Source organism: Thamnophis sirtalis, unplaced genomic scaffold (assembly GCF_051295495.1).
Source record: "Thamnophis sirtalis isolate CommonGarterSnake01/CBP01778 unplaced genomic scaffold, rThaSir2_p1.2 scaffold_6, whole genome shotgun sequence".
Taxonomy (NCBI): domain Eukaryota; kingdom Metazoa; phylum Chordata; class Lepidosauria; order Squamata; family Natricidae; genus Thamnophis; species Thamnophis sirtalis.
Window position 1 is genome coordinate 50379279 of NW_028261386.1, and position 102427 is coordinate 50481705.

The following is a 102427-nucleotide window of genomic DNA, read 5'->3' on the forward strand; positions in this document are numbered from 1 at the left end:
TTCCGGCCTTCCGCAAAGCAACTAAGACCTGGCTGTTCTGGCAGGCCTGGGGCTGTTGAGCTATCCAGCCCCCTTCAAGGTTATGACTGTTGTATTTTAAATTTCTGTTTTCTATTTTTATTTTTGTACTCCCTCCCCTTCTGATTGTTAGCCACCCTGAGTCTTCCAGGAATAGGGCAGCATACAAGTCAAATAAAACCTAAACTAAACCTCACAAGGGGAGGCTATAATGCCTGACTACTTTTGTATTGTCTTTTACTTGAAATATAGATAGTGGGAATTTGCATAATTTATAGCAAATCAGTGATTCACTTACTAAGTGTATTGTGCTATTTGGCAACAGATTCCTAGGCATTCAAATAGTCTTTCAGGACTTGGATCTGCTGACATCAGGCAGAGAGCTCTATCACAGAGATGGCTTTTGAAAGAGCCCTGCTGCTAACGGAAGAGCTAGCTTATATGCTAACATATAAATCCTTTAGAAGAAGTTGAACAATTCTGAAATTATAGGCATACAAAACTGAGATCATGTCTTATAACAGAAAAGGTCTTCAGGGAAATAGGATCAGGAGAATGCATGGCAAGCATTAGGAGTCTTCTGTGTCACCAGTTCAATGATTGGCGCAGCTCTTCATACATTATTTGGTCCTAATAATGACAATAAATAGAGGAAAAATTGAAAATATTTTAATAATACAATACTTTAAAGCACTAGTAATTTAATTTGTTTTTCCTTTTTCTTTTATAAATTGGTGTCACACTGTTACATCAGTAGATTAAAATATGCAGATTACTGCCTCAGCAGTTCCTATCAGCATGTTCCTACTTAAAAGCTGCTTAAAAGAAACTAGGCAAAGTAGAACTGTAATCACAATGTAAAAGATTGCTATGGTTTAATTCAGAAGTCAATATTAAGAGAGCTAAGTGTTGAGAGCCAAGTGTTGAGATCAGCAATCTCGTGCAAACTCATGTCATATGAGGAACTGAAGTTTTTTTTAAAAAATAAATCTCTATTCACATCAGGCGTTCCTAACATTGTGTATTCTCCAAACGCATAACTCTTGTTTGAAGAGGAGGTTGTAGCTGTGGCCAAGGAAGCCTTTGCAAAGCGGTATCTTGTGCACAAGTTGCATCCATTCCTCGATCAGGAGACCCTTATATTTAATCATGCTTTGGTCACCTCCTATAAGATACTCCACACCAGGAAACCAAGTTATGAACATTAAAAGTACATTTTTATTAGGTTATAGAATGTGTCCTTCCCCTTCCTGCCTTTATGTTCAAGAGAAAGAGGCTCAAGTCAGAAACCTCCTCAAATTGCAGTCCTGCTTTGGATTAAGATTTTTTCATATCCCACCATTGTCTTCATTGTGGATCTTCTTTTACCACCTCAAGGTTATTTTCACATCTTATTACACTTCCTGACTAGATTACTGTAACAGGCTCTACATAGGGATACCCTTGAAAACTCTCTGTAAGCTTCAACTAATCCAGAATGCAGCAGTACAGATAGTTATGGGTTTATCTCATGATGTCATACAAAACCTCTCCTCCAATAGCTGCACTGACTTCCAATAGGCTTTTGGTGCAATTAAAAGAGCTATAAAGCCCTGTAAGGAAACATGTGAAAGAGACCTTCATCCTGCAATAGATAGACAATGGCTAAATTGATGATGATGATGATGATGATGATGATGATGATGATGATGATGAAGAAGAAAGCCTAGGAATAGGTTACTTCAAGGACTCCCTTCTCCTAAGAACATCTGGGTATAAAATGGAATCTCCCATATCTGACCATTGTGTCAAGCTGTTTGAATCTTGCTCACGTAAATATCTCCCTAAGATGTTTTGGCAGTTGTAACTTCAAATAGCTGTTTACTTGAAAAGTATGTTTGTTTTTTACTCAGCTATTTCAAGTTACCCAACTTACTAGGGATAGCTATATCATTTTGTGCTTAGATATCCTTAATTCTTTGAGCAGCTCTTTTTTTGAGTTGTTCTGTTATGCCAGAGACAGGAAGGCCATAGCTTCTTACAAAATTTGTTAGATTGGTGATCCAGGAGATTTGTGATTGTAATTTTATTTGCTCTAGTAGAAATAACTTGGTGAGTCTATCAGTCTCCATTTCATTGACTTTGCACCTGTAGTTATATGCTCTAATTTTGGATAGTGCATGAATTGTATGAATTCCCAATTCAGCTACAACTGCTGCAGCAGATGTTCTTGGATCTACACCCACAATACATCTCAAGTGCTGGGACTGTGTTTGTTCTAGGACTGTGGTTGAGTATAGACCCCAAACTTCTGTTCCATGCAAGAGCATAGCAGTAACCTTAGTTTTATAAACCTTAATTAATGGGGCTAGGGAGCCTGGGTGAAATTTTAAAGAAGTATGAAGCTCCAGGCCATGCATATTTCTTTATAATGTTCTATGAACAATCTGGATCACCAACTGAAAATTTAAAAGTATTACTTACCTTTTTAGTTATAGAGGATTTCACTTTCTTAAAAGCTTCTTCAAAATGTTTTTTGCCAACTCTGATTTCTCCTGTGAAAACTGTAGTACAAGAAACACTCACTATAATTGAAGAAAATGATAACTTTGATAAAATAAAATGCTTATTGATCAACAAAATATTAAGAATGGAAGGAGAAACAAGAAGTTCTTTATTAATAAGACAATTTGCCACCGAACTATTTTTTTCTCTGTACTTCTTTTTCATGCATTTCTATGCTTATTTGCTAAAGTTATGAAATTGTTGAAAAAAAAACCCTCAATGAAGGCAGCTGTCTGCTCAAAAGTGCCTAAGACTTTGCCCTGTATTATATATTAAGACAGCACTGAAACATAGTGAAGTAACATGTGCCCTTTCTCCTTCCTCCATTAAAAAATAAGGATGTACTTAATAAATAATTCATCACAGGATTTTAATATCACCATCAGCTAAAAGGTGATAAAACCAGGACTTGGTTTTTAAAATTAATACTAATGTATTTTTCTCTTTTTTAATCATAGGGTCTATGGCTACCTTGTTTGGAACTCTCCTTAGCTTTTGCCTATTAACTGGTACTTTATAAAGGCTTATTTACACATAAAACTACATGAGTGAAAATAGTATATTATATAGGTAGCCCTCAACATACAACCAGTTGTTTAGTGATTGTTCGAAATTTCAAGAGCACCAAAAAAAGTTACTCACAACTGGTCTTGCACTTATGACTAACCCAGCATCTTATGATCATCTGTCCAAAATTCAGGTGCATGGCAAGCAGCATATTTGCAAAGTATTTACAATGGTTGCAGCATCCCCAGGTCATGTGATCGCCATTTGTAACCTACTCAGTCAGCTTTTGACAAACAAAGTCAATGAACAAAGTCGGAGTTGCTTAATGACCATGTGATTCACTTACCAATAGCAGTGATTTGCTTAAAGACTGTGGCAAAAAAGGGCTTAAAATTGAACACAACTCACTTAACCTTGTCTTAGTTAGCAATGGATATTTTGGTTGCAACTGTGGTTGTAAGTCAAGGACTACTTTCAACAATATAATTATTTCTAATCTAATCTAATTCTGCATTCCCAGCTAAAGCAATTAACCTTATTCTATTCTTCCAGGGTTTGCCTGCAAAAAATGAAACGTAGCAAGAAAACCAGAGGCACAAGTGCTATTTGGAAAACACTATTTTTAGGGGGGGAAACACACCCACAAAAGCATTTGAAGATGTTCATTACATCTAACCCAGCTAAAACCCTCATAACATAACAGTACAGTAAACTTTTCCTTTTAATTAATTTTAATTAATTTAAAACCTAACCTTTACAAGCATTGCATTAATGTAGAATGTAAATTGTGGAAATAAATCTTTGATCTATTGGCATTAATGAAAAGTAAAGAACTAGCTAATCCTCTTCACTTTGTGATTTGTCTTTAATCTTGAATCTGAAAACAGATGTCATATTGTTTGGAACTGAATCCAAATTATTTATTAGATCATACTGAGAGGAAACTGCTTGAAAATATTTAGGCGAGAGTAATTTAGTTTCTATAACCTCCTGGTTCTTCCTTGCTCTAAAGTGTCTACAAACAAAAGAGGCAATTATACTAGTGGCCATGCATTACCAGGATTATTTCACAAAGCTTCTAGTAATCATTACCATAGATTTGTTTATTAATGATTGGCAGAAAAGAGACAGAAATGGAAAAGTTTGCTTGAATTATACTGCTTGCTCAAGTTTCTATTTAGCAAGAGCAACTCTTTGCATGCCAGACTGAAATTCCAGCTGCATTTCTGCATTTTTTCTTGTACCAAAGAGAGTTCTACATATCAGTGTATTTTATTCTGAATCACATCCCTAGTTCAGTTAAGTTCCAAATTGTTTAAAGGTAGTCCTCGATTTACAATAGTTCATTTAGTGACCGTTTGAAGTTACAACAGCACTGGAAAAAGTGACATGAACATTTTTCACACTTATGACTGTTGCAGCATCCCCATGGTCACGTGATTTACAGTACATTCAGATGCTTGACAACTGACTCACATTTATGACGGTTGCAACATCCTGGGGTCAGGCAATCCCCTTTTGCGACCTTCTGACAAGCAAAGTCAATGGGGAAGCCAGACCCATTGAACAACTGTGTTATTAATTTCAAAACTGCAGTGATTCGCGTAACAAATGTGTCAAGAAAAGTCGTAAAATGGGACAAAACTCACTTAACAAATTTCTCACCTAACAACATACATTTTGGGCACTATTGTGGCCATAATTGCGGACTACCTGTACTGTTTTGACTGCTGAAGACTGTGATGCTCAATTCTTTTCTAGACTGCCTCTAACCGTATCTTCTTAGTCTTGCAACAGCATCCTACATTTTATCCTACTTTTTACAGAGGGTCAATGCTGTCAGGGTCAACCGATGCACATTTCGGTGTTTTGGATATTTTGTCCTCTTTTTTCCTTTATACTTACGGATTTTTTTAAAAAAAACATTATAGTGCTAGGCATCTTAGTGTAGATAAAGAAATACTAACATTTTCATGCCTACCAAGCCTTTAATTAATAACTTCTTTTCACTGTTTTTAATGTCCCTTTGATTTAGAACAATCATATCACAATTCTGCACTCCTGTGAGAACTCTCAAATAAAATAATGAAAACATCCAAAGGTTCTTTAACATCTGGTTATTAAGAAAATCTGCCTTAAACTGGGGTGGGGGTGATTTTATTATATTAATTTATCTACTTCTTTTATCTGTTTCATTGTTTATTTAAAAGTGTTTTTAAATTATGTAAGCTGCCTTGAGTCACCATGGATGAACAGGTGGCAATATAAATTTAATAAGAAATAATAATAAAGAAATAAAGTTGTAAGGTGCCATTTCCCCCTCCTTACTGTTCTTGTTTGCAGGGCTGAACAGTGTCATTTGCTGTTTCAGGGCACAAACAGAAGCTTCTCGCACTAGAGCTGAAAGATCTGCTCCCCTATAAAGAAAAGAAAAAAGAAAAGCAATTATACTAAGATAAAAATCATGAAATACAGAAAAACATAACCAAATAATTGCTAATATTCAATGGCAGCAGCTTGTCCCTTTAAGAAGTTGTTCGACAGACATATTTAAAAATCTGTTCATGTGTTCCAAGACAGGCAGATCAACTTAAAAATGAATTATTAATTTGGAAATTCATACGGAATTTCAGTCCTAAGTTGTTGCGGTCATAAGTTGAGGTACCATGCGACATGACTCAATTTTACAATGGTCATAGAGCCATGACCAGTCACCATGGCCACTAAGCAAATGACATGGCTAAGAGAACCACATGGTTGTTACATGAATCCAATGCACCCAATGGGGTTGAATTCTTGGAATTGAAATAACCTGGCAGACACTATAAATGGTTGTAGCACAGATAAAATGCTGTTTTTCCACAGACCAATCTGCCTGCTACCTTCTGTAGCAACCGAAATCTCTGGGTCACTGTTGATCCAAAGTCAAAATCAATCCCAGATAAACATATTAGATTATCAAGGTGTGTTGTGTGTGTGCCACAGGGCCATATCGTAAGTCATGCGCTGTTTAACATTTTTATCAGCAGCTTGAAAGACAGTTCAGACTTTGCAAGTGGCAGAAAACCTGAAGGGGTGGGTAATACTTTAAACAAGGGATAGTAGATTCAAAAAGACCTAGAATATGGACTGGAATGGGCTGAAATAAATAAAATGGAATTTAATACAACATGAAGAGTTCAGCATCTGGGTGGGAAAAATATAAAGCAGAACTAAAGAATAGGGAAGGACTGACCTGGCAGTAGCACATGTGAAAAAGAACTGAAGTTCTTTGCAACCACATGCATGTGGTTGCAGAATAAGCTAGCAGAATGATGCTGATGTAATAAAGGAAAAGCTAATGGGAAGTGCATTAATCAGAGCACAGAGTCCACAAGAGTGGAAAAATGTTATACTTTATTCTATCCAGATCAGATCCCATTTGGGACACTGGCCAGTTCTAGATACTACCATTGAAAAAGGACAGTGACAAATTGAAGTCAGTTCCTAGGAGTGCTAGCAAGATGGTAAAGAGCCACAGTGGCGCAGTGGCTACAGTGCAGTACTGCAGGCTACCTCTGCTGATCACCGGCTGCCAGCAGTTTGGCAGATCGAAACTCACTAGGCTCAAGATTGACTCAGCCTTCCATCCTTTTGAGGTTGGTAAAATGAGGACCCAGATTGTTGGGGCAATATGCTAACTTTGTAAACTGCTTAGAAAGGACTGTAAAGCACTGTGAAGGGGTATATACTGTATTTTTCGGAGTATAAGACGGACCTTTTCCCCCCAAAAAAGATGATAAAAATCTGGGTGCGTCTTTTATTCCAAATGTAGCTCCACCCACCTGCTCCACACATTGCATTTTCGGAGGTTTCCATGCAGCAGGGATCCTCACTTTCACATGGAGCCTGATTCCCAAAGCTGCCTGGGGAACCATGATGAAAGCCTTTTCAATGAAAGCGTTATGGGCTGTAGAGTCTCCTCCTTCCAAAAAGGGCGCGTGCAGAGGCCAAACAAGTGCATTGTTTCAGGTGGCAGGTGGTTCCAGTACGCGCTGCCACCTGAAAATGCTTTCCTTCCCACCCGGTGCACATCACAGAGCCATGTGCCCTCCTCCTCCTCTACAGACTCGCCACCAGCACCGTCGGTTGGGGGAGGCAGGGAGAAAAGCGAGAGGGCAGCACAGTCGGGTGAGGGCGCAGGAGCTGGGCGCAGACACAGGGCAGGCAAATTAGAGGCAGCTGGCTAATTACTGGCTTGGTGGCTTGGCTGCTGGCCACCTGGAGTGCACAGGCAGCAAAGGAAACCCGCGTCATGGCCGACGCTACCTCCTGCCTACATGTCTCGAGGAGGTTGAGCAGCAGCAGCGAGATGTTTCCATGCACAGAACAGCCAAGAGAGAGAAATGGTGGAGCTGCCAGACTCAAGAAAGATGTTCGGGCACAATTTTGGGGTGGCAGGTGGGACAGGGGATGGGGTGGGGCACGCATCTTATTCGAGTCTGGCAGCTCCACCACTTCTCTCTCTTGGCCGGTCTGTGCAGCGAAACATCTTGCACAGTAAAGAAAATCTTCTCATGAAGTTTTTCTTCACTGTGCAAGGTTTTCCCTGCAAAGACCAGCCAAGAGATGCAAAGGAGCTGCTAGACTCTATTATGATGCGCATTTCGTGGTGGGGCACAATTTGGGGATGGCAGGTGGGACAGGGGATGAGGTACCCGGCATCCCTGCCAGTGGTGAAGAAGTGCCCCCGGCATTGCTGGACTCTCCCCTCCCCTCGCTCGTTGGGACAGGGGAGGTGAAACTTTGCCTGGCAAGCTGCTTCTCCTCTCCTGTTGGCTGTTATCCCGAAGAGGGGGCACAAACCATGGTTGCTAGCAGCGACACTTAAGGGCGTCGGCAGTGGGCTCCAAGAAGCGGCTGCCAGGGCACCCGATCCCCTGCCCCATCGGTCACCCCCAAATTGTGCCCCACCACAAAATGCACATCTTAATAGAGCCACGATGTGGGCTTCCTTTGCTGCCTGTGCACTCTGGGTGGCCAGCAGCCAAGCTGGCTATCAGCCGGCTGCCTCCAATCTGCCTGCCCTGTGTCCGTGCCTGGCTCCTGCGCCTTCGCCCGGCTGCGCTGCCCTCTCGCTTTTCTCTCTGCCTCCCCCAGCCGAAGATTCTGGCCAGGAGAAAACAGGCAGCAAGTCTGTAGAGGAGGAGGAGGGCACGTGGCTCTGCGATGTGCACCGGGGAACTGGGAAGGAAAGCATTTTCAGGTGGTAGTGCGTGCTGGAACTGCCTGCCACCTGAAACACAATGCACTTGTTTGACCTCTGCACGAACCCTTTTTGGAATCGGGGAGGGGACCCTACAGCCCAAAAACGCTTTCACTGAAAAGGCTTTCAGCGCAGTTCCCCAGGCAGCTTCGGGAATCAGGCTCTAACCGAGGTAGTAAAGACGTTAGCCAGATGAATACTGATGGATGCTGCTGGGAAAGAGTTTTTGCCCTGATTTCCTCCCCCAAAATTAAGGTGCGTCTTATACTCTGGTGTGTCTTATACGCTGGAAAATACGGTAAGTCTAAGTGCTAGTAGTGCAGGTTCTGGAAATCAAGCTCCATAAGGAACGTTAAAGAATTTGGTATATTTAGCTTACAGAAAAGGCATTGGAGAAAGATGCCACAGCAATGTTCAAATGAGTAAAATCATACTTCCCCGACAATATTTAAATAAAGATCAGGCTCACCAATATCAAACAGAGCCATTTTATAGTAGTGTAGTTATGATGCTGGCCTAGAAATTAAGAATTTTAATCTTGTTTTAGCCACAGAAGCCAACTGGATAACTTTGGGCTAATTACTGTGACTCGACTTAATCCATTTCATGGAATGGTTCTTGAGAAAATAGAGGAAGGGAATTTTAGGGTTGCAGAAAATAAAGGGATATCACTCTATCATAGTAAAGAAATGCTTTAAAGCTCTGAAGCCATTTTGAAATGAGTCAAAATAATCTCTATTCTTCAGAACTGTCCCCAATGGAGAAGTGACGACCATCTTATCATATGATCCTTATAGTTGCTAATCTGAGAGATCCAGTGCTGGAGTTTTAATTAGAAATCTAATAATCTAATAATTGCCTCTTTTAAACAAGGAGGCCTTCTCTCCCTCTTAAAATCATTAATAACCAACTTTCTTTTGTCTAAAGCTGACATGCTAATGGATTAATCTGTAAAATAAAAATTAATGCAATTTAAAAATGAATGGTTTTTACTGAATTTTTTAAAATCTCGAAACAGTATGGAGAGCTATTTAATAAGTGCTTTTGACATAGTTTGATATTGACATAATGGAATAAATATACATAGAATTCTACGATGGAAGTAAGGAAATATGTCCTCCTGAAGGCCGGGCTACCTTCAAGGATTTTATTTTATTTTTAAAAAAGATCTAGGATTCAAGAGTTTAAAAACTAAGAAATCACTGCATTTGTATTTGCAGTTATATTTGTTTCTAATTTTGAGCACTAAATGTTTATAATGTAAGCAAACATCTACAATCATGCTGAAAGTTTCAATATAAGTGTAAGGAGAATCCAGCTTCTACTAATGCAGCCATATATATTAATAATACATATACCACCCTGTGACTCACATGTTTTATCTTGGAAATGATCCTTCTTCCCTGCAATTAACTAAACTATTAATTCTGAAGAAGTCTGCTCCAGAGCATACACGTTCCTTTATCTCCTCTCAAAACTGTTTCCAAAGAGGATATTACTCACGTAAAGCAATCACAGCAGGGATTGTCAGCAATTTCTTCTAGGTGCACATCAGTATCAAGTGGGGGTACAGTTCCATCCTGTAAGCATAAAAAAGACATTCAATTACTTCGATACATATGAGAAATGACATTATTTAATTTATATATAAGATTTCTGAGTTGCATTTTGAATGTGAAAGCTTCCCAAAGAGACCAATAATTCAAGATAATAAGTTAACTTTACAGATATTAAAGAATCACAGAAAGCAAGTTTTAAAGCAAGAGAAAAACAACATTTTATTTTGAAAATAAGCATTGGAAAAAATGTCATCATACAACAGTGAAGTTGAACAAAACAACTAGTCTCAATATCAATGGAAGAGAGAACTATATTCCTTCGAGGGACAGTATTACAGCTGGAGTATTTCACTCAAAAGCCCTGTTCCAGATGGCCAGCAGCAACAGCAGTGGAGGTGGGCAGTGGACAAACTGATGAAAGCAGCATTGTGTTATTGTGATGAAGTCTTACCCCTTGTGTACATATTGTACTGCATGTGTGTCTCCCATTTATACTTTTTAAAATAAAATAAATGTAATGATTTCCCAAGAAATTACCCATTGGGAAAACCTAGTTGGACCATTAATGTTAAAAGAAATTATTTATGAAAGCAGGAAAGGCCCCTGATGGGAGATGGGTTTTTATTAAAATGGAATTATGACTTCTATGGAAAGGGAACACATATACATTCGTATTCAAGTCAGTGTTGACTCCTGGCAACTGTCTGGACTTGTTCTTGTGGTTTACTTGACAGAATGTTTGAGAAACTGTTTGCCACAGTTTCCAGCTTAAACCTGAGAGAACTCAGGGTCACCAAATTAGTTTCATGCCCAAGGACTCAAATTATCACAATTTCTAGCCTAATGCCTTAGCCACTATATTAAACTGGCTCTTTCACGTTGCTGGTAACATATATTTAGTGAGATGAATATCTGAAACATAAATTTCCCTTCTTGCTTTAGGAAGTGTATGTAGCCACATTAGTGAAACTGAGCAAAGTTGCAAGTAGTTGTACTAGTTATTGTTCAATATCTTTCTTAGCTGCTGACAATAAACATTTGATTATAACCCTAGTACAGAGGTTATTTCCTTGTTTAGTTTACCTTGCACAATCCAGTTTTATTAAAAATTCTAACATCTTGTAATACCAGGTGGATGGTAGATATTTTTACAATTCAATCTGAGAAATTTGATTTAGTTTTCTGGCAATTGTAAAAAATCCCCAATTAACATTATAAAGTTAAAATTTGGAGGAGAGATCAATTCTCAGAACCAGTCCTGGTTGGACTGAGTCTGAACTGGGGAGGAGCCACAAGGGCCTGATGACATCATAAGTGTAGATTGGTTCAGTCCAATTGGTTACTGGATGGAGCAAACCCAGTCTGGCTGCTGTCTCCACTATCACAGGAAAATAATTTAAGAAGGAATAAAGATTAAGAGGGCCACAAATAGAATGCTATCTTTTGATCTCTGAAAATCTGTCAAATACTTGGTTCAAATTTTATTCTATTTAATTCATTTTATTTATTAAGGAGATTTTAATGGCCACCCAACTCATTCATTTTAATCAGCATGTCATTTTAATCATCAGCAAAATAATTTGGAAGAGTATAGCAAGAGTGTTAAGCTTAATCTTGTTTCTTATAAAAAACTACCTCTTTGTGATAATCATAATTTTAATATGGAAGTTCTTTAACTACATAGGCGGAAAGAATATTTAGATGAATTGATCTTTAAAGTTTTTTTTAAAAAAAGGATTGACTCACTACAAAAAGAATTTGGATTGTTTGAAATAGCTTAGCTGTAATAGATCCAAATTAAAATGTTTGTTGATTACTGAATTTGGGTTTGGTACATTGGCAGCCTTCTAAATTATAAGGTGTACAGAAAATATCTCAGAGAAACTTAAAATTAAGTGCATTTATTCAAATTGTTGAAGAGGATTTTGAAGATAAACATTGACAATTTACAAGAAATCTGGAACTAAAAACTGGAATATCCTATTTTATTTTATTTTTTAAAACCCTGACATTTTAAGAAATAGCATTCTAAGATCTTATAAATTTAGAGTAGGATTCTAATTGAAATTTAGAATAGAATTCTAGGGACTTATAACATTAAAATAGAACTAATTCATTAAAAAACCCTTTTTCATGTTTATTGGGCATCTCTGTGGTTGTTGAAGAAACAACAACATTGGCTATCAGATTTTCTTATGCTGGAATTAGTTAAAAGATTTAATACATATGATTTGGGCTTGGTCTTTATTTTGGTTTCAAGATGAGGATATAAAGTTAAATTATACTAAAAGCATTTTGTAGGAGCAATGCTACAATTATGTGCACTCCTGAGTTATGAGTCTGATCTTGTGGAAGAAATACAGGGAATCGTCATTTAATGACTACTGGGTCAATGACTGTTCAATGTTATGATGGCTCTGTATTAGTGATAATTCAGAATTCTGGCTGTTGCAGCATCTCTACAGTCATGTGACCCCAATTTCCAATGTTCCCTGCAGAGGTGGCATTCAGTAGGTTCTGACCAGTTGTGGAAAACCGGTAGTCGAAATTTTGAGTAGTTCAGAGAACTGGTAAATACCACCTCTGACTGGTCCCGCCCCCATCTATTCTCTGCCTCCCGAGTCCCAGATGATTGGGAGGGAATGGGGATTTTGCAGTAGCCTTTCCCTGCCATGCTCACCAAGCCATGCCCACAGAACCGGTAGTAAAATGTTTTGAATCCCACCACTGGTTCCCTGCCAGTTTTCCATAAACACAGACAATAGGAAGTCAGCAGAAAGTCAGAATTCTAGATCATCTGACATAAAGTACATAGAGTAGGACTCTTGAATGGTTATGTCTTCATATCTTTGTAGTTCTGAATAGTTATTCTATTCTGTAGTTATGTAGTTATGCATAGAGGACTTCTCCAACTGAAAGATTATATCTGACGTTCTAATTAAATGGTTATTTCATGTAGCTGATGGGACTTGTTTTAGAGAGAGATTGGGTAATAAATGCCATGGGCAAAACTCTGCTTCTGCAAGTTTTTCTAGAAATATAATAAATGATGCAGAACCTGTGATCCATAGGCTGAATTAGGTTGGCCAACCCTTCCCATCTCATTTTGTAAAACAAGGTCAGCAGTTGCTTTAAGATATTGTACTGTCTTCATGCAAAGAATTGCAGTTATTTCATTCCTTGGGGTCTTATTACTCCTCTTTTTACATACAGAAAGAGACTCCCTGCTATACTGTGAGAGGAATAGTGTTGAGTAGAAGTCTTCAAATTTGGCAACTTTAAGACTTGTGGACTTCAACTCCCAGAATCCTCCAGCCAGCAGAACTGGGGATGCCTGGTGTTGAGGGACAGCGTTTCCAGGGATTTTGGAGAAGAAAAGCTCCTCCTCCTTATGTCATAGAGAACTGAAAATGATATTTTAATTTAAAGAATAATTTTAATCAACATAAACAATAAACTTATTCCTTGCATGATTAGACACAACAATATCTACATGCATTTAAAGAAAGAGGCAATAACTAATTATCCTGATAGAAAGAGAAAAGTGATTCTAATACACTTACTGGGTTTAGATTTGCAATGCAGGAAAACAATCCTTATAAAAATGCTTACCACTTAGGCACAGGTCATAAGGAGGCCTGAGAAATTATAATAGTGTGAAAAATTAAAAATACTTTCACAGATTCAAATATGAACTTGCTTGTCCCAAACTAAACCTGCCAGTCTAAATAAGGAGCAGTCTCCAGCAAAGCTGGGGAAATGCAAACTCTAAGCAAGCAGAATAGGTTTCCCCCACCCCCTCGCCTTATCTACTATGGAAGAAGGAGGAAGCAGCCACTATTGTGCCTTTCTTCTTTATTCTATATAGGAGAAGGAAATCTCTCCCAAAGGTTAAGAATCAGTTGGCCAATCCAGGTTGAATGAGGAGATATTAGTCACCTAAGGAAAACCCGGAACTTTGGAACTTGGAACTTTGGAATTGAGCTAGATGACTAATATCTTCTCATTCAACCAGGATTGGGCAACTGGTTCTTAACTTCTGGGAAATGTGATTTAGGTTCTTTTGTTAGTTTATATTATGGTTAGATCTGTTCTTTATATCTTTGCTCCTGATTTTCTTTTTTCCTTTTCCAACTATCCTTCTAATGCTTATCCAATTGATTTTAGCTGCAATACACATAACAGAAATTCTACCTAGATGTTTTTTTCTCTATAGCAGGGGGTCTAGTATGCCACATATTTCAGATGCCATGGGAGAGTTTTCAACTCTCTTCTTCTGAAGCAAAAAGTAACTGGGCTGTGGTTAGAAGAATCTGTTCCTCAGTAAAAGTGACAGCAAATAAAGTCCCAGCCATATACAGCAGAAAGCTGCCATGAATAGGGATTGTGGGGCAGAGCTTTGTATCTCCAACTAATAAAGAATATAAATATAAATTTAAATTATAATGGTAATTTTAAATATAAATTATCTGACCTTTCACAAACAGACTAAATAGCATACCAATATCCATCATACAAACATTTTTTTGGTGGTGCTGATCAGGCATGGGACAATACATCTGCAGAATTATGCTCTATTTAAAATTTATCAATCCAAACTACACCCAATTATTCCAGAAATCTATAGGAAACATTTGTTTGATAGAAAAGGTATTTCTTACAATTTAATTAAGAAACACTAAACTTACATTAACTGACGGCTTTGTCAACACATTAATAGTGTTATTTGTGTATCATAAGAACCAGTAAACCAATGTCAAGTCATGATTACAAACTGTAGTTTATTGCTGTAGATCAGGGCTGTCAAACTCGCAGCCTGTGGGCCGGATATATCATACACTGGCCATGCCCATGCCCCCTTTAGTGAAAAGAAGTCCCGATACATCACATGACGCCACTGTGACAACGCGAGTTTGACACCCCTGTTCTAGATAGTCCTTGTTTAACAATCACAATTAGGATCAGTAACTCAGTTTTACATGACACCACATGTGTGTTTACAATCTTCATCTTATGGGAATTAGTCATAAAATTATTTGTCACCACAGTTGTATGCAAATGATTGCTAAACAAGATTGCTAAATAAGGATTATCTCTATAAGCCATGCTATAAGCACTAACTTCCATTTACACACAAAACAAGTTAACCACATTGGCTGGATTCTTTCCTCCTGCTAAGCCTTATAGACATTCTTTTAGTTGCTAAGGGTTGCTAAGGATCACAATTAACATGCCCCTTCCAGGATCTGCTAAGTACAGGTAGCGCTCGACTTACAACAGTTCATTTAGTGACTGTTCAAAATTACAACAGCACTGAAAAAAGTGATTTATGCCTGTTTTTCATAGTTACCACCTTTCTAGCATCCCCATGATCATGTGATCAAAATTCAGTTGCTTGGCAACTGGTTCATATTTATGACCATTGCTGTGCCCCAAGATCACGTGATTGCCTTTTGCTACTTTCTGATCAGCAAAGTCAATGGGAAAGCCAAATTCAGTAAATAACCAGGTTACCAACTTATCAACTTCCATATTTATTTTCTACCTCAAAAAGGCCAAGCAATTGTATTATTAATTTTCATCAGTCATGATCAGAGAAGGTTCCAGAAAAAGGGCTGGGAGGCTGCATTCAGTCCTGAGGCCACAGGCTGCCGCCACACTTGACCTGCTTAGCACAACGGAAAAATCAAGTTTGTTTTTGCTTCAGCTCTGTTCCATCTGGCACAAAGAAGCATTTGTGAGGGCCAACATGAGATTTATATTGTTCTTGTAATATGATATACATAATTCTTGTTCCCATCAGAAGAGAGAATCCACATTCAATAGGCAATGCCATAATTTATGAAGACTCCATTGGCCTTTCTCCATATGTGTCATATGTTACAGAGTAACAAATCTATTGAATTAAAAAACAAGTAGTACACGAAGTACTGCAATGCTGACATATGCCACCAAAAGTTAACTTATTATGTAATTTGGCTTCACCCTCTCATCAGCGCCAGCAATCATTAATGCAACCCGAAGAACCCTCCTGTCCTTTTTCAATATGAGAGGATGGTGTGATTGCCTAAATTGGATGATTTCTAGACAGCTGGCTACAAACATAAATTTATGCTCACACTGAGATATACGAAATTATATTTGGAATAGGTTTTCAGAAAGTCAGATTCATTCAGCCAAGAAAAATCACCATGCAATCTTGAACCTCTTCATGGCAGGATTAATACATGACAATACAATGGGGAATGCAATCTCTGGACTGCAGTCTCTAAGCTCCCTGTTTGCGTTGCACTTGGGATAAACTGTAACGCAGTCCTGAAATCACTGAACAAGCCAGATGTAAAAGCAATAAACATTTCAATCTAGAGATTAAAACACACCTATTTAAATGTTCAATCAAAACTTAAGCAAATGTTGCACTTTTAATGACATCTAGGTAGATACTATACCAGGAGTTTGCAGAGGCTGCTTGAAAACCAGGTCAAGGCAACCCTAAAATTACAAACGCTTTACTCTGTTAAAACAGTACTGTATCAAAAGATTCAGAGTTACTGAGTAGAAAATATTGAAGCTGAAAGCCTATATACCACGGGTATCGAACTCGCCGTGTCACGCTGCCGTCACATGATGTATTGTGACTTTTTTTCCCCTTTGAGGAGCTGGGATGGGCTTGGCCTGCGCATGACACATCTGGCCTGCAGGCCGCCAATTTGACATCCCCTCTACAATGAATTCAGTGGGATTTAGCAATTTAAAGTCAAAAAAGTATAGTACTCTTATTTCACACTAGTCTAAAAAGTCACAATATAGCTAATTATAAACCACAAATTCTGGTTTAGACATTAGTATTAATGTAAGAATTAGATTCAGGAGGAGAGGAGGATGGGCAAGAAATAGCTTTATTATTACTGCACTCTGGAAATTGTTCAGTTCAGCAAAGCAAATTGCTAAGAGCAAAACTATCGCCAGAGCTTTTGCTTTGTACTATTACACAAAGTTTTGTTTAGAGTGAGTATCTCACCACCATACATTGATGTAGTTTTAATCACATCACCAACTGCATATGCCAACCTTTTACCGAAAAAACCCTCTTCTCTATAAGGAAAATTAGCAATAGCAGTTAGACTTATATACCGTTTCATAGGGCTTTCAGCCCTCTCTAAGCGGTTTACAGAGTCAGCATATTGCCCCCAACAACAATCCGGGTCCTCATTTTACCCACCACGGAAGGATGGAAGGCTGAGTCACCCCTGAGCCGGTGAGATTTGAACAGCCAAACTGCTGAACTGCAGTCAGCTGAAGTAGCCTGCAGTGCTGCATTTAACCACTGCGCCACCTCGGCTCTTAGAAACTTGCTTCCCCAGTAGTTTCCCAGATGCCCCTTTCTCTTGTTGAAAAAGCTGCAGTTACATTCTTTACACATCACTTAAGAAAAAAGTTGCATTGATCACAAGCTGGGCTCTTATGGGCTCTCACCATTATTCTTAATGTCCCTAGGTTTTGAGCAAGCAAAGCAAGTAATTAATAGAATGAGGGACACTGCACTTACACTGCAAGCTATACAGAGCTTGTAGGTCTGCACATATTCTCCCCTTATTAGAGAGATTACCAGGGAGGGCAGACAATTTTTATCTAGGCTTTCTCTTCCAGGACACTAACCTGGTTACCACGCATGCAGTGGCAAAGTTCTGTGCTGCTGCAATGTCCATAAGAAAAAAATTGGCTACAGAAGTATAGTACCATCTTGTACCAATTATCTGGACATTCCTCTAACAATCTCTGGGCCATTGTGTTATTATCCACTTTTAATGTCAATACTTTTTAATTATATCTTAATGTTAGTATTTTTTTTTAATATAGTGTAAAAACTAATGTGTATTGCTGATCTTTGACCGTAATAAAGATTTTACTTAAAAAGTTGCAGAGTGAAGGGAAAGACTTATTCTTAGGCAAATATACAAATAAGTGCAATCTTAACATTGTGTTTTTTAATGAATAAAGTTTTTTTCTCCCCATTTTATCTTCCTTTCTTCTTTAACTTAACCCTCTTTGGCTATTTACAAATTCTTTCTTTCACTCTTTTCTTGTTTGGCTTAATTCCCAGTCTCTTATCCCTCTTGTTTTATTTCCCCCTTTTACCTCTACACATTTTTACTCAAGAAATATGTCTGAATTTGCTAGAGTTTTAACCTGACTTTTAAAGATATTTTGTTTAGGGTTTTTTAGGTTTAAGTAAAAGATCTTTATACCTTTTGTCTAAAATATGGTGTAGTGGTTAATGTGTTGATTAGGGAAGCCAGACTCTGGCCTATCTTCAGTTTAATTGGTGACTTTTGGCCAATTACTCTTTCTCAGAGCAATCTACCTCACAGAGTTTTTGTTGTGAGAAAAATTAGTGAAAGGAATGCTATCTACATGATTAACATATTTGGTACAAAATACATGATATAAATCCAATAAATACATATAAAGGCTGTTATGACAGCATCTCAGTTTTCCATCTCTCTCTTTTTTCTTGCAGTCTACTATTGTTGTTAGGTAGTTAAAGATGCAAAGTCCCTCACAATTGAGACAAAAAAGACTCGTACTGTAGTTTGGTACACTCATTACAATGTTTGTTGATTAATCTCTGCATATTTGCACAGTGTTATGAACAAGTTATATTAAAATTCCAGTCTGTAGTAAGTCAATTGTGTCCTTTTCTAGAACTACATAGCTAGAGGAAAAGTAATTATAACCTTTCCCATCTTTTTTATTAAATATATGTCACTCACCGCTCTAACAAGATGTTTGGAACCATTCCAATTGGACAGAGTAGGAAATATATTTGAAAAATGTAGGTCTTATTTCATTTCACAAATGAGCTTATCTATGGAGATGGTGAAGTTCACTTCTACTTTGATTTGGTGTAAATTACCAAAATTGCATTAACATTAAAAGAACACTACAGAACTCTGACACAAAGAGCAACAAGAAAATGCTGTGAAATTTAGTTCTTAAGAGAAAAAAATAAAAAAGGATTCTTTTCCCTTGTATATAATTCTTGCAAAATTGTTTTGGCAGCAATGCTACTTGCATCATACTGCATTTGCATGAGATGATGGACTATTTTTTTTCATTGCTTCTCAGGTCATTGAAACTGAAACTAAATTTGCAAGAAAAATATTTAGTCACCCATTTCTCCTCAATCTTGCTAGTTTCACAATCCTCAAGGAAGATAAAACTATATAAAATATTACTATATATATTAGACTCATGGTTAAGAACAATACAATGTTGCTTTTTAAAATAAAAACTTACTTTAGTAATAGTCTTTAAAATTGCAAGGCGATCCAAAGGTGGTGGTAAACCAACATAAAGTGTTTTATCCAGCCTTCCTGGACGCAAAATAGCTGGGTCTATAATATCTGATGGGAAAATGGGAAGATAATATTAGATGGGTGCAAAAGCTTAAAGAAATAACCACAACACAACCTTGAGAAGAATTGTGGACCAAATAGATATTTTTCCCTAACTTACGACTAAAAGAAAATTGGTAAAAAATGTCTTACAGATGGTTCATGATTACACAAATAATCTCGAAGATTAAAAAAAAATCCTATAGTAACAAATGTTGAAAATACCAAAAAACAGAAAGAACATTTATAACATACGATGGAGGTATGAGAAAAAATTTAAAGTACTGGAAAAATATACATACTATAATGGAGAAAAAATTTGAAAATTAAATTCAGAAGAAAATTACAACTTGTTCCTTTGCTATGCATTAGAATGTATCAATGAGAAATATAATAACTTTTTCTGTATCCTTCTGCAACGACTGGGGGAGGTGGGAGTGGGAGGCACCGTTTTACGGTGGTTTTCCTCTTACCCCTCAGACAGGTCGCAGTAGGTGTTGGTTGGAGGACAGAGGTCAACCCCTAGGCCCCTTAAATACGGGGTGCTGCAGGGCTCGGTCCTGTCCCCCCTCCTATTTAACATCTACATGAAGCCGCTGGGGGAGATCATTCGCCGGCACAGGATTAAATACCACCAATATGAGGACGATACCCAGCTGTATCTGTCCACCCCGTGCCAACTCAGCGAAGCAGTTGAAGTGATGTGCCAGTGCCTGGAGGCTGTTAGGATCTGGATGGGAGTAAACAACTGGCACTCAATCCAGACAAGACCGAGTGGCTATTGATGTTGCCCCCCAAGGATAGTCCTGATATTCCATCTCTCAGCCTGGGGGGTGAAATCTTACACCCCTTAGAGAGGGTCTGCAACTTGGGTGTCCTCCTGGATTCGCAGCTGACATTAGAACACCATTTGTCGGCTGTAACCAGGGGGGCTTTTGCCCAGGTTCGCCTGGTGCACCAGTTGCGGTCCTATCTGCACAGGGAGGCACTTCAAATTGTCACTCATGCCCTCGTCACCTCATGGCTTGACTACTGCAATGTGCTCTACATGGGGCTGCCCCTGAAGAGTGTTCGGAGACTACAGTTGGCCCAGAATGCAGCCGCACGAGCAATATCAGGTGTACCTAGATACACCCACGTTACACCTATCCTCTACGAGCTGCACTGGCTTCCCATCGGTCTCCGGATGTGCTTCAAGGTGCTGGTTATTACCTTTAAAGCCCTACATGGCCTAGGACCTGGTTATCTGCGAGACCGCCTCCTGCCACATACCTCCCAACAGCCGATACGATCTTATAGGCTGGGCCTCCTCTGGGTGCCGTTGGCCGGACAATGCCGGCTGGCGGCCCCTCAGGGGAGGGCCTTCTCTGTAGCTGCTCTGTCCCTGTGGAATGATCTGCCTGCAGAGATCCAGACCCTTCCCACCCTCTCGGCCTTCCGAAAAGCCACTAAAACCTGGCTGTTCTGGCAGGCCTGGGGCTGTTGACCCTTGAATGAGGTCCAGCTCGCATCTAGGTTGAGTGCATTGTGTGTTGTTTTAAATCTGTTTTTATTTTCCCCTATATGTTATTTTATTTTATTTTTCTTGTATTTATAAGCTGCCAGGAGTCCTATGGGATTGGGCGGCATATAAATTTATTAAATTATGAATTAATTACGAATTTTTGGACATATGCTCATAACAGTTAGAATAAATTTTGCCCAACATTGCCGAAAGATATAATTGCAACAATGCCTGGTTAGGAACTTAAATTTAGAAAATATACAACAATGGCAAAACTAACAACATATATTCAAAATAGAAGTTTAAATTCAAGCAAGACTGGTTCCCATATAAATAATATATTACATGACAAATAAAAACACTGTCAGGTAACTGAGGATTTAATAGCTGTCAACTGATGCAAGGTTGTAATCTGTAAACTGATGCAATGAGGATGATTCAGCAATATATGGTATCACCTCTTTAAGACTCTGGTGGGGTCTTCACAAGGCATTTCTCCTTTAAGATGTATCTATATATAGGTGGCCATTAGAGAGTGTTTCTCTCATCATGTATCTCATTTCTCTCCTTGTGTCCGTAGCTGAGCGGTAATAAATTTATCTCTTGCATGTGTATGTCTGTATATGTGTATATATAAACCACTATTAATTATCTAAAGGCTCTGTGTGCTGTGTTTTGCTCCTGGGTTTAATCTGAGTTTATCTCATAATAGTCACATTGCCAAAACTGTGACAAACACTGATGGTATTGGGGGACTACATTCTCTCAAAAACAATGCAAATTGGTAGAAGCACAAAAAAGGGAAAAATTAGAAACTCAAGGTTTTTTTAAAAAAATAATGCTTCCCTTTGTTGCTGTTATTTTATTTTGTCTAGTTTTTCTTTTTTTAAGAAAAAGAATACAATATATAAATAATAAAATTAAGAACAGTACAACAACACCCCAATGGAAACTTTTAATATTAAGCATTCACTTCAATTCATTCATTCATTTATTCATTCATTCAATTTCTGAAGCCACTCCTCCCTCCATCTCAAACAATGACTCTGGGTGGCTTACAATTCAAAAAGTATAAAAACAATTAAAACAATAAAAAAACATTTTAAAACAATAAGAACTTCCAAAATAAATATATCTTATAGCCATGACACTTAAAACAAAGAAATGGAGCATTTCACACATATAACAAATATGTTGATGTAATTTGTAATTGTTTACTAATGCCATATTTAGTTCTGGATATAAAAATCAAACAAAACTTGTGCTTATTAACACTGACTAGCATTGGTATTTTTTTCCCTTTATGTTGGTCCTTTGGTGCACTCTGAGCTTGGTTGTTTTCTTGCAAACGTTTCCTTACCAAACCAAGCAACATCATCAGTGCTTATTTTTATTTTTAAAGGTTTAAGTTATTCAACCATTAAGAGTGTTAATTATCTCTATTTATCTCTGTTTATAAACAACACTGTACTCAAATAATATATTGTCCTGCCTATGTCTTAAAATAACATAATAAAACAAACAAAAGTATTATCCATCCTTTATAAATACAAAATAGGGGGCATATGAGGAACATTACCCAGCAGCCCCAAATATAATAATGCTAAGGACAAAACTAACATTTCTAGAAACAAATATTTCACCTCAGTAACAGAGATGCCACAGCTTTTAAGAAGAGGTCTACATATCTCGTTTCATAATTAGTGCACCTCGTACTTTAAACTCATAATACTAAAAGGATGAGTTATGACAAATCTTTGCTAAGGACATGTTGTTTCAGGCCCAAAGCTAAAGCAGTACTTTGGAACAAGGATGGGAACACTGTGGCACCTCCTTAAAATAGCTCTGCAGCCCTCCTTGTTCCTGGACTTGTGGGTAGCTTTGAAATCCCACTAAAATATGCATTTGATTTAGGGAGTGCTGACAAATGCATGCTGAGCTCCTTGTTGCATAATTTTGGCACCATTCCAATTTAATTGCAGGAAATCACAGATAAGTATTTGGCATATGCAAGGCTTGTTTGAAAAGTTATTGCCAATGAAAATTGCTTAAGGAGACAATTTCTTCCCCCTATGGTGTTTTATCCAGTAGCCATGAACTCTGTGATTAGCTGTAAACACAATCTACCGAAGGGGCAGCTAAAACCCAATTGCACTAGACACAATAACTTACCCACTAAAGTATGTTACAAAAAGCATGGATAGCTTTAGACTGATTATCGTGCAGCAATATGTCAAATGATCACAGAGGTTTAGCTAGGATCACTGTTTTAATTTTGTTTGCATTACACTGGAAAGCTTTTTTTCAAAACACTTCTGAGAAATTCCAGGTTTCAATGAAGGATTTCATTTTTTTGTTCATCTGTAACTCTTTGTATTAAGAAGACATGGAAGATTTAGGCCCACTGCCAAATAAGGTTTATATCTGGTCCACAATCCTCTTCCCAACCCCCATCAATGACTGACAAAAGGACCTTCACCAAACAGCAGCTGATCAGCAATGGGATCTACAGTCATTTAAAACAGCACTGACTGATGCTACCCAAAGTCATACTGAAACCTAACTGAGGGTGAATATACCTTGAGGAGACAAGCATCCTTCCCAATTTTACATGGTGACTGAAAAAAACCCACTGTCCCAACAGGTTATGAGTTTAAAATAATCTTTATTAATAGAAAAAGAAATCGTCTGGAGTATAATTGGCCTGCAAGAAATAGTAGGGTCAGAAGGGAGGAAAGTTTTTTGGAAATGTGTAAGTATACATGTAGCTCCAGATAAGCACCTCAATAACTACCCCTTCATGAGGAGTTTCTCTTCTCTTCAAGCTCTGATTCTGCTAACTTCTGGTCTTTAAAAGAGGTAAAACAAAGATGATGTAGTAAAAAGGTCTACTTGAAGTATAAAATGTACCTGTGTGAAGCTACTTAATTATCTGATTCTTCAATTGGTTGTCCACCCCAAACATACCCCAAAAGTCCATTTCTTTCCAATTAAATTTAAATCATGTGATGAAAAGCATAAACTAGGTTGAATAATTCCAGGTGGATAATTTCAAGATACCACAGCTCCTACAATTTTCTAATTGGTTGTTATTAGCAGCTCTAAAATGGAAATGAAATGATATACTTCTATTACTGAATCCTGCAGTTCTGATTATTTAAACATTTGGCTGGACCACATAGAAGCTAATCACAAAGAGAATCTGCAGAGATATAAAGATATGTATTGCAAATGCTTTATTTGATCTGAAAAATTAAAAAGACAGCATAAAGGAAATTAAAAAGAAGGCATAAGTTAAAGATTGAAATTAATATAATCTCCAAGTAGTTTCACTTAATTACTAGAAGAGCCGAAGTGGCGCAGTGGTTAGGGTGCAGTACTGCAGGCCACTTCAGCTGACTGTTATCTGCAGTTCAGCGGTTCTAATCTCACCGGCTCAAGGTTGACTCAGCCTTCCATCCTTCCGAGGTGGGTGAAATGAGGACCCAGACTGTGGGGGCGATATGCTGACTCTGTAAACCGCTTAGAGAGGGCTGAAAGCCCTATGAAGCGGTATATAAGTCTAACTGCTATTGCCATTGCTATTGCTACTCTGCTTGGTCACCAAGTTCAACAAACGTTTTGTTTGTGTTCACTTACAAATCTAGCAGCTTCATAATTCAGTCTATCCAAAGGCCAGTTATTTTCATATATTAGATTTACATCCCACCTTTCCTTCAGGAGCAGGGTACTGGATAAACCATTTCATCTTTTAATTTTTCCTTGCTCCAAATATCTTGTGAGATAGGTATGGCTGAGAGATAACTTTGACCAAAAGGCTCCAATAAGCATATATAGCTGTGAGTGGGCCTTGAAGCAAGATCTCCCTGTCCTAACACACCAAATTCTTTATCTATCACCGTAAGTGGAAATATCATTAGCTCATCAATACAAGCCAATTAACTGTCAATTGTCATAACTGTCAACAGGTATGTTGCACAAGAGCTTGAGATTATACTTGAGATTATATCTGATTGTTTGATAATCTATACCTGGTCTGTTTGTAGCTGCCATAATGAACACTTGACGACGTGATTCCAGGCCATCCATCTCAGTAAGCAATTGGTTCACTACACGGACACTGGCACCTGACTGTAAGAATAAGAATGTAGGGTAAGGTAAAAATGATAACCATAGATTTAAAAGAAAACCCCTAGAACATTCATCATTCTCTATCCTTGGTTCTCTTTCCTCTTGAGCTTTGATCACTCAAAGCAAACAAAGGAAAAACCCAAAATACAAGCATTTCTAATTTACTATACCATGAAATTCTAAAAAAGAAAAGGGTTGTATATCAGAATTACATTAATGGAATTGGATATACAGGGTTACATTCCAATTCCAAGTGGAAAAGCAATTTATGAAATTTTTTATAGCTACCCATCTCACAAAACAAGTGTTCTAACTGTTGACGTGGTAATTATAAGGCTTGTTTACAAAGTTGGGTTGAAATTCTATTGTAGCATACAAGATTTAGTAATCCCTTTCTTTCCATCTATATGTAGCAAATGTACAATGCCAATTTTAGTTTACATCACAGGGCTGCTCTGAAAACATGCAGAATAACAAATTTAAATGTACACTGCAACCTGTAGTTAAATATCTCTGGGGGAATGTTTTTAGAGACTCACTTCACGGTCTGATCTCCGAGGGCATAGAGCATCAACTTCATCAAAGAATATGACACAAGGTGCTGAATTTCTTGCACGTTGGAAAACCTGACGAACAGCACGTTCACTTTCTCCCACATACTACAAGCAGGAAGGAAAAGGAAATGTCTGTGAAATTCTGTGGAATCTTATTTTTGCAATCTTATGTAATAAGAAGTTGGATTGTTTAGAAGAAATCATCTGGGTCACAGATTAATTCATGCTTAGGATTCTGCCATAACCAGATACAAAACAAAATTTGAAATTGTACAGTTCTCCAGCAACAATTACCATCTGCCAATGAGCGTACATTTATCGAACCGAGACAAGATGGAACAACCAAATTCAATTTGTCAATTCCTTCTCTAAAAAATATACTAAGCAAGCCATATTTAATTTATTTCCTTTCATTCTCTCTTATTGCCTATTTTTGACTTCTCTGGCTTGCTAGGTCTACTTTTTTCCTGTACTTTCTGTAATTCTTTTTACAAGCAGTCCTTAGTGACAAGTCACTTAGCAACCATTTGAATTATGACAGACCTCCCAAGAGCTACTGACACCTTGATTTTAAAGTTCCAACAGCTGCAACACTGACACCACCCCCGTGGTGATGTGATCGCATTTTGAGTGCTTAGTAACTGGCTTTATGACATTGGCAGTGTCCTGAAGTCATATGATTGTGATTTTCAGCATTTTTTGCCAGTTTCCAGTATTTACTTTTGGTTTCTGAGAAGAAACCAAGCATCCAAGGGGAAAAAAATGGGTTCGCTTAGCAACCACCATCTTTGCTTAATGACCGCTACAACAAACATTGTAAAATTGAGCATGGCTATATGGTGACCAATTTAACCTATTTAACAACTGCCAAGACTTATGAACCTGTATTTGTTCAGTGACCGTTTAAAGTTATGTTCGTGCTGAATGAAGGGACTGAGCATTGGTTCCTGAAGTTATGGCCATTGCTGTCATGTGAACAAAACTTGAATGGTTGATAACCAGCTTGTATTTACGACCAGTTGCAGTGTCCTGCGATCACATGATTCCTATTGATGGGCTTCCCTGCCTGCTTCCTACAAGCAAAATCTATAGGGAAGCTAGCAGGAAAGTTCACAAGTCTTTTGGATAAGTTTTACCCCAATCTGGCCTCTCTTTGCTCACATGCACCATGCCCTCCTTCCCTTCCTTCATTCACCTGCACCCTACATCCTCTTTCCTCAGCCTTTCTGTGCTCACATACACATATGCACACACCCTGAGTGCTCTTTTCCACTCTTCCCGAGTTTGAGCCCACCATAGCACAGGCACCCTCCAGTCATGCATGGCCTATATTTCTATGTGGCAACCTGCACTCTTTCCTGGGATCCTCCTACTTCCTGCTTAATGACCTGCAAATCTGGAGTTACGAAAACTGTTTGGATTGCCCTCGTTAAGTGGTGCAGTCATGTGACCACTTAGTCACAGCAATTCCAATCCCAATGGCTGTTGTAATTTGAGGACTATCTGTACTGTAAAAAGAAATGTGTGGTCAATATATATGTATGCAAGAATTATTTTCTCTACATGTATATAGCTAAATTATGTAGTTCAGTCAAACAATCCTTTGTATCAGAAAAACGTAAAAGATAGCGGTGACCAAGCAAACTAGAAAATAACTCACCATATTCAATAGTTCAGGGCCTTTCACTGAAATGAAGTTCAGTCCAGATTCATTTGCTACAGCCTAGTAAAAAATAATTTAGTTACTATATATTATGGTTGGTTGCACAGGCATCCAGATGTTTAGACCAGATGTAACATTTTTATCTACCTATTGAATTCCTTCCAAGGACCTAAGATAGGCAGATGTTCTTATCTGATGGTTTTGCAGGATATAAGCTGTTCTGAGTTTGTTGCTATTGTTGCTATTTTCTCAAGTTGCTACTTGTTGTTTGTAATCACTTGCAGCAGCTAGCTAGGTGGATTACTATTTCTTCATTTCATGTCATCATCTTAACATATGCCTTTTATCTATGAAAATCCATACGTCAAAACTTTATATTACTACCATGATGCAATACTGACTTTCTAAAGTAGTTCTTTTTAAAAATTTATAGTACAGAAATGCAAAACCAGGAAATTAGAAACATACTCAAAATAACTGAATATCACAGTGAATGTGACTGATTTGTATAAAGACAGAAAATACTAAATTGCATTAGTCAAACGCAATTTTTTGATGCAGAAAAATCTATTGATAATTCTATAAGCAATATATATAAGCCACCTTAGTTAAATATGGATTTGATGTGGCTTCCAAACAAAAAATGGTCAATTTTTTAAATCTCAGTTTTTAATCCTATAAAAAACTACAAAGAACATCCTTTTGGTTCTTTGATGCATCTTTAGAATGTTCAACCTGTGCTGTTAGATAGAATCATAATATCTGTAATTTTTCCTCCCAATTCATTAGAATATAATTATATCTTGATGACATCTTATTGCCTATTTCTGAACTTCAGAAATACTTTGATTCTGGACTTGATGTATTTGCTTAATGCATTTGGGTGAGTTGTGAAATATTCCATTTCTCAGTCTAAGTTAGAAATGATACTGACAAGCAAAGAATTCTATATTAACGTATTAAGTAACTATAATGTTCATATATGCCCTGAATTTAATTATTTAGATATTTTTATTCCACATGCTACCTTTCCAGTAATTAAATTAAATTTGAATAAAGACATAGAGGGAGGTTTCTTTAGATGTTGATAGGATAAAATAAACACAGTCAATATGAATGTAAATTGAAGGACTGGTTAATCAGGTTAACACTGGGAAGAAGCTTCTTAATGAATTGGGGTCCAAGATCCTAAGCCTCAGCACCAGATGCAATCAAATTGGTGGGAAAAGTGATCCTTAAGTGTTGGAATTCTCTGAGCAAAGAAGCAGCCAAAATTACCTTCGCAAGTAGTGTTTTGCCACATCCAGGAGGACCAGCAAGCAGCACACCAGCTGGAGCTAGAAGTCCAAGGGCCCGGAATTGTTCAGGATTCCTTACAGGTGCCTGTTTAAAAAAGAACTTACGCTGTTAGTTTTCTTCTGCTATTATCATATAGGCAGTTCTCGAATTACAATAGCAATTGGGACCAGGATTGCTGTTGTTAAGTGATGCAGTTGAAAAGTGCAATGTCACATGATCACACCAGTTCAATGATGACAATCCCAGTGGTCCTGGTTGATGTCGTAACCACAGGACATACAGGTTGTTAAGGGGAAAGGGACAGAAAGCTCAGGCAAAAAGCAGAAGGAGGTTTGAGGAAGCTGCATACGGGTCTGAGGAGGCATTGGGAGGGCCAAGGGAAGCCAAGCACAGATCTGAGGACCCTTTGGCAGGACTGGTAAAGGCCAAACCACGGCGGAAGGGGTGCTGTGGGCAGGAAAAGAAGCATCAGGAGCGACATTTGAAATAACTTGCAACCTTCCCTGCCAGCTTCCCCATTGACTTTACTTGTTGGAAGCTGGGAGGGAAGGTGATCGTGTGACCACAAGGATGTTGTAATGGCCAGAACTTTGAAAATAGCAATAGCAATAGCAATAGCAGTAGACTTATATACCGCTTCATAGGCCTTTCAGGCCTCTCTAAGCGGTTTACAGAGAGTCAGCATATTGCCCCCAACAATCTGGGTCCTCATTTTACCCACCTCGGAAGGATGGAAGGCTGAGTCAACCCTGAGCCGGTGAGATTTGAACCGCTGACCTGCTGATCTAGCAGTAGCCTGCAGTGCTGCTTTTAACCACTGCGCCACCTTGGCTCTTAGTATCAGTTATAAAACTGAAAATTTTATAATTTAAAGTTATAAAAAATCAGTTATATGTCCATTTCTCCAGCACCATTATAACTCCAAACACTCACTGAACAAATGGACGTTAGACAAAGACTACTTATAATTGGAATGAAGTCAATTTTACAAACCATCATAAAATTTCCTAAATTGTAAAAAACGGCAGTCCTGCTTAAATTATCGAGTTCAGAAGATAACTTGGTTGCAACATTTTCTTTAATTAAGACATAATGTCAAATAGGAAGGCGGGAGAAGGGAAATCAGTCTAATTAAAGACTAGTATGTTGTTCCCAACTCCTATGGGAAAAACATCCAGCTTTGTGGCAGCTGGAATTCTGATGATACAAAGATAGCATAGTTTCTGTGATTCATGCCCTAATTGGATTACTGCAAAAAAAGATTTTATGTGGGTTAACTCGTGAAAATGGTTTAGAAGCTGCACCCGATTAAGAATGTAGCTCTCCAACTTTTAAAAAGGGGAGATAAATGGGACCACATATCACCACTTCTGTATGCCCTACACTGGCCTAATTCAATGTATTGACATTAGTAAGTACCGTATTTTTCAGATTATAAGATGCTCTGAACTATAAGACACACCTAGCTTTTGAGGAGAAAAGCAAAACAAAAAAAAATCTGCCTCTGCCTCCCAGCATGCACCACTATTCATCTGGTCCGTTTGCCATGTCCCATTCGGTGCCACCTGTTCGGCACTACCACTTGTTCAGCACTGCCACCTGTTCGCGACAGTCCGTTTTCTGCCACCGCTGCCGCCTGCCCACAATATTCACTATATAAGACACACAGACATTTCCACCCAGATTGTTGTAGAGAAAGTGGGTCTTATGTTCTGAAAAATACGGTATTTAAATGATCTTTAAAAAAATTGCTCCCCTGTTACCATCCAATAGCAATAGCAGTAGACTTATATACCGCTTCATAGGGCTTTCAGCCCTCTCTAAGCGGTTTACAGAGAGTCAGCATATTGCCCCCAACAATCTGGGTCCTCATTTTACCCACCTCGGAAGGATGGAAGGCTGAGTCAACCCTGAGATTTGAACCGCTGAACTGCTGATCTAGCAGTAGCCTGCAGTGCTGCATTTAACCACTGCGCCACCTCGGCTCTTCAACATCCAACACGAGTTCAGCTTGTAGTGCCACAGCCAGAAATAGGATCTTTTTGGTCACAACACTCCTATTATTACACACTATTTGAAGTGAAATGACAGATGTCCCACAGATGCTCTGTGTTTTTTTTATCTAGGAATTTGAAGGGTAACATTATTTCAGGACCAAACTGTCTTTTAGACCCTTTACATCACTATTTTAACCATGAACTTTTAGTATTTTTCATCAGTCAACTTGAGCTCCTTTGGTACCTTCACCATCACCTATGCCATCATTTTTAGACATCATTTACTTTCCTTGGATTAATATCTTCATTATACCAACCTTTGACCAAAAGTCCTCTGATACTAAATATTAAAACTAACAGGAATAATCTTCCCTTTTAAAATGGAGCAACAATAAACAATTTGGTTTGCTGTTCACTTTGCAAATCAAAGCAGAGCTGATTTCCTTGCACATGTTGTTAGGCAAAAAAAGCACTATGTGCCTTTAATTCAGAATGGCTAGCAGACTCATGTAAGTTAATTTCAGAAAGTGAAATTATATTGTCTCATATAGAGTACATCAACATTTGGTGAAAGTGCTTCTGACAAAAGCTTTTGTCAGAAGCATTATTGATAACCAAAGATAAGCTGATTAAAGAAGCAGATGGAGGGTTTCGAGATTATAAAAGATATGCAACAAGCAACAAGTTGCGAAGAGAAGTCCATACAAATCTTATTAAGGAAACAACCAGAAGACTAACCCACAAATGGCAAAAGACATAAGACTGCACTATTACTGGAAAGACATAGGTTGATATATGAAAGCTTATAATAAAAAAATAGTCAAATTTAGTTAAATTTACAGCATTATGTAAAATATGAAGTGATAATGGATATAGTTAGATAAATAATTGATAATGATAACAATGCATACATATGTATTGGTTTGATAAGAGGAAATTTGATATAAATTGCAAATGATGACTACGAAAGGAAGTTTAGAAATTCTGCTATGTATGAAACCTTATAATAAAAAATTAAGTCAAATTTAGTTAAAAATAATGTATATATATGTACTGGTTTGCTAAAAAGAAATTGGATATAAATTGTAAACAGTGATTAAGAAAGGAGGTCTAGAAACTTTGTTATTAAATATAATCCATTTTTTATTTAGAACATGTCATAAAGATGTAATGTTACCGGATGACAATGGAAACAGTTAACGGAATGCCATTATGTGGTTTTTCTTTAAATTTTGGAATATTTTATATAAAAGGACGTAAAAACAATTATACTCAAATGAAGGTTGAGGTAAGATGATAGTAATATATATATATATATATATATATATATATATATATATATATATATATATGTATGTATGTATGTATGTATGTATGTATGTATGTATGTATGTATGTATGTATGTATGTAATATTTATGCTGATAAATAAATAAAGGGAGAATATATAACTTGATATTAATTGTAGGTGATGACTGTGGAAGGGATGCATGAAAGTTTTTTGTAACCAATTGACACACTTTCTACAATTTGTAATGGAAGATAGTTTTGTGGTATTTTTTGTGATTTGTCTGTGTTTATTCAAAATAAAAAATTATTATATGCATATATGTATGTATATGTTGTGTGTGTGTGTGTGTATATACACACACATAAATATTTGGTGAAATCATCCGCACATACCAGTATAGCCATAGTCAGCTCTTCCCGAACCTCTTCTAGGGCTCCAATATCTGCCCATGTCACATCAGGAACAGTGACAAAGCCTTCTCTCTTCGCAGAGGGTTGCACTGAAGAGAGAGCGACCGTGAAATCTTTCAGCTCAATGCACAGCTTCTGCAGCTGAGCCTCCCCCAGGGGATCTGGCTCCTTGAGCAACTGGAGCAATCTTTGCAATTCATTCTAAAGAAGGAAGATTAGAGGAGGAGGAAAATGAAATACAAACAGATTAGACAGGGGATAAAAGAAGCACACCTTTAAGTTTACGGATAAAAATCTTGAATCCAACAGCAAGGTATTTTAAAACGCTTACAAAAATGACAGCTAGTATGGCTTTTTCAAGATGATCTTTGTTTGTTATGGATTTCTTTATCTGCTTAAGAGATTGTAGGAATATTGTGAAGATTTTAGAAAACATAAGATACTGATAAGTAATTCCCTTTAGTAGAATAGGAACATTTTTCTCCTGTTGAATAATACCTATTAATACTTTTTAAAAATTTTCTGGGGATTTTTCTCATATATAATGTGACAGGGACATTTAATAACCCAAACTCCCTTCATTCCAGTAGTGGTCAAAACTAATGCACTAGATGAAGATATATCAAGGTCTTCTGCCCATTGCTATTAACTATACCTTGAGCAGTAGATGTGAGTCCAAGAGGACCCTCAAATTTCAAGACCACTCAGCAGAGGGACTGTGACCCCATCCTAAGCTAAAGATGGAATCTTTCTGGAATCATATGGTTTATCAGTCTAGAACAGGGTTGTCAAACTTAAGGGCCGTGGGGTGCTAAAATCTAGTCCATGGGGTCGGCCTGGAAATATCAAAGAGCTGGCTTGCTGTGCCTCTGGCGGCTGAAATGGGCTGCGTACAGCCCCCCCAGGCCTTGTTTTCACCCTCCATGGCCTTCTGCAGCTCTCTGCTAGCCAAAAATGGCCCAAAAACGGCCCTGAAAACAACTGGCAGAGTGCTGCAGGAGGCCACGGAGTGTGAAAACGAAGTGCAGGGGGCGCATGCGGACCCCCCGCACCTTGTTTTGGCCAGTAGGGTACTGCAGGAGGCATCCGTTCCACCACTACCACCACCACCCCACGGAGGAGAACTACAATGCTGATCAGGCCCTCGAAGAAATCCAGTTTGTCACCCCTGGTCTAGAATGATTCTGTTTTACTAGGATTATGCTTTACCCAGTTTTTTGCCATTTACACCAAATTGAATCCAGGCCCTTGATGACATTACTTGCTGGTCTGAGATTGAGATAGAACTTTGTCTATCACCAGTATGCTGATGATGATTCTCATCTTTTGTTGACATAATTTTCATACAACTTATTTTATAACTACATAATAGATAAGCTGGATAATTTTATCCACCAGTTTCATGTAGATATTCACCATAAGTGGGCATAACATCAAGCCTTGTGGTATTCTATAATTGGAGCCTAGATCACACCCTCTCTCCATCATTATTGTCAATGACTGAAAGTAACTTTTCAGAGGGGAGGAGAACCGTTACATTTATTGCTACCCATCCTTAAGTCAAGAGGAGGCAGCCATAAATCAAGGGTCAGTAACTGTGCCGACTTTAGGATCTGTGGACTCCCATGCTGGCTCAGGAATTCTGGGAGTTGAAGTCCATTAGTCATAACGTTGCCATAGCTGGCCATCTCTGCATAATATGATCAATGGTATTGAAAGCTATAGAAAGTAAATATTATTAAAAGGGTCATATTCCTATTTCATGGGTCCTCTCACTATATTCTTCAGACTAAAACTATAGACAGACAGATGCTTTCAAGTCAGTGTTAAGTCCTGGAAACTGCCTGGATTAGTCTCTGCAGTTTTCTTGGCAAGATTTTGGAAATAGTTTGCCATTGTCTCCTTCCTAGGGCTGAGAGTGAGCGACTGGCTCAAGGTCATCCAGGTGGGTTTGCACCTAACTTTCCCATTTTCTGGCCTGATACCTTATCTACTACACACAACTGGTTCAAATGCTATATTTAATTATACATGTTTACTTTACTTTTTAAAATATACCTAATGCTAATATATATGATTTTCTTCTAGGAAAATCCCCTTTTATATACCCAAACATGGAACAAATGAATACAATAAGCTACAGGTGAAATATATACTTCACTAGGAAGATCTGGTTCTTCAGCATCTTTTTTCACATTTTCTTCTGTTCTCCTTTGCATGTCTGGTCCAGGTGTTGCTTCTTCATTTTTCGTAACGTCCAATTTCTTCCCATTTAGCTTAACAAGAACTCTGTTAACTGTGCACATTGCTGCCTCACGGCAAAGAGCCAGAAGGTCAGCACCAACGTAGCCTGGTGTCACATGAGCCAAATGTCCAAAATCAAAAGGTTCTTGAAGTCGAAGCTTTCGACACAATGTCTTCAGAATTCTGGTGAAAAGAAAATGAAGATGATTTTGCAGCTTTAATTTAATTAATTTAATATTGTTTTAATAATTTATTCTTATCGCCTTCCAAAAGGTAGAACTTGATGAAACCATTTCTGTTTAGCCCCACCCACCCCCAACTCCCAAACAGCAAAATCAGTGGAAAGAGTAAGACATGGAGTGTTCAAAATATTAGAAATATTTCCACTTTTCTGCTGAGACAATATTTACAAAATATGAGAAGCATTTAAATATCTATGCTGAAACAATTCTGACTACTCGTAGTCCTCAACCTATGACCAGAATTGAGCCCAACATTTCTGTTGCTAAGCAAGGCAGTGGTGAAGTGAGCTTTGCCCCACCCATTTTACGACCTTTTTTGCAATAGTTGATAAGCGTATCTGACTTCCTCCATTGACTTTGGTTGTTGGAAGCCATTTGGGAAGGTTACAAATGGTAATCACATGACCCTGAGACACTGTAACTGACATAAATACACGGCAGTTGCCAAGTGCCCAAATTTTGATCCCATGACCATGGGGATGCTGCAACCAAACTGCTCCTAAGTCCCTTTTTTCAATGCTGTGGTAACTTCAGTCATTAAACAAAAGTGGTGGTAAGTCAATAACTACCTGTATATGACAGCCAATAAAGAAAACTTCATTCCCTTCTAATTTATTTTTATTACTTGCTGAGATAACCAGGCTTATCATGCAGTCACTTTTATTTATACTTTAATCAATTCTGACTAACTGATCATCAGAATTAAGTGCTTTCCTCTTGTGAAAAAACCTGTTAGTAATCAAATGTTCATGTGAACCTTGTCCAAGATGAAATGTACTACCTGTTCTTTAAGATGACAGAAATGGTAACGTCATCTCCCAATCAATAGAAAGCTTCCCCCCCCCCCCAACATTATTTCAACTACTAGAGGGCAAAAGAACACACTCTGGGAAGAAGAGGGTCAACCAAGTTCAAATCTTTTCACTTTTTGGAATATAAAAGAAATACATTCTTGAGAGAGATACAGGGACCCACATAAGCCTACCCAATGTAAATAAAATATTTCATTTTCTATTGCTGTTCTGTCTGTCAATTTACTGTTGCTGCTGGCTATACAAATGCCAATTATGACTTTCAAATCTACTGCATATAACAGGCAGCTACATCGTTTCCATGAGTATTAAACTGCAATAGTATTTACTACTCAAGCAATAGTTAAGTCCTCTAGTCTTCCCTAGTTAAAAATCTATCCAAGAGAATCCTAGGACTTCAAATGACTTTATTAAATAAAAAGAAAGCTGACAGACTTTTCTCTTGCTGCTTCATCTGGAATCCCCAAACAAATTTCTCGGTCAAATCTTCCTGCACGTCTCAGGGCTGGGTCCAGTGAATCTGGCCTGTTGGTTGCTCCAATGACAAGGACCTGAGGTGCAGTGGTCAATGTATTCAAGTCTGAAAGAGGAAGCAAAGAAGCAAATGGCTAGTAATGAAACAGCTGATGTTGGGTTACCAAAGGTATACCGTGTTTCCCTGAAAATAAGATAGGATCTTATTTTCTTTTGACACCCGAAATAAGCACTTGGCCTTATTTTCGGGAAGGTCTTATTATTTTTGAGGTGCAGGAGGCGGCAAGCATGGTCACCTCATGGCTGCTGCTGTGTTGCAATATTTTTGAGGAGGGCTTATTTTCAGGGGAGGGTTTATTTTAGCACATGCGCTCAAAAGCCCAATTGGGCTTATTATCCGGGGAGGTCTTATTTTCGGGGAAACAGGGCAGTAATAGTAAAATTATTCACATGGCACACAAGAGGGTAGACATTTCAATATAAATGCTAATTCTGAGTAATGTGTGTACTATTTCTCTCCGATGTATAAAAATAAATAAACATAGTGTTGGACAAAATTTAAAATACAGAGACATTTGCATCAATCAATCACAGCATGCCTGCATATGGGACCTTGGCCTTAGGGATCTTGAGCTGAATGAACAGTTGAGGTTTTTTTTTCTATTTGATTCAAGTTTTTGGTAACTCCCGGAAACAGTTTTATTATTAACTAAGCTTTTCAAATATGTTTTACAATAAGTTAATTGTATAAACAACACCTCCCTCCTCCTCTAAACAACGTCTCCCTCCTTCTCTACCAACAAACTGGTGTTTTAACAACTTTTAGCCTCTAAGCATATATTTGCAGATTATAATGCAAACTTAATATCTGCATGCACCATTCTATGTATACTCCTCTCTAGGTTCCAATTCTAGAGGTAAGAAGGCCTTGATGGCAATTGTCTCTTGGTTTTGCCTGGCCAATTATTTTCTGCCAGCTTTCCCTTGATAGTCAAATCTTTGATCTTTGATTTTTCCCTCATCACCTGCCATCTATTTGGTTTATGATCGCTTCCTTTCCACCCTTCTTCTGGCTGGGGTTTAAATCTCTAAGACCTAAGCTAAAAATACTAAAAAAAAAAAAAAATCGCCTTGTGCAAGTTGGACAGAAAATCAATTTAATAAATAAATAAAACTACCAAAAATCACACTATAGAAAATTGCCAGTTCTGCTATCATTTTAATGGCACATTTTTGGGGTGCTTTGTGAATTACAACAATACGTCGGGGGCCTGATATGGTTGTGACTTGATGAATCCTGTGCTAATATAGGACTGCAAATAAATACAGTGAAATATTTTGTTTATTAACATGCAAAATCTTCCTAAATATCATTTGTTTAAATACATTTTTTAAAAAGATTCCCTGCATTTTCCTGCAATTGCAAGGTGTGCTTCTTTTGACTGATCTAAGTGTTGATCCATTGACTATAACAGGAATAGACTTTCAAACTTCTTAACTGACCCTGATGTTTTAGACTGAGCAAGAGTTAACTAGCCCAAAGTCACCCAGCCAACATCCATGGCTAAAGTGGAATTAGAACTCATAAAGCCTGCTGACTTAACCACTAGACCAAAATGACTCTCTTATTTGTTTAAATGTATGTATGATGTTGCAAAAAAGCTTGAAAAGTACAAGCAGTGAAAAAAACCAGGAGGAACATATTGAGAATAGAAACTGAGTGATGCTTCCCTTTTTAGCAAAGATGACTGTTGATGATGATTATTAAACATGATTATTATTATGTTTTAAAGAAGTTCATGACCACACCAAAAGACAATAGAAAAAATGTGTTTTCACAAGATTTATTAATCGTAGGTAGCTGGCAATAGGAATGTGGCTCATAACTATTCTAGGTATTATAAGATGCAAAAGAAATGAGAAAGCGAGATCTACTGATTTGAAATTGCATTTTGCAGCTTGTTTGGCTTAAATGAAAGAGTGGATGCTCCTGAGAAGTAAAAGGCTCTTGGCGTTAGAAGAGTACAACTTGAAAATTGTGTGGCATGAATATTTGTGGCACAACACAAGTTAAGGTTAATGTGGATTTTAAAATAATTATGTTAGATGCGCCATGTTGAGAATATGGAACAGATGGAAACCCAGGTTCTGCCTGAAAATACTGTTATGGCTATCAGCAGAAGAAACATTTCATAGATGAGAAAATAATAGGTAAACATAAATGGCTAACTTATTGTGAAAGAATTATGTCAAGGGGAATATAAAATATAACTCAGAGAATAACAGGTGGCAGAGGGATATCATTGTCAATGGTTTTCTTATTTAGTTATTAGAGAGATTTAGAGTCGACAAAAGATTTTATGGTTTTGAACATTGTAAGACTGAGTTTAAAATTAGGTAAAGGTAAAAGTTCCTCTCGCACATATGTGCTAGTCGTTCCCAACTCTAGGGGGCAGTACTCATCTCTGTTTCAAAGCCAAAGAGCCAGCACTGTCCAAAGATGTCTCCATGATCATGTGGCTGGTATGACTAAATGCCGAAGGCGCACAGAATGCTGTTACCTTCCTACCAAATTATGAAATTCTGAACGTGTAATTGCTAAATTCCAAATTATGTACATGTAGTTGCTAAAGTACAAATTATGAACATGTAATTGCTAAATTCCAAATTATGTGCATGTAATTGCTAAAGTGCGCCATTGGCGTTTAGTCATGCTGGCCACATGACCATGGAGATGTCTTCGGACAGCACTGGCTCTTCGGCTTTGAAACGGAGATGAGCATCGTCCCCTAGATTTGTGAACGATTAGCACATAAGTGCGAGTGGAACCTTTACCTTTAACTAATTGATGAAGTACAAATTATGAATATGTAGCTGCTACATTGCAAATTATGTAAAGGGAATTGCTAAAAAACTTTTATTGAAATTTGAAACAGAAGAAAAAAAAGAGAATGTATTATAAAACGGTCTAAAATTTTGGTCATAATACAGATGGAACAATGAGAAAATATGATTCAGAGGATTTTAAATATTAATGTACAGTTGAGACCAGAATTTTTTTTCTTTTGGGATTGATGGATAAACAATTGGAAAAAAGACATGAAACTTTATTTTTGTGTACAATAACTGCAATGAGATTATTATATGTACAAAGACGGAAGGATTCATCCATTGCTGAGATAGCTAAACTGATTTTTTTGTTCAGAAAAGTCAGTATCTATGTTTATTGCTGACTGGAAATGGCTTATGTTTGAATAAAAAAGAAAAAAAATGAGCTTTTGATTTATGGTTTTGATGATTAGACAGGGTAGATTATAGGAATAAAAGAGTTTTGTTGTAACCATAGAGCAAGAGGTAAACTTGTACTTAGAATTTCCGCGTTTGAGATGGTGCTATAGGCATGTCTCTTGATTCTCTTCTGATTAAAGGAAATAAAAATTCCTATTGGATCCTTAAATAGACTTTGATCATTGGGTAATTAATTTTTTATGATATATTATCTTGTTTTTAACAAGCTACTGGCATGGCAGCTAGACTCAAACAGTCAACAGCTAACTTAATTCGAACTGTGTCACTAACTGCTGAGGCGGCTCAGCTTAAGAATTATTTTAAGAAAATATAAGGTTTAAGGTTAAGGTTTATTGTATTTATATGCCGCCCTATTCCCAGAGGTACTCAGGGCAGCTAACAAACCCAAGGGGTGCAAAGAGAATTTAAAAAGACAATCAACAGTCACACGATTTGAGAGGGGAAGGGAACTCGTCAACCCCAGGCCTGCCGGCACAGCCAGGTTTAACGGCTTTGCGGAAAGCCTGGAGAGAGGTGAGGGTCCAAATCTCTGCGGGGAGTTCGTTCCAAAGGGCCGGAGCAGCCACAGAGAAGGCCCTCCCCCGGGTAGTAGCCAGATGACATTGGCCAGTAGATGGAACCCGGGGGAGGCCTAATCTGTGGGATCTAATGGGCCTCTGGGAGGTAATTGGCAGAAGGCGGTCTCTCAAGTACCCAGGTCCAATACCATGAAGGGCTTTATAAGTGATGACTAGCACCTTGAAGCGTATCCGGAGACTGATAGGTAACCAGTGCTGCTCGCGGAGGATAGGTGTAACGTGGGTGTACCGAGGTGCACCCACAATCGCTCGGGCGGCTGCATTCTGGACGAGCTGAAGTCTCCGAATGCTCTTCAAGGGCTGCCCCATGTAGAGCGCATTGCAGTAGTCCAGTCTTGAGGTCACAAGGGCATGAGGGACTGTTGCGAGTGCCTCCCGGTTCAGGTAGGGACGCAATTGGTGCACCAGGCGAACCTGGGCAAATGCCCCCCTGGTCACAGCTGACAAATGATGTTCTAAGGTCAGCTGTGGATCCAGGAGGACTCCCAAATTGCGAACCCTGTCTGAGGGGCGTAGAATTTCACCCCCCAGCCTGAGCAATGGAATACTTAGCCATTTTTTGGGAGGGAAACACACCAGCCACTCAGTCTTGTCAGGATTGAGCGCAAGCTTGTTTACCCCCATCCAGACCCTAACAGCCTCCAGGCACTGACACATCACGTCAACCGCTTCACTGAGTTGGCACGGGGCGGACAGATACAACTGGGTATCATCCGCATACTGGTGGTATTTTATCCCGTGCCGCCAAATGATCTCTGGCGGGCCCAGCTCTACCTCGTAAGGGATTGTCCGCAACCCTCCCATTCAGGAGGGAGCGGGTTACCCTAAACAAGGCGGCTGGGCGCGACTCAGCAGACGCAATCAGAGCAGCAATATAGGTGTTCTTAGCTGTCCGGATTACCAGAAGGTAAGCTCCGATGCAAGCTTTTAATAGTGCTCGGTCTGACTTGGATTTACTGGACCTCCAGCGGCGCTCTAGGCGTCTCTTTTGGCGCTTCATCTCCCGGAGGTCCTCGGTGAACCAAGGAGCCCTCCTGGATCCACTGTCTCGGATCGGCCGTAAAGGCGCAATCCTTACTACTTACCAAATAGTAAGACCAATTACAAGCTCACAAGAACATAACTCAAACCAGTCATAATATTTTTGATAAACAAATTACTTACTTAATATCGGACTGAGGAGAACTGTATTTTTTGGAATATATGACATCTTTTTCCCTCAAAAAAGAGGCTGAAAATCTGGGTGTGTTTTATACACTGAATACAGCAATTTTTGCTGAAACCCCACCCCCTTAACCAAAATGGCCGTGCATAGTTTTTAGGAGGCTTTCAGAGAATGCCTGAAGGCTGGGGAGGGCACAAATGAGCAAAAAATGGGCCGTTTTTTGCTCAATTTTGCCCCTCCACAGCCCCCAGGAACACTCTATAAGCCTCCTAAAGGCTATCCATGCCCTTTTTTTTGACAAAAAAACAGGCCCGTTTTTGCAAAAAACAGGCTGTTTTGGGGAGATTTGCAGAGTGCAAAAACTTTTTTTAAAATTTGCCTCTTCAAAACCTTGGTGCATCTTATACTCCAGTGTATCTTATACTCCTAAAAATACGGTACATATTATTAGTATTGAAAATTCTCCTAATCAATCAAATCTGGTTACATTTATGGATGATTAGTTTCATAAAGCTCCTCTCTTTGGGAATAGACGTTCCAGGCAAGATTGAACGTGTGCTTAAAATTCCTCTAAAGAGAAAAACTGGAATTAATTCCAACACCATTACCATGCAATTCCTTCATGTTAGTAGAAGATATGAGATTTTACATATATTTTACCAGGAATCAATAAAATCTCCACTGAATTGGTATTCTAGACAAATTAAGATCTCAATCTATCCCAATTCCATTAAGGAAGTATCAGATAAAAGTATTGTTCATAAAAGCCAGGAGTATCACCAGATCAGCATAACTACAATATTTTATGAGCTTCACAGCAATGTTTTATATCAATCAGTTGATAATCTTGTGAATGCAAGATTTATCTTATTGTTGAAATCAGTTGATGGATAAGTTTAATTGTATTCCAATCAAAAATCAAAGCAAAAGTTAAGGGAAAAGTTTGAGTTAATCCAGTCTTGAGGTGACGAGGGCGTGAGTGACTATTCGAAGTGCCTCCCGGTCCAGATAGGGCCACAACTGGTGCACCAGGCGAACCTGGGCAAAGGCCCCCCCTGGTCACAGCCAACAAGTGGTGTTCTAATGTCAGCTGTGGATCCAGGAGGACCCCCAAATTGCGGGCCCTCTCCGAGGGGTGTATAACTTCACCCCCCAGGCTAAGAGGTGGAATGTCTGGACCATCTTTGGGAGGCAACATCAATAGCCACTCGGTCATGTCTGGATTGAGTGCAAGCTTGTTCGCTCCCATCCAGACCCTGACAGCCTCCAGGCACTGGCACATCACTTCAACAGCTTCGCTGAGTTGGCACGGGGTGGACAGATACAATTGAGTATCGTCCGCATATTGATGATATTTAATCCCGTGCCGACGTATTATCTCACCCAGCGGCTTCATGTAGATGTTAAATAGGAGGAGGGACAGGACCGAGCCCTGCGGCACCCCATATTTGAGGGGCCTAGGGGTCCATCTCTGTCCCCCAACCAACACCGACTGCGACCTGTCGGAGAGGTAGGAGGAGAACCACTTTAAGACGATGCCTCCCACTCCCACCTCGCGTAACCGTCGCAGAAGGATACCATGGTCGATGGTATCGAAGGCCACTGAGTGGTCAAGAAGCACTAGGATAGAGAAATGTCTTCTATCCCTGGCCCGCCAGAGATCACCGATCAGCGCGACCAAAGCAGTTTTGGTGCCGTAACCAGGCCTGAAACCCGACTGAAAGGGATCCAGATAATCTGTTTCATCCAAGGTCCGTCAGAGTTGAGAGGCCACCACCTTCTCGACAACCTTCCCCACAAAGGGGAGGTTGGAGACTGGGCGATAGTTGTTCAAAATGGCTGGATCCAGGGAAGGTCTCTTAAGGAGGGGTCTCACCACCGCATCCTTTAGAGGATGCGGGAAGGATCCTTCCAGAAGAGAGGTGTTAACAATCCTCTGGAGCCAGCCACGTGTCACCTCCCTGCTGGTCGAGCCAGGAGGGACACGGGTCCAGTAAACAGGTGGAGGGACTCACCGCCCCCATGGCCTTGTCCACTTCCTCAGGAGCGATAAGTTGAAACTCACTCCATAAAATCTGATCAGGATCTTCCCCCGGCACCTCGGTTGGTACTGTCCAAGTGGAGTCCAGGTCCGTCCGGATCCGAGCGATTTTATCCAACAGAAACTGAACAAATTCCTCAGCTCTACCCTGTAAGGGTTCGTCCGCATCCCTCCCTTTCAAGAGGGAGCGGGCTATCCTAAACAGGGCGGCTGGGCGAGATTCTGCGGATGCAATAAGAGTGGAAAAATGCGCACATTTTGTATCGCCAAAATTCAACAAGAAATCATTAAGTTCCTTCTATTTCTTTGGGAATTTATGGCACTTTTCAGTTTTTACAAGAATATTATTAGTTTGATATTTTAATTTCTTACACATGATCAGATTTTGCATATATTCTTTTAAGTATAGAGGCTGCGTATATATAATACAGTTCTATTAATCATTAATTTGAGTTCCTATGGAGTTTCTACATCTGTATGCAGTATTATAAAATATAAATATTTAAATATTAGTTTATATTTGTTAAATGATATAAATTATAAAATTATAGGAAAACATTCATAAATAGGCCAAAGTAAAATTAATGCTGTGAAGAAGATTGAAAGCTACTTTGTATCTTTTTTCTTTCTATTCTATTTCTTTTTCCTTCACCCCCTTTTTTGCACTGTTAATTTTCTGTGATTTCTTTTTCCGTACATCCTTTACATTAGTTTGTATTTGTTTTTAGCCTTTAAAAAAATATTTTGAGTACAGATGAATATTATAAATGCACAAATGTTTGCTTCTGTGTTGGATAAACAAACTACACTATGTCATGCGAAAGTTTCCAGTGCAATACATTAATTATTTTTTAAGGTGCTACCAAACCTTTGTACCATTTGGACCCGCTGATGCAAAATAATAGGTTGTAAAACAAATCAATAAACAAGTGACCTTCTGAATGCGTTGCTACTCAAAGACATCTATGACTGATATTCTGACAAAATGTTCCAAAGGTGCTTTTTCAAGAGGCAACTAGACTTTCTGGTTTTTCTTTGAAGACATTTCACTTCTCATCCAAGAAGCTTCTTCATCTCCGACTGGATGGTGGAAAATGGAAGGATTTATACGCCTTACAGACAGCTGGTTATTTGCATTCTTTTAGTGAGTTGTTAAGGCCACCTAGAAGTTTACCTGTGACATCAGGGTCACCTGAGTGGTGCAAATGGGTATGGAACTTTCTTGGAACTGTTACATTGGGGAAATAAAACTACCACTTCATAAATGTATGGAACAACATAGGAGAACAAATCCAACAAGACTGGATTCAGCAGGCCATTTAAAAGACAAAGGGCATTCTTTAAGGCAGCGAAGTCCACATTTTGGACAGAGAGGACCACTGGTTTGAAAGAAGGGCCAAAGAGGCCATCTATGTCAAAACTGAACAGCCCTCTCTCAATAGAGGAGGGATATGACATCATCTCTCTCCAGTCTACAACACAATCCTTTCAGCAGTTCCAAGAAGTTCCACACCCATTTGCACCACTGAGACCCTGATAACACAGATAAGCCTCCAGATGGCCTTAACGACTCGCTAAAAGAATGGAAATCACCAGCTGTCTGCAAGGAATATAAATTCTTCCATTATCCACCATCCAGTCAGAGCTGAAGAAGCTTCTTGGATGAGAAGCGAAAAGTCTTCAAAGAAAAACCAGAAAATCTAGTTGCCTCTTGGAAAAAAAGCATTTTTAGGCCAACCATAACCTGGATGACTGCGAATCTCCATAAACGTTCTGGGAAAATGTTGAAATGGAAATGTCAATTAAAAGCAGGTTAATCTAAGGGCAGTATACATATTTTTGAAATAAAATAAAACCTGACTGAAGTTTTTTAAAAATAACAATTTACGTTAAAGAATTAAAATACAGACCATCCATGCAAGTCAGAAGCTGGGCTACAATTCTTCGCTCCATGTCCTTTGAAGCTATTTCTCTTTTTGGTGTGATAGCATCAATTTCATCTATGAAAAGGATGCATGGTGCATTGGTCTAGAAATATAAGACAAATACTCCATCAGTACAAGAAATTATATAAATTGAAGCATGCTACGGTTTTCATTTTATAATTTTAAAATATACATTCACTATGTTGACACTGACTTTTAGAATCTGAAGTAAGATTTTCACTTCATCATGTAGGCATTGGATATTAAATCTCAATTGTTTCCCCTGCTAGAGAAAAAGATCTGCATAATGCTTCTATGTTATACCTATTTGAGGTGTGTGGAAAATGGGATTCTGCACATGAAAGAGAATATTTTTCTGTGCTCCTTTCTTCCTTCTGCCATTCTTACCCTATCCTAGCTCATGCCAGGTTACCCAAAATCCTTCTTTATACTTAATTTTTATCAAATCATTCAGTAAGTAGTTTTGCCATGAGCAGTGAACCTTTAAATTTGAAAACAAGATGAAATATTTGAAATAATGGAATTAGCAATCACTTTTTTTGACAAAAGTGCTTGACATCTATCAATGATTTAGCAGTAGCACAGTTAAAATATGAATCTCTGCACTTTGGAAAACACTTTTCTGTATTTTTGTCCTATTACTTTACAATATGCTATACTGTAACATACTGTAACTATACTATACAGTATGTCATGTATACTTTACTTTATATACATGACATATTATAAAACATATTCTCAACTGTGCAACAACTGTGCCACCTAGCTAGCTGATCAAGAGTAAATCTTCCGTAAGAAAGGACCTATAGGTTACGTATAGGTTAACTAACTACAATATAAATTATTTTTTTCACTAATAAACAAAATTACTTATAAAGAAAGACAAGAACTTTTTATATATTTGTTAAGGGACATAGAGATGATTATCAAAAATAGCTTTCTTAAATGAACACAACACTAGATGGTTAACTGCCTAATGGTTTGACTATCCTTCTCCCCCACTGGATAAAATAGGTTCAATCTTGGATCTCCTTTGTTGACATCCCCCCCACCCCCCAAAAAAAATATAAAAGGGGAAAAAAGAAAGAAATCCACAAAAAAAAAAATTCCAATATTTTGGTTTGAAGGAAAAGAAAAAAGTGACAAGAAGAAATGCCATATTTCAGCCTCTCCCAAGTAGCTGGACTAAAATTCTTACTCCAGCCAACATAAAGATATGACATAATGACATACAAGAACTGGCATGATGCAGTGATTAGAATGCAATACTGCAAGCTACTTCTGCTGATCACCAGCTGCCAGCAGTTTGGCAGTTTGGGTCTCACCAGCTCAAGGTTGACTCTGACTCAGCCTTCCATCCTTCTGAGGTGGGTAAAATGAGGACCCAGAATGTTGTGGGCAATATGCTGACTCTGTAAACCGCTTAGAGAGGGCTGTAAATAACTGTGAAGCAGTATATAAGTCTGAGTGCTATTGCTAAGTGCTATATGAGTTGTTGCTTAGCACATATCTGAAGCACCAGATGCAGAAGAGTCTATGTGTAGACAGATCCAATTCACTAGGCATTTATTATATTTTTGCATTCATCCAATAAAAATGTTTGCTGGGAAGATTACACAATGTGTAAAAAAATGACTCACGTCTGCAGAACAGCAAGCTGGATGAAATGAAATAGTGACCTCTATCCAAGAGTATTTTTTTAAAAATTAAAAAAAAATTAAAAAACTGAAATGCAAAACTGTGTGACCAACTGTCAAGTTACAGCTATTGGATGATGACAGGCATTCTGAGCCTAGTTTTATGCTGAAGTTAAAAATAATAACTCACTTCTGCAGTTATATCCTTATTCGAGAAGGATTCATTTACTCAAGGAACAAAAAAGTGAAACAGGGAAGGAATAAAAATGAGTTGGAATCTTATGTCAGTGATGAAGTCATGTTAAATTTTGCTTAGTAATTTCTTCTCTCATATTCATATTTGGCCAATACTCATAATGAAGATGCCAGAAGAGGGATGAAGTAATAAAATACTTTTTTAAAGGGTCTTACCACAGCTTGATCAAAGAGCTCCCTTAATTTCTGTTCAGAATCACCAGACACTCCAGATACAACCTCAGTTGCAGCCACTTTGAGTATTGGTAATTCAAGTTCCTGGAATAAAAAGAAAAGAAGAAAACAAAGAGCTTTAATCTAAGTAACAACATTTAGCAAGATTTGGACTAAACAGAGGAAAAGTGAATAGTGGAGGAAAAGTGATCAGAGGTCACATTCTGTTCCAGCAAGTAATGATCAGACAGAATTTGTCCCTGGAAGCAACAGCATTTTAAAAAGACAAACATGTCTGAAGTTTAACATTTTAAATAATGAACAGTTGAACAGGAAAAGTAATTGTTGTAACAATCTCACCCCGGCAATTGCTTGTGCTAGTAATGTCTTCCCACACCCTGGTGGTCCGTGCAAAAGAAATCCTCGAGGAGGAACAGCTCCTAAATGAGTGTAGACTTCAGGATGACGGATATGTATCAGCATCTTACATATCTCCTGTAATAAAAATGGCAATGTTGAAGTAAAATTCATTTGACTGCTATCCTTTGCTGCTCTACTTTTAGATTCTAAATCAGGATATATAGGGAAATAGTTACATATTTGTGGCTTGCTTACGCTGGATATCCCCCGTCATTGCCAATGGCCTTTTAATCTCAACTTTTGTCCCTGTTTTGCATAAGGGCAAGTTGTAAGACAGTTTTAGCTCTAATGATCCCGGAGAGAATGTGGAATTCAGCCCTAGCAATTTCAAAGATAAACACTGCCGCATGAACAGGAATCGGGTTAATGAAGGAATGCTTGTAGTTTTACTGAAGAGATGCTAACTGCTACAAGTGTTGCCGTTTAACCTAACCCTTGCATCAGGGTGGAGTCAGGGTGACTGAATGGAGCCCTTCCTGACCCCTATGCGGAGCTCACAGCAGATACTTTCTCTTTGCTGCTACCTTGGATTGAATTCACAGCCTCCTGATTGTGAAGCGAGAGCTCCACCTTTAGGCCACCATGCCGCTCTTAGCTCCTTATCTTTATTGATGCAGGCATATCCAGAGTGTGAAACACTGAATATCTTCTCTTATTCATGAACTCAGTAACACATATTCTGCTTTGTAACTTGGACTTGAGAATTTTGCTCAACAAAGTTAACCTATTTTACTTTTTTCAAATAATCATACTGTTTATAAATCAATGAAGCGTGACAAAGTAATGAGCAGACACGGGTGCTTTCACCGGAATTGTTGTGAAAGCAAAACTGTAATCCTAAAACCTGCCTACAATTTCTTAAAAACCGTAACTTTCTTTTTGAAACTTAGCAGGTTTCTAGTTCTTAAGGCTACAAAAGATGTGTTTGAAATATATCATTAATGAATGATATATAATGCAGTATCAAGAAATATGTCCAATTAAAGAGTAAATGTTTCGATGCCCCTTCCAATCGGTAAAAACAGAAATATGCAGCTAAGCAGGCTTGTTAAGACAATTGGATTTCATTTAACAAAGAATCATAATTGCTTTCCAACATAACACATTCAGCACTCATCATTTTATGGTTAAAGTCTTCTATATTGCACCATATTTCAGCTGACAATTTTAAGAAAAGCCATTAGTTAAATCTAACCTTCAAAATTTCATCATTGCCTCCTATATCCTCAAATGTCATTGAGGAAGTTTGCAGCTCTATTTCTCTTGATTTAACTGCAGAAAAACAAGAAAATATTAAAAGACCAACCGCAGCTGATTGGTTGTTTTAAACAGAAGTAAAACAGCCACAAATTTCATATAGATTAAGCTGAACAAATTTTATATTGACAAACAGTGAAATACCCCTTTGCATTTTCCCATATAAGTACAAACAGGCCACTTCTTACCTTTCTGCTGCTTCAAAACTGACTCTATTTCTTCATCTACATTAGGAAATTCAACTTTTCTCCTTTTATATTTTTTGTTCTTGGACTTCTTTCTTGCGGTCTCCAAAACAGAAATGTTTCCAGCATTCTACATCACAAAGAAAAGTTTCCTGATATACTTTATCCAGCAAGATACAATGCAAAGGCTAGTCAATATAATGGCCTTTTAAACTAAGATACAAGGTGCTTCTGCTACTGCCCTAGCACTTTTTATGGCACACTTTCCCCTCTTATTATTCATTCTACTTTTTAAAATATAGATCTTTAAAACTCTGCTTAATAGCTCACATTAAGTGATAACCATAGTTTAAAAATATCTGATAATCCATTTTTAGATAAAATGGCCTCTCAAACTATATTTTTTTTTTTGGACTGAGTCAGTTTCTTCAAATGAAGCCAATCTTAAAAGTCTTGTAAAACTTAAAAACCGAATTTCATTTCTTTTAGAAAGCTTCCCGGCCATTTTCTTTAACTTCAGCTTTTGTTTGTTTGTTTGTATTTGTTTATTATATTTATATGCCGCCCTTTTCCCCCGAAGGGGACTCAGGGCGGCTCACAACTCAAACCAGGGAAGGGGGATACAGACAAAAAATTAAAAAATGACACATAACAATGCATGATTTAAAACACACGACAGTCATACCATTTGAGACGGGGGCAACAGCTCTTTAGCCCCAGGCCTGTTGGAACAGCCAGGTTTTAAGGGCTTTGCGGAAGGCCTGGAGGGTGGTGAGGGTTCGAATCTCCACGGGGAGTTTGTTCCAGAGGGTCGGAGCAGCCACAGAGAAAGCTCTCCTCCGGGTAGTCGCCAGTCGACACTGGCCGGCAGATGGAATTCGGAGGAGGCCTAATCTGTGGGATCTAATGGGTCTATGGGAGGTAATTGGCAGCAGGCGGTCTCTCAAGTACCCAGGTCCAATACCATGAAGGGCTTTATAAGTGACGACTAGCGCCTTGAAGCGTATCCGGAGACCAATAGGCAGCCAGTGCAGCTCGCGGAGGATAGGTGTTACATGGGTGAACCGAGGTGCACCCATAATCGCTCGGGCGGCTGCATTCTGGACAAGCTGGAGTCTCCGAATGCTCTTCAAGGGCTGCCCCATGTAGAGCACGTTGCAGTAGTCCAGTCTAGAGGTCACAAGGGCGCGAGTGACTGTTGTGAGGGCCTCCCGGTTCAGGTAGGGATGCAACTGGTGCACCAGGCGAACCTGGGCAAATGCCCCCCTGGTCACAGCCGACAAGTGGTGTTCAAAAGTCAGCTGTGGGTCCAGGAGGACTCCCAAATTGCGAACCCTGTCTGAGGGGTGTACTGTTTGACCCCCCCAGCCTGAGAGATGGAACACTTGGCCAATTAGTAGGAGGGAAACACACCAGCCACTCGGTCTTATATGGATTGAGTACAAGCTTGTTAACCCCCCATCCAGTCCCTAACAGCCTCGAGGCACTGGCACATCACGTCAACCGCTTCACTGAGTTGGCACGGGGCGGACAGATACAGCTGCGTATCGTCCGCATACTGATGGTATTTTATCCCGTGCCGTTGAATGATCTCACCCAGCGGCTTCATGTAGATATTAAACAGGAGGGGGGACAGGACCGAACCCTGTGGCACCCCATAATTCAGGGGCCTATTGCTCAATCTCTGCCCTCCGACCAACACCGACTGCGACCTGTCCGAGAGGTAAGAGGAGAACCACCGTTCTGTAATCTGTTATGTGGATTATTAGATCCTAGTGCTACTGAAGCTTCAGTAGTTTTACATCTATTGGAGGAATTAATTGTGTGTCTAAAGCCAACATTTCATTTTTATGAGAAACTGAAATAATTTAGTAACATTAGTATATTTAGAGCAACAGATCTGAACACTCTGTTTTTGTAAATCAGTGGAACATAACTTCAAAGAAACAGTCTCCTTTGATCTTATGAAATTAACATATAGAAAAATTTATGAATCTTGCTAAGAGCTCAGAACATATTTAATAAGGATTACTTATTAAATGGCATCATTTAGCTGATGGATACAATCCATGAGCTAGAAATTAAACGAATTGGATTTATCCTAATTTATCCTCACATTTTGAGTTAAAATGCAACATATTACTAATATAATTGTAGGGCATGTGTTTCATGTTAAACATATTTTTCTGGCTACTATCACCAATATCCCAAATTTATTAAGATATCAAGAATTATGATACTTTTCTTCAGATAATGCTGGTGAAAAAAAGAATTGTTACAGAACATTGGAAAGATACATTTTCATTTTATTTCAAACACTAGATTCTTGATGTGTGTGTTTTAACATACATATTGACTCTTTTTGGACACAGGGGAAACAAAGGATTTTCAAGCAATTTCATCAAAAAAAATTAAGCTTTATAACTCTCACTATATTTTAATTTTAATGTTACAATGCCACATTTTAAACGTATTAGTCTATATGTAAATCAATATTTGTTCATATTCTCCTGTTTATTTCTAAGGTACCAAAATATTTTTTTAAAGTTATTGTTGGTCTTGAGGTTTTTTGGGGATGGCATAATGAGAAAAGGGCACAGAGAAATTAAGAAAAATACCTCAGCTTTCTGCTTAATGTTATCACAGTCTTCTTCTGCACAAAGATCAATAAAAAAGTTTTCCTCCTTTGGGCCTGGGGTCTTATCAATAAACCATCCACCTTCTGAAATTTTGGTCACTGATGGAGCTTGAGAAGAAACAGTACCTGATCTAGGTACTGTTTGTGAAGTACTGGTAGACATAATTAAATCATTTTTAGGAGATGAAGGTAAAGAATCTGGATTTCCTTTCCGATATAAGGTTATCAAAGAGGTATTCATGTGATTTGAATTCTGAAAGAGAAATTATGGACAGATGTCAACAGTAGACTGACTTTTTCAAATATAAATATCCTCAAAATCATGTTGAACATAAACAGAATATGAATTATAGACACAACAAATACTGTTGTAAATAATCACAATGATTCCTAAAATGCATTATTTAAAATTCAAAGACAGTCAAAGGTATTTAAAAACAAAAATAGGAACAAAGTAGAAGCAGACACTGCATTTAAAACATCCTAGAAATATGTGAATTATGAAAAGCCCAATTAGAAAAGAAATCTGAGCTTTCTTGGGATGCTCATTCCCAATACTGAAAGTCACCACTAAGAGGGCATGTGTAATTCTCCTAGCTCCACTATTCAGTAGATTTTGCTTAAAAGTAGTCTCAGAATCATTTGACTGCAATATAATGCTACAATGGCTGCAAACTCTGGAGTGTTAACTCTTCGCCAATTCTTACAAAATGTGGCATACTCCTTAGTTTCCAGAGGCTGCAAAAGCTGCATAAAATCAGGCTCCAAAACTGCTTTAATAACAAAAGCCTTGTGCGACTCAAAACAGCGCTTAAAGGTTAGTAGTATTCCCCAAGGAGGCTTTGTGAATGTCAAAGTACTGATACCACTAGGGATGATGTCAAGCACTGGACCTCTGCTTCAGGCCTTAGTGCTGCCACTGAGTACCGTTATATAGAGGGTGCCTGAGGGTGGATTCCTTGGGAGCCCTGGTGTAGGTCACGTGCAAGTTGGGGAGAGGCACCACAGTGTGGGCTGAGCCTGAAGCATTTATTTTATTTTATTTTAATTTATTTATTTATTTTTTATTTATTTATTTTTATTTTTATTTATAGGATTTATGTGTGGGCACACTTATTCTCAGTAACTCTGGGTGGCTTACAAACAATTAAAAAATATGGCCCTCCCAGGGACTGCACCACTCTGAGGCATCCCAAGCTCCACTTAATGACTCATGTAGACTTAATGACTACAGCTGGGAGACCCAGGATCATGACTCTTGAGTGAAATGATCACATGGGTTAACCCTAACCCTTCCTTAACAAACACAATGCCCCAAACCTGGACTCAATTATTGTTTTGAGGTCTATCTGTAGTTATGCAAGTCCCACAATTGGCTTGACTAAGATTTTTGAAAATACAAAGAACCTCCCAGTGCGTACATTTATCTTCAGAATTTTAAATACATGCTTTAAACAAATTATTTTGTCTTCAGAATTATAAATACATATTTTAAACAAATTATTGGTACTACTAATGGCTCATTTAAACAATCATACTTACAGGATGTTCACTATCGGTATCAGAAGTATCCAAGCTGGTCTCTGAATCACTTTTGGAGAAAGAATTAAAAATAAAACTTCGCATTTATAGTCTTTTAAAAAAAGCAGTACCATTTGCATGCATTTCCGTTAAATCAACTCATTTTGTGAATGAAGAATGCACTGTTTTTTAAAATGGTCTATTCAAAAAGTTGCAATTTATTTGCCCCAACATATTATTGACAGTATATTAGTGTAATCCTTCTCTTTCAGGGATCAGCTGCAATATTTCCTAGTTTTGCATGCCGAAGGAATACTACTACTACATAACAGAAAATTAAAACTTTTACTAAGATGTAGTGCTGTGTAAATTTTCTATAATTAAGCTTGATTCATCCTTTTCCCTTTTTTCCAAATATTTCTATTCTATATTAACTTTTTGCTATGAATTTTTGTTAATTCATATACTTTACTATAGCTAGAAGCAAATCAGGATTTCCTTTATTTGAATGTAGGATTAGAAAGAACATGTGCATATATAATGATAGCCACAATTATTCCAAAGCTAAAAATTTATTATAGCAATACTTACATAAAAATAAAGAAGAGAGGGAATGTATTTTTAACTACATAATATTTGTTTGCTAAGTGTATAGGACTATATTTGTACTAGATTAATTACCAAAAACTGTTTGGAAGGTCACTATGGATTTGACGAAGTAGATTGTGTCTAACGAGATGTACACGATAACAAATTTGTTAATCTTTGAAGTGACATAAAGCTATTTGGAATTTTTTAAATTGTGGTGATTGCAACTTACTTTTCATCCCTTTTTGCTTTCTTTGTGAAATATTCATCTTCTAGAGTGGCTAAATCTGTAGATTTTATCTCATCTTTGATTATCCCAATAACTACAAAGAAAATACAAATAAATAAGTAATAACAATAACTTGCTCATGTGTGAAACAAGAATCAAATTATATTTTATACAGAATGCAACCAACAGCCAGAAATGCTGGACAGATTGCAGTGTTCAAAGATATTGCTCTTAAATTAAGACCACAATCTAAAATGTTAAACTTCTAGCTGGTTCTCACATGACCAAATACAAATACACCTTCTTTCGTTCTCTAAGACTTTAGATTACTTACATAAACTAGTTTTCATGACATAAATTCACTTCAAATACAGTATTAATAAACATACCTTTTTCAACCTGTATTCTAAAGGCATTTCTTTTTCTTCGTCCATAATCAGCACTGAAAATCAATTTTAAAAACCTTGATGAATATATATTTTGTAGGTATACATTTTCAATGTAGAAGCCTAGTGCAAGCATCATAAGGAAAAATAGCCTAATGCATAATTATCAATGTCAAAGTAAAAAAAAAAAGACTGATAAACACATTCAAATACATATGTTCTATATTAGAATAAGTATATTATACTGTGTAAATTATCCAGATTTGGTAATCTGTAGCTTCTGCATGAAGAAGTTAGACTAATCCTAATAATAATCCTATGTTGAAAGAATGTGAAGAACAAAATACAATGCATGAATCAGTATATAAACATGGTGTATCGAACAATTAGTTAGAATTTTTGTTGTTATTTCCTTTTCTTTTATTTCATGTCTCTAATTTGTTTTGCTTGCTATTTATTCTTTTATGTGCTTTGTATACTTATGTTTACCTCTATGTTTGTATCTCTGCATTGATTTTATTCTTGCAGACACATAACGTAATAGAGGATAATGTTACGCCCCGAGGTTCAAACACATACTATTACAAGTTTAATTATTATGTCATTTATTATTATACATTCACTACTCCACTGCCCCTTTCAAAGAAAATATAAAGTACTAAATCTCTTATTACTCACCTATATATTTTTTGTAGTTCTGCTGCTAGAATTTCAGTGTTAACATACTGGCCACATTTATTACTGCTTAGATACTGTAATAAATATAGCTAAGTTAGTATATTTAAAGATACATACAATTCCTTTAGAATATGCAAAAATAGTATTAGCGTAAAATTGTATGTGAACAATTTAAAATAGAGGCATCTATTTCTTCATCACTGCAGTTATCTATATTAGTTTTTAAAAGCAAAGAGATTAAAGTAGAATCTTAATTTACCAGATTCCTCTTTAGCAAATTTTGATCTTAACAGATCAAGTTTTTGTTCAGATGTCATTCCATAATAATGGACAATTAAGTGTATATTAATTTTGCAACATCATGAAAAGTGACTTATGATCATTTTTCACACTTACAACCATTGCATCATTTCCATAGTCACATGATCAAAATTCAGATGCTTGGCAACTGACTCATTTATGACAGTTGCAGTTTCCAGGGGTCATGTGATCCCTTTTGCGACCTTCTGACAAGCAAAGTCAATGTGGAAACTGGTTTCACTTAACAACCATTACTAATTTATCAAGTAATTCACTTAACAACTGTGGCAGTGATTCACTTAACAACTGTGGCAAGAAAAGTTGTAAAATAGGTCAAAACTCACTTAACAAATGTTTCACTTAGCAACCAAAATTCTGGGCTCAATTCTGATCGTAAATTGAGGATTACCTGTAAATCTAGTGAAGGATGGCCATATTGATGTTTATCTTTCTTTTCACATCACTGAACTCTCTGAGTGGGCAAACTAGTAGAATTTGGCAGGACAGACAAGTGAACAAAGGAAGAGTAGGAAGAACAGAGTGCAAGAATCAAGGAAGAGGAGACCCTGCTGATTGAATGGTTTTGCTGGTTGTTTCCGAGGAGCTTGGCAATCTAGATTTGGTTGCTTTATAACCAGTGAGCAATTATGACTGTCACAGGTGCCTTGGTCATGGCTCACTTTTGACAAAGAGTCAATAGAAAATCTGGCAGTAAAATTGCAAGCCACAGTTATATGATATCTTGCTTAACAACTGTGGCAGAAGTGAGGTTGTAACTCTATCAGGGTCATGTAATAGCTCATTTAATAACCATGTCACTTAGCAATGGAGTTGCCAGTCCCAACTGTAGGAAGACCATCTGTATTTACATATTACACTTTGTCTTCTCTCCTCAAAAATGCCTCTACTTACAACCATCCATTTAATGACCATTTGATGTTACAACAGCACTGAAAAAAGTGACTTGGCAGTTTTTCACTTACAACCTTTGCAGCATCCCCATGGTAATGTGATCAGAATTTAGCCACTTGGCAACTAGGTTATATTTATGATGGTTGTAGTGTCCTGGGGTCATGTGACAAGCTACTGAAAAACAGTCACTTGGGGTGCCAGATTCACTTAACAACGGTTGAAAGGTTGTAAAATGGGATAAAACTCACTTAACAAATGTTTCACTTACCAACATAAATTTTGGGCTCCATTATGGTCGAAGTATTGGGAACCCAAAATAACATCTCTGTCGCAGTGTTTGCCCACTGGGATGACTCGGTGTGTGTGTGATTTTGTGTGTGTGTGTGTGTGTGTGTGTGTGTGTGTGTGTTATAGGTATTTCGGAGGGCCTTTAAGGCCTGGCACTTTGCCCAAATCTTTGACTAGGATGGACATAATCTCCCTTTTGAGGAGTGTGTCTGTGTGTACATGGATGGGTGCGTGGGTTGTCATCCTTCCTTTTTTTATAACTATATTGTTTTATAGTTTTTCGTGTTCTTTTGTGAACCGCCAACAGTCATTGGGTGTCGGAGGGTGTATAAATTAAACTAACATTACACTCACGATTCCTCGTTTCGTGTCCTAAGCCCGCTATGAAAAAGAAGATGGAATTCCACCGCAACCGGCTTCTTATATAAGGGCGGCTGCTCATCATGACAGAGCCAACTAGGAACGGAACAAGAACGGCGAAATCACCTGTTTAACTCTCTGTTTCAGTCTGGGGTCCCCTCCAGAAGGGTGGTTTCCTCCTCGATTCCGCATAACAGCTTCCCACGTGTAAATTCCTCCTTTCTTTCAGGCAAAATTTTTCCGGACTAGAATAGGACCCCAGTTAAGGCTGTCTTTAAAAATGCCTAAATGTACTGGCAACAGCGAAGTTTTCCAGGCTGTCCCATCAAACGGTGGACTATGATTATCAAGGCGATAAACTGCTGTTTCAGTACAGAAGGGGGGGGGGGGAGGATGAACAATAGGTAGTTCATTCGTATTTCTACACAGGCACTTTTTTAGACGCCTAAAACAGAGTCTAAGTCACAGAAGTCCATGTTTTGTAGTTCTCTCGGGTGTTCTTGCCAATTTTACCAGTAATTTCTTTGGGTTTTCGAGAGAACGGGCGCTTCCTTTTAGACTCCTAAAGTGGGACTTCAAGTCCCAGCGTGCCGTGCGAAGAAATATTTTCCACATAAATGTATAATAGGGGCAAATCTGAGGAACTCGATAAGAAGAGGCGGAAGCGCTGCTCCGACAACCGCGAACAGGCTTAGAGAGGCGGGGCCCTGTACGGTGGCCGAGAGGGCGGCTGTTTCCGTAGCACGATGGAGTCGATGGTGTTCATATTTTCGCTCATTGATTGCTGCGCCCTGATTTTCCTTTCCGTTTACTTTGTATCCTCTTCGTTTGTTTGGGCGAGGGGAGGGTCTGGGAGCCGGAGAGCGCTAGCGATCGGCTCTTTCTTCCGGCCTGCAGTTGAGCGGACCGGCCGAGGCGGGGGCGTTAATGGCGGTCTGGCTGGGGCAGGGGCGGCGGCGGCGGCGTAAAGGGTGATGGGACCCAGCAGCAACAAACGCTGGCTGGGGAAAGCGAGGGAGGAGCGGTTTTTCAAGCAGCGTGAGCCTTAAGGAGGCGCGCTTGGAAGAAAGGTTGGGCGTCTCGGGTGGGGGTGAGAGGAATTGAAGGCATGACGGCCAAGTGAAGGTGAGGCAGAATCCATCGCCAAGCCAGGTCGGACTCTAAAAGCAGGTTTTCGTTGTGTCCGGTACTTGCACAGGCCGGGCGTGGCTGTTTCTTATTTAGCTAGATAGTCAAAAACACAACTGCACCGGTCTTTTATAAATCCCCATCCCCTAGCTGTGTTTTTGCATGGGGTTGATTACATGCTGTCGGGATCTTGTAGGAGCAGCTTGGGAAGCCTTGTATTCTGCATTGGTTGCAATGGCCAAGAAGAACAGTTTTTAGATTGGCTGCAGAACCAAGATACAATTGCTTTCATTCTCTTTTGAGAAGAAGTTCACTAGATTGTTTGATCTACCATTCAACTTTTGGGTTATGGTATCCTGCAAGACTTATTTTCGGTATGTATAATAAATATCCTCCCGTCTTTAAAGTTTGCATAAAACTCCTGATTGAGATATTGCATAATGCATTATTTGTAGTATAAAACTTCTTGTTGTCGATCCTGTTCAGTGATGATACTTTTAGTTTTCCACTTGAAACAACATATTTTTAAAAAATGGCATCCGTTGTCCTGATTGTGGGAGATTAATTTATGTGGATTAAGATATGTAGAATTGTGCTGAAGTTTCACAATACTGATAAGATGTGTTTGCTTAGAATTAAATCTGTGCCTTATGATCTTTATCATTCTGACTATTGTATATATACTTCAGTGGCTATTTCATATCAGATATAAGGGACATGTACTTTAGATACCTTTTCAAGCACTTAAGTTATTTTGAAAAGTATAAAACTTTTTTATGTTGTTGGAGGACTGCATTTTCTGAAGGACGGTCTTCATCAGATGTTTTAATTTCATGAATACAATTTTGCTAGTTTCTTTAGGAATTAAAAGATTTGGTAAAACTAAAAAGGAACAAAATTGCTTGTGTGTGTGTGTGTGAGTAGGTAGCCCTCAACTTATGACCACAATTGAGCCTAAAATTTATGCTGCTGAGAAATTTTTCAAGTGAGTTTTGCCCCATCTTATGATATTTCTTGCCACATTTGTTAAGTGAATCACTGCAGTTGTTAAATTAGTAGCACGGTTGTTAAGTGAATCTGGTTTACACATTCACTTTGCTTGTCAGAAGGTCGCAATGGGGAATCACACGATCCCGGAACATTACAGGTGTCATAAATATGAGTCAGTTATCAAGCATCCAGAGGTAAATCACATGACCATGGGGATGCTACGGTCGTAAGTGTGAAAAATGGTCATAAGTCATTTTTTCAGTGCTGTTGTAACTTGGGTCTTAAGTCTTATATCAGTCATCTTTTGTCTTATGCAGCATACTTATTGTTGGTGGCTTGTGTTAAGATATTCTAAAATTTAAAAGGATAGCTCTGAAGTTTAAACCTTAAGAATTCTGATTGGCTTTCAACAGATGTTATTTTAAACAATGAGTATCAAACAGTGGATTCAAATTGTGTTTGTTAGATTTTAAATAGCTCAAGTTCTCCAAATTCAGACATTAGAGAAATCTGATTACCGTATTTTCACGACCATAAGCCGCACTGAAAATCCTAAAATTTGATCAAAAACCGGCAGTGCGGCTTATAACCCGATGCGCTTTATGTATGGAAAAAGATCGAAAATCTCTCCCTCCCGATTTTACGCTCAAACTTGAAGCTCGCAAGCGAATGACCGCGCGCAGCCACGCACACGTCCCTCTGGTCTCTCCCTCTCAATTTTACGCTCAAACTGGAAGCTCTCCCACACGTCCCTCTGGTCTCTCCCTCTCAATTTTACGCTCAAACTGGAAGCTCTCGCACACGTCCCTCTGGTCTCTCCCTCTCAATTTTACGCTCAAACTGGAAGCTCTCCCACACGTCCCTCTGGTCTCTCCCTCTCAATTTTACGCTCAAACTGGAAGCTCTCCCACACGTCCCTCTGGTCTCTCCCTCTCAATTTGCAAGCAAATGACCGCACGCAGGCACGCACACCTCCCTCGTGTGGGAGAGCTTCCAGTTTGAGCGTAAAATTGAGAGGGAGAGACCAGAGGGACGTGTGGGAGAGCTTCCAGTTTGAGCGTAAAATTGAGAGGGAGAGACCAGAGGGACGTGTGGGAGAGCTTCCAGTTTGAGCGTAAAATTGAGAGGGAGAGACCAGAGGGACGTGTGGGAGAGCTTCCAGTTTGAGCGTAAAATTGAGAGGGAGAGACCCGAGGGACGTGTGGGAGAGCTTCCAGTTTCAGCGTAAAATTGAGAGGGAGAGACCAGAGGGACGTGTGGGAGAGCTTCCAGTTTGAGCGTAAAATTGAGAGGGAGAGACCAGAGGGACGTGTGGGAGAGCTTCCAGTTTGAGCGTAAAATCAAGAGGGAGATTCAGATTCAGTTCGTGGGAGATATTTGGTGCGCTTCTTTGAAAATCTCCCTCCCAATTCTGCCCAACGCCTCCCCGACCTTACTGGACGAACGGTGCGGGGGTGTGTGTATCATGTAGTGCGGAGTGCGAGGAGTGGCAGATGTTGCAAAAAAAACGTGCGGCTTATAACCCGGTGCGCTTTATATATGAAAAAAGTTTGAAAAATTAACGTTAACTGATACTGCGGCTTATAATCCGGTGCGGCTTTTGGTCGTGAAAATACGGTACTTTAAAACTTGAAGCAATTTTTTAAACTTTTGGCTACAAGCCAGGTGGCAATTGGCTTCCTACTGCAAATCAAAGTATGGTTATCTATAAATCCCTGTATTGCATAGAGCCTGGATATCTGAGGAACTATTTAGTTTCAATCGTTTCTGTCGATAAAGTATGTTCTGGCAGCATGGCTGCACTCTTGCTCCCTCTCTAGTGAGGGGAGTGAGGAAGTCGCAGCCCCCATCCTCTGAAACAGTGGCCCCTCAGTGATAAGGACGGCATCCTTTCTTAAGGTTCTGCCTGGAAAGCTCTTAAAATCTGTCTGCATTAATATGTTGGGCTGGGGAGGTTTCCTTTGTGTCATTTTTTTAGTCCAGGCTGTTTGCTTGGTTTTAGATCCCACCCCCTACCCCCGCCCTGTTTTTATGAGGGAGATTGGTTTTATACCTGTCCATTGGAGTTGGGTAACTGTAATAAACTAAAATAAATATATGATAAAAAGGAGGGAGGAGAAATTGAACTCAAATATTGCTATTGATAATAATAGAAAACTGTCTTAGTGGGCGAGGGGCAACATCTGAATCAAATCAGTGACTTGCTTGTGCACCTGCAGAAGTTCTACCTTTCTTGGTCAAATTTTAACATGGTTATAAAGAACCAAACTCACAAAACAAGCAGCTTTGGAAACTCATGAGTGATCAGTTAGAGTTTGGAGCTTGGGTGGCATTGGGTAAAGTCACTAACAGTTAACAGGGGTATGGATTCTGGTTTTATCTATATCTTTTGCAAAATGCTTTCATTCTTCTGGAAGTCCTAAGCTGGAGGCCTGTTTGCTGAGTTTTATATAAAATCTTCTTAGGATGCCATTTACAATTTGTCCAAATAATTTAATTCTTATCTAGAAAGGGCAAGGGTATCGTTGACAGAATAGTTGTTCTTATCTTGATCATCAGATAATTACATTATCAGATTTGGAATGTGACTACATTAATGCCAGATCTTGCTGCTCAAAACTAAATAAAGTAAGTTGTTTTTCTTTCTCTTTATTTTTTAAAAATGTTAATACAATAATGTGGCAAATGTTGTAAATTTTTACATATGTATTTTTGGCTTCAACTATTAAAAGGTTATGTTGCCAGAGAATGGCATCTATTTTGGTTACATCTGAGGAATATTTGGTTTTCTCCAGAGGACTCCATTTTGTTTAATAAGTAGAATATGCAAACCAACATAGCCCAATCATAGGCTCTTTGGGGAACATTGGCAATCCCTATTTCTAGGCATATAAATTGTAGTTCTATTACCATCTGAGAATAACTACTGTTATACTCAGTAGGATTGGCAAGCATAGGACTACTCTGATAGTTGGAAAGTATATTGTGATTATATGTAATTCATAAATGCACTAAATAGTGCTTTGGACAGGTGTCTTTCTAGAGCAGTAGTAGTTAACTTAGATTCTTCAGAGATTTTGAATTAACCCAACAGTCTCACTACCAAATTACTGTGGAACTTGTAGTTCAAAATTATATCATTAGTTTGTTTGTACTGTTTAAAAGTTTTCAAAAATAATCTCCTTTCTACAAGTGGTCCTTGACTGACAACCATTAGTTTAGTGACTGTTCTAAATTATAATGGCACTAAAATAGTTACTTGCAACCTGTCTTTGCACTTAGAACTGTTGCAGCATCCTCACAATCATGATTAAAATTTGGGCACTGGGCAACTGGCATGTACTTATAACAATTGCAGAGTCCTGGGGTAATGTGATCACCATTTGCAACATTCCCAGTTGGATTCCGAACAAAGAAAGTTAATGGAGAAAGCCAGATTTGCTTAACAACTGCAGTTTGTTTAACAACCATGGCAAAAAGTTGTAAAAGTGGGTGCTACTTAACTGCTTTCCTTGGTTTTTAATCAAGGACTACCTGTAATGTTAATTCAGAGAGGAACCACAGTGAACCTAGAATTACTTCCTTAATATAGTTTTCTTAATACCAAAAAATAAGAATTACTGTTGTAGGGAAGACTTAATCTTGGAGGCCAAATACTAGAATCTGGATTGCCTACATGATAGTCTTGGACACTTGTATTTATTCCCCAATCTCATTTTTTTCCTTCAGTGTTTCATATACGTTTCCTTTTCTTTGCTGAATGCTTACTATGTGTAGTCTTCTGCTCTTGCAAGATCCCAGTGTTTTATTTGTTGCTTGCTCGCAGAATGTATTATTTTGTGCTTGCCTTTCCCTATTCTTATTTACAAGTTTATTGTCAGTCATCTTTAAGTTGTCAAGAGTAATAATTTTTTTATAAACTCTTTTATTTAACAACCTGTCATGGATTAGAATCCATTGCTACCATATATCAAATGTATATACTCACCCTTTTTATAGTACCATCTTAATGCAAGAATTCAAATTGATGAACAGAAAATTCTTAATCATGAAAAATAAGGCTAATTTGAAAATTAGGTTGAAATATGCCTGGCATTTTGGTTTACCCAGAAGTGTTGAATATATAGGATTTAGCTCAAGACTGTTGCATATCATATTAGATAAGCTGATTAGGTTCTCATAAATATTCCAAATATTCTGATGGTATTCCTAGAAAGTAATCCATAATTTGTAAATTTCTGCTTTGTAAATTGCACTTACAATTTATATCTGAACCATCCAATAGAAATCAATTACTGATTCTTTTTAATCAAATAAGTTTTGCAGCCCTTGTCAGCTTGCAGGTAGAAGATTCCTGCAGAATCTTTATAACAATTTTTATTTTTTAATTGTTTTGAAAATCTTTCTAGTGGGTGATCCCTGAATTGATTGGCCATACCATTGTCACTGTATTAATGCTTATTTCACTGCACTGGTTCATCTTCCTCCTCAATTTTCCTGTGGCAACATGGAACATATACAGGTAAGACCTTTGGTGGCTTAAGAATTGCATGATGTTGGTCATATTTTTTCCTCTCTTAATAAAGAAGATTTTTATAAACTCTGCCTTGTTCCATAATTTATTAGTCTAGCCAAGTCAGCAGGAAGTGACAATGTTACTTTTCCTTTCTCATTGGATTTTAGCATGGATTTTGGATAACACCAACAATAAATATACTAGATTTTTCTTGTCCCAAGGAGTATAGGTACATATATAACTTCCATACTGCTAAAAGTGTTAAGTTTAAAAACTGACTTTGAGTATGGATCATGTGAAAATCTAGTGCATCATTGATACAACTCAAAACCTACTTTTCATCCCATTCTGAGAAGAAAGCAGTATAAAATCAGTTTTGTATTTTTCCAGGAGCAAGTATCATATTTCTTGGTGCAAAAATACCTAATAATGTAGTAATTAGTGATTAAGCATTGAACAAGGACTGGAAATACTTAGATTTTGCTCTACTCTTAGCTGTAAAAGTACTGGAAGATTGTAGACCAGTGTCTTTCAGCTCAACCTTGTTCATAGGGTGGTCTTGGATGTAAAAATGAAAGGCTTCTGGAAGGCAGGATATAAATCTAAGAAACTACATATCTTGAATGTTCACAGGCCATGAGCCATTACTTTTGGAATTTTATCAACTTTGCTTTCACCTAAAGGGAAAAAGGAGAAAGTTGAATTATCTTTTAAGATTTTCTGTTTGCAAACTACAGCCCAGACTTAAATTTTGCCTCTAATAAACGTACTTATTTTTATTTTTTCAATTTTGGCAATACTTCTAATTTAGGATGCATATAAGATGCATTAAGGTCTCATATACTTAGCTATATAATAATGCCTGAGGCTATAGCACTTTTGAAGCAAATCAAGGTGTTTCTTTGGGTGTGTATTTCCTGGAAGAAAAATGCAATATTTCTGCTTTGAATTGACTTTGGGTTGAGTCATTTTTATATTTAGTAAGCAAATAAAAAGTATAGGATATTGTTTTAAGTATCTCAAGTTTTTTATGCATATATTTATTTCTAATGCAATATACCGAATAGAAAATGTCAGTGATTTAAATGTAGAATTTTAAAGTTTAATAAGTTAAATATTTTAACAAATTATATGCTAATGAGTTCACCATTTCTAAACAGTGCCCAAGCTTAAAAGATGATTTAAGATTGATTGAAAGCTGCATGCAAAGTTTAACATGACAAATTCAGAGATTCAAATTTCTTGGAGAAAACATGAGCTTGCGTCAGATTTGAAAGGTCTTTTGATTAATACCAGTAATGCATCTCCACTGCACAAGAGCATTTGTCTGTCCTATTTACCGCTTCAGAGGCTTGACATGTATCAAATAGTTTTGGGATGCATGTTGAGTACAAAGGAAGTTGCAAAAGCAGGATGTATTTGAGTAATGTAGAAGGAGCTCAAAAATGATCTATTTCTTTTGTTTCATTCTTCTGAAACCCGTAAGTGTTATGTATTGTTTGAAAGAACTCAACCACCAATTGATTTCACTTTGTTTTGCATGTTTTGTCTTTTTTGATATGGAGATCATTAATCTATTGGGCTGGAGCACAGTTGGTACTGAAACAATTTTCTTGAAACCATTTCAGGTATATCATGGTTCCCAGTGGAAACATGGGAGTATTTGATCCTACAGAAATCCACAACAGAGGGCAGCTAAAATCACACATGAAAGAGGCCATGATAAAGCTTGGTTTTCATCTCCTTTGTTTCTTCATGTATCTTTACAGGTAAGTTTCAAGGCTTGCATATTGAAGTTAGTAAAGCTATTCTTAAGATTCCTATTAGAATAGTCTGTTATAATTTTAATGTGGTTTAAATCTTTGGAAGAGCCTTGGTGGAAGCAGTGCTATTTGTCGTCAGTGGAGATATCCCAAACTGTTCTATACTTGACTTTGTTTATGCCACATTTTCTGCCTCTGATGAGCTGACTATTTTAAACTATGAAATCTGATTATATGACACTTTACTTCAAATAGAAACTGTAGTTTCATAAATCTTAGAATTGTTAAAAAACACTCTTTTCTGTCCCCTCAGAAGCATTCAGTTTTGCTGACATAAATTGCAGACAGCAATCATATTTATTTAAAGCTCTACAACTTTTGACATGGTCTTTCTTTTCACTCTTTATAGTATGATCCTGTCTTTAATAAATGACTGAAAATGAAGTGGCCAAATGAAGTATTATGGTTGCCAAATTGATGTTACTCCATTGAAATACTATGAAGCCACGAGCAACTCTCAAGAAAATCCAGACCAGTGATGTCATGCAGTATATTTTTTCCTCTTCGAACAAAACATATTTTTCCTGTATTTTTAACATATAAAATATTTTAGAAACTACAATACTATGTTTTTGCAACTATTGTTTTGTTCTTACTCAAATCCATTTTCTTACTGTATTTAATTCTTATGTGAAGTTTTTGCAAGAATACTGGTTACCCAATGGAGCAAATTCACTTATTACAGTGAAACAGCAGCTATAACCATTTCATTGAAGATTTTATCATATAAAAGGAAGCTTACCAGAGACAAATGACCAATGTTTTCTTTCTTATAGGCAACATTTTAAATACGATTCACTTATGTGAATGTTTTTTAAACTGAAGGCTGAAATATGTTCAGTGGCCAAACATTTGTCAGTTCAGTGTTACCTGCCATATATGCAACCAGTTTCCTTCAATTTAAACTGTTGCACTCATTTCTAACATTCAGGTCCCCACAGAGCTGCTACAATATTTCATGGAAGTACTTTCTCAAACACCTTTTTTAATATATTAGTATTTTTGCAGACTATATGATATATATATGTATGTATGTATGTATGTATGTATGTATGTATGTATGTATGTATTCATTCATAGTTTGCCTGTATTATAATGGCAATAAGCCACATCCAAATTGAAGCTGTGCAGTATAACTGCAATCTCATTTGCTGTTGGAAATTTGGTACCATTATCAGTTCAATAGACTGCAATCTTCCAAGCTCAAGACCACACCTATAGCCACTGGTTCAGTAAACAGCCTGATGTTGCTTGACTTTTCAGACAGCTGCCGTCTAGCTTTTGTAGCCTAAGATTTATGGGGATGGCTTTGTGCTCCAAGTGAGTAACTCAACTTAAATCTGAGCAGTATGGGTTCCATTCTCACAAGAATTCTTGCTGGATATTCATGGATTGAGGAGTTGTGTGATCATATGTGAATGCATCTTGGAAAGGAAAGGAACTTCTGTTCCTTTCTAGAATGAAATAGAAGTCAAAGCTTATAAAGCTAAGAACTAATCAAATCCAGTTATTTATTTAGTTTATTGAACTGGAAAGAGGGAATACAAATATTTGTTAAGTGCTGTGCACCAACATGGAAAAGTTTAATTAAAAAAACTCCAATAGACAATCAGGAATTAATGTAGCTTGACTTGAACGATTTTAGATATGTTTAATATACTACATATTTATAAAATAAAAATTAATGTGCCCCATAAATTAGTAAAACCAGTGAAAATAAATACGGAGCCCCAAAATTCATGTTTTAATGTCAGAAAAGAAATTTAAACTACTTAATATAATTCAAGAGGAAAGTAACAAAATCCAGAAAATTTAATAACGCAATCCTTTGAAACATTTAATATCAGTCCATAGCAAATAGTCATTACATACCAAAAGCTCTAAGTGTTAACTAGTTCCACCACAACTCCATATAAATCTTGACAATTTAGAAATTTGAGAACAGTAAAAGTTCTTTTCTTGATCTCTACAGCTTGGTTTGTAAATACACACATACTTTGAGAATGTTTCTTCCTCTTACATTTTTGGAGCCAATAGCTTTTTCCATCTGTGCCAATAAGTGTTAAGAATCAAATCTAGTACGCTTATTTTTAACAATGAAACACTTAAAAAATGGGGCACACTGTACTTGAAATTTATAAAAATATATTTGTATTAACCAAATTTTAATGTTAGAGGACAAGACAAATACACACAACATGACTTAAAATTATTCAGTAAAACATGACATGTACCTAGTTGGTTCCATGACTGATTCTGTTTTACACACACATTCATACCATACACACTTTGCTGAATTCTTCTATATGAAGTGAGCAAGTAGCAAACAGGTTTCTAGTTTGTGTTCCAGCAACAAGAGCAGCTATTGCAGACAACACTGCACACATCAGTTAAATCCTCCCTATTCAAAAATGTTATCTGTCATACGAGTGGTTTGTTGTATGGCAGCTGAAAATGGATGCGAGCCAATGCAAGATAAATATATATAGATACAGATATATCTACATATATGAAGTATTAACGATACATGGTTAGTAATTTATCTGAAATGCATCAATCAGAGGCAACTTGTGTGCTTTGGGGTACAGATAAAGGGCACCAAATCTTATGGAAATTGGTTCATTTTCCCTTTCTGCCCCAAATTACAAATTAAGACATTCTTCTGCTGTTAAAAAGGTTACTAACTCTCCTTTCCCTAATATATCTATTGCTAGCATAAAATTAGTATGAGAAATAATTTTAAGCCATTTTAAAAGGGTGGGAGATTTTTGTAGTTAACATGGCACTAAACACCTAGCATTATTTAAATGTCATTCAACAATACCAGTTTGGAAGTCAGAATGAAATTATTGGGGGGGGGATGGGTAATTTTCCACCTGTGACTCCATATTCCCAGCATTTCAAAACTGAGGGAAGCTAGCTACACATTTACAAGGCTATTTACGGGTTACATAAAAATTAAATTCCTTTTTCTCTTTTGTGCTATTTTTAAAGTGACTTACCTGATAAAGATGAGAATCATTGTGGCAAGATAATTTATGGTTGGCATGCCTAGTTTGGAATTGATGGTCAAAATGCTAACATGTTTTCATAGATCATCTCTGTTGTATGAACAATTAATAATTGCTCTAGAATTTACAGCTGAGATTGAGAAATACCTACTGTATGAAAATAAGAATATTGCAGATACACCTCTTCCATATCTTTTTACAATGAAGAATTTAGTTTTTAGTTTATATGAAAAGTGACATAAATGCCTTCCAATCCACATGCCAGAAAATACTGGTGTGTTTTGTCCATCCACAAAAAGTCCTAGCAGTGTTAACACTGTGAGACAATTGGACAAATTGGTCTCACAATGTAGTCATAGGAAGTTGAGCCTGGCAACAAATGTTAATTCTACATCTGGAACTGCTACTTAAGAACTGCATAGCTTACATTATGCAGTGACATTTAGAAGTGGCACTTTCAAAACATGACTCTTACTCATTTCCATTCTGAAATGCTTTTATATGTATTTTTTAATTAAAGTCCTTAGAAGAAAACTCATAAGAAGTAATGTGCTTAACTTCAGTGCTTTTAATTTAGTTCCCCCTTAGTATTATATTTCAAAGAAGGGTAAACTATAGGTTCAAACATGTTCATTAAAGTCTATGTATGAAATTTTACTTGCAAGCACCTGATTGTTTTGAATAACCCGAAGAAAGTAAATTATGCAAATTCTTTCAGGTTCAGCCACTCCTGATTTTTGCTCTAATGTCCTAAAATAGTTTTGAATTAATAAGCAATTTTAGTGCCAGTACCATGATGGTTAGAGATGTAAAGCATTTCAAGATGTTGAATGGGAGTATCTGCAAGTATCTGTAATAAATAATTACAGAAGCTCAAAAATAACTATTAAGCAATTTCAAATAAAATAACATAATGTCAAATGAACAGAATATATATATGAATTGACTATAGCAAACATAAAGAAACACTACTCCATAAAATGAATTGAAATAAAATGAGCCACATATAGAATTCAATCTATTAAAAAACATAAAAGGAAAGCATTGTTACTTTAAAAGACTTCTGTAAGCCTGGTCTTCTAAAACATTTTTTGTCATTTGAGTTATAAAAACTAAGTTATTACATTAAGTAATTGGAATACCAGCTTTCCTAATTTGATAAGTGTTTAAAGAAATTTTGTGAGACATAACTAATTAAATCAAATGCTATGAAGATAAGCACGTGCTAAATCTGAGTTAAGAAATACACTGAAGTGCACTGACTGTGATTGCTTATCACAGGATCTGAGTATTAAAGACCATGCTTAAGTTCAAGCAATGTACATTCTCTTCCAAATATGGGACTTTCCTCAAAATTAAAGAACTTTCCATTTATTTAGCTTGATTGGGCTCGATTTTTTTCCATATAAATTGTTGTTGTTTCATTGTTACACAGAGGTATGTCCTTCTTTAATTTAGAACAGTTACACAGGTCCAATACCAGGCCATTGGGGGTGGGGGGTTGCATATAAAAACTAAAGACAACAACCCATTCCTAACATCAAACTATTAACAAGCATCCCCTGAGAAAACAATTATGGGGTGAACATTATGTGGAACACTTGTATAATGTACATATTTAAATTCACAAAGTAAATCCATTAATTTTGGGAAATGATTCTAAAATATTATCCCATTCCCATTTTAGTTTTTGTTTCAAATAAGAATCATTGCACAAGTTTTAGCCAATCTGGAATTTTCATTTTATTAACTTCAGAAATTACATTATAATAGTTTTATTGGTGATTCTGAAAGCTTTCAAATTATGTTGGTAAACAAAGGTTTTTTTAAAATAATACTTTATATAATCTGTGTAAAACTCCTGCTAGCCAAATGGTCTTACACAACACTCAGAAGGAGCACCAAGTATACTGCATTAACTTGTAGATGACACTTTTTAAGCTGGTTTATTTTCCAAACGTATACAAATCAAAGTCATTTTAATGCTATAAATAATTTATTCTTAAAAAAATTTGTGCTGTTCACCCATTTATAGGGTTACAAGCTACGTGAAAAGTACAAAACCTTTTTGTCAAGTGTGATACTGAGAGTGCTTTTCATGTCATTCACTGGTTTTACATCTGGATTTGGATATACTGCGCAACGGGCAAGGCTAGAATCCATGAACCAAGCTGCAAAGATCTCGAGCTAAATAAGGCAGACTCAGAGAAACAAGAGAAGGAAATACTTTCCTATCCAACATGTACTCTTCAGACTAAAGCACTCTTTCTATCAAGCTTTCTAAACTGTTAAATAAAAGGTTTTCCAAACAAGCATTTAAACTTCATTACACAGAAGAGCAACAAGAACAGTAGTCTGCCTGACAAAATGGCAGAAGGGGAAAATGTATATACGGAGTTCAATGGTTAGCCTGAATGTAGCACAGTTCTTCACAACCGATGGGGGGTTACTTCAACATGGTGTCCAACAACGTTCTAACGACGTGCTTCATCTCAACTGTTTACTATGAAGCAAGGTGGTAAAATGTTTGGCCCCAGTCGGGCTTAAAAAATGGTTCATTTTCATGATGAGCATGTCTGTCCAGCTATCAATCATGTTTGTTTGCACCAAATCCCAAGCCATTTAAAATACGACTAAATTTAAGTTAAACAGAAGTCGTCTGCTCCAAATTCACCATCAACTATCCATGCTACTGCATTCCTCTAAGGGGAAGAGATAAAATGTAAACAAAAATATATTAAGAACATCCATATTGTCTTGTATATCTCAATCATGATATATGCACATTTTAATCTCACAAAAATAAATAAAATCACTGTAAATTCACTTCATTCACTGTAAACTAACTGAACAGCAACAATAAAGATCAGCAAGAGCTTTTACAAGTTTCTTCTGCAAAACTGCAAGAAATGGAATGGAATGGAACGAAAGAGCAATTGACAGAAAACATTCAGAGACAAAAACTTGGGGTAATATCTAATTTTCATATCAATGTATATTGCCCAATCAGCTGAAACCAGTCCTTAATCATTTCCTCCTTTATAGCAATTATAGGGGTGTGATAGACAGAATCCACATTCCAGCAAATGTGTACTGAACATGGCTTCTGCAACTGAAGTCTGGAATTATTTCCACTCTCAAGTTGTGACCATATGCTTTTGTGTTTGTGTGCACCAGGATCTATGGGGCAGACTGCATGTGTGCCATTCTGGATCACACTACTGAGGAAATCTTGGGACAGAGCTCTGACTGATTTAGTGAGTTGTACATATCTTTCTAATCCAGATCATTTCAAACTTTTTCAGGGAGGGGATTGGGTGTTTTCCTTTAACAACAATTTGGTTTGATTTTATTTAGGTTTTAGGACATTTTTATTCTGAAGCCATTTTATACCACCCCACCCCACCCACCCCCCAAAAAACCCTGTAAACCCTGTAATCCCACCTGTATAACTTGGAGCTCAAGTAATTCAAATGACAAAATGAGAAGGGTTGCTATCTGAAGTGCAGCAGAATCAGGAGAAAATTTTGTTTATTAAATCAGTTTGTAAGGTTGCTCACTTGTCAATAATTCTGGATATGATGACTGTCTATCATGAATACTAATCTGAAAGCAGTACCAAAACAGATGGGTCAGATGGGTTGGGCAGAAGTTTTTACATAGATACAAAAATGTATATACTTCATTGTCTGTTTGGAAATTATCTGGATTATGATCATGTTGGAAATAATATAAAATTTATGATACAAATGGCAATACAGAAAAAAAATGAGGAAGATTAAATTACTAATTACAAAGATGGGCTCAGTCTCTCTGCCAAACTTTTCTGGGTGATACTGTCAAGGCTACTTTTTAATTCAGCTCAATAAAGGACAAGGAAGGAGACAGAAGCAGTGCCACTGGAACAATCCATCACATCTTTGGGGCTGAAGCCTAAAAGACTGGCTTCTGACCAAGAACTGAAAGCCCATTTAAATTCCAACTCAAACAGCTCCAAACCTAACCCTTAAACACAACTGTTCATCCAATTTGAGAACCCCTGCAATATAAACTATCACTGTTCTATGCACAAACAGCCAGCATCTACTATACACCACACAGGTACCAGTACTTCAATCCATCAACAATAGAGTACAACCAGTGTATCATCTGTGGAAAATATACTTCCTTTCCTGAACTTTTGCAATTTTTAAAAGGAGCTTGCAATTTGTTTAAAATGTGCTGTTACACGATTGCATAAGCTACTGAATTTCATTAACTCTTATTTCTAATGCAGCTTCATACGCCTTTGCTACATTAATATAGTGATGGCAAAATCCTAACCTAGCCTAACCTCAGTAGTTTGTACTGAACTAACGCTAGGGAAACAACAAACCTCCACAGCACTTAATTTTGACTTGGAAATCTTTATGTTGTTGTTGTAAACCTCTCAGTCACTTGGGTAAAATGGGGGCACAGAAATTTAGTAAACAAATAACATTTAAGCTGTGACATTTTCATCTAGTTTGATGTGACAGGTAGATCCAATGATTGCTAATCCCCACTGTTGAATAGGATCATATAGTAAAAGTAGCAAGATTTCTTTCTACTTTCATTGCACAGAGCAAGTTTGTTTAAAAAGGTCTTTATCAACTTAGAATAGCCCAAATCGTGGTTCAATATTAACCACAACTAGGCTTGGGCCAAGTAATCTAAAATCTTTGTGTGATTTGTCTATCACAGCAATCCAGAACAATCAATCATATTCCATGTCCAACATTCCTTCATGTCTGAGGCCATCCAGCAATGATATGTGAAAGCTAACCTATTTTACAGAGAAAAATAAAAAGTAATGCAAAGAAAAAGAAATATGCTTTAGCATTATTTTTAAACTGCTTCTGCTTTGACAAATGTATTCAGTCTCCAATGTTTAGTAAATACATAAATACATGAGATTGTAGCCTTGCCTGTCACTACATAAGATGTATCACTGGAAAAGGTATTGAATGTAGTCATTGCTGTAGTAATGTGAATTAAAAATACCAAATGATTTAGTCAAATGTTGCTATACGTGAGCTCTGTAAATCTAAATCCATCTGGTTCTTGCAGTGGTTACAGCTTTTCCTCCAAGAAGGGGCAAAGGAAAAAAAGATAAGTATTAAAGTCCTGAATACAGAATGCAGGTCCGAACAATTCAGCCAGGGAGGGTCTCCTCAAAGGCGCAAGAAGGCTGAGAAAAATGTAATTAGGTTTGTGAGACTGTGCTTTACTTCGATATCCATTAGAATCACTTAAGATCAGCCCTCTCAGTGAAGGTGAACCTTTTTTGGCTTGTGTGCCAAAACTGGGGGGAGTGCAGGAGGGTCGTGCGCATGCATGCCACACCCATAATGCTATGTGCACGATCCAGCATGCATACACGCTTTCCCCCCTGTGTGCATGCGTGTGCGACCAGCGCTTCCCCCTACTTTTGGCATGCTTTTTTCGTCCTCCCCAGGCTCCAGAGGGTTTCTAGGAGCCTGGGGAGGATGAAAACAGCCTCCCCCACCCCCTGGAGGCCCTCTGGAGGCTTCAGAAGCTTCCCTAAAGCCTCCGGACCACGAAAAACTGGCCCTATGGGCAAACAGGAAGTTTAGGAACAGACTTCCGGTTTGTTCGTAGGACTGTTCGTAGGGAAGCCTCTGAAGGCTCAGGGTGGGGTGGAATGAAAAATGGTCCCTCCCCCTGAGAGGAACAAACTAGAAATCCGTTCCTGAACTTCCAGTTTGAGGCAAAAAAGCCAAGGCAATGCCTCACGTGCCCTAACAAATGGCTCTACATGCCTCCTGGCACGCATGCCATAGGTTCGCTATCACGGCTCTACATAGTAATGTTCTTTCATTGTTTAGGTATGGATGAGATCTAAGCTACTTAGGTACACTCTTTGAAAGAACTGAAGAAATCCAAATCATATGATTCTTCTTTTTCTGGGGTGATGGATTTAACCCACCATTTTATTCCTTCTTATCCTGTCTAATGTCCTTTCCAATCCTTACATTTTATGATACTACCAAAATGCTTTGCTGGAGGCATATAAACCAAGGCGGGGTGGCCATTTTTGGGGGGGAGGGGGAGAGTGAATTCCTATAGTGGGAAGAAGTTTGGACTAGAAGATACCTAGGCTATTCAAACCTTTCACTGTATGATTAAACTATGCATACACCATGAACTTTGCAAATCACTGTATTTAAATGCAATAAACAAAAATAAACATAAAACAATTGAATCTTTAAATCTTTCTCTCTCATAAAATTAGTTTATTTTTTTTTACCTTCAATATCCTGGCTGTCTACAAAAGGTGATGGTCCCCATATTCTAACAGTGCCATCATCAGAGGCGCTGGCCATCATGGATGGAATTTGTGGGTTCCAGCTCACGCAGTTGACTGTACGTGTGTGCCCCGTCAGTTCCGCAATTGGCAGTTCACTACGTTTGTGCCAAATATATACTTTATGATCTAAGACAGATAGGTTTGAAAAAAAACATGAGATCCATCCTCAATTTAAAATATGCTTTGTAATCAACATGACAACCCATGTTTCCATTTTAAAAATTCCATGCAAATCCCAAAAAATGCTGAATGCTACATCCAACAGTTTCAAGAAGGCTTTTGAAATTCCATATTTAAACTAACAGCTTGTACTGAGTTCTTTCCAAAACAAAGATATTTGTAGAAAATTAAGTATAAAGGCAGGATTTATATTATATAATTAAGAATCTGTTTATATGCTAATTTCAACTAATACATTACATACAAGAATGAAATTGAAATACAAAACTGAAAAGCTCTGGATTCTAACTCTTGAATTTTTTAATTTGACTATTTTAATGATAGATATGGGATTTCCCCAGAAAACTTTCTGCCTTTTGAATAAAGGACTTCATGTGAGATTGGAAAATAAAATGTTTTTAAACATAATACTTTATCTATGACTTTAGTGAGACATCCACTAAATTAACTGTGTGATACCCTATTCAGGAACTAACTGCTGCATGGAAAAGATAGTGGAGAAACCAGCCAATGCCAGCCCACATGCAGAATAAGAAAGAAGTTACATTCAGATAGCTCTTATTTGCCTTGAAGTATAATGCCCAATACAAATACTTTTTGCCAGTAAGCAATCCATTTCACTGTTTGAAGAAATTCATGACACAGCCAAGTTGTAATTTATAGCTGTAACTGTGTTGATGCATTCAACTATTCACATAAAACATTTACAAAGCTGAACATATGAATGAAAACTTCTATGCTATTGCTAATCCTGACATCAAGTTGAATGATCATAGAAAGGGTGGATGAAATCTTAAATATGCAAGTGTCTGCATTGTGAAAGAACCACATACCAAAGTAGTTGCCAGTGATTATATTTTTGCTATGTACTAGAATAAGTTTGTGCCTTTACTTAAATATCTGATTAAATAGAAGCACCATAAGATAAACTTTTAAGATGTACAAAAATGTTAAAATCATTTGCTTTAATAATACATTCAAACAATGATAAAGGAACCAAAGTATTTTGGTTTCTTCCCAAGTATTACAAATCCTTCTACTTACATGCCACATTATTTAATAGAAAAACTTACTAGCTAAATCAGCTCATATAAGATTTTTAAAAATAAGTGCCACAACATCTAAATTACATCAAACACCCTTGTTTATATTTCTGTTTACTCTCCCAATTTTAATCTGATTAAAAATTTTAATCTGATTACACATTATCAGCATAACTTCAAGGATCATTATTCATCTTAAGGCAACAACACTCAGCACTTACTCCCATGAGAGGTTTTTTTTAATGGTACCTTAATGCTTCTTTACAGAATTAGACGTGAACTTTACTCCCAGGGCAGACCATTTGATGTTTGGGGCTGGTAGGTGAAATGCCTACCTAGCTGAAAACATACCTTTACATTTAAGAGGTTATGACATTTAAATCTGTTACTTTTTTTGTACATAGACTTTCACAGCAGCCATATTTGCAACAATTCAGTGCAAAGAGGCAACAGCCTCAGGCAGTCCGAATCTAAATAAGGTGCCATCAGCTTCAACTACAGCTGGGTAGTTTTTAGACACTGAAAATGAAAAAAATAAAAAGCTGTTCTAAGTTGACCTGGATAAGTTAATCGGCATATTCATGTCAAACAAACAGTAGGATGTAGCTAAGTGACTTGTCCACGCTGTCCTAAGTGGTGTATGAATTATTCGATACACCAAAAAGTCAATAGGCTGACAGATATTTCTGGGCCAGAGACTGTGTGGAAGGGGAAGAGAGTTAAAATGCATGCGTATAAGGACTGACACATATTTACAATGACAAGTTATTAACGTAAGGTCCAATAAAGAGGTGCTGTTCTCAGTTCAGCATTTCACCTATTAAAGACAAATAATGCATTAAGATACTATTTTTGTTGACTCAACCTATGACTGCACTCCTGTTCAGACCAAAACCACATCTTCCTGAATTTTTTTGGGTACAGTAGTATTGTTGCCTACTCTGTATTAGCTCCAATTCTACTAGCAATACAGAGCAAGAACGTGAGAGTGGATCAGCACCCTTAATGCCAAGCACATATGATAAACTGGCTTCTCAGACAATTGACTAGAGAACCTGCTAAAAGACAACCATGATTGTTTCAAGTTGCTCACGATGGAAGATATTGAATACAGTAGATTCTGTTGCAGTATAGGAGATGATAATTCTCTTAACACAATTGATTATAATCGAAATCGCAGATGAATTTACATACCCTACACCTACCTTTAGAAAACATATCTATAGCAAATAGAGTTAATATTTCAGAGAACTATTAGAGCAATGGTACTCAATACTGGTCAAATCATATCAAAATTACAGACATTACTCTCAAAAAGATATAACACATTTTACTTGTGGATCCCACCGCTCTCCGAAGTAGAATCCTTTTTTTAAAATGAGTATTTAATGATCACCATTTATGGAAATGGAAGGCACATCCACTCTGCTTATTAAAATTCAAAGATTGAGAAGACTATAATATTCACCAATGCAGAAAGTTTGTGCTCGAATATGAGGGAGGGAGGGAGGGGAAGAGAGACAGAGACAGAGAGGGAGAGAGAATTTTTTTAAAAAAAATTACCTTCACTGCCACTAGCGATGAAGTCTTCGTTATGGCCTCCGAAACATGAATGAATTGTGTAAAACCCTTGTGTAACACCTTGGTACTTCCTCACTAAAACTCTGTCTTGCAAATCCCATAAATGAACTCCCTGAGGACAAAAAGCATTGTAGAAATAGTTTATTGTAAAAAATAGTTTCCTCTCCATTATTTGGTTTCACTGTTTAATAATTTAATCTGAATAAGATTCAATACATCAATAAAAATTTTAAAAGGACTATTTTTCTTCACAAGCAAAAATCACATGAGCATTTGTCTTTTATCCAGCAGAACCTTTCTTCTTATTTCTCCCCAAAGCAGAACCCATTTACATTTCCTGAAAGCTTCTATCTTGAAACTTTCAGGAAAAAGAAATAAGTGATGTAGGACTGCAGTAGGAAAAAAATCACCATCACCAGTAAAATGTGAGCAGATGCTCTTTCCCACATACCAGCTGCTGTAATATTTTCGCCAGTTCTCCCCACTCACTATACCATGTGTCACATCTTAAGGCTTCTAATAGATACTTTTGCATGTGAGAAATGAAGTAGAATATAATAAGCCATCTTAACTGTTTCAAAACATCACACCAATTGATAAAAGCTTTTCCAGCTTTCAATAAGATTTCTTTCTTGCTCCAAGATATGTCAGGGACCGAATAAGGGATCTTTCTCAAGAAAAATACATGTCCTACTACTCTGGTCTTTTCCTAAATTGTAGAGGGGACAAAACGTATTGCACGAATTGCCTTTTAGTTAATAATATTTGGATATAAACTTTCCATAGCCCTCTTGCATTTGTCAACAACTGTATCTGTTCAAGTGTTTAGTCTATCCTATTGCAAACATTTTGGGTTAAGCAAGCTTCATTTCCTTATACAATTATTTTAAAAAACCAACAATTTAACTACTTGATCTGGAGAAATAAAAAGGAATGACTTTTTAAGAGAGCCCTAAGAGAAGATCTAAGATAAGCTAGAACATCCACCTAGGATTGTAATTGGAAGTTTTATCCTCATAATTTTATGATAGCTATTTTTACATTTTAACACTCTTCTCAAAACAGTATGCCTATTTAAAACAACAACAATATCCCCTTACCTGAGTTGCGACATTTAACAAAGCTAGCCGGCCATTTTTCGAGATAGTAAAAGACATAATTGGATGGTCTTCTTGTACTCTGAAAATATAAACAATTGTAATAGAATTATGAGTCAAAATTATCATTTGTACAAGAATGTAAATATCGTTTCAATATTCTTTATTACAAGGGTCTTACAATGAGCTCAATTATGACTGCCCTAGTAGTTCACACTTTAAGGTTTATTTTTTATTTATTTACTCCTCACATTTATATTTTATTATTTACATAGGAATTTTTTTGAAAAGCCCAATTTATAATTAACACATGATCTAGAAGTCATGTTAAACGTTCTTTTCATTGCTTAGCCAACCAAGGATTATTTAGTGAAAGAGAAAAACAATGTAGTTACATATTTCTGTCTGTAAGGTCCTCAAAGTTATAGCCCCGAATTCGCTGATGTGTGTCCGATGCCAGCACAGTCTTCCCATCACTCAAGCACCACAGGCACTGCACTCTTACTCCTTCCCAGGAGTCTAGGAGATTACCATCTAAATCCTAGACAGAGAATAGATAAAGCAAAACTCATATAAAAAAATCTATCAAAAACATGAAAACTATGAAACCCCCATCATGAAATGGTGGGGCTGTATTGTATTTAGGGTATTACTTAAAATTTAAAAAGTAAACTTTGTTCTGTTGAACTTTCTTTCTTGCCTACCAAAGTAGGGTCTTTATGGTTCACAACCTTGAGACCACAGGAGGTGGGGGGCGGGGGGGCTGGAATAATGTCATTCTAACATATGCTGTTTTGTTTCCGATGGATATTCAGGGATGCAACTTGTGTTTGATTAGAAAATGCAGAAAGGAATGCAGGATATAGATTATTTATCTTGCATTTCATGGTAATAATTATAATGGCTAGAATCCTTATTACGCATAGTGATTATATGCCATCATAAGCTCTAATACATGAACATGTACGTCATGTTGAATGTATTATTTGATTGACATCATAGAATTTCTTTTTTGTAAGAACAGTAATATACCCAATTTCATATATATTTCAGATAACAAGTCCATCAATGCTAATATGGCTTTTACCAAAGGTTTTTTTTAACAAACCACTTCTAAGCAGTTTTTCATTTTAAATATATATATTTAGGCATATCACAAACATTTTAGCACAAGGACCCCTATATCAGGGATGAATGCATTTTGGTATAGTAAAAAACCCGCTTCTTTATAAGAGGAATGGCAATCTGTATAGGTAGATTGCCTGAACTCTCCAAAAGTTTCTACCCTTTTGGTTTATAAAAAATAGGTGTTGAGTCCTTTCTAGGTTTAACAAATCTGTTTTCCAGTGAACCCCCACCCTATCCACAGCATTCATGGAAATCCCCCACAAAACAGAATGAAAATTATATCTCCACCCACTTTGAAAAAAGCTAAATAAGAATAACAATTTAGCCAATGGCTGCAAAAAGATTGACCATTCCAACTTACACACTGGTAAAATTGCCCACGCTGCCCTCCTGTCACAAAACGTTTTCCATCTGGATTCCAGGCCACACTGGTTAAGCTATCCTCATGGGATTGACTCATCTTTGTCCTTAGCTCCCCCGTCTGCAGATGAAGTTATATAGGTAAGGTTCTTTGAAATTGTAATATACATGAGCATCAGTGTAGTTGAAACACCTAAATACCATATGTCTAATTATTATTTACAAAATTGGTGATAAAATACAAAAGTGCTTTCAAATATATAATAAAGTAGCTATTGAGTACCTATAATAAATCAACCTTCCTTAATGTCTTCAGGCAATTTTAATTTCAGTACATCTGGGAAGGGGCAAGGAATGCTGTGAGTTTCATTCTCATTCTCTCTCTCTCTCCCTCCCTCTCTCTCCCACTAACAACATTCAGAATGTTGCTCCATTGCAACACGGAACACTCATTTTAAGCTTTGTCAAAATGTTAACATTTGCAATTTTCTATATCGAGTTATCTATAATAATAATAGCCAAGGATTTCCTCCAAAAGTATCAAATAACCCGAGTATGGTCCATATATCTATGCTATTTAATTATGGCATGCCAACACCTCACATTTATCATCCTTACTTGTACATTCCAGAGCCAAAGCTCAGAGCAGTCATCTGGGCCACAGGCAACCAGGTAGTTGTCGTCAGGACTCCAAGCGATATAGGAGACACCATATGCATGGCCTTCCAAAGTCTTGAGCAGTTTTAGTTGATGTGTATCCTTTAAAAGCAGAAAATATAAAATTCCAGTAATTTGATTGATTGGCAAGCCATTTATATAGCTTAAGTAGCTAATCTAAAAGAGTAATTTATTCTCACAATCCTACAAACCATTTAGCAAAGCAACATATTAGGAACAAAAATTTGGTTTTTAATGTTCACTTATCTAAAAAAAAAGAGATGGCACACACTCATTTTCTATCTAGAAGAATAGATGTCTGGATTACACAAGGTAACCAGTAACTCTCTTAAAAATGTCAGTGGCCTTTCTTGACATGAACTCATGCAAAGCAAAATATTTTCAACAATATTAAAATAGTTCTATGATGGAAAAGAAACATTGAACAAAATAAACCAAACTCAAACAACCACTCTTTGGTGTTACAAAAAGGGGAAATTCTATTTGTCTAATCTGCATAATTACAATAGAAAAAGTAATAGTTTTAGAAACATTTTTGAATAAAATATACATGAGAAAATTTGTACATACACAAATATATAGCTTTGTATTATTTTCCTTAACAAATAAATAACAAGTATGTTGGACTCATTTGGTTAACTGGTTCTCTTTATCTAATTTCAGACTTGTGTGGAAAACAGTGAATATTGCAGTTATTCAAATTGTAGCTAGTTTGCATACCTTTTGTTGGATTATACTTTCCATAAATAAAGAATAAATAAATTAAACAAGAGATAAAAGTTTAAGCCAAAAATGCATGGAAACAGAACCATGCCAAGGTATTTAAAAATGACATAAGATATGGAAATCAAATGGAGGAAAAAAGCTTTTAATTTTATGCAAAGAGTTTGCCATATGGAATGATACTTACAGGGTCAACCTGCCATATAATAACAGTTGTATCCTTGGATCCTGTTGCTAGTTTAGTGCCATCATTGGAGAATTTACAGAACCATACTTCATTACAGTGCTCTGTAAGTATTTGCTGAGTATAACATGGAAAATGTTTCCTAAAAAACAAAGTTATGTAGAAAAAGTATCAGTTTTATGTGAACTAATATACAATGGAAACCAAGTTTGTGAACTTTTAGTACAATCCATCATCTTGCAGACTGTGACCTACAAACTGAACTGAGTTTCTTATTCATCAGTAGAGTGTGTCTAATTAAACAATGCATAAGAAAGCATAGGGTATCATGTCTCCACTAAACATACCGAACCAACTTCATCTTTGTTGAAAAAAGTATGCAATGCATCAGATTTAATAACTAGTGGCATTTCCTTTACCAATAATGACTTCAGCCAAATGTTTCTTGTACCAGTTAATCAATCTTGCATACATTTTAGGCTATCTTGCATAAACTGCCCATTAAGGTAAGGCCACAATAATTTCGTGTGTGTGTGTTGCATGTGTGATTGTGTGTGTGGCTGTGTGTGTGTGTTTAATGGGGAAACTGTTAAAAATCATATCTGATAATCTCACTGATTAGAGGTTTTGTTGTATGCTACCCAAAGTCACATTGTTCGAGTTGGATGGCCCTATAAATCTAATCAATCTGTTATTCTGACTCCATTGATCCATTTAAGAGAGCTGATTATATTAGTTTTACATGTTTTTCCCATAATAGTGAATACTAGTTTAATGTGTTCAATGAAGACATGGGACAGTACGGTATTTTATCTTATATTTGTTTAATTAACATCTCTCTATTAGACTTAGATGAAGCTTTGATTACACTCTAGGCCAAATACTTCAAGATTGCAGATAGTACTAAAGGTTCACAAATATTCTTTCATCACTATAAATATCCATACTAGCATCAGGCAAATGATTACTATTGCATGCACAAAAAAGGGAAAAAACACACATTACAAATGCTTATCAAATGTCCTGTTTTCCTATGTCCTATCTTATTTTTTTCCTACTTGATTTCTTTGTGCAGAGATGGGGACTGCCAAATATGACCAGGATCTAAAGGGCCATGAAACTATAGTTGTTTCAAAGACAGCTTCCCAGGATGCAAGATAAATTAGGTTTAAAATATAACCAACTTTCAAAATTGGTTGGTGAAAATGCATGAGTATGTTATTTATTATAAACCTTCCTACCCTCACCTCAAGTCATGACTCCTGACATGTGCTCTGAATCCACATCTTGAAACTATGAAGACAAGTATGGCCTCAGTTCTGATCAGTAGGGTGTCCAATGCATTTGAAAGAATACTTTGCAAACCATGTTGGCATGAGTTAAACACCCCTCTTTGAAGCACAGAGGCAGCTGCATGCTCCGGAAAGGCTAAAGCAACAACTTTGAGGTTTTTCTCAGATTGTCTGTGCATGTCTGTCAATGCAATTGCTGAGACTGCAAAACAAAGCAATTAGGCATGCAGATATGACCAGAGAACAATCTGATGTTTTGGTGTGTTGTCTACACTTTGCAGAGTGGTCTTCCACATGTTCTGCACTTCTCTATTGATCAGACTCAAGCCTCAATGCACAACTAGCCTCACAGATTTATTTTTATAATTTTTCAGATTTATAGAAAGAATTCTTAAATATATTTTGAAAATTAAGAATTGCTGAAATAAAGCCTTGACCTCCAAGCTTCATTTCTAACTTACCACTTTAAAGTCTGATAGAGGAATCTATTCTTGCAATCCTGCATACAGCAAGGCTGCCTGGATCTTCCTGAGTTTAATAGGATTTAACATAATGCATATTAAATGTGTGAAGAACTGCCATTCATGTTACCATTCTCCTTTTTAAAAAATTGAAATCTTTTTCTGGAGTTTTTGTCATATTGTTTGATGGAAGTAAGCTCCATTAACTGAAACTTGCTTTTAATTTGATATTATAGGAGACCACTATTAGTTCTAAGTGAAAATCACCACACTCTGCAAAAGGCAGAATTCAGACATTCTTAACTATTTCAGATAAATGTGATTAACAAATATCTGATGGTCAGTGAATCAAGATATAAAGCCTATATAATTCTTCATTTTTATTATTGTGTTTTCAAGCTGATCCTTAGTACATTTGTAAAAATGCAATATTCTTCAAGAAGTAAACTGGCTAGGTAAAATGTTTTTCCTCCACTTACTATATGCTCAAACAAAAATATACAATATTTAATTTTTAAATTGTTGAATATAAATTTAAACACTAAATTTTTATATGCTTGTTAGCCACCCTGAATACTTACTTGCATAAAACTGAAAATAAATCAACCGTCACAAGTTAATTACTTTTAACTGTTTAAAATTAAAAGTAATTTTGTTATATTAAAAGATTAATTGGCCTTAAAATTAAAAAAAAACTCACCTATTGCAAACATGGTCTATGAGTAGTGATACAGATTCTAGATTATTATCAAGTTTAGTATTGTGATAGAGGCATCGGTCCCGTTGTAGCTCTACAGCCTGACGAAGCAGATTCTGCAGACGCCTTGGGGGGAGCATCACTGATGGGGGTAGGTAAGCTTAAATAAATAAAAAGGCAATTTCAGTGCAATCAATTCATTTTTTTAAAAAACCAAATTTGTGAAGTAAACTTTCCACATACGTGTCTAACCTATTTAAGCCAAAGACACCTAGATAACAAATTAAATATTATCATTCTATAAGATTCTGTTCACATAATGGCATTTTCTTCTTCACTGCACCCTTTACTCTCTAACATGTCCTAATCTCCCAACTCTCCAAAACAGATTTAGGAATTGTAAAAGTGGGAATATTTCAGAGAAGGAAAATTATGCGTTTCTCCATTCTACTGGGAAAAATAACGCTTAATTTGATAGCATAACAAACACGTAGTTAGTTCTACTCTGTCTTTATGAGCACCGAAGTGAAAGCAGACTGACAATAATTAATTGTCAGGCCCAACCCAAGAATGATACAGAACAATCCATCCAAAGTTCAGTTCTTCATTTGCTCACATCAAGTCAGAATCTTGCTAAACTAAATCTATTCTACTCTCATCTAACATACATACTTTGGGAGATTTTAGGAAGTGGTTAACTCTCTTCCTATTTCTGATCCAGCTCTAGTATGCTTTGTCTCTTGTCTTGTCACTGCCCCCCTACCCTTTCCTGGGAAACTGCCACTTCGCTGTAGTCTATCACCTCCGACTTCACAGGTACAAATCATCTCATGAATTTATACTTTCAGATTAAGATTTTTCTGTTCAGAATGAAATATGCTGGAAATCTAGACAGGGATATACATGTCCCTTTGAAACTATTTTTTCTTACTTTGGAGCTTGTCTAAGAGTTTAGATCTTGATGTTGTTCCTTTTCCTTCCCATTCTGCTTTTGTGCGCAAATCTTCTGGATGACTACACATCAGATATCTGTATATTGAAAAGAAACACAAGGATTAAGCAATCTGGAACTATATACTAAATTGATATGAATCAATGCTCAGGGTACAGTTTCTATATAGTCAGAAACAAGAGACTGATTTAATGAAGGAGCTGTTCAACACAGGAGTCTGAATATTAAGTATGCTTTAATATATGCCGAAACAGATTAATCTGCAATGTTCAAATAAATTTATCATATAAGTAGTTTAAAGTACTATCTATATATATGAATACAAAAACACTCACGCAGGAATCATGAAATCTCCAGAATCATAAAGCCTACAAACTTGAAATTTGGCACGTATGTTCCTCTTGGCTTCTAGGTGCTCGGTAACAAAAGCTTTTTCGAAATGACCATCAGAGTATTAGTACTTCATATATTATTATTAACATGCTCTGATGCCAAGAAGTTAGGAGTTCTACTCCCCCTCCCAACCTGAAAACTTGGATGTTGGCGTGGCCAGCCGTGACTCATCCAGCATGCTGGCTGAGAGTTTGGAGAGGAGCCTGAGGGAGAGAAGGTGATAAGATAGAAGTTTCTGTGGGGCTAGGCTGAGGGAGAGAAGGGAATAGGATAGGGGAGGCTTCTGTGGGGAAAGCCTGACGGAGAGAAGGTGATTAGAAAGGAGAGGTTTCTGTGGGGCAAGGCTGAGGGAGAGAAGGGGATAGGATAGGGGAGGTTTCTGTGGGGCAAGCCTGAGGGAGAGAGGGGGAGAGGCCGATGGTAACTACTCATTAATTTTCAAGTGTCAATTTATTAAGCCTGATCACATAATTTCGTAGTGGAGCATGAGTATTCAGCTAGTAAAAAGATAAAACTCAAAGGGAATTCAAGTATGTAATCAATGTGAGCGATCGAAATAAGTGCCTCCTGGTCCAGGAAGGGGCATAACTGCGGCACAACATGAAGCTGAGCAAAATCCACCCACACCCCAGCCACAACTGCCACCTGCACCTGAAGCAGGAATCATGAATCCAGAAGGACCACCAAACTGCTTACTGGTTAATGCAGTGCAACCTCATCTGAAACCAAACTAATAAACCCCTGAATATTGAGGAGCCCCCTACCCATAGCCATTCTGTCTTTCCAAAGTTCAGCAAAAGCCTGATCTTCCCCATCCAGGCCTTGCTGTCTTTGAGCACCGAAAAAGAACATCCACAGTATTACTTAATTCCCTCCTGGGATGAAGATGTATAAGTGAGTACTGATACCTCATCCTGTCATGATGATTGATCTCATCAGTGGTTTGATGGACATGGAAATGGAGAGAGCATCGAGTCCTGCAGAATCCCACCAAAAAACAGCTGTGGGCTGGACTTCTCACTCCCTGTGTTACACCTGGGACCGGCCTCAGAGGAAGGAGGTGAACCAGCATAAAATTGTGCCCCCCATTTCCAACTCCCTAAATTGAGCCAAGGATATCATGGTTTATGGTATCAAAAGCTGTCAAGAATAGCAAGGCTGGATGTACAAGGTTGCACAATCCCCATTAAGCTCCTGGCAGAAATCATCCAAAACTATGACCAATGCCATTTCTGTCCCATATCCCGGCCTGAAATTCGACTGAGAGAGGTCCAAGTAATCGGTTTCACCTAGGATTCTCTGGATTTGCAAGGCTGCTACCTTTTCAACCACCTTCCCTAAAAAGAGAAAATGGGAGTCTGGACAAAAATTGTCCAGAATGGTAGAGTCCATTGATGGCTTTTTGCGATGAGGGCACATCAGTGCCTCTTTAAAAGAAGTTGGAAACCACCTCAATCAAGGATGAATTCCCCATCACTTGGAAATTATGACCTCTCCCTAAGCGGTCTCGGCCAGCCAAGAAGAACATGGATCTAATTCACCAGAGGCACAACAGTCCAAAAGACCTTGCCCATCTACTTGGATCCAACAGGATCAAATTGTTTCCAGATAACAGGATAAGTTCACTTCCTAGACATCTCCACAGACTTGCCCTATGCTTGGCATCCAACTATGCAGGTATAATTTCAAGTATGTATAAATTTCAGTCTAAAACACTTACCCACTAAGGATGTGAATGCGCTCAGTGTTGTACTTCAGCGGTGTCAATTCACCACGCAGAACTTGAAGTGCCTCCAAAACTTTACCATCCTCCAGATATTCTAGATATTTTTGTTGCAGCAGCAAAAACTTCATCTTCTGACATGACAGAAAGCAGCAGATCAGGTGGGGAGAAAAGGCTGACTGAAGTTTCAGAAAACATTTGAATCTAAACAAGATATATACACCTTTTTACTTATCCTTTAAAAATAGAAATAGGTACACTTTCATGATAAGTGGGTGGTTTGAAAAGCCTCAATACTGAAAAGATGCACTGATTTATATTGTTAGAGGTCATTCAACATTCAAATTAAATTATCTTTGTCCAATTTCTAACTATCCATGACCAATAATATTTAAATGCTCATACTACATGCTCCTCTGCAAACTATCTTAATATAAGCTCATTTTATATTATCACCAGTAAGCATAAAATCAGACTTCAGGGAAGGGATATGGTACACTGAAGCTTTCACAGAGAAGGTGGATCAATCCCACTGCAACTCAGATAGTGCAAGGACCAAGTTGTTGAATAAACAATACAACTGATGTCAACAAACTATTCCTGATAAACCTCTACCTGTTAGACCTATTCTCCATGTCCATTCTCATCCCATCCCTACTAGTATACAAAGAGAAGTTAGAAATGTATACATAATCTCACCTAGACTGGGTTAAAGACTAAATGTCCAGAACTTACTGCTTGCGGCAGTTCTAAAACTTCCTCTCTACTACACTTACTCAAAAAGGGTATCAACCATTGCTGAAATAGTTGCTTGAGGGAATCTGATAATCACAGTAAAATAGATGGAATTGGTTCTGGAATCTAGCATCCTCCACCATGTTGAACAGCCGGTCACACAAAGCCATTACCTGTGCAGTAGCACTTACTATATAGGATGCCTTCAGACCAGCTTCAAGTTGGCTACTTGTCACTAGTTGGACACATGAGTTGTTTGATGCTTCAGAAGAGTAAAAGACAAATGGATTATATCTAAAGAGATGCTTAATATTTTCAGCATCAATCCAATGTCTTTTCCCCTGAAGATCCAGGTCTCAAAATAGTCCTAGATAACACAGCATAGATCTTCAAGTACATTATGCTATCCTTTGGCCCATAGTTTGCTGCTGTCATACACTATGCTATCTTTTGGCCCATAGTATGATGCTGGCTTTGGCGATAGCAGATAATTTGCTGCAACATTGGTTCCATATTAACACCATGTGTCACTGACTCAGATTCAGATGGGGCAGCTTCTCTTCCTCCGCATCTTGACCTCCAGACCCCAACACAGAAGAATTGATTGGCAGAAATGTTACTGCCATTTCCTTTCTGAACTTTTAGGTTAATCACCGCCTCTGCTTATGTAGAGGGAAGAGATCTTCCCACAGCACTAGTTACTTTTTCAGCATTATCCACCACAATGCCACTGGTGGTACCATATTTGCCTGAAGACCAGGCATGATGCTAAACTCAAGCCTTTTTAGAGCAGTCACCCTTCCTTTAAAAGTAAAATAAAATGGGACTTGGGCTGTGAAGATTACTTCAAATACTTGTAACCAGTCACTGTCAGACTTCATAGTTGTAACTATTCCTGAAACTCAATCCCACATTCAGCTAACAGCAGCAGTATCATAGGCTTAATTTTTAAATACAAAAGAAATGAGAACAGCTTCAAGTGTCTATATTTATTAGCAATCATAACCTTACTACTGCTTGGTAATGTTCAGGGAAACATACAGCATAAACTGAAGTCTTGGGACTCGGGCAATGATTACTTTGACTTTTGATAAAGTTACTAAATCAGTAAAACAAAACAAGTCTCCAGATCCTGCCTCACTGTGGCATTGTTCAAGAGGATCCATTTAGCTATTGGGAAGCCCAGAAAGACAACAGCAACAGCAACACATCACTTCAGCATAACTTTCTCCTGTTTCATGATGCAATTGTTTTATGAATGAAATAAGGTTCACAGATATCTGCATCCATTTTGTTACAAAAACCATAACTGATGGGGTAAAACTTTTAAACACCCACCTTTCAAGACCTTAATATTGATAAAGAACCTATGCTTTTAAATGTGCATAAGACATATTTTTCCTTCTCCAAACACAAATACATGTACAAAAGAAAGTTTCTATATAATGAGAAACAGTACGCCTTCCAAAGTTAAGATTCTCTTATTTCAGTCACATTACATTGCATTTTTTAAAATGGAAACATGCATGACTTTTGCCCAAACCTATTCCCATTTGTATGAAAGGCCTATACAGTGCTTTGAATTCCAAATGAAACTTATAAAAAAACAGGGGGAAAAACAGTTGTTTTAATAAGTTGCAGACAAGTGCTATATTCATATTTCCACATGTTCCAAAGCAGTCATTTGGAATTAAATACAAAGTGCTACGTAACCCTAATACCCTGTTCCCTGAAAATAAGACCTCCCCAGATAATAAGCCCAATTGGGCTTTTGAGCGCATGCACTAAAATAAGCCCTTCCCCGAAAATAAGCCCTCCATGAAAATATTGTAACACAGCAACAGCCATGAGGTGACCATGCTTGTTGCCTTCTGCACCTCAAAAATAATAAGACCTCCCCAAAAATAATCCCAAGTGCTTATTTCGGAGGTCAAAAGAAAATAAGACCCTGTCTTATTTTGGGGGGAAACACAGTAATAATCATATTTGCTTCTAAATACATAGAGTTGAAAACACCAAAATCTTGCAGCTCCTCAACCATCAAGTATATATCGCTTTATTAAATGAAAAGGAATTAATTATGATACACAAATAAGTTTTATTCTGAAAAAGAGTCCAAATCAGTCCAAATATTAGATCCTGTATCAAAATCTTGGAAATATAAATGATCTCTGAACCCAAATATTAGTCACTGCTGAGTAATCATAAGAAGACTCTATTTCAAAGTAATTGTGTGCTAAGTTCGGAAAAGGCATGTTATTCTAACATTCAGAAACTCATAAGATCAGGAACTTTTCTTTTTCTGAATGTCTGTTAATAAACACTACTTGATTATTACTCAAAAGAAAATTAGCACTTTTATATTCCATACCTGAGAAACTATAATCATTATAGCTCATGTATAATTTTGATACAATATGAAATAGTATTAACACCTACACTTCATCCCCCATATTTCATCCAATTTCTACTAAGTACAGCTATACAACCCATGGGTCACAATTACAGAATTTTCCCCCATTTTTACTGCACTCCCTATCTCAATTTTTGCTTTGTTCACCATCTTTCCATGTAACCACTTTACATGTCCAATAAATAATTCTGCTTAGCCTGCTTGCGTACTTTTATAGCTATACAAAGAAGTTTATATTTTACAAATGCTATGTCTTCAAGTGGGTATCACATTAACTGTGATACCAAATGGGACCAGAAGTTTACAATATACCCCTAGGCAGTATTAAAGCTTTTAATTATTTCTAAGTAAAATTTTAATTGTTAACTCAATCACATTGTACATTTGTTTAGGAAGAACACAAATTATAAACAGGAAACAATATCATGACCTGAAATACACTAATTGGATTTCTATATGAAGTTATATAGGAGAAACCTGTATAACAACATTCCAAGGAGATTTAGCAGCAGCAGTAGTAGTAAATAAATGTCTTCATGCGACTCATACTCTTTTCTTTCACATGATTTAAGTTTAAATGAGTTTTAAAAATTAAATAAATTATGCAAATGAGTTTAATTACGTCATTTATTGTATCACAATACCTCGTTACTCGTAATTCTTTCTGGAAGACGTGATGAATACTAAAAATAACGGGTACCAAGAAAATCACGACTTACCATGTGACCCGCTATTTCGGCCAGAAGAAATAACGAGTCATGAGGCAGCTGATGTCAGCAAGTTCTTCTCTAAACATCAAATACCAGGAGAAAGATGAGTGCTGGGACAAGATTTCTGCTTCAAAATGGGTTGAATACCAAATTTGAAGAGTTTTGAAGTAGTTGAGTGCAAAGGTATGACTGTATAATAATGGCTGGGAGGTGCTATTCTAAAGTAATAATGTGCCTCAATATTAGGAAGGGGATAAAACTGCTTGTGCAAGACAATGATTTGTGTGCTTTCCACAAGGAATGAGGACTATACAATACTTTCATACAAATATTTGCCTGATGCTACACGTGAGTTCTCATTTAACAATCATTTATTTTGCAATTATTCAAAATTATGAGAGTGCTGAATAAGTCATAGTTACAAGTGGCCATCATACTTATGTAAGTTGCAGCAGCCCCAGTTACATGATCACAACTACAATGCTGTAATATCCTTGCTGTCATGTGATCACCATTAGTGACCTTCTTTGCTGGTTTCCTACCAGCAAAGTTAATTGGGAAGCCAGCAGGTTGCACACAACAACCACATTATGTTCTCACTTAATGACTGCAGTAATCACTTAACGTCAGCAACTGGAAGTGTCAGTATTTCTGTTGTTAAGCCATGCCATCATGTCACATCATGTTTCACAACCATATAGCTTGGTGACAGAAATTTCATGGTTCCAATTTACCATTGTTAAGTGAGGATTATCTGTATATAGTACATGGTTTATATTTTAATGGAATTACTGCTCTACAATTTGTATAGAAATCTATACTAAGAATTTTCACAGTTTCTATAAAAAGCATGGTTTCTTGAAACTTTTGGCTCTACTGTATTTGCCACCTAGCTTTTCTACTTTGGAGAATTATTTACACCTTTTTAATGAAAGACAAATGAATAAAAATACATGTTTGATTGTAAGTTTTGTATTTTATGATAAATTCAGTATCATTAGAAACCATGTTTGATTTTTATAGTCCTAACATAAGAGTATCATATTTGATCTAATATGAATATAATTTAAAAATAATCTATTGTTATAACGTACCTTTACAATTAATAGCGATACAAAAACATGACCTCCACCAGAGCAAATAGTTAGAAAAGCAGTGCAAAAACCTGTCAGGCTGGACAAATTTCATTCTAAAAAGTGGTTAAGGTAAGCAGGCTAGAAACTGGGAAACCTGATTTCTAGTATTGTACTGTCTTTGCCATAGAGCCAGCTAGGAGCTCTTGAACCAGTCACTTTCTCACAGGGAAGGAAGGAAATGGCCAAACACTCCTGAAAAATGTTGCCAAGAAAACTGCAATGTCTTGTCCAGGCAGTCTCTGAGACAACATGATTAAATGTAAATAATTCACACAGCAACCAGAAAAGACTTGAATCATAACAACTTGTCCCAAATCTTTTATAAAGCTTTCTTCTATTTAGGGAAACAAGGTAAAATAGCAATCTACAGCTAAGTCACAAGATGAAAAAACCCCAAAATGGATTGGTTCACATACTGTATCAGCTGACAATACAAGATGTAGAAGCTAACAGATTGCATTGTTATTGCCCATGTTAAAAAAAACATTTGAAAGATTCTTTGTAGTACAAACCACAAGGATAAGAGATTAAAAAGTAATAAAATCACAATAACCCAAATTAAAGCAGAAATGAAAAATCTATTTCATACAATATTTTCTCCTGGGTTTTGAGTACAACTTTCAATTACAAATCGATGACTAATTTTGGGAGGATTCTGAGAATCACAACTAGGATTTTTGGAAAGTTCAGATTCTGAATTAAGAAAAATGACATATTTACTGTAAAACTGCAAAAATTACGTACCTGTAGAGGCAAGGTAAAATAAAATAATTTACCTGAAAGATCAATAAATCTCAACCTTGAAAATTCTACATTGTTTATGTGGAATCAATAAAATCTGGAAACATTTCTTGAGGCTCTATTTACTCTGAAACTTTTAAAATTTACTTTTCATTTAATCTGTATAGTATGTGGAAATTTTTCTATTGATGTTAGTGTTTCCATGTTGTCTACTGGCATCATGATGTGCCAAAGAAAATTTTATTATATTGTCTGGGAAAGTATTCCAAAACTAATTAAGACTTATTTAATGAGATTCCTAAAATGGTACTCAGATGTGCCAATGTAAATACAGACAACTTGTTTTTAAAGAGAAAGTGTTTAAGGGCCAAATGAGATCCATTTGCTTTTTTAGAAAATAAAATAATGATGGCTATGTATCTCTTTGCTTGGAAATGTCCTCATCAGCCTAGAGCAAGGACAAAAATAAGAAAATATATTAAAAAATATCAAGAGGGAGTCCTAATGAGAAATTGGGACCTAAGAGGAAAAAGATATCATTATAGAAGTGCTTTTGTAACTGGCTGTATCTTCCACAACAGCCTTTTCTGATAGTACTCACACCATTATAGCAAATTTCCAAACAAAATACTGAAGAACCTTGAAGTAAGAAATATGGTAGTATTGTGTGCTTGCCATTTTTTCATTCTTTAGCCTCCCTACAGACATCTATTTTTAAACTTAAACTTCAGGAAAGATTACACCATTCACTTAAATTTGCATTCATGTAAATTATAGCTTTTTTCAACTTTATAAATTTTTCAAATTTATATGATCAAGCTATTAAACTAAGCCTAAAGTAAATGATTTTTTTTAAAGGTTCCTTTTTTTGATACTACTAACCCAGAATTTGTTAGCTATGGTTTGTTGAAAAAATTATGGTAAACTGATTTGTACATCATGCCAAACAATAGTAAGTTAGTTCACATGTTATTCAAGCCAAAAGCAAACAAAAACATCATGCTGTTATGCAAGAACTAGGCCAACATGTTTGTTTATTTAAAATGTGAACACCACCCTTCATAACAAAGCCTTTCCAGGGCAGCTTATAAGACATTTTAAAATCACAATTAAATATATTACTCATAGTTCCACAAACATTTACATAATGAAACATCTACACTGATATTCCCTGTCTCGTAAATAATGGAAAAGATATTAATTGTTCCATTTCAGAATCTGCAAATTATTTGAGATTGTAGACCTCACTAATATATCTTAAATAATGGGAGAAATGGTATTAATTGTTCCACTTCAGAATCTGCATACCTCACTAATACTTCTTACAACCATATATAAAGAGAAGGAAAATAAATTTTCACTTACAAATCTTTTCACAATGTGAAACCCTTTCATCTATCTATTTAAAATTGATGAAGTATCTGGAAGAATTGTGCTCTTTCCAACAATCTCTCCAGTGTTTACTAAGGAGGCATACTCCACAAGTAAAAATGCTATTATGGAAAGCAATTGCTATGATGCACATGTGAATGAACAACTAGAACAAATTATATTTGACAAGGGACTTCTGTCCTGCTTCTCACAATTATATCAGACCATGAACATATTTGCACCATGTTTATTTATAAGTAATTTCCCTCCCTACTACATTTTATAGAATAGTGTCCTAAAACATAAATGCATTTTAAAATTATTTCAATTACCCAAATTTGTACATCTGAAAGATTAATAGTGGGTTTAAAATAATTTATGGAATTATAAAGATATTTCTTATCTACAAGATAGTAAAAAAAATTTAATTTTTTTCTTTGGTTTTTAAAAAACTGACATAGTTTTAAGATATAATCATAAATATAACTGATTATATGTTCTGCTTGCTAGTAGAAATAAAAGTTAACAGATCTGGTAACTTATCATACTTTAAAAGTATAAAAATCAATGAATAATTACAGAATGAAGTGACAAAGGAGATTTGTGCAAGATACGATATTTAAGCAAGGTTCCATATAAACAAGATGTGAGTAGAACACTGACTCACAATTCTGATAATTTGAGGAATATGTTTCGAGTCCTGAGAGTACTTTTTATTTGGCTAAAATATAATCATGAAAGTAAGCATTAAAGGACCTCAGTGTTAATATTTTTATTTTATCATTTATAAAATTATAATTTTGTAAGTATAAAGTTCCTATGATTGACATTAGGTTTGTATTTTGTGTGCTTGCCTTGCTTGCAAAGTTTATATATTGAACTGAAGCTTTATTATTAGAACTGTTCCTGCTTTGAAGATGCTGAAGGTAATATGTATATATTTTAGATTAGCATGTATGTCATCATGTGTTTTTTTTTTCCTGTCACTGGGTAGACATGTGACTTTGGAATTTGCATAGCTGAACAAAAATATTTTGGTAGTTTAACACATATTCTTACTGTTCTATTTTTATAAGTGCACATATTCAGTACTGCTAAAGAAACAGTTGGCAAATTAACTTGCCTGATCAGTTAGATCCATCCTCAAAATACAGTATTCTGACAGAGGTCCATCTGCACCATTTTTAATATTATGATCACTGTCTATTTCAGACCTTTTCAATAGTATTGTTTCAACATCACCTATACTACAAGATCTAGCATATCACATACAGCCACAAAAATAAATTCCCATCACACAGAAAGGCATAAATAATTTTGTAATAAAAACAGCAATAAACTACTAATACAAAACATACCGAACCCTTTCCATATAACTGATGTTTCATTAATATGGTTCAATCACTTCAACCAGGGGACACTCAACCCATTACAGCGTTTACAGGAAATAAATTGATGAATATGTGAGGCAATACTCACAATAATTCTTTAATATGGGACGTGTACTCATGGAGCAAGCACTGCTATATATTTACAAATATCAGCACAACTAATTTCAAATGCTTACCAGCCTTACTATTATTCATATTACAAATGCATCCAAGATGAACAACTTAAAAGGATCTCAACGTACAAGAACTGATTTTACATATTTCTTGGCAAAAGACTTAAATACACCAAAAACAAAGACAAATGAATTGGCAAAACAATACTTTTGAAGCAGTTGCTCTAAATAATGCAGGGGAACCAAATCAACTGTCCCACAAGAAGTCCAATAGCAGATATTAAAGAATTGTTTGGGGTGCTATATTAAGCAATAGCTTATGTAGATGTCAATTTGTGAATAAAATTGCGAAGAACTGCCAGCTGGATATATTTACAAAATTCACCTAACCACTAAAGGCAGGGATGTGTGGAAGCTCTCATTTTCTCTCGAAGAATACATATTTTATGTATGACTTCCAAACTAGTTGTGGCCCTTACTGATGAGCTGTGTTTAAAAATTGTTACGGGAAACCAAATCTTATTGATCTTGTTAGACATTTATGTGGCATGGCAATGCTAAGTGTGCTGTGCCCCCTCTTCAATGTTGCTTGCTTTGTCTTAAAATAAAATAATATAAAATATGGTAACAATGCTACAAGTGGACTCCTTAAGAAACTGCCCTGCCAAGCTTCTACAGGTCTCATCAAAGCAGATGGATAGAAGAATAGAGAAATGTCACTGAAGTTCATCATTGTTTTCTACTTCATTCATCCAAATGTAAGTTCTGCAGTCCTAAAAGTGCTCTTGTTGTTAGATCAGGATTAAAAATACTGATCTGGCAATAAACTAAATAATAGATATAAAAAATAGATACCAAACAATGCCAGAGTATTAGTGATGATTGCATGCTTTACTTGTGGAATTCCTTGAAGAACCTGGTTGTCAATGTTATTAGCATGATGTGGTTTTATCTAGCTGTTTCTTAAAAATATGTAATAGATTTCAACTTGAATTATTTCAAACTCAAAGCACCATTTTGGTTGGCAAATCGGGGTGTTTAACTGCTTAAGAAATATCCTATGTCCATAACAGTGGTTTAAACTCAGAACATTTCTTTAATATTCACAATAGCCATTTCACACTTGAAATGGGACTTTGTGAATTCAAAATGATTCGACTTTGAAGCATTTTGCACATTCCTAATTCTTCAATGCTGTTATGAAACAAGATGCTAGGAAATCACACAAAAATGAATTCATGTAAGATTATAATTGATACATACCCTTTACTAAATGCATTCAAAAACTGGACAACTAACAATATGGGATACTTTAACTTAGACTTTCTTTAATGAGCATTGGTTGTCTTGACATTTAAATGTCCACTTTCATTTCTATAACCATTGTTTGAAATGAGAAGAAAAAAAGGAGAGCCTAGATAAATTGATAAAATTCAGAATTCATTATAAACCTTTAATTTCGTATTTAGTAATAAGCCTCCCAAGAACAGCAAGTCTTGCTTCTAAACATTTAGAAAATTAGAATATGCAACATCAAATAATTTGAGTTCAAATAGTTTTATCTGGAAACTCTTATAAAAATCCAAAATATCTACAGCTATTACAACTTTTATAGGTAGTCCTCAACTTAGAACCATTTGATTAGTGACCATTTGAAATTACAACAGCATTGAAAAAAGGGACTTATGACCGGTTTTCACACTAATGACCAGTGCCACATTCCTTTGGTATGTGATCAGAATTCGGATGCTTGGAAACTGGCATGTGAGCTTGCTTAAACAAGATGATGTTCAAAATAGTGAAAGGATAGCAATCCATAAAGAACTATTTTAACTTTTACAAAAAACCGCGTTTTACAAAAGGTGTATTTTGCAATTTTTTTATTAGACCTTAGATGACCTCTTCACTTTTTAGTACAGTATGTATGCTTTTTTGTATACTACATTTACATTATCATCTACCTATAGGAAAGCATATACGAAAGTATTTGCTTGCAAGAAAAGATTTAACTTGATTAGGCTTCAGACTGAGTAAAACAATATATACTTTTACAGTGAAGAAAAATTTAACAAAACATCTGTTTTGCACACCACTTCCTTCGTGAAGTGGGAGGGTGCAAAGAACAGAAAAAGTATCCTTTTGATAACAGAGAAACCTCAAGAAAGCTAAGCAGACATCAGTAAATTCCTGTTTTTAGAAACAGGGCTATTTTCCACTTGAATCAGAGGAAAATATGCTGCACTTTTATCAAATGTAAGCCCAAAACAAAAAAACATACCAAGAAATGAGTAGCAGAAATAGTTTTAGTGTCTCTTTAATATGCTGTTAATTACATAATTGATACATAATTCTATACGTTACAGCCCTTAGTTACCACTAAAATGATCATTTTTTTGTGTGTTTTATTAAGTGAAAAGCAAAATGACATTTTAGGTAACTGCAAATATGCAAACCCTGTACAATAACCATGCTTCTAAACTTCACAAGCCAAACCAATGATTTCATTAGAAAGTAAAATGTAAAAACTGTATTACTTAGCTGTTAGTTTAGCAAATCTCAATGATACATGTTTTTAGCTACATTGTTACATCAGAATGTTCAAAGTTTGCATAAGAAGCATAAGCTTTTTCATTTTTTAATTGAAAATTGAAAAATATGTTACTCTTTACATACATATATCAACTAAGCATGCACATCTTAACTTAAACTATTAAAATATATTCTTTATATATAGAGTTTACTGAAGAGCCTCTCTTACCACAATTGCATTAGAAGAGTGCACCAATGGCTTTAGTTCATTCAGGTCGTTCTCAGCCTAGAAAATGCAATGTTAAAAACAATTAAGAGAAATAAGAAAAGGAAAACCAAAGGTGGTGAAATATACTATATTATCTATACATTAATAACCTAATTTATTTTTGTTTACTGAGAATTAAGCCTCATTGTAATGAACAGATTGGGTTTACCTTTAAGATACTATGCATAAGGTTGCAATCACTGTTACAATTAGGCAACCTTATGACTCTTTTATTACCTTATCCCATTCTCCTTCCATGACATGATTGCGGAATTTGGTGGCAGAAGGGTGTTCTAAACGACATCCTGACTCTTGCATGAGAAGATCAACAGTCTGGCTGTGAGAGAGAGGCATAGTGTTCTTAAAAAGTTGACCAGTCTTTATTCTTATCCTTATAGATAAGCCATCCAGTGTAGCCTTAGTACAACATGTTTAAAATATATAACAAAAAATACCTGGGCTTTCTCAATAAATTCTAGCAAATATGACATATTTTTGTACTATTTTCATGATAAAGAAATACTGTCAGGAAATTCTTTACTTAATAATCCATAAACCTATATTCTTACTTTCCCAATTATTTAAAATGAACAATACTGTTTTCCTAAAATGCTAACAAAGGTTTGCCTCTTGCTATAAACTTGACTTCTGTCAATCCCATTTTTATTCTGTGTTCTAAATTAATATCAACCTATTCCTGCAGTGATTCAAATGAAGACCTTAGTTTTCCAAGGATACACTATGTAAATATATATTCTCAAAATTAAACTAGCTGCTATTATGATACACAATTCTCAGGTTTGTTTTAGTAATCCAAATTACTGATGTACCATGTTTATTTGCTTTTCACCCTCCCCCATTCCAGTGCATGCCTATTACTCAGCTCAAAGTACTGCAGTGCTGCAAGCTACATAAGAGTCAACATATTAGACATTAATTTTAAGTACATTCCAAGGGGTTAGACACAGGTATATTCAAGTTCAATTTTAATACTACCAATCTAGAGTTTAAAATTTTAGTTTAAAATGATAGAACATCTATCTAGATTTGTAGGGATGTTTTGCTGTAATCTAAAATGCTTCTGTATTAGACCTATCTGAAAATTTTTCATACACTATTATATTCAAAATGCTATTTTACCAATGTAACCTCTGTAATTTATTTGCCTTTAAATAATGTGCTGTTGGGCCTCATAGAAAATCTATGTGTTCTCTTAAAACGAAGTTCACACTGGACTAGGCCTGAAAAATAGGCCCTGTCGTCTCACTGCCTCACTCATTCACTGTTTTTATTTATCCCTCACATTTCTGTCTTTGTTATTAAACCGTAAAACATCAATGTGAACAAAAAAATCTTCCCATTGGAGAAGAATAGATCAACATACATAATGTTGGCCTTTTTCCCCCCTTAGGCATATAATTGATCTTTAAAATAAACAAATCTGTCAGAGTTATTGTTCTCATCAACACAAACCTAGATCCATATTCTCGCCAAACAATCATCCGATGTTGCTTCCTACGAAAACAGATATAAGCAAGAGGAATACCATCCATCTACTCTCGAAATCTCCCTCTCCCCCCCCCACCCCACCCCAAAAAAGGGCCAGCCGAGGAAGGGGGCTGGAAGTATAACATGGTGGGCAAAGTCATCCTCCGGACGATCCCACCCACCACACATTCCTCAGGTTTAAGCCTACGCATTATTTGGGAGGCAGGAGGAATCGCAACACCTACTCGCCCCACTTACTTGAGGCCCAAGCCGTGGAGGTGCTGCCCGATGAGCCGGATCACGTCCTCATCGGATTGCGAAAGCCGCTTCTTCTTCTTCAGGGCACTGTTGCCGACGCCGACACCGCTGCCTCCCCCCATCTCAAGCGCGGAGCCACCGGGGGCCGAGACCCCATTATTGACACTCGAGCCGCCACCGCCGTCGCCGTTGTTGGCCGACGGCAGCAACCCATTGGCGTGAGCTAACTGCTCTCCAGTGGTCAATCCCGACGAGGCCTCGCCGTTTTGGGCGTTGAGGCAGCCCAGATCCGGACCCTGTGACGACGGCGGCGGCGGCGGCGGCTGTTGCTGCTGACCCCCTCCTGCTCCGTTGGCCTGCATGGCGCTGCCGCTGGCTCTGAGGGGGGTGGCAGCCGCGGGGGCAAGCCCGCAGGAGAGCGAGGGGGATGAAGACGAGGTGAGGCCTGCTCTGCCCGCGGAAGCCCCGGGCTCTCCTGCTCCCTCCGCCGCCGCCGCCGGGGAAGCCCGCGCTTTCTTCCGCGGTGGCGGGGAGGCTCCGCCGGTGTCCGAGTCGGAGGAGGAGGAAGCGGAGGCCAGAGTTTCCTCGCCGAGAGCGGCCGTGGTGGGAAGCCGGGGGGGGGGGAGTGAGGAAGGGGAGGAGGGGGTAGGGTGGGATGGGGGAGGTGGCGGGGTAAGGAACGGGGAGCTGTTCCTCTCCCCGCGGCTCTTAGACAGCAGCAGCTGCTGCTACCCTTTCTACGGTCCCGCCAGAGAACGCGGCCCGAAACAGCCCCCGCCTGGCAGCCCCAGGCACACAACCCGCTCCTCTCCCCTAGCTGGTCGGTTTGAGGCTCTTCTGCCTAGCTGCAGCCTAATGGAGTCTGGGCCGGGACGTCACAGGAAATTCCTATACTGCCCCTTCACTCACTTCCGCCGCCGCCGCCTGGGGTAGGCTTCGGGCTATGGCTGCGGAGGAGCTCGGGACGGTCTCGACAGCACCACCCCTTGGGCGGGCGCAGACCCCCCGACTCAGGGGGCCTTTGTCATAACACCTGCCCGTGGGGGGAGGGTGACTTCCTGATGATGATTCGCTTCAGATGTCCATATAGGGAGTAGGGAAAGTCTGCAGGTGGAAATACCAATAAACGGTACGCTGACTTGGACCTCTTTCTAAAACAAAAATAATATTTCTTTTTCTGTGGCTCTGCGGTTTCAAATTTTGAACGTCCTCCTATAGTATTCAGGTCCGATTTAATATCTCCTTCCTGAATAATAAAAAAAAAGTCTTGTGGCTTCGTAGCCTTAAGTATATTCCCTTTTAAGATACCAACTCCTTTGTTTTTAACTACCGCAGACTGACATGGCTCCTTCTCTTAAAATGGCATCAGTGGCTTCTTTTTGTACTTTTGTAAATAAATACCGAGATGTTATGCGGTGATATTTGTAAAAGGGTATGGGTTATATAGTTTTTTCCGAAGTAGCCGGAGAAAAACTTTCCCCTTTTATTACCACCTGTAGTTGAAAACAGACCTACTCATTTGATAGGTTAGATATGACAAGGTCTATCAAACCTGGCATAGCTGTAGAAAACTTTTTCCATTTATTTTCAAAAGTGAAAGAAATCAGGGTGTGGTATTCGGGGAAAATTATAATATTCAGATAAGAAAATACAATATTAAAAAAAATATTTGTAAAAGCTTAATATGGACCTTTCTATAGGGTAGTTAAGTAGCCTCAGTCAGCTATGTTTACTTTCTCTTTAAAAATTAAATAGTTCTATAACAGGACAGTTTACATGACATATTAAAGTAAGGGTGTCAAACTCACATCATCATGGCGGCATCATGTGACATATCAGGACTTTTTTCACTAAAACAGGTGTGAGTTTGACAGCCTTGCACTAAAGTGTAATATGGTACCATATCCTCCTCACCCTGTAACGACCATATTTTGTACTACTGTCAACCCCCCCCCCCCCATCACCTTACTTTGTTCATTAAATGGGGTAAAAAGCTTACCTAACACTGCGTTGTATTCAAAAGTTGCCAGTTGTGGAACATTTGGCCTTGAGTTCCTAGAGGAAAGACAGGATATAAATTCAATAAATTCAATAAATATAAATGAAACCCATTCTAGATTTACTTAATACAATTAGCCTAAGGTGTACTTTTTAACTACAGTGGGGAATAAGAAACTGCATGTATGTTTTTATTCATCAGATTGACTTGCTCAGTTTGTCCTGCCAAT

At 37.3% G+C, this 102427-nt stretch overlaps 3 protein-coding genes across 8 annotated transcripts; 1 reads left to right on the forward strand and 2 right to left on the reverse strand.

Moving 5' to 3' along the window:
* Positions 1–207: 207 nt before the first annotated feature.
* NVL (nuclear VCP like) lies at positions 208–57220 on the reverse strand. Of its 2 annotated transcripts, none has more exons than XM_087717845.1 (23): positions 56864–57220; positions 54878–54951; positions 54203–54255; positions 53817–53907; positions 53018–53066; positions 51456–51728; positions 48841–48967; positions 48591–48667; positions 47336–47470; positions 46979–47080; positions 44895–45012; positions 35853–35997; positions 34276–34546; positions 32102–32320; positions 28402–28506; positions 27121–27183; positions 25446–25565; positions 24807–24906; positions 19174–19280; positions 9818–9894; positions 5398–5486; positions 2482–2561; positions 208–648 (listed from the first exon to the last, which is right to left on the reverse strand). In XM_087717845.1, the coding sequence occupies exons 1-23, from the start codon at positions 56927–56929 to the stop codon at positions 604–606; spliced, it is 2586 nt and encodes an 861-aa protein (XP_087573971.1). In that variant the 5' UTR covers positions 56930–57220; the 3' UTR covers positions 208–603. The 2 variants fall into 2 exon arrangements, with proteins under 2 accessions (XP_087573971.1, XP_087573970.1); XM_087717844.1 differs by having other exon boundaries at positions 2482–2582.
* A 152-nt stretch (positions 57221–57372) lies between these two features.
* CNIH4 (cornichon family member 4) lies at positions 57373–65756 on the forward strand. Its single transcript, XM_014071162.2, has 5 exons — positions 57373–57552; positions 61415–61483; positions 63265–63377; positions 65000–65140; positions 65544–65756. The coding sequence occupies exons 1-5, from the start codon at positions 57484–57486 to the stop codon at positions 65569–65571; spliced, it is 420 nt and encodes a 139-aa protein (XP_013926637.1). The 5' UTR covers positions 57373–57483; the 3' UTR covers positions 65572–65756.
* Positions 63374–100893, reverse strand: WDR26 (WD repeat domain 26). 5 transcript variants are annotated; one of them, XM_087717848.1, is made up of 15 exons: positions 100200–100893; positions 99927–99968; positions 98691–98790; positions 98415–98471; positions 87044–87180; positions 84910–85007; positions 83982–84138; positions 81532–81670; positions 80562–80702; positions 79945–80064; positions 78851–78996; positions 78459–78537; positions 77341–77470; positions 74495–74680; positions 63374–64048 (listed from the first exon to the last, which is right to left on the reverse strand). In XM_087717848.1, the coding sequence occupies exons 1-15, from the start codon at positions 100559–100561 to the stop codon at positions 63999–64001; spliced, it is 1944 nt and encodes a 647-aa protein (XP_087573974.1). In that variant the 5' UTR covers positions 100562–100893; the 3' UTR covers positions 63374–63998. The 5 variants fall into 5 exon arrangements, with proteins under 5 accessions (XP_087573974.1, XP_087573973.1, XP_013926634.2 ...); XM_014071159.2 differs by lacking the exon at positions 63374–64048 and adding an exon at positions 67019–70907 and having other exon boundaries at positions 100200–100687; XM_087717847.1 differs by lacking the exon at positions 99927–99968 and having other exon boundaries at positions 100200–100687.
* Positions 100894–102427: the final 1534 nt, after the last annotated feature.

Coding starts and splice junctions, on each gene's coding strand:
- NVL (XM_087717844.1), bottom strand. CDS start 56,929: ATGCGGAATCGAGGAGGAAACCACCCTTCTGGAGGGGACCCCAGACTG. Junction 51,729..53,017: donor ATACCGATAGTGAACATCCT/GTAAGTATGATT, acceptor TTTCTCTTTCAG/AATTCAAATCACATGAATAC. Junction 28,507..32,101: donor AGCTGACTATGGCTATACTG/GTATGTGCGGAT, acceptor TTTTTTAAACAG/GCACCTGTAAGGAATCCTGA.
- WDR26 (XM_087717848.1), bottom strand. CDS start 100,561: ATGCAGGCCAACGGAGCAGGAGGGGGTCAGCAGCAACAGCCGCCGCCG. Junction 80,065..80,561: donor TTTGGCTCTGGAATGTACAA/GTAAGGATGATA, acceptor CTTCATCTGCAG/ACGGGGGAGCTAAGGACAAA. Junction 74,681..77,340: donor CATCGCTAGTGGCAGTGAAG/GTAATTTTTTTT, acceptor TATCTGTCTTAG/ATCATAAAGTATATATTTGG.
- CNIH4 (XM_014071162.2), top strand. CDS start 57,484: ATGGAGTCGATGGTGTTCATATTTTCGCTCATTGATTGCTGCGCCCTG. Junction 61,484..63,264: donor GCTGCTCAAAACTAAATAAA/GTAAGTTGTTTT, acceptor AAATCTTTCTAG/TGGGTGATCCCTGAATTGAT. Junction 65,141..65,543: donor TTCTTCATGTATCTTTACAG/GTAAGTTTCAAG, acceptor CACTCTTTATAG/TATGATCCTGTCTTTAATAA.